Genomic DNA, 144,179 nt, shown 5'->3' with positions numbered 1-144,179 from the left:
TCAGGATTAAGTGAAACTTTTCCATCATGATTTGTAGGGCCATTCCTTTTCTGGCCCATGTCTATCAAAACAGCTCTACGACCAGCTCCCCATGCCATCTTTCTACATTCCACTCCTTCTTCCTGGAATACTTGTCTCCACCTCTTCACCTTATCCACCAGGATGCTACTTCATGTTCCTGGCATCCATGAAACATCCTTTACTGAGGCCTTTGCTTGTGTTCCTGTACTAAGCTTTATTTTCTGTAACATAGCATTCATCATTCTTTACTTTTTTGTTTAGTTATAGCGTCTACCCTTGGGATAGTAAATTCTTTGAGTTCAGGGGCCCCACACACCATTTTTGTTCACCATCATATCTCTAGTACTTACAACAGTGCTTGTAGGATGGGAATTCATCACCCATCTCTAGGAGATGTGTGCAGTATGTAAATGAAAGAGATGTAGATGCTTCCTTCAAGATGTTTATAGTCTACTGAATAACTTTTTTAAAGAGAAGTTTTTACTTATTTAATTCTTAGCAGAGAGCTTGAATTTTTGGTCTCCTTTAGAGTGATTTGGGTGTCCTCTTAATGGATGTTATCTATGTGGTTACTAGGAAACTTGCTATTTGACCCTGGAAACCTCACAACTGAAATTAACTCTAGATACAAAGGAGCTAGGTTGAATGTCTGTAGAGAGTCCTGCAACGACAGAGCCCAGATTTATGGAGTGGTGTTTACAATGAAAAGACATGACCCATTTTTATTTGATCTGCACCATCCAAAAAGAAAATTGGTGTTATAATTAAAGCAGGTGAAATGATAACTTAAACATTGATTTTCCCATAAACGTGCCAACCCTCAAAACACTGGCTGGTCTCTACGTTAGATATCCTGCTATTTAACTTAAGATGAATGAAACCTTCTCTTTCAATAAGTTGACTTACACCAGAGTGTATAAATTTCAGCTTGTATGCCCTGGTGACTCATCTTTATAGCTGAGGTACTTCTCAGGGTTTGGATTAAAGTAAGAGATCCTCAGAAAAATAAGGAAGAGGTATCCTACTGGAACTAGCAGTTTGCTATTAGAGAATCTTTATAGATCTGCCTCTGATAAACATTCAGCCTCATTGGTATTTTAGATTTCCCCAATCTCTTATGGAGATTAAACACAAAGGAATTATCATTTATCTGTAAAGGTAAAATTTACATCACCTATAATCCTTTCATAAATAGATACACCAACCACCACATTAATACAAATGTGCAATCTAAAGGCAAAAGGCCATTATATTTGCTTACTGTCAGATATAAAGCTATAGTTGCAAGTCACGCATGATCTTAATAAGGTCTGATAATATGCTATCAGCTGGTGGGAGCCATAGATTGAACTCTTATAGATTTTGGCTTCAGCTTCCAAATAATCAATCATGTCAAGATATGAAAATCATTTTATTCTCTTCAATTGAAAAGAAGATGTGATTTAAAATGTCAGCCCTTGGATATATGAGCAGGATCCCTGTAATCAATCATGTGAAATAAACCATCTTATTTAGTAGCTCATTGGAAGAAGGGAAGATTTGGGGGGGAAAAATAGATATATATATGTATATTTTGTTTGCATAATGTAGATGGAGCTCACTCATCACGTGCATAAATAACAAAGACAAACCTAAACTTGGGTTTTTCTCATTTGCTTCTTTCAGATCAGTAATCTTAGCAAGGAATTGAATGGATTTGGAAGACCTCAAACCACAGGGCATGGAAGGACAATATTGTTTATTGAATCTAGGTCATGGAATTAAGAACTGGATTCAGGTCACTTGATTCTTTTAGAACCATCTATTTGAATTTAGTTCAGCTCCATCACGACCTGGCTAGGTCAAATAGGATAAATGACTAAACTTGAGCCTCAGTTCCCCTCTCTGAGATCACGTTAATTCCATCTGTTTATACTCATGTATAGGGTCATGTTAGAAAATGGATGTGTGAGTGTTTTTTTAATGGAAACTCTATGAAGTTTTCTACAAACCCGAGTGGTTATCATCATGGATAGACCAAAGAATGTTAAAAGGTACCAGCTTCACTTCTTGGTAAACAGTAAGGAAATAGAACAACAGTCTTGGAATATGTCCGACTAGACTGAATTTACATTCAGAAAAGAGGGACTTACCTAAGGAAATTGCCCTTATTCTTTTTTTTAAATTGAAGTATAGTTGATTTATAATACTGTATTAGTTTCAGGTGTACAGCAAAGGGAGATATATATATATATATATATGTGTGTGTGTGTGTGTGTGTGTGTGTGTGTGTGTGTGTGTGTGTGTGTGTATGCCAGAATATTTTCCATAGGTTATTAAAAGATATTGAATATAGTTCTCTGTGCTTTACAGTAATCCTTGTTGCTTATCTATTTTATGTATAAAAATTGAATTTGTTAATCCCTTCTCCTAATTTATCTCTCCCCCTCTTCCCTTTCCCCTTTGGTAACCATAAGTTTGTTTTCTATGTTTGTGAGTCTGTTTCTGTTTCGTATATAGATTCATTTGTATTATTTTTTAGATTCTACATAAAAGTGATATCATATAATATTTATTTTTGTCTGATTTACTTCACTTAGTGTAATATTCTCTAGGTATATCCATATTGCTGCAAATGGCAATATTTCATTATTTTTATGGCTAAGTAAGATTCCATTGTGTGTGTGTATGTACACACACACACACACACACACACACACACACACACACACACACATACACATATCACATCTTCTTAAACCAGTCTTCTGTTGGACACTTGGGTTGTTTCCATGCCTTGACTGTTGTAAATAGTATTGCTATAAACATTGAGGTGCATGTATCTTTTCGAATTAGAGTTTTTGTCTTTTCCAGATATATGCCCAAGAGTGAGATTGCTGGACCATATGGTAGTTCTATTTTTAGTTTTTTAAGGAACCTCCAAACCACTCCATAGTGGCTGCACTGATTTATAGTCCTACCAGTTGTAGAAAGGTTCTCTTTTCTGCACACCTGCTTCAGCATTTATTATTCATAGACTTTTTTTTTTTTTTTTTTTTTTTTTTTTTTGTGGTACGCAGGCCTCTCACTGTTGTGGCCTCTCCCGTTGCGGAGCACAGGCTCCAGACGCGCAGGCTCAGTGGCCATGGCTCACGGGCCCAGGCGCTCCGCAGCATGTGGGATCTTCCCGGACCGGGGCACGAACCCACGTCCCCAGCATTGGCAGGTGGACTCTCAACCACTGCACCACCAGGGAAGCCCTATTCATAGACTTTTTGATGACGGCCATTCTGACCAGTGCGAGGTGGTACCTCATTGCGGTTTTGATCTCCATTTCTCTAATAATTAGCGATATTGACCATCTTTCCATGTGACTGTTTGCCCTTATTCTTTTTTTTTAAATGGATGTTTATTTTTTATTTTCTTTATAAATTTATTTATTTATTTTTGGCTGCATTGGGTCTCCATTGCTGAGCGTGGGCTTTCTCTAGTTGCGGCGAGCGGGGGGTACTCTTCGCTGTGGTGCGTGGGCTTCTCATTGCGGTGGCTTATCTTGTTGCAGAGCACGGGCTCGGGCTCTAGGCGTGCGGGCTTCAATAGTTGTGGCACTCAGGCTCAGTAGTTGTGGCTCTCAGGCTTAGTTGCTCGCAGCATGTGGGATCTTCCCAGACCAGGGCTCGAACCCATGTCCCCTGCATTGGCAGGTGGATTCTTAACCACTGCGCCACCAGGGAAGCCCTACCCTTATTCTTAATAAGTGAAATATAATTATAGATTTTGCTAATTTGCTGTATAACTTTAGGCAAGTCACTTATCCTCTCTGAAGTTTTCCACCTAAGTCAAATAAAAGGTTTGGATTATATGATCTCTAAGGTTTTTCTCCAGCTCTAAAATTGGTGTTTTTTTTGAGATTTGACCTTAACCTCAGTAGATATGCAGATCATATCAGAAACGCATTCTTTCTACACATAATACAAATTTACAACTTGAGCCAAATCTCTTTAACTTACACAGAATTTGGAAAAGTTCAATCAGATTTTGGCAGTAAATCATTATGACAACAGTAACAAGAAACAATATACATAGAGAACTTTTTAACACGAAATTATTTTATTTATGTTAGATTTAACAAAATTCAGTTGTATCACCATAGCTTCTTCCAGATATAACCCTTTGTGGTTCCTGTTAAATAGGCCTAGCCAAATGTGGTGGGATAGAAGTCCTTAGGGGACCTATTTTAATAATTATTGTAAGCACACATAATTATTCTGTCAACCTTTATGTATTCCTAGATGCTTTGAATGTGCTTTGGAATATTTGAAAATAGTAAGTTATCTTGAACTATTTAATATTAACGTAACTGAGTTCTCTATTTCTGAAAATAAAAGGACTTTCTTAAATTAAGGGAAAGTTTAGTATAGTCCTTTTCTGAATGTTCTCAGTGCCAAAATTCATTGATATTGTATACAAAAAGTTGATTAAAGGTCATTTCATGTTTTAAAAGCCAAAAGGAACATGTGCAGGCACAAGCTAAGATGCTAAGAGAGTCAGTGTAGAAAATGTGTTTGACATTGCCACAACTTCCAGAATTTACACACACACACACACACACACACACACACAATAGTTTAGCTTCGCATTCTCAGAAAATAAGCTTTGAAGCTCTAGTTTCTCCTGTCTCACCCTGCATGTGCAGAAGAGTACGTGTGCGACTTGCATATTTTTTCCTTTGTTTTGACTGGTTGCCAGAAGTTACTCATATTTTATGAAGCATGGAGAGTGGTATGATAAGAGTTTGTTGCTCCATCATTTCTCCGTACTGGAGAGAGATGGGTTTCTTTTCCTTCTTGGTCATTAATGATGCACAAAGCTGAGACTAGTTTTTTCCTCCTCTGTCTTAGGAATTTCTTACGTTATTTGACATGCATGGTTACATGATAAAGACTCGTCAGGGCCGTCTTATCCTGCTGGTATGCTTCCTGAGTAGTCTTGGCTCATCGACTTGTGGGAAAAGCAGTCTCTGTCTTTTTTGAAGAATAACCGTTTAATCTTAAAAAAAAAAAAGGAAAAATTACCATGCCCTAAACATCCTCTAATCCTGACAATGTTATTATTCTCTGACTTCCAGAAAGTGGACTCCAATTCTATCCCTTCTTCATTCTGCCAAATGAATAGAAAACATTGTAGTGATTTATTGAATTGGCGATTGAAGCAAGTTGGGGCTGGTGACTCCACTCCAACATTTCCCTTGTGTTTAGAGTTAGAATCAGTAGGTTGCAGGGACTTCCCTGGTGGTCCAGTGGTAAAGAATCCACCTTCCAATGCAGGGAACATGGGTTCGATCCTTGGCTGGGGAACTAAGATCCCACATGCAGTGGGACAACTAAGCCTGCGTGCCGCAACTACTGAGCTTGCATGCCTTAAAGAGAGAGCCCATGCGCCCTGGAGCCCGCGCGCCACAACTAGAGAGAGAAAATCTGCACGCCATAACTAGAGAGAAGCCCGAGAGCCGCAATGAAAGATCCCGAACACCTCAACGAAGACCCCCACCATGCTGCAACCAAGACCTGACTCAGCCAAAAAATAAATAAAATAAATATTATAAAAAAGAATGTAAAAACTTATATATAAAGAAATGAATCAGTAGATTGGAAATCTAAACTCAGCCTTAACTAACTCAAGGTGTGATATCAGCTCATTACTCATTCTCTCCTTCCTGAAACACTTTCTTCGCTTGGCTTCCAGTCCACCATAACGCCTACCTTTTCTGCCAGAGTGCCCCTTCTCAGTCTCTTTTGCTTGTTTCTCTTCATCTCTGGCATCTCTTATCACTGGAATGCACCAGGTGTCAGTCTTTGAAATTCTGCTTTTCCTTCTCTCACCCTCCTGGTGATCTCTTCCAGTCCCGTCGCTTTAAATACCATCTCTACTTGGAAGATTGCTCATACTTCTATATCCGGCCCAAGACTCTCTCCTAAATTCCAGACTCATACATCCACTCACATGTTTGACATCTCCACTTACATACCTAAGTAACATTTTAATTGCCAAAGCCAAAAACAAAACTGATCGCCCCACAGTATTTCCCAGTATTTCTTTATAAATCACAAATCTATACCTTCGCAGTCGTTCAGTGTGCATCCCTTGGAATCAGTCTTGACTCTTCTCTTTCTCTTATAGCTCACATTCAATCCATCATCAGACCCTGGCATTCAGTCATCAGAAAAAGATTAAAAAATCCCAAATACTCTCACCATGTTTACCAAGCCCTACCTTGTCTAAACCACTCTCATCACTTACCTGCATTATTGCAGTAGCTCCACAACTGGTCTCTGTACTTCTGCCCCCACTCCCCTCTATCTGTTTTGAACTTTACAGGTGTCATTCTGTGAGAAGTAACACATCATGCTGTGCCTTGATCAAAGCCCCCTCCCTCACCCCCTGACATATTTGTGGCTCATTTGAAGTAAAGCCAAAACCTTGCAATGACTTAAAGGGCCCTACACAATGCTCCCCTCCCCACTACTCCTCTGAACTTATTTCTTAGGACGCTCCCTCCAGTTCACACTCCCCCTCATTCCTCATTGCTTGAAAGTGCCAGGCACAGTCTCTCTTTGGGGCTTTGCTGTTTCTGCTCCCCCTCCCTGGATTGCTTTTCTGCTGAATATTCACCTTGTCTGCTCTCCCATCTTCTTTAGGTCTTTGTGCAAAGGTCCCCTTTTCTTTTTTTCTTTTTTCTTTTTTTTTTTTAAATAAATTTATTTATTTATTTTTGGCTGTGTTGGGTCTTCGCTGTTGTATGCGGGCTTTCTCTAGTTGCGGCGAGCAGGGCCTACTATTCGTTGCCGTGTGTGGGCTTCTCATTGCGGTGGCTACTCTTGTTGTGGAGCACGGGCTCTAGGTGCGTGGGCTTCAGTAGTTGTGACACATGGGTTCAGTAGTTGTGGCTCGTGGGCTCTAGAGTGCAGGCTCTGTAGTTGTGGCGCACGGGCTTAGTTGCTCTGCCGGCTGTGGGATCTTCCCAGACCAGGGGTTGAACCCGTGTCCCCTGCATTGGCAGGTGGATTCTTAACCACTGCGCCACCAGGGAAGTCCCAGGGTCCCCTTTTCAATGACGTCTTACTTGACTACTTTATTTAAAACTGCACCAAGCCCAGCACTTCCTAACCCCCTAGAATGCTAACTCCATGAGAGCAAGGATTGTTGTCTGTTTTATTTGGGCTCTATCCCAGTGCCCAGAATAGAACCCAACAGAAAATAGTTCCTCCTTAAATATTTTCTGAATTAAGGAGAATAAAAGCTGGGCAAGCTATGGTCCCTCTCTTCTCTTATCATTCCACCTAAACTGCCTATGATCATTCCAACTCCTCTGAAGCTTTTTTTATATCCTGAAATATGTTAATGTATTTTTAATCCTCAAGCCCTTTACTTCAACCACTTTATACCCCTCAGTCCCTTATTCTATTGGAAATGTTTTCATCCACAGGTAACAGAAATCACAACAGTGGCTTAAACAAATAGAGATTTATTTTTCTCATCTGAAGATAAGTATAAAAATGAATGTTTACTAGCACTAATTCAGTAACTCAATAATATAAGGGTTCTGAGAATGTCAGCTTCATGATTCTGTTGGTCCATGCCTCACGGTAACAAGATAGTTGCAGCAGCTCCCATTTATACAACAACTTTCAGAGGCATGAAGCAGTTTTCTACATGAGGCAGACAGGTTCTTTGTGCCTTTCTCTAAACAGGTAGCAAGAGACCATTTTCAGAATGTCATTGTCTCCATGGTAGACTTGCATTGATACATCCTAGACTCAACATCTCTGAACCAAAAAAAAATGGAGTGAGTGGGGAGGAGAGTAACTTTTTGCTTGGCAGAGGATAGTGTCAGCCTTACCCATTTTCCCCTCCCTGACTCCATTGTCTTCTCAGGTCTGAACTCAGATATCATTTCATGTTGAAGGTCTTTTCTTTTTTTAATGTTTTTTTTTTTCTTTTTTTTTTTTTTCGGCTGTGTTGGGTCTTCGTTGCTGCGTGCAGGCTTTCTCTGTTTGCGGCAAGTGGGGGCTACTCTTCTTTGCAGTGCGTGGACTTCTCATTGCAGTGGCTTCTCTTGTTGCGGAGCATGGGCTCTAGGCGCACGGGCTCAGTAGTTGTGGTGCATGGGCTTAGTTGCTCCGTGGCGTTTGGAATCTTCCTGGACCAGGGCTCGAACCCGTGTCCCCTGCATTGGCAGGCAGATTCTTAACCACTGAGCCACCAGGTAAGTCCTTGAAGGTCTTTTCTGATCAACGTACTTCTATCAAAGTCTGAGCTAAATGCATTTCTTCTTGGGTTCCACAGACCTCTGAAGTTTTCTTACAGCAACATTTTCATGCCACTCTATAAATCAGTATTCTTTCTATGCTTCCCCCACCTCCACACACACACTCACAAACACATTATAAGCTCCTGTTTAGAGGAGCCAGCATAAGACAGGATTGAGACCTCAGGAGAGAGACCACATTTTTGTTGTTCACATTTGAATTCCCAGCATCTAATTCCTATCTGTAGAGTGAATGAGTACATCCATGAATGAATTTTTTTAAATGGAGGGGCTTTCCCTTAATGGCCTTTAACATCAGTTTTGCATTAAGTCAGTGTTTCCAGGATTACTTCAGTCCTTTTCTCATGTATCTATAGACTAAGCCAATATTTAAACTCATTATCCCCAAACCTCCTCTTCTCTTTTTTAAGGGCTTGAAGTCTCACCAGTTAAGTAATTTAATGCATGTTACTAAATTCCTAGGTGTCATCTGATCATTGTTTGGCACAATTTGGGAAATCAAATAAGATACAGGCAAAACTCTTAGGAGGTATGTGAAGCGATAAAGCTAAGTATCATGTGTTCTCAAGTTATCACAGCAGACATTCTGCCCTAATTATAAATGGACCAAACTTTCCCTTGGACTAAGCACAGGCAGGGGTGAAGGATTATCTCTACCTGTGTTCAAGGACATAGCAGTACTAGTGATGGAGAAAGATAATGTGGTTAACCAGGACACAGAATGATTACCACCAGAGCAGAGGGAAAGCAGTTGAGTGGGATCAGGGTGCATGCCCTGGCAACACCTACTTGAACTCAACCTCCAGATTCTAGTTTAAAAATCATGTGATCATGGGCACATTAGTTAATCATCTAAGCCTCAGCTTGTTCATCTGTGAAATGGGGATTATACACAGTACCTTCACAAGGACTCTTTTGAGCGTCAAATTAGATAGTGTGTACAAAATGATTTTGGCACACTGTCTGTTTTCAATAAGTCCTAGAATTTATTATTGTCATTATTATAAACAAGGTGCTATTATATCATAAGTATGGAGTAATTGACTGTACAAAATTATGTGTTAAAGTAATTATAACAAATTACTTTAAATCAATATTTGCTGCTTCTAATGGTTTACAACAGTGTACTATTTCTCCTACTTCTAGATTCAGCTCTGCACACAGCTGGTCCACTACAAAGTGTAAAATCAACGGAATTTTGTAATAGGTCCCCCTTTCTCTGGTTCCTTGCGATGTCATTACTCACTTACCTTGCCTTTTCCCAGAAACATACACCATTTTTATTTCAGCCTTTCGTTTCCGGTGGTTGTAACACTGATGGGAAGTTTCAGGAATTTTAAGTCAGAGTACCTTTAGATATAGAGGGTATCTTTGAGTTCAGTTGGCACAATCCTGTCATTGCACAGATGAGAAAATGAACCATGCTATGATTGGTTTGAAATTGCAGAGGTGTTTAATAGAGCTGGAGTTGAAATACAGGTCATTGGAATCATATTTACTCCATATCTTATGTTGCCTCCTACCAAATTATTCATGGGAGCAGAGAGTAGAAATGGAGAGGTAGTGCTTTGTGTAAGAGTATTGCAGGACCAGGTCATTTTTAGGTATTTCTGACACATGGGGTAAAGATAATATTAGATGGGCAGTGGGTCTTAAATATTCTTGTCATCAACAATTCTTTTTTGCACTTAAGACAGAGTTTGCACCTAAACTGGCCATCTATTGAGAACAAGCTTATCTTGTAAGTGGAGATCAAAAATAAACAATGCATGCCATAAGTTAGTCAATTTTATAGTAAGTCAGAAGTTCATAAATGTTATTAAAAAAGAAAAAAATAGAGTAGGGTAAGAGGGATTAAGAGGGCAAGGAATGGGGAGTCACAGACAGCATTAAGTGAAGTGGTCATCATAGGCCACACGAGGAAGCACGGAAGCTCTAGGTATGGTCCCTAGTCTCACAAAACTCCCCTTTAAACATCTTATTTAACACCTTTTTCTGGACAGTGTATTTCTTAAAAATGTGTTTGAACATATGTGATTACACAAGAAGGCATGCGAATGTATGTGAATGTATAACTCATGGATAGAGGAATGACTTTAAACAATCTATTTAATTCCCCAGTGGCATGTGCATCTCTTTTATGGCAGCATTATGAGCTTAGATCAAGTAATAGGTGAGAACAATTAGAAGGTTCATGAGTCAATGATTTGTTTACATATCTCTTATGAAGGCTAATTATTTGTTAGCTAAAACATGGACCTCAGTTTTAGTTAGAGAAACCAGCATAAGAAAGGATTAACTGAGAACCTGAAACCGTTCTGTTGTAAGAAAACTGGCAAGAAACTAAACATAATGGTTAAAATTATAATCTTTTACTTGTTGCCATAAAAGGCTTTAATAATCCTAGTCTCTATCTGTCTGTCTCTCCCTCTCTCTCTCTCTCACACATGTACACACACACACACACACACACACACAGAGTTACTCAGATCTTTATGAAGTACTGAGTTTTTTTTTTAACTACCACCCCCATCATGTTTAATAGTTTCTCATTTCCAACCCTGGACTAGACTGATCTTTAGGGTTGCCACACAAAACACAAGGAGGCTTAATTTAATTTGAATTTCTGATAAATAATGACCATTTTTTAGTATAAGTATGCCCCCAGTTTGTATAGGACACATTTATACTATCGATTAAAGCCATTTTTTTTGTTTACCTGAAATTCAGATGTAGCTGGGCATCCATTTTGTATTTTCATTTACAAAGATTGGCAATCCCTTGAGTCTTAGGTTCCCTAGAGAGAATTTTGACCAGACACTTTTTTTTTTCTTTCTTTGAACTCTAAACTGTATGGTCACATAACCCTGAGAGGCAGTACTGTATGATTGCCCATGCTTCAATCATTAACTTATGCATTCATTCATGCAACATTGCATGCCTATGGTGTGTCAGGCACAATGATACATAAAAAGCTAAATATATCTGATGTAGTGGTAAGCTAAGTAGATCTGAACCTTGCCCTCACTTAGCTTACAGTCTAATAAATAAATATCTCTTAGGAAAATTCTCCAAAGTGATAATGATATGGGGACAGAGCACATATCACCAATATGTGAATTTGTCAATACACAGCCTAAGCCAATAATCACTGTGCTAACATCCTCTGTGTAAATGATGGTGGGGGAGAAGTCTTTTAAAATAGTGGTTTCCAAATACCTGTACTGATTTTTATATCAGTAGTGGACATGCTGCACGACATTTTTCAGCACTTTGTGTTTGTCAAACATCATGCTAGACCTGGCATTTCATTTAAAACTCAAAGCAGCCCTAAAAGATAAATCCAGTTATCATCTCCATTTTACTAATAAGGAAGGCGGGGCTGATAAAGTTAAATAAATTGCCCAAATCTGTACAAAAAGGATGTGATAAAACTGGGATTCCAACAGAGATCTGACTGTTCAGAATAGATGCTCTTAACCCCTGTGCTCTCCTGCTGGAGACCAACTTAGGAAACCTGCTAAATAGTATAGATCCCAGAGTTTCTGAATTAGTAAGTCTGGGATAAGGTTGAAGAATATATTTTGAACAAGCTCCCTCGGTGAATCTGATAGCAGCAAGATTTGTGTCCCGCTGATTTAGACTATCGTAACCTGCTCTAGTCAAAACAACGTAGGGCACTTTTAAACTGTCACTTCTTAAGACCTGGGCTGTAGGAGTTTCCCGTTAGGAGGTGGTGGGGGACAGGAGAGAGCGGCGAAGTAGGGAGTGTTCCCAGCACATACGCATCCATTCTTTTTCCCAGACTGAATTTTCCCCGTTGGATAAACCATTCCTCAGGTGATCTGGTTCCAGTGTCCCTTCCTCTTGAGCATGCAGTTCTGTGATTTTGCCACGTCAGTGACAATTTAGCATCAAACCCTATATTCTTTCCAGACATGGCTTTCCACAGAAGATAAGAGGGAACTAGTTTAAAACATCTGGGCTCGGTCTGATGCATTAGATACTTTTGCCAGATAGGGAGGTGACAGGTAGTAGGAAGGGGTCAGGAGAGGGGACCCATGTGGCAGATACTGACACAGACTTCCAGAAGTAGGTGAGGATTGAATGCAGAACTGGACATAGTTGATGGTGAGGTGCCCACAGTGAGGTGGTGGGAGTTCCAGTACTTTGATGAGAAGTAACAAAAGTGGATCAATATTATTTTATTTCTTTCCTTTTGTTTTCTTCTTTTTCTCCTTCCCCTTCCTCCCTCCCTCCCTCCCTCCCTTCCTTCCTTCCTTCTTTCCTTCCTTCCTTCCTTCTTTCCTTCCTTCCTTCCTTCTTACTACCTATTCTTTCCATCTTTCTTCCTTTATCCAAGAAATATTTTTGTTTATGTAATTTATTTTTTACTGAAGTATACATATATAGAAAAGTGCACAGATTCTGAGTGTACATCTTGATGATTTTTCACAAAGGCAGCACAACTATGGAACCAGCACCCAGATGAGGACAGAGAATAATATCAGTACACTAAAACTCCACCCTAACCCCATGTCTGTTACTATCCTGTCCCATAAAGTTAACCATTCTGTTGATTCATATCACCAGAAATTAGTTTTGTCTGTTTTTGAACTTTAAATAGAGGGAACAATACTCTGTGTAGAGCAGAAATTTGTTCTTTTTCATTCCTTAATATCACTTCATTCTGTGCATATATCAAAGTTTATTAATTTACTGTTTATGGGCACTTAGCTTATTTCCAATTTGGGGATTATTAACACTACTAGTGATAGTACTACTAGCTATTACCAGTAGTTATGCTATGAGCATTCTTGTACCTCTTTTGGGGGGAAACATTCCTGCATATAGCTTTTGCGTATATAACCATGAAAAGAATTGTGAGGTTATTGGGTATGTTCACTTACAGAAGATATTGCCAAGCAGTTTACCAAGGTGCCTGTGTTAATTTACAGCCTACCAGCAGTAACTGAGAATTGTAGGTGCTCTGCACCCCCTTTTTTATTTTTTTACATCTTTATTGGAGTATAATTGCTTTACAATGGTGTGTTAGTTTCTGCTTTATAACAGAGTGAATCAGTTATACATATACATATGTTCCCATATCTCTTCCCTCTTGCGTCTCCCTCCCTCCCACCCTCCCTATGCCACCCCTCCAAGCAGTCACAAAGCACTGAGCTGATCTCCCTGTGCTATGCGGCTGCTTCCCACTAGCTATCTACCTCACGTTTGGTAGTGTACATATGTCCATGCCTCTCTCTCGCTTTGTCACAGCTTACCCTTCTCCCTCCCCATATCCTCAAGTCCGTTCTCTAGTAGGTCTCTGTCTTTATTCCTGTCTTACCCCTAGGTTCTTCATGACATATTTTTTTCTTAAATTCCATATATATGTGTTAGCATACAGTATTTGTCTTTCTCTTTCTGACTTACTTCACTCTGTATGACAGATTCTAGGTCTATCCACCTCATTACAAATAGCTCAATTTCGTTTCTTTTTATGGCTGAGTAATATTCCATTGTATATATGTGCCACATCTTCTTTATCCATTCATCTGATGATGGACACTTAGGTTGTTTCCATCTCCGTACACCCCCTTTTTTAAAGGTAGATATCCCATTAACCCACACAGTACCATTTACTGAAATGACCACATTTTCTCTATTGAACTTCTGTTTCACCTTTTCCTTAAGTGAGGTGACAACATATATTCAATGCATATCCATTGATATGGTTCTGTGTTGAGTCCTGGTAACAGAGGGAAAATGTTTATTGAGTACGTACTCTGATCTCAGTCCTGTACTGCAAATACAACAGAAACCATCTTTTCTATTCTAGCCTATATTCGAGTTGGGGTAATAGATAATAAATAAGGGAACCATCAAATAAGTCATCTTTCATTGGATGAGTAGGAAATGAGAAGAAAAGAGAAAGGGAAAAGGCTGCTGTGGTAGAGAATTGAAGGAGGAGCAGTATAGTGGTTATGGTGGAGGAAGGGGTCTCTGAGACGGTAATGGTTACACAGAGACCTGAAGGAACATGCCTGCACTTCAAGGAAATGCTTTTACTGTATGAGAAAAATCAGCTGCATGGTAGCGGGAGCAGCACCTGGCTTGGCTCACTGTGGGATCTGTCTGAAGGTTAGTGTGGCAGGGAGGTGTGAATGATGCAGGAAAAGGCATGCCAAAGGAGCAAGAGGCAAGTGCAGGATCAACTAGGGTCCATGCCCATGGTGAAAGTTTTCTGTGTTCTTCTCAGGGTGCAACGGAGAGCCACTGGAGAGTTGTAATGGGCAAAATGTCGCAATCTAGTTTACATGGTTGTCTAGAAAATACATTTTGTGTGAGGAGGTGAATCAAAGCAAAAGGAGGAGTAGGAATTCTGCAGCAGTCCCCAAGACTTAGAGTAGGGATAGAGCAGGGGCCCAAGGGGGACCAAGGCTCTCATCCTCAATTTGCTCAATTGAGAGCTTTGTTTTCTGTTTGGTGAGGAACCTTACTTTTTTCTTGTTCCTAAAGGATCTAAGCGTTTGCAGTCTCTTCCAACCAATCTGGTACGTCATTTCATATGATCGTGTCATCTTACTTAACTGTTCACTGTGCTTGAATCCTGGCTCCCCCAATCCACTTACAGACCCTATAAGGGAAAGAACTTTTATCTCTATATTCTTCAGGATAGAAAGCAGGAGAGCACCTAAGGGGAAAAAATGGTAGAAATATTGATTTTGATTCTGGCGTTCGAAAGCCGCAAACTCTCTGGGATATTAGGGTGATGCCTCTGAGAAGGGATGGACTTCTGGGTTTCATATGCCCTGATCTTCTCAGAGTATTTTTTACCGTGGCTGAGAGAACTATGGGCTTGGTGTTAAAGGACAGAGCTGTTTGGGGTTGGTGTTTTGTCCCTGCCATTCGCTCTATGAGACTTTGAGTCACATCTTTCTGGGCATCAGTTTTCTCATCTACAAAAGGGGGAATGGCTCTTCCCTTAGTGCCTGCTTCTCAGGGTTAACGTGAGGATGGGGTGGGCTATTTCACATGTAAACGGTGGAGTTCTTTTCAATGGAAAGGAATTGTTAATATATTCAGGATTCTTTGATCCACTTGCAACCTCCTGCCCACTAATCTCTGCCATTACCATCAGGGCTGTCACTTTGTGCTCATGCATGGTGGGGAACTCAGGGTTTACTTAATTCCCTGGGGATTGGCAATTAAACTGTATTGTAGGCTTCCTTTTAAACAAGATGCTTCAGTGCCAGTCATCCTTGGATGTGAATGTTAGGACAAGAGCCTTGCTTCATTGGCCACTAGATGGCGTGAGAATTCCTCTCTGCCTCTTCCTCCTCCCTACCACCACCTCTCCAGCTCCCACCCAGCCACCTGTGCATCTGCGCAGGCTCCACTGGGGTTGTGGTGAATTTGTTTGATGGGGAAATTGTTTCTCCCTTAGGAATCTGTGGGACAGAAAACGCCTCATGGCCTCAGCTATTGTGGAACTTTCTCTTCCCTTGGTCTTGCATTGATTTATCTCCCCACAGCTTCCCAATTCACTAAAAACTCTACTCTTACTAAAATTTAGGAGAAGGAAAACAATGAGGACAGTGGTTTATGGGAGTTTTCATATCTCTGGGAACCCTCTTCCTGGGACCAAATCACACACCACTCCTGTTTGTATACACGGTGCATGATGCATGCCAGGCTGTTCCTAATAAAGACATTATCTGCCTACTCTTCCCATCCCTAAGCACCAGGAGAGAATTCTCCCATATTGTCACCACTTCCTTTCCAGGGGCCAGAGTAACCCTTCCCAGGCTTTTCTCCCCATGGGATTTGTAGTCATTAGTTAGGCCAGGCAACTCTCCTCCGAAGAGTAGATCCATTCTTCAAGCAGCTCAACCCAGCCAGTTTCCCCTCCTACTGGTGACACAGGGTCTCTTTTGCTCCCTCTCATTCAAAGAGCACAAGATCACAGCACTTCACAGATGGCAGAGCCAAGGGAGCTTTGCATATCCTCTAGTGCAGTGACTCTCAAACTTTAGTATGAGAACCACCTGGAAGACTGGTTAAAACACAGATTGCTTCACCCCACTCCAGAGTTTCTGATGCAGTATATATGACGTGGAGCCCAAGAGTGTGCATTTCTTGCAGGTTCCATGCTGGTGCCCATGATATTGTTCTGGGGACCACACTCTGAGAACTGTTGGTCTAGTCCACAATCCTGTTGTTTCACAGGCTTGGAAACTGAGGTTCAGTGAAGCAAAATGATTGATCAAAGTCACAAAGCAAATTGAAATTAGCCAGGACTAGGAATTCAGGAGTCTTTTAGGCAAAAGCTTTTTAAGTCCTCATTCAAATTGGAGCTGGTTAGAGATTTCCCTTTCTACTCTTTATGGAGAAAGGATTTGCTGAGCAAATTTAGAGAGGAAATCAGATTGTAGGGGCAATGTTTAATCTGTATTTAATCACTTAAAATAGAGTTCTATTATTTTTGAGTTTAAATTAAAGCATGAACTAGGAGGAACCTGTTTCTAAGTAAAGGGATTGACCTTTTAGTGTTGCCATGGCAATGATATTCTTTCTATTGGCCACTGCACTTAGGGATAATTCCAGGGAAATTTCTTCCATTGACTGACTCTCTTCCAACTGTTCATCCCCAACATACTCTACCTTCACCCAAAATCAGGATTTCTTCCCTGTAATAACTTGTATATGTTGCATTTACTAAGATAGCCGAGTGGAAATGGACTAGTTTAAACTTCACCTAAAGAGGTTTATTCTAATATATTTTTCCAAAAGTGTGGTTTACCTAGCATTTATGGTAAATGGCATGTTTTTAGTACATGTGTGTAGTTATATTAATAATAATAGGTATAGGGCTTCCCTGGTGGCGCAGTGGTTGAGAGTCCGCCTGCCGATGCAGGGGACACGGGTTCGTGCCCCGGTCCGGGAAGATCCCACATGCAACAGAGCGGCTGGGCCTGTGAGCCATGGCTGCTGAGCCTGCGCGTCCAGAGCCTGTGCTCCGCAACGGGAGAGGCCACAACAGTGAGAGTTCCACGTACTGAAAAAAAAAAAAAATAATAATAATAATAGGTATAGTTATGGCTTTCTTTATACTGATACCTTCTATTGAGGCCAACAGACACTGTTTTTCAAGTAGTTGTGGTAATAATATAAAGTTTCATTTTAAATGCACTGTATAAAAAATGAGAATTAAATTTAAAAGTATCAGTCAAGGAAATAAGAGATATGATATGCAAATGTGGCCAAACTCATTCAGATCAAATTTGAATGAGGAAAATTTGGTAGATACCATGGTAGTGACTGAAATACTTCAACCCCACAGCTGGAACAAGTACACTTCATGTTTGCAGATGTTCAAGGGGAAGCTGAGTAACCTTGTGTGGAGATGATGGAGGCATCCCTTTGGATTAGATGACTTATAGGTCCCCACCAGTTCTGAAAGTCTTGATTTTCCTTACCATTCCATTAATCTGTCAAATCATGTCAACCTCCATGATTTTGGATATATTCTTCCACTTTTTGATGGGAGTCTGTCTTCTGTAGGTACAAATCCACCCTTTCCTCAAAGTTCAGTCAATGTCACATGAAACCTTTCCTGAAATTCTCCTTTCATCTCCTCCTCCTTCTGTTCTGTACTCTTTTGGTTTCTATGCTCGGCAACATTCATAGTCTGATTGATCCAGCCAACATTTATCAAATACCTACAATGGACCAGGTACAGGCCATTGACAGTTGACCTTGCCATTGGATGGGTTCACACACCTGACAGGAGGGCAGATAAGCAAACCAGTGGCACTGTTGTGAGCTGAATTGTGTGTCCTCTAAATTTGTATGTTGAAGTCTTACCCCCCAGTACCTCAGAGTGTCACTATATTTGAGGTAAACCTTTAAAGAGTTTCAGTGGGGTCATATGGGTGGACACTAATCCCATGTGACTGGTGTCCTTATAAGAAGAGAAGATTAGGACATAGATAACAGAGATCAAGGGACAACCATATGAGGACACAGAGAGGAGGTGGCCATCTGCAAGCCAAGGACAGAGGCCTCAGAAGGAACCAAACTTGCTGACACCTTGATCTTGGACTTCCAGTCTCCAGAAGTCTGAGAAAATAAATTTCCATTATTTAAGCCATGCAGTCTGTGGCACTTTGTCAAGGAAGCCCTAGAATACTAATATAGGCATTGAAGTATGTATGAATTGTCAGCAAGGAAAATGGGTGGAAAACATCTTCAGAGAGAAAGAGTGAGGGATTCTCTCAAGGGTGAAGATGAGTTTATTAGGTACACATGAGGAAGGCCTTCTTAAAAGAGAAACATGCAAAAACCAGTTGTTTATCTATCTACTGGAAGGATATTAATTGAAGCATTGTTTATAAAGTAAATATTGGAAGGATAACAAAAGTCTATCAGTGGGGGAAGGTGAAGGCAAATTAATAAATCTATAGAAAATTATAAAGCTCAAGGTACAAGGACCTCCCTGGCGGTCCAGTGGTTAAGACTTTGCCTTCCATGCAGGGGGTGCAGGTTCGATCCCTGGTCAGGGAAATAAGATCCCACATGCCTCGCGGCCAAAAAACCAAAATATAGAACAGAAGCGGTATTGTAACACATTCAATAAAGACTTTAAAAATGGTTCACATCAAAAAAATCTTTAAAAAAAAAGCGCAAGGTACATTTTCACTCTTTTCTTAAGTCAATGGTGTTCTATATGCTATAGAGAGAAGTGCTAGCTAGCATTCTGCCACTTGAGTTTGGGTGTTTAAAATCAAACAAAAAAATAAAGGTATGCAAATAGCATTTACTAGACATCTAAAAATCACTCTGATAATTGGAGTGATGCTTTAAAGATGAAATAAGGGAATAATAGGTGGTATGATGAAGAAAGAGTGTACTGTATCTACTTGGCTGAAGCTCAGTGAGGGGATGGTCCATTTTTTTCCTATTTACTGTTGAATCTCCTGTGCCAAGCATAGTCCTTAGAACCTGAGAGATTCTAAATAAATAGTTTTTGAATAAATGAATGAATGAATGTTAGAAATCTGAGTTATAAAATATTGGGTTGGCCAAAAATTTCATTTGTTTTTTAAGTAAAATTAAAAGACACATTTTTCGTTTTCACCAAGAAGTTTATTGAACAACATAGTCACCCTTTTGTTCCGCTACCTTCTGCCATTTTTCAGGCAACTTCATAATTCCATCTTCCCAAAATGTTTTATCTTTTTGAGCAGAGAACTGTTCCAGGTGCATTTTACAGTCTTCCAGGGAACTGAATTTTTTTCCATTAAGAAAATTTTGTAAAGACCGAAATATATGGAAATCCAAAGTTGCAATGTCTGGTGAATACAGTGGATGAATCAGAACTCCCCAGCCAAGCTGTAACAGTTTTGCCTGGTCATCAAAGAAATATGCAGTCTTGCATTATCCTGATGGAAGATTATGTGTTTTCTGTTGACTAATTCTGGACGCCTTTCATGGAGTGCTGCTTTAAGTTGGTCTAATTGGGAGCAGTACTTGTTGGAATTAATCGTTTGGCTTCCCAGAAGGAGCTCATAATAGAGGACTCCCTTCCAATCCCACCATATACACAACATCACCTTCTTTGGATGACGATTGGCCTTTGATGCGACTGATGGTGTTCATTTCGCTTGCCCCAAGATCTCTTCCATCCCACATTGTTGTACAGTACCCACTTTTCATCACCCGTCACAATTTGTTTTACGAACGGAACATTTTTGTTATGTTTCAGTAGAGAATCACATGAGGTGATATGGTCAGGCAGGTTTTTTTCCCACTTATGTGGAACCCAAACATCAAAGCGATTAACATAACCAGGCTGGTGCAAGTGATGTTCAACACTTGATTTGGATATTTTGAGGGTGTCAGCTATCTCTCGTGTGGTATAACATTGATTGTTCTCAATTAATGTCTCGATTTGATCACTATCAACTTCATCTGGTCTACCCAACCATGGAACAGCATCCAGTGAGAAATCTCCAGCACAAAACTTTGCAAACTACTTTTGACGCATTCGATCAGTCACAGCACCTTCTCCATACACTGCACAGATCTTTTCTTGTGTTTCAGTTGTGTTTTTACCTTTCTTGAAGTAATAAAGCATAATATGCCAAAAATGTTGCTTTTTTTCTTCCATCTTTAATATTAAAACGGCTACACTAAAATTCACCAATTTTGATAAGTTTTTTTTTTTAATGTATGCTGATATGACAGCTTACACAATACAATCTAACAAAATTGTTTCGAATGAAGTTAAAGACAACTAAGTGCTACTACAGCCATCTTATGGAAAAAAACAAAAAAACTTTTGGGCTAACCCAATAAGAAGGCCTATGCTTCTGCTCTGGTTTTGGTATAATTTCATTATGAGGTATCAAGTAGGTTAATGGGTATAAGATTGTCATCTGCATGATAGAGATATTTGAGCAGGAACATTACAGTCAAGACAGTATAATGTTAAAGCAATAAATGTATAATAGTTAAAAGCATAGATAGAACCAGGTTCTAATCTGGCTCTTCCAAGACCTACTCGACCTGTCTGAGATTTTATTCTCTAATGTGCAAAATAAGGTCAATCTGGTGGTTTTTAATATATATTTATATGCATATATATTCTGATTATAAAATAAGCACACTTACTGTTCATGATTTTTAAAATACAGGGCTACATAAAGAAGAGAATAAAATAACTCTTTTTCTCACCCATCAAGTAATAAGCACTTATAAAATTTTTGGTATATTTCCTTTCAACTTTTTTCATACGCATTTGTGTATTACAAATCTGGCATCATTCTACATTTTCAAACTGTATACTGTTTTGTCACCTCATGTTATACACAGACTGTTTTCTTATGCCATTAAATATTCCTTGTAAATACCATTTAAATGGCTCTATAACATTCCAGAGTATGTATTTATCATGATTTATTTAATCATTCTCCTAATTTTGGACATTTGGCTTGCTTCCAATTTTCAGCATCAAGGGTTATATTGTAATGAACCTCTTGGCACATAGAATCATTGAAGGGAATTTTTAAGTCAATAGTATCAGCTAATTTTAAAGCTCCTGATATATATCGCTAAAATGTTTTTTTAATAAATGTGCTGTTTATATTCCTACTATATTTATTAGCTTTCGCTCGGTTATGCTGCAGTAAAAACAACATCTACATTTTTTGCTCGGTTATGCTGCAGTAAAAACAACATCTACATTTCAGATTTCAGTGGGTTCAACAACCAAGGCTGATTTCTTGCTCACAGTTTCCACTGGCTGTGGATCAGTTTGGCTCTTGTCCATGTGTCTCCTTCATTCTGGAATCCAGGATGAAGCAGCAGCTCTATCTGGGGCATGCTGGGACATCTGGGAAAAGAGCAATGGTACAAGTACATGATGCCTCTTAATGCTGCTGCTCAGATAAAGTGCAGGCCACTTCTCACATACCGTTGGCTGAAGCAAGTCACCTGGTCAAGCTCACCAAAACAAAGTGAAAAATATACTCCTCCCCTAGAGAAGGGTACAGCCAGGGACCCTATATAGATGGAACAGGTAGAAAATGGCAGCAAATGTTCAGAACAAATAATGCAATATACTAACATTACAATAATTCTAATTGTCCCATAGCTCCATTGACACTGAGAATGACAATTTTTAAATTTTAAATATTTTCAGATTTGATAGAGGAAGATGGTAACATCTTATATAATTTTATACATTTACATACTTGTGAGACTCAGAATATTTTCATGGTTTGTACCATTTAGGTTTGGTTTATTCAGGATCCTTGCCCTTTTTCTATCATATTTTGTGTTTTGGAATGAAGTATTTCTTTTTTTAATTAAGAACATCAAGACCTTACCCATCAAGGTTAGGGTATTTTTTTCTGATTTCACCTTAAATTTATTTATATTACTTTTGATAAATGGCATATTAAAATTCAAATGTAGTCAAATTTATCATTTTTCTTTGTAATTTATGGTTTTCTGCTTAGCAAGTGCTTCCCTTTCCTAAAATCAGATTCATTTGTGCCTATTCTTTCTTTTACAGTGTTTTTATTTAACCCTTTCCCCCATGTAAGTTTATTTTGCAGTTAGTGTATGAGGTGAAGATAAAATTTGACCTTGCAATAGTGAACCATCATATAAGTTATACCTTTCTCTACTATTTTCTTCTTTACCTTCTTAATTGGAAATAGAGGCACAAAGCAGAAAGCATACTGAATGCAGGTGGGTGGGAGGGTCAACTGACTTGAATTTTAGAAATAGCCCTGAGATTAAATTGTTATATGACTTTAAGCAGTTCACATAATTTTTCTGGCTCTCTACCACTTCATCTGTAAAATGAAAACATTGGAGCTCAAAGAGCCCACTTATCCCTAAATCTCTTTGTCTCCTGTCTAGGTCTGGCATATTCCTATTACACATCCTATCACTGACTGATCCTGTGTCTGTGGCAGATATGGCTAGTGCGATGGGCCCCTTTTTCTTTCTGAGTTAAAATGATCAGAGAATTCTTCTTCCCATATTAACCCAAGAGGTTGCTGAATTAGATATTTGCTGAACAGATATTTGGATGCTGAACAGATATTTGGATTAGGAATTCAAATATCTGTTCTTAGGTAATTCTGCCTGTGCTATTCTGAAATCGCCTTCCTGTCATGAAATCAAGAGTCCGTTTTGATCCCACTAGTACCCAATGTTCGAATCCAACTCCACTGCCCTTTATTCTGTATTCATATACATAAAGATTTAGAAGTAAGCCTTACATTGTTCCGTTGACTATGGGCTATGGACTGCAAGTTATGTGTTAATAAAGGTGCTGTTACCATTGAACCCGCTTGTATTGTAAATTAACTTAGAACTCAGTATGTTCCCAATTACTGTATATGTGTGGCAGACTAGAACAAGCTATTCCAACACTTTTAGTTGATAACTTAAAAAAATCAAATAAAAAACTAAAAGTGTTGGAATAGCTTGTTCTAGTCTGCCACACATACACACAAAACAAAAACAAAAAACAAAAAAAAAACTAGCCAAAGACTTTCAGGTTGGTAGTGACAGGGTAGAAACCAGCAACCAGATCTCTAGACTTTCAAACCCAGTGCTTTCCAATATATTAAATTATTTCTCCTACAAAGTCAATCATAAATCCTTCCATTCATACCAAGGCCTAGAGCCGTAAGCATTCCCCTTTAGTTGGCCAAGAGGAGAAATGAAACATTTGCTTTTTGTTTTCAATTGCTAGTAGCAAAATTATATTGATATGGTCAAGATGGAGCATTGAAATCAAAATTATGTAGGGAATAAAAGACAGCATAAATTAGCATTTGCTTCCACTGTGGTTTAAAGAGTTAGCATTATGCCAGCCTCATATAACATTCTGGGGGTGGGTTTATGGATGGATTGGGCAATATATCAAAAACAGCATTAAAGACCAGTGAGTTAGACATGGCAAAAGGTCACTGCAGAGTAAATGAATGGTCATTGACAAAGGCTATTCTCAGGGAATATTGAATTATTTTCCCTGATATATGGTGACATAGGACATGTATGATTACAGAGCATTCCATGTACAAGGATTCACTGTTATGCTCTGTTTCAATCCTTTTGTTAATTTAGAAGTTTAACGTTATGCCATCTACCCAAAGTCACAGAGTGAGCCAAAGGAATAGCAGATGGATTAGTTATCCATGTTTGTATAACAAATTATCCCCAAACATAAAGGCTTAAAATAACAGTAAACGTTTAATATCTATTACAGTTTGCATGCATGAGAAATATTGGAGAGAACTGGCTGGGTGTTTCTGTCACAGAATCTCTCACAAGGTTGCAGTCAATATGGTGACTGGAATTCCAGTCATCTGAAATCTTGATTGGGGCTGAAGGATTTGCTTCCAAGGTAGGTCCCTCATATGGCCAGCAAATTGGTAATGGCCATTGGCAGGAGGCCTTGACTTCATCTTACATAGTCTCCTCCATAGGCTGCTTGAACGTCCCCTTGCTATGGCAGCTGGCTTCTCCCAGAGTGAGTGATCCAAAGGGGATCAAGGCCAAAGTCCCAACATCTTTTAAGACCTCATGTTAGGGCTTCCCTGGTGGCGCAGTCGTTGAGAGTCCGCCTGCCGATGCAGGGGACACGGGTTCGTGCCCCAATCCGGGAAGATCCCACATGCTGCGGAGCGGCTAGGCCCGTGAGCCATGGCCGCTGAGCCTGTGCGTCCAGAGCCTGTGCTCCTCAACGGAAGAGGCCACAACAGTGAGAGGCCCGCGTACCATACAAAAAAAAAAAAAAAAAAAGACCTCATGTTAGATGCCATCCAACGTGATTTCTGCAATATCCCATTGGTTACAAGGTCAACCGTATTTGGTACAGGAGGGAACTACACAAGTGCATTAGTATCAGGAGGTCAGGATCATTGGCAGTTTAAGAGTTTAGAAGAATACCTAGCATATAGTAATATTATTAAACTATAAAGTAGTATATTACTATTAATAATTAGTGTTACTATATTAATATTTTATAGCATCATAATTCTAAAGATTCATAATTTTTTTTTCTGTTCCTGTAGTCTAATTTTTGTAGGTTAAAGAAAAGAGATGAAAACATTTGGTTATAGAGTGAGAATCTGGATTCCATGACCATGGTTTTAATAACGAACCTAAGTTTTAAATCTGCCCTTAAAAAATTAGAGAAAAAATGAGTTAAATAACAGTATCTTATTTATATTTAAACATGAATAGTGACTGGATGAGTAACTATACCAATAACTATATACATATAGTATAACTATAATACATATAGTATATAATACATATAATACATAATACAAATAGTACATATAAAACATATAGTATATAATATGGTACATAATACATATAATACATATAGCATATAATACATATAATGCATACAGTATAATTATAATACATATAATAGAATGACAAGAATGGTCACCCAAAAAGTTCTCATAAAATTCTGTGGGAGTTTGGGCATTTTGAAAACTTTGTGGAATGAGGAGAGACTTAATGGAGAGAGGTCATTGTAATGAATTATTTAGAGATAGTTAGATTTTTAAAAGAAAAGGAGTAGAAAAGAGGGAACAGAATGAGTTAAAATTTGATGATGGGAAATCAGAGTATTCCTGGGATGGGGGAGAAGCATCGTTTCATTTGGCTGAAGCACTGGATGGAGACAACAACTATAAAGTTTATTCTTGAGGTAACGCAGAGATGCTGTAAGTGAAGCAGGGCCTAGGAAAAGGTTCATCAGGCAGCTTTTGCAAGCTGAACTAGAGGAGTAAGAAAATGGACAGAAGGAGATCAGTTAGAGGCAGCTGTACAAGGCACTCGAGGTTCAATGAGAATCTAAAAATTATGTGTCAGCATAAAAATAACTTACTTTTAATATTTTTAACAGACAGCTTTATTTTTTTTTTAAAATGGGATTTATAGTTTGGGACATCTGAATGCACGTGGGTGCTGAGGAGAAGGCATTAACCAAACACTCTCCTAGAGCCAAAGAGGTTGAATTTAGTTAACATCATCTCTGTTTTCTTTATTCCTTCATCCAAAACCATTTTGTTAGTGACTGCATTGTTCTAGCTGCGATGAAAATTCTGTGAGGTGACAATGAAGACTCAACTTATGCCCTGTTTCTTTGTTTCCCTTAGGATAAAATATGTTCAAAAGAAGGTGCTGAGACTTGTTGTCTTTGATCCCTCTCTTCCTATTTACTTTTTTTTTTTTTTGAAGATTTAATTTTACTTATTTTTGGCTGCATTGGGTCTTCGTCGCTGTGTGCAGGCTTTCTCTAGTTGAGGTGAGCAGGGGCTACTCTTCGTTGCGGTGTGCAGGCTTCTCCTTGTGGTGGCTTCTCTTGTTATGGAGCTCTAGGCACGCTGGCTTCAGTAGTTGCAGCACGTGGGCTCAGTAGTTGTGGCACATGGGCTCAGTAGTTGTGGCTCATGGGCTCTAGAGCACAGGCTCAGTAGTTGTGACACACGGGCTTAGTTGCTCCGCGGCATGTGGGATCTTCCCAGACCAGGGCTTGAACCCTTGTCCCCTGCATTGGCAGGCGGACTCCCAACCACTGCGCCATCAGGGAAGCTCTCCTCCTGTTTACTCTTGAACTCACTCCAGTGTGGTCTTTGCCTCCATGGTTTTATTAAAGATGTTTGTGCAAGTTCACCAGAGACCTCCTCCATGTTAACAAAGCCAGGGGTCAGTTCTCAGCCTACCTGTTCTTTCATAGGTATTTACCCAGTTCCTCCCTTTTGCTGCTTCTTGCCACTTGTTACCTGTCTTGCTATATCCCTCTGCTGATTTTCCTCTTGCTACTACTACATAATTTTCCACTGGTTTCTGCTACATAATTTATTTTACCAGTTCCTCTTCTTCTTTCCTACCTTTTAATGGTTCAAGTATCTAAGGGCTCATTCCTTGACCTTTTCTTCTTTATCAGCACCACTTTCATGGTGATCTCATGTAGCCACCTGGATTAAAATGCTGTCTTGCTGTTGAAGACGTCCAAATTTATATTTTTAGTTTAGACTTTTCTCTTGCCCTCTGATCCATATATCTATCCATCTGCCTACTCAGTGTGTGCAACTAAATATAGAATTGATATTGCAAACTGAAAGTCCAAAACTGAACTAATCTTTTCCTCCAAATCTGTTATTCACATAGGCTTTTCCATCTAAGTTGGAAGGGTTTTCTTCCTTGGATTTATCCTTGGCTTTCCTCTCTCTTTACTCTACCACATTCAATAGCTATATCACAAATCCCATTGGCTCTACCATCACAATAAGTCCAAAATCCATTCTACCATCCTGGTTTGCATCACCACATCACTACCATCTCTCACCTGGATTACTGCCTTAGCCTGCTGTACTTGCCTTCTCTTGCCACACCCAACCAATATAATTTCACTACAATGTAGGAATAATTATTTAAGAATATAAGTCATACTGTGTAGCTTCACTGTTTAAAATGCTGTCCTGGCTCCACACTTCATTCACAGTAAAAGTAAAGTCCGTATTATCATCTACAAGGTCCTTTCACTCTCCCCACCTTCATCACCATGTTATTGCCCAGGATAATGTTTTATCACTTCCTACTACTTTTATCCTTGCTCATTTTTTCTCTAGGCTGTCTGGCCTTTTAGCTGTTCGGCAACACACGAGGCATAGTCATAACTTAGGAGCTTTGTACTTGTTCTCTTTGCCCAGAATTCTCTTTTCACTGATATTTGGAAGGGTAATTCTCTCACTTCCTGAAGTCTAATGAAATGTACTCCTCAAGGATACCTGCCCTGTTGCCCTTCTTTAAAAACTGCAGACTGTTTGCTCCACTGAAACTCACTCTGGTATCTTTATCTCCCTCTCCTTTTCCTTTATTTCCTAGGTTATATTACCTTGTGGCATAATGTGTATATGTATTTTATTCATTATGCTTATTGTCTGTCTCTACACATTAGAATGTACCCTTCATGAGGGCAGGAATCTCTGTCTCTTTTGTTCCTGTAGAAATATCTGGCACAGAGTAGATACTCAGTAAATAATAAATGAATTCATAACACATGGGGGGACAGATACATAAATAGAGCATATATAACTATGACCAAGCACTGCTGTAACAAGGAAGGAGCAGATCTACTCCATTCTTGGGTGAAAAATGTCCTTCAGAGAAGGGCTGATCTGAGTGTACTGTGAAAGTATTAATTTTGAAATTTTGATTGTTAAAATTTAATAAGGATGGCAAATTTCTGTCCTTTATATCTATCCTATAATGGAGTTTCTGGTGAAGAACAGAGGCAATGTTGAAGGTTTTTCCTATCACACGAGAGTACACAACTTGAGGTTCAAACAATCCCACCTGAATTAAAGCTTAATTAAACACCCTGGGCTTCCCTGGTGGCACAGTGGTTGAGAGTCTGCCTGCCGATGCGGGGGACACGGGTTTGTGCCCCAGTCTGTGAGGATCCCGCATGCCGCGGAGCAGCTGGGCCCATGGGCCATGGCCACTGAGCCTGCGCGTCCGCGTCTGGAGCCTGTGCTCCACAATGGGAGAGGCCACAACAGTGAGAGGCCCGCGTACCACAAAAAAAAAAAAAAAAAAAAAAAAAAAACACCCTGTGCATATAGTATTTCCTATACCCACCTGCCAAAATTCTACTAGTTCATCAAGGCTGAAATTAAATAAAATATCCTCCAAGAAACCCTACTTGCTTCTCACTTATCAGAAATAAGCCCTCCCTTTTATAATTATTGGCTGGCATCCAATTCTCCCTCCTAAATTATAAACTCATTTTGAGTATAGACCTTTAGACCTACCTTTGTGTTCCTTACAGTTCACAAAAAAAGTCCCGGCATACAGTTGTAGGTAAGAGGTTACACAAAATTAGAATCCTTCCAAACCTAATAATATATTGGAATAACTCAATCCGGTTTCATTGATAACATCTAATTTTGGTGTACTGCCATAAGGCATACAGAAATTGAACCTATGATATTGGTTTTATGGGCCTCTTCAACCAAGGAGAAGAAAGAGAAAAATCATTCAATGCCTCTTATTTCCAGGAAATGTGATGGCCTTTTTACATGTATAATCCCATGTGATAGTCAAAATAGTACCACAGAGCAGGTGTAATTGTCCTTTTTTGTTCTGCAAATGAGGAAACAGAGTCTCATAAATGTTAAATGACATCTTGAAGGTCACACATCCTGTAAGTGACAGAGCTAGAGTTCTAACCCAGTTGCATATTATTCCACTAAATCACAGTCCACAAGGCAAAGGAAATGAACAAACCAGAAGTGGTGGCAAATTCAAAATGTTGAGGAAACAATGGGCTGCAATAAAATGGACATGATGAATGTCATATTGGGGCATAGTGTGTGGAACTAATTCCACAGTGCCATAGACAATTGGTTTGGGGAACAGTTCACACTAAAGCTTACAAGACAAGGAGCTATTCTTGACTTTGTCTTGAGTAAAACACTGGTGCCATCAGTGCCGTTAAAGGAGGTTGCAGTGATAAGGCACGATGATGGTTCTATAATTAAGTTTGACATCGTCACTGGAAATCATATCAGGTATTGTTGGCTCGATGAACTTTAAGGAAAAAAAAAAATAGAATGAGCTAGAAACTGCCTGAAGGGAAAGTTATAAAATTAAAATCCATAGAATCCAAAGGAAATGGGTTTAAGAATAAATTATGAGAATCCCAAAGATTTGTCAGCTACAGCACAATGAAAAAATAGGAGCTAAGAGGGTGATAATAGAAGCAGACTAGCTGGATGCAGGAAGAGAAATTGATTCAGGTCAAAGAATTCTCTTTTGAATAGTATAGGACTAGTCTATGTATGTCATTCCAATGGTGAGAGTTCTATCTAAGGGACAGTAAAATAGAAAAAGAGAAATAGTAAAGAAAAAATTTAAAAATATGTCTTGTAGATATCCAAAATAAAGCCCTATACCTTATCAAATATTTTATACAGTCCTACTTATCCTACAGTTTCAGAATATGAGAAGGGAGGTGGAACTTTTATAGGCACTGTAACTGTAGCACTTTACCAAAGCATTTCTTCTTCCTGAGCACACGTTTTCCAGCATTCCTTCCATTATTTGTGTTTGTGTCATTGAGTACTAGCCAGTGGAACATGAAAAGAATTGACATGTGCTACTCTAGGCTGAGCCCATGAAACCCTCTTAAGGGTAAGCCTCCATGCTCTTTCCCATTCCCTTTCATGCAAATTAGCAAGACATCTTTGGAAAGCATGATTGGCAATCACAGAAGTACAACGTGGAAAGATATTGCATCTACGAGATGCCCATCGATTTAGAAAGTCAATTTTTGAGGTTATTTGGGTAAGAAATAAATTTCTATAATGTTTGATCCATCATATATTTTGGGTTTGTGTGTGACAGTGATAGGTATTTCCTTAAATGATGTAAAGATTCAACCTCATTAACAGACAAATAAAGAAACAAAGACCCAGAAAATTTAGAAGTAGAGTTAAGAATAGGGACAGGGCTTCTTAAAAACTTCTTTGTTTGAGGCTAAGGGGCTGCAGCTATGGGAAGAATTGGGACCTACTTAAAATTAGGCACATTTAATGAGTATTTAATTTGAAAATTTAATAGGAGATGGTCATGAGGACAAAATTATCAATATGTTTCTAAACTGACTAAGAAAGTGGAAATAAAGAATTCAAATAAATACCAGAAGAGTATAAAATGAACATAAGGGAAAGATTTAAGTGACATAGATCTTGATTCTGACTCTTTATTTTTTTGGCTGTGTCGGGTCTTAGTTGCAGCAGGTGGGATCTTCATTGAGGCATGTGGATGTCTTGTTACAGTGCATGGGCTTCTCTCTAGTTTTGGAGTGTGGTTTTTCTCTCTCTAGTTGTGACACATTGGTTTAGATTCTTTGAATGACTTTGATATGGAAAGTTCAGGAAACAACAATAAAACAGAAAGAAATCAGTCAAATGTTCTACTCTGTCTACATGTCTTAATAAATGTGATGAACTAAACACTCATATTTTCTAGACAGTATCATTCCTCTGACCAAACAAACAGAAGTCTTTTACTCACAGACATAGAAAACAAACTTATGGTTACCAAAGGGGATAGTGCAGGTGGAGCGAGATAAATTAGGAGTTCGGGATTAACATATACGCACTACTATATATAAAATAGGTAAACAAGGACCTACTCTATAGCACAGGGAACTCTGCTCAATATCTTGTAAAAACCTATAATGGAAAAGAATCTGGAAAAAATATATGTGCATATATATACACACATATATATATTACTGAATTACTTTGCTGTACACCTGAAACTGACACAACATTGTAAATTAACTATACTTCAATTAAAAAAATAAAACAGGAGTGTATTTTTTTTTTCAGGAGTCCTTTCTTTTCCGTGGATTTATGTGATATTTCAGTAGATCCCTTTTGATTTTTGGGTGTGGACATCAGAGGGGAACTGCCTTCCTCTGCAGACTTTTTGAAATAGGGAGACATGCTCTGATCCCTTTTACTACCCTCTCTCAGACATAAAAATGTGACATCAAATCATGGCTCTCTTAGCTCTGATATGAAACCTAGGGTTAAGTTTAAAAAGGAAATGTACCATCTCCAAACAAACCAACAAAAAATCTTAAGTACAAGATTTAGCAGGTTTTACATTTATTTCTTCCCTCAGTGTGTTCTGTTTTCTTGGAGAAAGTTTAAATGTAATGAAGCCCAGAGAAGAGCCTAGATAAGAGACACTATCTGCTAATGCCACCTGCATCCAATGAGAAAGGCAGCACTGGGATATGGTGATAATTCTAGCGTGCCAAGTCCAGTTAGGAGATTCATCAGAGTCTCACAAAGAGAAACACAGCACTGGGACTTCCTATCATCTCTAGCTTCTATCTATTCATTAATAAGTAAGAGTCAGAGGAGTCGAGAACATATTGGTATTATGTATCCTGGGAGGTGAAGATCAAGAGGTGAGCCAGTCCGGTTAGTGTGAAAGCAATTCTAATAAAACCAGGGAAATGTTTAACAGGTCTTAGGGAGCCAGCAACGCAGTAGCAGATGAGATTCTGGGTAGAGGAGATGGGCTGGCTGGTTGAAATGATTGTCTTAATGACTCCACCTGAAGATGGGTGCTGAAAGCATTTTATGAGAGGGATGGACGAGTCATGGCAGGAAGTGCAATAAAGACTTCAGAGATGCATATGCCCTGGCAGTTGGCAAAGTGAGTTTTAAGAAAAGAGAACTGATTTAACTGCTACACAAGTCACTCTCATAGATTATGTTTTCAGGTTAATAACATTGAAGAGGAGAAATAGAAATGGTTTTAGAAGAATCATGCAGCCAGCCGTTTCAGGATACCAAGGACTTTTTAGGTTTTAAGATTTTTGTTACAAATAACAAATGAAGAAATGGGAGAGTTGTTAAACTAAAATAAATCTACAGGAAAGGACCCAGGAGCCATTTCACAAAAGAAAAGGAGGAAGACCATGGCTACATTTTTCAATAAGAAAAGAAAATATAAGTGCAGCAAGTAAAGGCATACCTTGTATTGTGCTTTGCTCTACTGCGCTTTGCAGATAATGCTGTTGTTTTACAAATTGAAGATGTGTGGCAGCCCTGCATCGAGCAAGTCTGTTGGCATCACTTTTCCAACAGCATTTGCTCACTTCGTGTCTCTGCATTTTGGTAATTCTCACAATATTTCAAACATTTTCATTACTATTACCTTTGTTATGGTGATCTGTGATCTTTGATGTTACTTTTGTAATTGTTTAGGGGTGCCTTGACACACACCCACATAAGACTGTGAACTTAATTGATAAATGTTTTGTGTGCTCTGACTGCTCCACTGACTGGACATTCAGCCGTCTCTCTCTCTCTCTCTTCTGGCCTCCCTATTCCCTGAGACAAAACAATATTAAGATTAGGCCAATTAATAACCCTACGACGGCCTCTAAGTGTTCAAGTGAAAGGAAGAGTCACACATCTCTCACTTTAAATCTAAAGCTATAAATAATTAGGGTCAGTGAGGAAGGCATATCAAAAGCTGAGATAGGCCAAAAGGTAGGCCTCTTACATCAAACAGTTAGACAAGGGGTGAATGCAAAGGAAAAGTTCTTGAAGGAAATTAAAAGTGCTGTGGTAGTGAACACACAAATGATAAGAAAACAAAACAGCCTTCTTGCTGATATGGAGAAAGTTTAAGTGGTCTTAACAGAGGATCATGCCAGCCACAACATTCCCTTAAGACAAAACGTATTGTAGAGGAAGGCCCAATCTCTCTTCAATTCTGTGAAGGCTGAGAGATGTGAAGAAGCTGCAGAACAAAAGCTTCAAGCTAGCAGAGGTTGGCTCATGAAGCTAAAGTAAAGAAGCTGTCTCCATAACATAAAAATGCAGGTGCTGATGCAGAAGCTGCAGCAAGTTATCCAGGAGACCTAGCTAAGATAATGATAAAGGTGGCTACACTAAAAAACAGATTTTAAATGTAGATGAAACAGCCTTTTATCGGAAGAGGGTGCCATTTAGGACTTTCATAGCTAGAGAGGAAAAGTCAGTGCCTGGCTTCAATGCTTCAAAGGATAAGCTGACTCTCTTGTTACGGGCTAATGCAGCTGGTGATTTGAAGTCAGTGTTCAGTTACCATTTCAAAAATCCTAGGGCCCTTAAGAACTATGCTAAACCTTCTACTCTGCCTGTGCTCTATAAGTGGAGAATCAAAGCCTGAATGACAGCACATCTATTTACAGCATGGTTTATAGAGTATTTTAAGCCTACTGTTGAGAGCTATGCTCAGAAAAAAAGATTCCAAAAAAGATTCCTTTCAAACTATTGGTGTTCATTGGCAGCACACCTGGTCACCCAAGAACTCTGATGAAGATGTACAGTGAGATTAATGTTATTTTTATACCTGCTAACACAACATCCATTCTGCAGCACATGGATCAAGGAGTAATCTCGACATTCAATTCTTTTATTTAAGAAATACATTTTGTAATGCTACAGCTGCCATAGATAGTGATTCCTCTGATGGATCTGCACAAAGTTAACTGAAAACCTTCTGGAAAGGATTCACCATTCTAAATCCATTAAGAACATTTATGATTCATGGGAAGATGTCAAAATATCAACATTAACAGGAGTTTGGAAGAAGTTGACTCCAACCTTCATGGATGACTTTGAGGAGTTCAACACTCTAGTGTTAGAAAGTAACCACAGATGTGGTGGAAATAGCAGCAGAACTAGAATTAGAAGTGAAGCCTGAAGATGTGACTGAATTGCTGCAATCTCATGATAAAATTTCACGAATGAAGAGTTGCTTCTTGTAGATGAGCAAAGAAAGTGGTTCCTTGAGATGGAGTCTGCTCCTGGTGAAGATGCTGTGAAGATTGTTGAAATGAGGACAAAGTATTTAGAATAAATAAAGCATTATGGAGCCAATTCTATAAAGAATAAAACATTAATTTATTGGTCACACATTCTTTTGAAATATCAGGTACCCATTAAAATACTTATAATAATTTTAGGGCGTTCCCTGTGGTGCAGTGGTTAAGAATCCGCCTGCCAATGCAGGGGACATGAGTTCGAGCCCTGGTCCAAGAAGATCCTACATATCGCAGAGCAACTAAGCCCGTGCACCACAACTACTGAGCCTGCTCTGTAGAGCCCACAAGCCACAACTACTGAAGCCCATGCACCTAGAGCCTGTGTTCCGCAACAAGAGAAGCCACCGCAATGAGAAGCCCGTGCACCGCAAAGAAGAGTAGCCCCCGTTTGACTCAACTAGAGGAAGCCCACACGCAGCCAAAGACCCAACGCAGCCAAAAATAAATTTAAAAAAATATATACTTATAATGATTTTGTAGTGAAGTGAAAAAAACGTGTGTACATAAATGGATGCTAAGCCAATAAATTAGGGTAAAATGAAAATATATAGCATGAATTAAGTTACTTAAAATATATCCAGAAGACTTAGATGTAAATTATCAAAATATGGTCAACAGCCAAGATTTTAAATCATGCATTAATGCAGGATATTTTTCTCTCTTCATAGTTGTGTACGTTTCCAAACATTTACCTATTGTCTATATATTGCATAAATTCCCAGTTAATTTTTAAATGAAGTAAGCAATTTTAAAATATTTAAGGCATGCAAAAGTATAAAATCTAATGAGAACAAAGGGTATACCATGAAATTCAAGCCTCTTTCCATCTGTCTTTAATGATTTCCTTCCCTTCCCTAGAAGGAGACAATCAAGTCACAGTTATCTGTTTTGAGTGTGTCGTTCCTGAGATATTCTAGGGGAATGTGTAATTTATTCAGACACTCCTCTATTGATATAGAGCCAGATCACCTTTGATTCACTGGTGTGACAAACGCAACTACAAAGTATATCTTCAAATTCGGTAATTTAGAAGCATATGTCTGAGTATTAATTATTTTGTATTACCGTTTCCTGGTGTTGTTCTTTAATCAGTGATTTAAATTCTTTTTTCTTAAATTATCTTTATCTTCTGATGGCTTCAGAGGTGGAGTTAGACTCTCACTGTCTTCTTTATAGATGAAGGTCCTCTTGCAACCTCCAACTACCTCAAAAGTAGACTTAACGTTGTATTGCTCTGAGCAGCACAACTAGATCCACAGAACTGAAGTAATAGGGGAAGCATATTTCAGGTCACTACCAAGAAGTGCTGCCTAATAACAGCAGTAATGACAGTGACAGCAAGTTCTATTTCCATTTTTAGTGACCTCTCTCTTGAGCTACCTTATGAGGCAGCCAGTTCTTCAGTATTGGAAATTTTCCAAGAGAGCCTGGAATGACCCATCAAATACATTGAGGGAAAAATTGTAAATGTTTGAAGGGGATGACCTAGAATATTTTCCTCTAAGTCCAGCATCCTCTTTTGCCTATGTTAGAACTTTTGGATTAAGAATTTAGTTAACATCCTAATGAACTTACAAGGAAGGGTTGGAAAAGTCACTTAGCTTTTAGTTTTCTATGCTGTAAAAAAAGTGACTTGAATAGTCCTGTCAGAAGAATATTACACAGATTAATTAGCCAATGGCTGCGCAGTGAAAAGATTATACAGTACCAGGTCTACCTAATAATAAGGGCTGCAGAAAGGGCCAATTGGACTTTTCCCATTTAACCAGCACTTTGTAATGGTAAAATGGAGGGCAAAGGTTGAAATGGCCAAACAGAATAAAAATATAGAAAGAGTACATAGCGTGCAAATGCAAATGCTTAAAAACACACACATGACAACAACTTAATTAACCTGTGGAGACCTCTGCCACCTAATGGTCTCAAAGCAGATAGATTAGACAGGATATTTAAAAGGGATTATGGTTTGTAATGAGAAGAGGATCTGCAGTTAACTAGCATATCCTGGTTTGGGCTTTTAAAATGACCTTCCAATTTTGTACTTTAAAAGATAAGCTTTATTTTTTAGAAGCGTTTTAGAATTACAAAAAATTTACAGAGAGAGTCCACAGAATTCTTATACACCCCACAGCCAGTTTCTCCTATTAATAACATTTTTCATTAGTATGGTACATTTGTAATAATCGATGAACTGATATTTATACATTGTTATCAACTACTGTTCATACATTAGATTTCCTTAGTTTTTACCTAATTTCCTTTTCCTGTTCCAGGATCCCATCCAAGGTACTACAGTACATTTAGTCATCATACCTCCTTAGGTTCCTCTTGGCTATCACAGTTTATCCGGTTTTTCTTCTTTTCAATGACTACTATGAACTGAATTAATTATGTCTCTCTCAAAATTGATATGGTGAAGCCCTGGCACCCAGTGTGTTGATATTTGGATGGGGCCTTTGGGAGGTAATTTGGTTTAGATGAGGTCAGGAATGTGGGGCCCTCATGATAGAATTAGTGTTCTCAAAAGAAGAGACGCCGGAGAGTTTGCGTTCTCTCTCTCTCACCAACCCCCACCCCGCCCTCATGGGAATCAGTGAGAAGGCGACTGTCTACAAGCCAGAAAGAGAATCTCACCAGAACTCAACCATGCTGGTACCCTGATTGCAGACTTCTAGCCTGCAGAACAGTGAGAAAACAATTGTCTGTTTTTAAGGCACTCATGTTATAGAACTTTGTTATGGCAATCCAAGCTAAGACCACTGTGACCTTGACAGATTTGAGGAGACCTGATCAAGTATTTTGTAGGATGTCTCTCAATTCGGATTTCTCTGATGTTTTTCTCAGGATTAGATGGAGATATATGTTTGGGGGAGCAAGATCGCAGAGGTAAAGTGCCATTTTTATCATAACATATCAAAAGGACATGCTCTCAATATAAATCATTACTGATGTTGATCCTGATCAACCAGCTGAGGTCAAGTTTGCCAGGTCTCTCCTCTGGCAAGTTCCGATCTTTCCCTTTCCAAGGAAATCTGCTATGTGCAGTACACACTTAATGTGGAGGGAGCTAGGATGACAGAGGGTCTACATAAGTTATTTAACATTCTTCTGCATGGAAGGCCTGCCTTTTTTCTCCCATTAATCTATGTATTCAATCTTTATTTGTACCACTGTTGACTCATGAATATTCATTTTACACTTGGGGTTGTGATCCGATATGACTTTGTTTATTTTGTTGCTAAATGTTTTCCAGCTTTAACCAGTGGGGGCCCTTTCAGTTGGCTCTTGTGTCCCTTTGAAATACAGTCAGCCCTCTGTATCCCACATCTGTGGTTCCAACCAACTAACTGCTGGTGAAAAATATATGGAAAAAAATTCCAGAAAGTTCCAAAAACGAAAACTGATTTAAAGTATACAGAAGGATGTGCATAGGTTATATGCAGATTCTATGCCATTTTATATAAGGGATTTGAGCATCTGTGGATTTTGGTACTCGCAGTGGTTTCTAGAACAAATCTCCTGTGGATACTGGAAGATGACTGTACTCTCATCATAGTTTTTTGTTGTTGTTGTTTCTTCCTCTTGAGCCCTTTTTTACTTGCTACCATTACAAGATGCTTCAGGCTCACCTTGTATAAATCATGCCTTAGCCAAAGAATCAGCCTCTTCTCCAAGAGTCGTGTTGTTTTGTTTGTTTGTATGTTTGTTTTGTTAGTTGGTGGATTATATTAGAGACCAAGATGTGGGCCCTAAGTGTGTTATAGGCTTACCCTTTGGTAGCAACTTTATTTTTTCTCTTTCCCACAATTATTCATGGGAATTTTCTGTTGCTAATAAGAACAAAACCACTTAGTTCTCATGTTAGGCAAGATGGTATATGTGATGGATTTTGGTAAGGTATAAAGTGCCAAAGATATAGAATAGGTCTATATTGTTGGTCATAGGTTGAGTGACCTCATAGGTAGTATCTACACATGGATTAATGGGCAGTAATGAAAGAAATAAGGGAAGGTGTTACATACACATGGCACACTCACACACCTAATCTTCTCAGTCATTTTCACTCACTAGGATTGTTGGCTTCCAACTTCTTAAAAGTAACAGTATCAGCATGTACTACAACGTTCATTGCAGCACTGTTTACAATAGCCAGGACATAGAAGTAACCTAAGTATCCATCGACAGATGAATGGATAAAGAAGATGTGACACATTTATACAATGGAATATTACTCAGCTGTAAAAAGAAACGAAATTGAGTTATTTGTAGTGAGGTGGATGGACCTAGAGTCTGTCATACAGAGTGAAGTAAGTCAGAAAGAGAAAAACAAATACTGTATGTTAACACATATATATGGAATCTAAAAAAAAAAAGTTTCTGATGAACCTAGGGTCAGGACAGGAATAAGGACACAGACGTAGAGAGTGGACTTGAGGACATGGGGAGGGAGAAGGGTAAGCTGGGACGAAGTGAGAGAGTAGCCTTGACGTATATACACTACCAAATGTAAAATAGCTAGCTAGTGGGAAGCAGCTGCATGGCACAGGGAGATCAGCTCCGTGCGACCACCTAGAGGGGTGGGATAAGGAGGGTGGGAGGGAGATGCAAGAGAGAGGGAGGGGGTATGGGGATATACATATGCATATAGCTGATTCACTTCGTTATACAGCAGAAACTGACACAACACTGTAAAGCAATTATACTCCAAAAAAGATGTTAAACAAAAAAACCTAAAATAAATAAATAAATAAAACAAAAAATAACAGTATCGGGAACTCTGTGCTATTTTCAAAGGAATCCAATTCTTCTAAGTTTCTCTATACTCCTGACACTTTAGTGTTTATTTACCAAGATACGGATATCTCCATAAGTACCTTCTGCTGGGTTTCAAGGCTTTTTGTTTGTTTGTTTTAGCATTATTTTCTTCACTGAAGGAATCTTAACATTATTAGTTTTAATCATCTAATTTTGAACAGTGTAAACATTTAATTGGTTCTGAAAGTTCTTCAGTAGTAGAGTAAATTAGATGAGCATGTTGGACATATTTTTCATGCAAAGTGGAAAAAAAAAAACAGCCTGAAACTGTAGAACAGTGAATATGATGAACAGTGAAGTTTTTCAGTTTCGTAAAGGAAGCTGACTAGAATCTCTTAAGTATGAGAAAAATTAAAATACACTGATATTCAAGTGGGATTGGTAGGCAACACTCTTCTGAGTAAGTCTGTAAAAAAGCGGGTCAGGTGGTTTGAAGATTATTCAGTATTAGTATATCTGTGTAAGTAAATATCATTCTTTTAAACCCAAAACATTAAGCCTGATAAAATTGTTTTGCTTGGTTGGTCCTGAATTTTAAAAGGTAATTTTAGTTTTAAATGAGGGGAAGCTTTATTATTATTTTTATTTTCATCTCCATTGCTGCAATATCATACAACTTCCATGATTTGCCTACATATATAGGTAAATAAAACCTTCCCACTACACTGAAAATCAAATTCATCTTCTTACCATGGTTCATGGGGTCCTACACTGTCTGGCCCCTGTCTTCCTGTCCACCCTTATCTTCTACTCATTCTGTTCTTCTACTGTTCTCTACACATAAGCCACCCTGGCCTTCTTTCTGCCCCTCAAACAATTTGAGCTCACTCCCTCCCCACTTAGGTTTTCAGCAGACTCTCTTCTTCTGTGTGGAATGTTCTGTTCCTATTTCTTCCAAGGATTGCTCCTTGTCATCATTTCAGGTCTTATCTCAAATGCTCTGAAAAACTTTTCCTTAGCGCCTTGTCTAAATAATGCCCAATTGTTTTTTTATACCACTGTTCATTTATTTCTTTAGAGCACATATCATCACCTGAACTTATCACACTGGTTTATTTATTTATATGCATCATTTCATTTAACAGATATCAAAGAACACCTACTATGTGCCAGACACTGTTAGAGGCTCTGTGCACATAACAGTAAACTACAAAAACAGTAAATAGTAAATAAAACAGAAAATTCCCCTGACTTTGTGATGCCTACCATTATAGTAGGGTACAGTGGTCAGTAAGCAAATAGTAGAGGTCATATATCATACGTTGGGTGGGTGTAAGCTCTATAGAGACTAATAAAATAAAGGAAAGGGAAAGGGAGGCCTAGGGGTAGCAGCTGGTGGTGGTGATCAGGGCACATTTCCTTAACAAGGTGACATGGGAGCCGACTGAAGTTGGTATTGGCAATCTGAGCAAGAAAGGTCTTGAAGCAGAAGTGTACTTGTTCTTTTTGAGGCATAACATCAAGAGTCCAGGTGACTTGAGTGGACTGGATGAGGCAGGAAGTTGTAGTTGATAAAGTCCTAAAAGTAGGGCTTCCCGGGTGGCGCAGTGGTTGAGAGTCTGCCTGCCGATGCAGGGGACACGGGTTCATGTCCCAGTCCAGGAAGATCCCACATGCCGCAGAGCAGCTGGGCCCGTGAGCCATGGCTGTTGAGCCTGCGCGTCTGGAGCCTGTGCTCTGCAGCGGGAGAGGCCGCAGCAGTGAGAGGCCCGCGTACCACAAAAAACCAAAAAAAGTCCAAAAAGTAATAACCATGTAGGGGCTTGAGACTACTGATTTCCCCATAAATATGAAGGTACATGTTCTGTAGGCATTTGAAATAGTAGACTTTTCCAACCTTCTGTCTCCTCCCACTCTGCAGAAGCTGAGGACAAGGAACTCTGTAGTATTACTACCCCCAAAGAACTGAGATCACAATAGGTCCAAGAGTGATGATGATAGTAAACTGCCAGAATTGAATTACTGAGACATTTACTGCCACATCTAATCCATTGAGCGTAGTTCAGTGATTACTTAAATATGTTACAAGTGCTCTCTAGGTTTTAAAAAATGGACTGGAATATTCCTTTACAGATATTCTTTTACACACATTCCTGTGTGTTTTTTTTTAAGATTAGCCATTAATAGTAAACATTAATATTAACTATTATTTAAATTTAGTATGTTAGAGCTTTAAAATACTTTGAAAATATAAGCTAGTATTTTTAAAAATATCATTTAATATTGTTAATGAAGGCTTAAATCACAAAAACTAATCTCAGAATAAAAACATATATGTGTGTATATATATATACATATATGTACCCACATACACAAAAACACACATACACATACACACATAAAAATTAGCAGAGGTGTGTTCTCCAAGAACCTCCCTTCCTGGGTCATGGTTTTACTCTAACCCTCATTCTGGGATTTCTCTTTATAGTTATAATTTGACTGGATAGACACGCTAGACCTGTCCATGGATCACTATATTTTGTATGATAACTATGAAAAGGGATGATACTTATGAAGAATAATGTTCTGGAATACTGTTTTAACGCATCATTTTGAGTAAAAATTAACATCCATTTATGGTTAAAAGTCTCAATAAAGTGGGTACAGAGGGAACATACTTCAACATAATGAAGACCATATATGACAAACCCACAGCTAACATCATACTCAGTGGTGAAAAGCTAAAAGCATTTCCTTTAAGATCAGGAATGAGACAAGGATGCCTACTCTTGCCACTTTATTTCAACACAGTATTGGATGTTCTAGCCATATCAGTTAAGCAAGAAAAAGAAATAAAAATAATCCAAATTGGAAAGGAAGGAGTAAATCTGTCATTGTTTGCAGATGTCATGATACTACATATAAAATCCTAAAGACGCCACCAAAACACTGTTAGGACTAAAAAATAAAATAGGTGAGTACAAACTTCCAGTTATAAAATAAATGAGTAATGTGGATGAAATGCACAGTATGGGGAATAAAGTCAGTAATATTGTCATAACTTTCTTTGTATGGTGACAGATGGTAACTAGACTTGGCATGATGGTCATTTTGTAAGATACAGAAATATCAACTCACTCTATTGTGCACCTGGAACTAACATGATGTTATAGGTCAATTATACTTCAATAAAAAGAGAAAATAAAAGAAAATCAGAATTGTTCATGATCACCTGGCAAGTCAAATTAGTAGATTTCAACAGAAAATTTTCAAGACTGAAGGGCTGTGTATTCTACGTGATATTTCTACTCAGTGATAATGTTTAACTGAGCCTTTGATTTCTGTTTATTTTTTCTCCTTTTGGATGCCTACAGGTGTAGAATGAGGAAGTTATAAATGGATTATTCAGAAGATTTTGGCTGTAATACAGAACTGAAGTAAAATCTATTAATCATTTCTCCATTACTGATGCCCCTATACTAAGTCACAATGATTCTTTATTGGGCAAGCATACCAGATTGGTGTCCCATGATAATTTAAAAGGCATAACAGTGAGACACAAATATGTATCACAAAGAGAAACCCATCATCCCTCCAACTGACTTGTGCATTGTTGAAAATGAAAGCAGAATTTCCAGGAGGTGTACAATAATGCTTCCATGGCAATTTTGGATCTCGGTTTCATTCCCAACTTGGTCATTTGGTTTCCACAACAAACCACTATCTTTTCTTGTGCAATAAGGTTAAGGTCTGTGCCCAGTTCACAAGGGCATTGTACAGCTCATTAAATATACGTAATATGTTTTGGAACTGTCCTTAGAATGAATGAGATGGATGCAAAACAAGATTAACCTCTGTTGTGTGGCTTTTCTGAGTCTAATCAGATGTATAACACATCTTTTTTCAAAAGGTACATGGCAAAATCTACAATATATGCAATGTTAATAAACTTCTCCTAGCTTTAATGATCCCTATTAGGACACCACATATTTTAGTTGTATTGTCAAATGTATTTGAGAGCCCCACTTGGTTGTGCACAGTGTACATTAGAGAGAAAAAGTATTTTTCTCCATGGAGGAAATTCATTTTATCACACTGAATGATTGGTACCATGATTGAGGGGGGAAAGGAAATGCAGTCAGCATGAAATTGATTCAATTTACTTACTTAAAGCAGATTCCACATCAACCTACTAATAACTCCACTAATGGTAATAATAATTGTAATTATAATTGAGGTTATTAAACACTATAAAAGCTACATAACTTTTTTTTACAGCTAAACAAAAACCTTAAAATCCCTAATAATGCAAGACAAGTTTTGGTCCTGCTGTTAAACACTATACTCATTCTTTCATTCATTCACCCATCCATATCTGCATTTGATAAATATTTATCAAACACCTACTATATGCCAGGGCCTATACCTGTATTTGGAGATACAGCCTTGAATGAAATCAAGTGAAGACCCCTCTCCTTATTGAGCATGAATTTATAGTTATTAGTTTACCATATAATTGTTTATTATGTTACATAAAGTGTCTCATGTGGTGATAACTGACTGGGGGAAGAATAATGCAAGGGATGTGTGGTGATTGTGGGAAGAGAGTTGCACTTTTAAGTAGCGTGGGAAGGACATGCTGAAAAAGTGAAAGTAGAGCACAAAGCTGAGGGACAAAGATGATTCCATGCAGATTCTTAGAGTGAGAGCATTTCTAGCAGAAGACAAGAAAGCACATTAAACCTGAGGCAGGGGAGCCTGCTTAGCAGTATTCAATCACGAGACCAGAGTGAACCCAGTGAAGAGGAGAGCAATGAGAGATAATAGAGCCAGACCTTGTAGGACTTTTTAGGCCATTTTAAAGGTCTTTTGTGTTTGGAAATATGAAGAGATCAATGAAATAGGAGAAACTGTGATCATAGCATCCTAGAAGCAGAATGAAAAGAGTTTCAAGGAGAATTTTAATAGTACTGTCTACTATCACATTATAGTGCAAATAACCATTGTTCCTTACCTGTGATGTTCAGAGAACTCTGACCTCTAGGTGAATAACTACCATGTTTGTCTTATTCTCCATTGTCTCTGCTGCAACTAGCCCAGTGCCTGATACACAGAAACACTCAATAAATATCTATATTTCAAATAGATGAATACACTTTCTAGTTTAATGATTATAGCAAAATTATTCATTAGCTTTCTCTCTTACAGATAAGAGAAGACCAAGAGAGGGTAAGGGAGGTACTGTCGGGTTTTCTGAGCCTACAACTGGTGGTCCTTCTGGTCTTGATAATAGAACTTGAAATTTTCAGAGTAAATGCCTGAGATCTGGGACTTTCCTTCTCCTCTTGAATATTAGAAAAATCTGAACCTTACCTGCTGCTCATTGCTGGCTGTGAGTACCTCTTGGTGCTGATTTTGCCTCCCCACTCTAAGATGTCACCAGCTACCCTGCTGAATTCACATCTTGCCAACCACAACCTAACTTGGGCCTCAAATGGCCAGCATAAACAAACCAAAAATTATCACTTGGAAGGAACATCTGATTATCTCAGCAGCAATTGCAATGAAAACAGAACACAGGAAAGGGCAGCTGTCTACTTCACTGCTTTCATTCCAGGCTCTGATTGTTATGGAATGAGGTGGCCTTTCCACCTGGCAGTGGATCATAGGACCAGGTGGTGCCAGGTGGCATGGACTGTGGGGAAGAAGTTGGAACATCTGTGACCCACCCATTTAGGCTCTGATGAGTCTCTTCAAATCTCTAGGATGCCCTAATCTACAAAAAATAAAAATACAACAAAGAAGGATCCTAGAGATCTGGTTTGGGATCCTGGCCCTACAACTTACATGCTGGTGATCTTAAGCAAGATGTTTTTACCTCTCTGAGATACTGTTGCATCAGTGGTGAAATGTTAATAATGCCCAATTCACAATGTTGTTGTGAGAATTAATGGAAAACCATGCAAAAAGAATTAGCTATGGTGGAGACCACAAAATGTTGGTTGACTCTGATGCAAAATTGCACTAATAATGTTCAGCTTACTAGAGTTCTTTATCGGGGTTTGGAGCAAATGTGTACTCAACTAATGAAAACATTATATTGCATTGTAGTGTTAAAAGATAAACTGAGACATGTTAAAAGTTCTAAGAGTTTATCTGAGCAAAAATAAATTCACACTGGGCAGCATCCAGTCTAGAAGAGAGGAAGGAGCTTCGAGGAGCTGTACAAAATGAATGACTTTTACAGCAGAAGGAAGCGAGAACAAGGAAGTTATACTATGCAAAAAAAAGTGGATCGGTTAGCATATAGTTACTTTCCTTTAGGGAATGGCAGGGCTGTGTAACGCAGATGACCTATCTAGTGCTAATCAGAAGATTCCCAATTGACTGGGTTAAGATTCCATTTCTGAGAGAGCGGAAACAGTAGTTAAGTCTCAGTTTGGTGATGTGGGGCTTATCATCAGCGACTTTCTGGGGACTTGTTTTTAACAGTATGGACACCATACAGGGAGATCTATCTGTACCTGAGGACAGAATTTTTTTATATTATTGGGTCCCCAAATCTTCTAACATCCTCCAGTGTTTACTCATAATCTCAGTGAGAAAATTAATCTCACTGAGATGCTAATATTATATATGTATAATTTCTGTGCAATATATGCTATAATTAATGTGGTTATGGATATTGTGTCTTCATACTACAGGTAAGTTGGAGGGCATCCTTAACATCTTAATTGTGAGTGGGTCTTAACTTGTTGAGTGAGATTGATCTCATAGTCAACTGTGGTCAAGGAGTGTTTTTTTTTTTTTTTTTTTGAGAACTGAGTGGGAGAAGGTGGGGTGAGTAGTAGAGGTGAGATAATTAAATTTTTCCTTGATTTGTGAAGAGGAGCAATGGGCATTTGACTCGTAAAAATCTTTAAAACAATTTTTCCTGTGTCTCTGAGGACAGACAAGGAGCCAAGAGAGAGGAAGATTAGGCAGTATGCTTACAATATTATACAGTCCCCTTGGCGAGCATACCTAGAGGGTTAATAAAGGCAGCACCAATGCTAGTCCAAAGGGACCTTTGTGCAAATCAGAAAAAAGTTTCCTCTTATTCTGCATACTGCTCCCTGCCAGAAAGTTGTGATGAATATGCAATTTTGTGGTAACTATGATGTGAATGGTGGCTGCTAGACTTGTACCTAGATCAATGTGCAAAATTATGTGTTGTAGTCCTTAAGACCAGAAACTTTAAATTTAGAAATTTGGTTATATTATTTGGTTGTTAAATGCTTTGAAGGAAGAGCAAGTTGTCTGTGAGTAATGCCATTCTCTTCCCTTTAGTATCTAGTAATTTTTGTTGTGTTTTTTTGACAGTTCTGTTCATCATTAGTTTTACCTGAATGTAGTAAGAAACAGGAAGACTATTTTATGAAAATATATACTATGTGCTAGACACTATGCCAATCAATTTATTATCTATTTTCTCATTTAATTCTTATAAAAATTTGGTGAGGTAGAGGAATTATTTATTCCATTTCATGGGTGAAGAAACTGAGAGGTTAAAACCTGCTGGTGGGGTAGACCTGTGTTTGTACTTGGTCTTCTCTGACTCCAGGGGTTGTGCTAGTGAGAATGATACAACATACAAGTAAAAACTGTCTAGTCTGCCTCTGTTAGCAGTGCATATGGTGATCCTGGACAAGTCATCCTCTTTCTGAAGTCTTTCTCACATGAGTAAAAACATTGAAGCATCTTAGGTCCTTGCTCTTCAAAATGTGTTCTGTAGACAAAAGTCAAATCAGCAGCTCCTGGTAATTTATGAGAATTGCAGAATTCCAGCCATACCTACTGAATCAGAATCTGCCTTTTGAACAGTATCCATAGGTAATTTGTTTGCACATTAAAGTTTGAGAAATATTAATTTAGGTCCTTGGGTCTTTTTCAAATCTAATATTCTTTGAGCCTCAGACATTTGCCTTCAGTTCTTCATTACAAATAAAGAGTGTGTTATCATAGAAAGTGGGCAAATCTGGGTTCATATCTGAGCTACCCAATATCACCTAAGTCACCTTGGGTGGTCCCTTATCTTCTCTAGGAAACTTGAAAATGGCCAGAGTTAGCAGCCAAATCCTATATCCTACTGATAGGAAGATATAGCCTGCCTTCCTGACTTCTAGGTCAGCGTGTAGAGTTTAGAGTCACATGTGTTCACATTTTAGGAAGATGCAAACCCTTTTGAGTCATATGCCTCATCTCAAGTCATAGAACCATCCTGCCCTCTCTTCTAACCCTGAACTCAATTGTTGTGTGGCACCAACAAATTTGTTTTAATGTCCCTGCTCCCTGGCTGTCGCTCAGGGATGCTCTGATTAGCTGTATCCTAAGGGGTGACAAATGGATGCATAAGCTATTTCTATTTTTATGATGCTGCTGCTCTGTGATTACGTTCCGGAAGGAGGGTGAGCCTGCAGTGAAGTGTGAGTAACCTTACCCCAGCCCTTTGGCAAATAAAATAAAATTTAAAATCATCAGTGCTTTGAGGCCATCTATTCTGGGTTTGGGCCACCCCTGCTTTTCAAATCCTATTTTAAACTTTCCTCTGTTGCTAGCAAGCTGTGACAAATATATTATTTTCATGTCATTACTCATCCTCCTATGAGGCCACCTGTATTCCTGGGCCCATATCTGCAGACCAAAATTAAACTAAGACAACTGGTCCACTCATAAGGATGCTTCTCCCAGACTCCACTGTATGTGATACAGATGGAAATACTAGAACTAGGGCAGAGATGGAAATAAGAGGCAGGAAGGAGGAGAATGTAGAAGAGAGACAGAGATGAAGATATAGGGACAGAAAGAGATGGGCGTTGAGGAAGGAAGAAAATAGAATAAGAAGGAGTGAAGAACAAGAAGTAGGGATAGCTGTTTGATAGGGAGAAAGTGTGGAGGAAATGATGAAGAGAAAGAAACATTTCATAAGTAAAGGGACTTGAAATACAATGAGATTGATGTACATGATAGGAAAAAAGAGTAAGTGTGAGTGAGAGAGAAAGATACCAAAAGAAGAAAAGAACATAAAGGGAGAGATACAAAAGTATAAACAGTAGGATGGTCATATAAGTTATCATCCAAACTTTGAGAGTGAAAGGGGAGGATATTAATAGTGTTACTGCAGCAATAGATGAAAACAGGATTGTCCTGAGAAAATTGGGTTATGTGGTCAGTCTAACAAAGTGTCTCTCAAAAATTCTGATCAACTTAATCTCTGCTTCCCATGTATCACTTGCTCTGAGTTGAGGCTCTGTGTGGATCTGTTGGGTAGGGTACACTGTATAGTATAGGGCCTATACTGGAGGAAAAGGTGAGCTGAGGCTGAGAGTGGTTTCCCGGGAAAAGAATGCCCATCAGTCTAGTGAAATTATTTGACAAAAAACCATTGTATGGTCTCTACTATAGCCAGTAATTTCCACATGTTTTTAATGATGTCTTAGAACAACACAGTGAGTTAAGCATCATCAAAGTTTCACCCATGGTGGGGGAAAAATTATGAAAAGACCCTCTTAGAATAACCTTAGGTCCAATTCTGCAATGAACTTTTATTCTGCCACAAAAATATATCTTTAATAAATATACATCTTTATTACTCTTGCCACTCTCATCATTTTTCCTGTACAACATTATTTCTGCTCTCCCAGTCCCTTTCTCAACACCCCTCAACTTGCTCTATACTTCTCAGAGAAAGAGCAATCCCAACTTCTCCATACGTCTCTTCTCAATGAAGCCCTCCAGAGCCCATGGAAACAGGCTGGCCAAAATTGGGGCCTTTAATAAATTCGATATAAAATAATGCTTAGTAACAATATTCACTTCTTACATGGGAAATAACACCTAAGTCAAGTAGTTGTTTAGAATATCATGTAAAGCTATTCTTTGATAAGTATTTTACAGTTATTTCAGATAGAGCATGTTACATGACTTTGCAAGTTTTGAAGCTGATCTAAGAGAGTGGGTCACTGATTCACACTTCTTAGAAGGGAACTATGTAAGGATAAATAAGAGGAATGATTGCTTTAGAGTCCGTGTGGTCCAGCAAAGTGAACTGTAAAGGGAGCACAGGAAATAAGAAAGCAATAAAAGCAGTAGTCTCAGCTTTAGTACAAACTGTGGAAACTGAAATATCAAAATTCACTTGGTCTCTCTGGTCTCAGTTATTAGCCTATAAAATGAGCGTTTGACAGGCAGAGCATGTGTGGGGAATCTCTGCTGCCACTCATCCTTCCTGTACCCAAGGTGACTGTTGCTCATTGGTCAGGATACACTCCCCTTCCCGTGTTGTAGCTTCAGAATCTTTCTTAACAAAAAGTGCCTCAGGCAGCCACCTCCAACTGAATAGTCAGTAGACTTAATCGTCAGGTGGAAGCTATATGGTCTTGGCATTGCTTTAATAATAAAAGTCCATTCTTCCTTAATGTCTCTCACACATTACTCGTCTCACACAGGATACTCAGATGATATCACTTTATTCCTTAACCATTATAAGAGTTTCCTTAATGGTTTCCCTGCATCTGGTCTTACCTCCCCATACCCCATAATTACAATGGGAAATTCCCAAAGCATAATCAACCTTGGTGTGATTTTAGGTAATGTTGCTATTAACCCATTGTAGTAGTCATGAAAGCACTCACACAACCATGGCATGCAGTGGAAATGTATTTATTTTGCATTTAAGCAGTTAGATTGTTGACCTATTTTATAAACTGTGCATGTCTAGCCCCTGCCTACTCAGCCATCCTCATTTCACTTACTACTTTCTCTGCCCCTTAACTACACAAGCCTTCTTTCAGATTCTCAGTTATGGTCTGTACACCTCCTGGCCTCAAGCCCCTCGGATACCATGGTCCCTCTGTTTACAACTTCTTCTTGGCTCCAATTTTGCCTGGATTACTCTTAGTCATATTTCAGATGTCAGATTCAATGCCACATCCTTAAAGGAGTTTTCCCTGACTTTTCAGCCCAAGATAAACATCCCTGCTACATGCTTTTTTACTTCCCTAGTGTAGATATATCACCACAATAAAGAAATCATTGAATATTAGATTTAAATGTCTCTCTCACAATAAAATTAAAGTCCCATGGGAGCAATTGCTACATCTCTGTTATTTTGTCTCTTCACATATCAGCCCATAGAAGTTTCTCAAGAAATATTTGTGAAATAAATAAATGAATGAATAAATAACAAAAGTACCATCCAAAGTAATTAAATGTCTTGTCCCAAATAAATGGGCTTACTAATGGCAGAGATTGGACATTAATCAGTTTTTTTCTCATTCTATGTCTAGTGTATATCTTTGAGGAGGCATATTTACCCAAAATACTGTGCTGCCTCTCTGAATCTCAGTTTTTTTTAAAGAATGAAAGAAAGAAAAAATGAAAGGAGAGAGGGAGGAGAGAAAAGAAAAAGGAAGAAAGAGGGAGGAAGGGAGGAAGAAAGGAAAAAGAGTGGAAGAAAAAGAAAAAGGAAGAGGAGAGGAAGAAAGAGAAAAGAAAGAAAAAGTAGGTGCTCAGTCAGAGGCAACTAGAGAGATAAGACATTTCTTTTGTAGTTGCTTGACCAAGATCAAGAAAAGCTCTACTTATGAAGTCAGAAAGAGAAAAACAAATACCATATGCTAACACATATATATGGAAACTAAAAAAAGGTTCTGAAGAACCTAGGGAGAGGACAGGAATAAAGACACAGAGGTAGAGAATGGACTTGAAGACACGGGGTGGGGGACGGGTAAGCTGGGATGAAGTGAGAGAGTGGCATGGACATATATACACTACCAAATGTAAAACAGATAGCTAGTGGGAAGCAGCCACATATCACAGGGAGATCAGCTTGGTGCTTTGTGACCACCTAGACGGGTGGGATAGTGAGGGTGGGAGGGAGATGCAAGAGGGAGGAGATATGGAGATGTGTGTATATGTATAGCTGAATCACTTTGTTATAAAGCAGAAACTAACCATTGTGAAGCAATTATACTCCAATAAAGATGTTTAAAAAAAAAAAGAAAAAAACTCTACTTGATAAGAACTAATAGACTTGGAAATAGCTGGACTGAGACATGTTCACAATCACCAACAATTTGCAAGATTTCTTAAATGGAAGATATTTTGGTTTCTGAGCTGGTTGTTATTCCCAAACATTTCAGTCATAATAATAATAATAAGGAAAAAAGCATTTATTCAGCTGTTCTTTATGTATCAGGTACTATTCTAAGTATCTGACACCTTAATTCACACAACTTAAAAAGTAAATGCTATTACTATCTCAATTTTATAGGTGGGAGAAATTAAGACGCAGATAAGTTTTAATAAGTGGTGAAATACTCCTCCACAGCTGTCATGTGCAAAAATTGATACTATCCATTTTGAGTGAGAATATAGAGAAAGGGCACTCTTACATGCTGATGCCATAGTGTATATGTGTGCCCTTTTATAGGGCAATTTGGCAGTAGCTATCTAAAATTTAAATATATTTACCCTTAGCTCAACAAATATATTTCTGGAATCAGTCACAGAACTATCCACAACATTATGTATAACAACAAACAAAAACAGGCATGAAAAGACACTCTAAATGTATATCAGTTTTTAAATGGCTAAAAATTATACCCATTGTGTTAGTTTCATAGGGCAGTATTAGCAGATTACCACAAACTAACTGGCTCAAAACAACAGAAATGTATTGTCTCATAGTCCTGGAGGCTAGAAGTCCACAGTCATGGTTTTGGCAGGGCTATGCTTGCTCTGAAGGCTCTAGGGGCGCATCTTTGCCTCTTCCAGCTTTTGGTGGTTGCTGGGAATGCTTGGCTTGCAGATGCATTCCTCCAGTCTCTGCTGAAAACAGCACATTGTGTTCCCCCTGTGTGTTTCTCCTTTCTGTGTACCTCTGTGTCCAAATTTCCCTCGTCTTATAAGGACACCCGTCATTGGATTAGAGACCACTCTAATCAAGCATGACCTTATTTTATCTAATTACATCTGCAACATTAACTTAATTTCCAAATAATGTTGCATTAATTTTGAGGGAGTGCCATTCAACCCATATATCCATGCTCTACAATATTTCATTGTATAAATAATGGTATTAATTATTACAGATTATATCAAGTATTCTTCACTACAGCATTATTAGAAAGGTATATTTTTTATTGCTGTTAACTGTGGAGGAAACTGAAGCTCACAGGATAAATCAATTGTGCAGGATGACCTAGGTAGTATGGGATCAAATCTGCATCTGCCTAAATGCAGAGCCCATATTCTCAACCATGATATCATTTAACACTAACACAAACTAACACAAGAAATCGGGTTTTTTTTCAGATTAAGAAAGCAAGTTCTTTGTAGTACAATATGCATAGTATGATGCCATGTCTGTTTAAAAAATTTATAACAGTGATTATAATTATGTGATAGAAATGTATTAATTATAAAATATAAAAATAATAATTGATACATAGAAAAACATGGATTTTTGTTAGATGGCAGTAATGGATATGAAATAAGGATGGGGTGAGATGTGACAATCACGTAAAAATTTTACATATTACATTTCACAATTTTAAAAACATATGGTATCAGGGAAGAATTCAGATTTCACCAGTTTTAGCCATGCTTTCTTGTCCTGACTTTAAAAGCCTTCAAGTACAAGGGGCATAGGTAGAATGTAGCCAATTTGCACTCACACAGGAGATTTGGTGTCTACAATTCAGTACAAAACATTCACTTCTCTCATTGAATCCTCTGAATAACAGGCATCCCCTTTCTTCATTCACTCAGTTGCTCATTAGTCAAACAAAAATATTTGAGTAACTACTCTATATTCGTTATCATGTCTCTTCTATATCTAATGTTCTACAATTGTATTTCTACATATGTTAAAAAGAAATAAGAGTAGATTATTACGATATGTAAACAAAAAGAGGGTAGGGGGGTTAGGAGAAGTTTACTGTATTTATAAGAAAATAGAATGTACTTAATTTAATATTTATGGAAATACAGAGTTGTAAATTAAATGGAGGGTGGAAAAACTATCTGATACTTTTCTTTCTGTAGTTAAGTTTCTAAAAAATACTTTAGGTGTTTAGTCCCCCCAATATAATTTTCTTGTGAGGTTATTCATTTCTATAATCCCAGAACTCAGCATATTTCTTGGTATATAGTGAACAGTCTACATAAACTGTTTAAATTAATTTCCTTAACAGCAGAACAACAGCCCTGCAAAGAAACCATTTGCAAACAATCATAATGCAATACATATGGCAGTGTGTTTTTTGAAATGTGATTGTGGAAGATGTGGGTATCTTGGGGAATGAAATTCTGATAGGCTTATTATTTTATTTTTTCTGTATTGTCTATTTTTAAAAACAATGAACATGAACATATATTACTGTCATAATAGGAAAAAAAATTATTTTTAAAAAAGATATTAAATTTAGTATCTGGCAACACGCTAGACTTCTCAATATATATTTGTTGTTAGGATCATCACAGCTAACTAGTAAAGGTAAGATAATTTGCTATCCTGTCAGTACATAGAAGTAATACTTAGCTTAGCTTAGTTGACTTAACTCATGGAGTTTAAGGGTGTGTGAGCAAACTTGTATTATCCCTATTAAATTTAAATAAATAGATACAACTTAAGTAGTAGAAAAATGCCTTAGTAAGAATAAACAAATGTGAAACATTTTCTAAAACAAAACATGCTACACAGGAGGCTACATTCTACAGTGAAAAGAGTCTTGGGCTTGGAGTTAGCATCCCTGCGTTCAAAACCTTCTTTTGCCTTATATTAATCATATACCCCCCAAGAAGTCACTCAGCTTCTCTGAGCCTTGCTGTCTCCATCACCAATTAGCTGGTCTTAATATTTTGCCTAAATACTTCACATATTTACTTTCAGAATTACATGAGATAATAGACATTGCGGACTTTAAGTCTTTGAGTTTTCTGTAAATATTAGCAATTATCCATGTGACAAATGCAAATAAATTCCCTCATCCATCACACCCTCAGCTAGATTCCTATAGCACAAAATGTTGGTACTAGCTTACTGTTTATTCATAAGGGTCATATCTTGTTGGCCCAAGATGTTGAGCTCTTGAAAAGAGTCTAATTTATACATTTTGAACCCAGAGGACATAGAATATTGCTAGGTGTATGGTTTAAAAAAGTTTAACATTTTTCTTAATGAGTATTAAGTAAATTTTATTTAATGTATAATAATGACAAAGACATGTAGGTGTGGTAAAAGAAAAGTTTATTTTAATATTTAATATAAATTAACCAAATTTTATTTGACTTTAATAGTGATTTGAGTTACTAAAGTGATATACACTTATTATTATCATTATCACAAAATAGAAAAATTCTATAAGCAAAGGACAGATAAAACAAAGAAAAAAACACCCACAATGCCACTTTTTCAGAAACAGTGGGTCTTAACATCTTAGGGTATGACTTTCCTGGACCTTCTCTGTAGATATTTGGGGCTTGGACAGCGCAGTAGGAGTCAGTGTGAGCTCTCATCTATGATGTGATTAAAACATTGGGCTGCTTACATAACCCTTGTGAACTTGGTTTTCTCATCTTCAAAATGGAAATAATGGTACCTACCTCATGAAGTGATGAGGATTAAGGAGATAGTGGATGTGAATTGCTCAGTGCACTGCTGATTCTTTCCTGTATCTGAGCATCTTCACATGTCGATGAAAAAACTTCTCCAACACTATATTAAATGACAACAGAATATTCCAGTGGAGTTTATGTAAATGGATGTGAAGAACGTGTGAGATTCCTCCTAAATTTGCCACTTGCAGATTGCTCTCTGTACTTTCTGCTGGGTGATCTCTCAGCTGGATTTTGCTTTGGAGCTGCACTTGCACAATTGCTGCTTCATGATGATTCCTCTCCAGTTCAGATTCCATTTCCCTCAGTGCCTCCTTACAACATACCTATAAAGATAAACTCTGGGCCAACAACTTAATCCTCACCAAACAAAATCTGTCTGCTGGCATGGCTCCTGGGTTGCCAGCACCCCTGCTCTGTTGAGCTGATAAGACAGACAACAAAGGGCCAAGATTTTTTTGGCTCTAGCCTTTTCAAATTATCCAGTGTTCCAGGTGGGACGGAATATGAGGTACAAAATTTAATATGCCAGTAGCAACTCTCAACCTTTAAGTCTTCCAGAAAGATGTGTTTCTGATAAGTTGGGGCAAATTCCTTGCTGTAAGAATTGCAAGGAGACAGTTTTATATGTAATCACAAGTACCGTGTTAAGTCCCAAGGAGCTGTTATTCAAGAGAGTGGTTGCTACTTAAGAGGTTGACTCGTTTCAGTTCTAAAATTAGTGTACCAAATCTGGGGTTAGCATATCTGAGTGTGATTTCTGACTTTGCAGCTTATTAGCTGTGTGATACTGTGAAAATGCTTTACCTTCTCTGAGCCATAGTTTCTTCAAATACAAGATGGTTCTAATAATACTCACAATATTCTTGGGGATATTGTGGTGAATAAGGCTAAATATATTTGTAATGTGATTATACATGAGTAAATGCTTCGAATATGCCAGTTCCTTAATCTTCTAGGAACAACATTTTTCTGTTTGTTTTGTTTTGTTTTATTTTTAAAACAATCCACTCTCCACAATGAGTAGTTTAGGTGGTTCACCAACCCACTTCTGTATGGGTTGAAGCATAACCTAGTCATGTACAATCAGTGTATTCTGTCCTTTGTGCTACTGAACTGATTTTGAATCAACCTATCTCAGGATGAAACTTTTATCTAAGGACACTTTTTTGTCACTGGATTTGCTGTGGCTAGTAAGGTCTAGGCCTGTAGTTGCCATGAACACCATCTATAGGGACCCTACTAGAGTGAAGCCAACCTAAAGGAAAACAATGTTGAGAGATGACATTGCCTGGGTCTCTGGTCCCCCCAAAATCATATCAATCAATATTTTTCTTTTACTCTTAACCAGTATGTGTTGCATTTTCTATCACTTGTAACTAAATGAATCCAGACTAATAGAAGTATTATCATGGTTTTCTTTTTCAGAAAAACAAAATGAGTCTAAAAGAAATTGGGTTAGTTGCCCAATGCCTACAGCTGAGAAATGGGGCATCTAAGCAGTTTGGCAGAGTGATTTCTAAAGCCTAGAGTGCTGGGTTCAAGGTTAGTTTCATGACCCATTAACTGTAGGATATTGGGCAAGGTGTTTACATTTTCTGAGTTGCAATTTCTTTGTATTTAAAGTGAGAGTCATGGTCCCTACCTCACAGGCTTACTGTCTGAAATTATATATATATATATCTAAAATTATATATATACACATACACAAGTTTATATTTCACATTAAATAATTATTAGCTATAATAATGATAATAATACTATTATCATTAAATTATTTAATAGCACTAACAATTATGTAATGATAATTATTGTTATTTGGAATTCAAATCCATGTCTCTGATGCCTATCTTGCACCTTATCCACTGTGACACTTTTATTAGGATGGGCTATACAAAGGGTGCTAAGGGAGGGGTATGAGACATTGAATGGAAAGAAGGATGAAGAGATGAAAGCCTGGATGTCACTCTTAGCTGTAACCCAGGCCAGAGGTCCTAGGAATTACTACTAGATGGTAGCAGTGTAAATGCAGTGAAGCAAGGGAAGAGACTTTCAGGCTTTTAAAGATTAACTGGTTTGCTGGCCGCCATTTAGAAACACTGGCGTAAATTTCCCTGGTCTTCAGCATCACTGGCCTGACTACCTCCCTGGAGAGCTCATCTACTCCCCACTTATGTGAATTCCTATGAGGGCAGAGTGGCAGCATAGAATGGTACAGACACCACCTTAAATCACCAGCTTCATGCTCCAGCCCAGCTGCTCGCCTATTTCAGAGACAGCTTGGAGCACTGCATCACTGTCTCTGAGCAGCTTGGGGTACGATAGATGACACGGTCTCAGACAGAGAGCTGCTAGGACCTGTGTTTGTTTCTTCTCGTGGGAGCTGGATTCTCCTGGTAATACCTTATTTCTTAAGAAAAGAATGGCCACTCTGACAGCAATTCCATATAAGAAGAGGCAGGATCTGAATGATGAATCCCAAAGTGATCACCAACTCCTGTTCCTACTCCCCAGTCTGAAGCTAAAACCCAAGATTTCTTGTGATTACTACAATTAGTGATTAGAAGCATAGAGTTTGTGGTCAGGCTGAACTAAGAACTAAGCTATCTCTGCTGCTAACTAATTCTGGTATCATGGATGACTTTCCTAACCATCTTCACTTCAGCCCCCTGCTATCTAACTCTCAAGACTTGTAGCAGTTAACGATTGCCACAGTAATTTTGCATAGATGGCCAACCCAAAATTCAGTGGCTTAAAACAAAATCACTTATACTCAAAATCACAGCGGTTTGGCTGATAGAGGCTGGACTGAGCCAGGAACTCTTCTCCACGCTGCAGCATTGGAGGCAGCTCTGCTTCTCCCTGTTGGTTGTTGGTTTGGCTGGTTCTGCTCCATTAGTCTCATCTTCTGTAGGTCAGCAGGTTAACTGGTACTCATTCTTCCCCTGAGGTGACAGATGCAAGAGGGATCGTGGAAAACATATGATGCCTTTTCAAGCCAAGGTTTGGACTGGCATGTTGTTACAACCACTGACACTCCTCACATAGTCCCTCTTCTATATTAAGAGAAACAACCACACATTGGGTCCTATTAAGGTCAGCTGTGTCATATAACATAATATAATCATGAGAGTTATATATCACCGTAATCACAGGTTCTGGGGATTAGTGTAGGACAGAACATCTTCAGGTGGACATTATAGAAGTTCAGCCTATCCCAATGACTAGTACAAGATGGGGTTAAATTTTCCTAATCCGGGATAGTATTGCAGAGTATATAGTTGCTGTACTTGGCATATGTTAGGTTCTAAGTAAATATTGTGAATTATTGAATAGATAGATGGATATTCCAAAGAATGGTCTGAGGCTTCCCAAGACTTATAAAATTCAGCACGTTATATTTTTTCTTTAATCTTTTCAGAGGCCCTGAAAGATACAGCCTGGTGATAACATTTGAAATTCACTTGAATCAGACTAATAATTAAATTGCAATATTAGATCTCAAAAGAGCTCAGTAGGCTGAAAAAAAAAAGTGCTTTAAACAAATTTTAAAAGGATGAATGTAAAGTCCTGAATTTAGATTCTTAAAACATCTTTACACATAAGGAAATGAGACTTACCAGTGGCACATATGAAAAATTAGTTGTCAAGTTCAATGTGTATCAGAAGTATAAAATAGCTGCTCTCAAAACTAAAACAATTTAAGGCTAAATTAAAGAAATGTAATGTCAGCCTCCAGGTAGGAGATAGCTTTGCTTTATGCTTCCTGTTAAAACCATGCCAGGTTTCAGAGAGCACAATTTAAAGGGGATTTAGAGAAATAGAAACAGATGAAGAGGAGAAAAATCATGCTATGTGTAGTCTCCAGATCATGCCAGATGGGCAAGTTTGGTCTGATGTGATTAGGCTCAGGGAACAAACAAGAAATATAAACATTACCAAGAGATAAACTGACTTGGATTGATTAAGACAATGAAGAACAGTCTCAGAGCTGGTAGGAGAGGAAATGGGGAGTGAATGTTTAACAGGTAGAAATTTCCTTTTGGAATTGTGGAAAAACTGTGGAACAAGATAGTAATGATTGTACAACATTGTGAATGTACTTAAAGCTACTGAACTGTACATTTTAAAATGGCTTAGAAGTTTGCTATGTGTATTTTACCACAATAAACAAAATTTTAAAATAAAATAGTTAAATGGCAAATTAATGTTATATGTATTTTGCCATAATAAGAATTAATCTAACAACCTCAATGATGTTGGCTCAATCCTGATTCTGCATCAGAGTCATCTGGAAGGACTTATTAAAATATACACTCAACACTTTACACTAAAGTTTCCTATTCAGAAAGTCTAGAGTGATGTTTAATAATTCATTTATTTAACAGATATTTATTGAACATCTAACTTCTCCCTGAACTCTACTATCACCGACCTGGAACATGGACTAGCTTTTGGGAAACACTAACCTCAAAGCTTGAGTTTTCTATTAATGCAGGCATTCAAGCAATGACATTGGCGATGCAATTCCAGATTAAAAAATGAGTGAGCCTAGAAGACCTATTATTTCTTGTCCAACTCTCAAAATTATTTGAACTGATAACATTGCAAGAAATCAATCACAGGTTTGTTATGTATCTTTGACTCCAATAAGAAAGTGAAAAATTCTTCCATTTCTTCTTTGTAAAAATAATCTGATGCCAAAATTTATCTCAGATTTCAGGGAAAACAGCCATGTTCATTTTCCATATTCTCCATTTGTGATGCTGAGGTGCCTAATAAGGGGTGCTCAAGAGTCAGTGTAGCATAGTGATTTAGAGCATGGGTTTGCTATCACATGAGTTCAAATGGTGAGTCTAGCTTCTACTACCATTTTTTTTTTTCATCTCCCTGTACTAGATTAGGTTCCTTGAGAAATAGACCCAGATTCTGAAATTAGCATGTAGGAGATTTGCTGAGAGTGCTCTTGAACACATTGATGAGGGGTGAGGGATGAGGAAAGCAGGATTGGAAAGAAGGAGAAATTGAACTGCAATGCATTTGTAACAAAGACCTCATCCTATCCTGGGAGTATGTTGAGGCTGAAATGGCACATCAGTATTGTCCTGCATTGAGGCTCTGGGGTGGGGCCTTCATAGCCCATAGATTCCAGTCACTGGTGTGAGCTGTCCCTGGGGAGGGAGCATGGCCTTGGGTAGAGCATTTCTCTTTGTCCATGTATCCTTCCTGGAGGAGGTCTCAGCTAAGAACCCCTCCCAACAATTGGGAGAATTGGGTTTCAGTCCAGAAGCAAGGCTGAAGGATGTTACCATATGAATGGTACCATAGCATCAACTATAATCTCTGTTTTTTTTTTTTCTTTTCAGTTTTAAGGAAAGGATAGCAATGTCTACCTCACAAAATGATTGTGCTCTTTAAATAAGATAATGTATACGTAGTGTTTATCAGTGTCTGTGTTACAGCAGCTGTTCAAAATGACATATGCATTGGGCAGAATTCTAAAATGCCCTTCATCTCTGTATAATCCCCTTCTCTCTATGTATGGGTAGAGCCTGTGAATATGAGGCGATAACATTCTAGTCATTATGTTACATTACAGGCATATCTTGGAGATATTGTGTGTTTGGTTCCAGACCACCACAAGGAAGTGAATATTGCAGTAAAGCAAGTGACACATTTTTTTTGGTTTCCCATTGCTTGTAAAAATTATGTTTACACTATACTGTAGTCTGTTAAGAGTGCAATAGCACTATGTCTAAGCAAAACAATGTACATACCTGAATTAAAAAATACTTTGTTGCTAAAAAAAGCTAACCACCATCTGAGCCTTGAATGAGTCATAATATTTTTGCTTGTAGAGGGTCTTGCCTCAGTGTTGATGGCTGCTGACCTATCGGGGTGGTTGCCGAAGGTTGGGGTGGTTGTGACAATTTCTTAAGACAACAGTGACGTTTGCTGTGCCAACTGACTCTTTCATGAATAATTTCTCTGTAGCATGCAATACTGTTTGAGAGTATTTTACCCACAGTAGAACGTCGTTCAAAATTGGAGTCAGTTCTCTGGAACCCTGCTGCTGCTTTATCAGCTAAATTTATGCAGTATTCTAAATACTTTGTTGTTTTTCATCAGTCTTCACAGCATCATCATCAGGAGTAGATTCCATCTCAAGAAACCACTTTCTTTGCTCATCTATAAGAAGCAACTCCTCATGCATTAGTTTTATCATGAGATTGCAGCAACACATTCACATCTTCAGGCTCCACCTCTAATACCAGTTTGGTTGCTGTTTCTACCATGTCTCCAGTTACTTCCTCTACTGAAGTCTTGAATCCCTCAAAGTCATCAATGAGCCTTGGAATCAACTTCTTCCAAACTCTTCTTCATGTTGATATTTTGACCTCTTCCCATGAATCACAAATGTTCTTAGTAGCATCTAGAATGGTGAATCCTTTTCAGAAGGTTTTCAGTTGACTTTGCCCAGGTCCATCAGAGGAATCACAATCTGGCATCTATAGCCTTATGGAATGTATTTCTTAAATAATACTTGAAAGTCAAAATTACTCTTTGATCTCTGGACTGCAGAATGGATGTTGTGTTAGTAGGCATGAAAACAGCATTAATCTTGTTGTACATCTCCATCAGAGTTCTTGGATGACCAGGTGCATTGTCATTGAGCAATATTTTTTTTTAATAATAATATTTTTTCAATCTTTTTTTTTTTTTTTTTTTCTGAGAGTAGGTCTCAACAGTGGACCTAAAATATTCAGTAAACCATGTTGTAAACATATATGCAGTCATCCAGTCTTTGTTTTTCCATTTCTAGAGTACAGGCAGATTAGGTTTAGCATAGCTTTTAAGGAACCTAGGATTTTCAAAATGGTAAATGAGCACTGGTTTCAATTTCAAGTTACCAGCTGTGTTAACCCCTAACAAAAGAGTCAGCCTGTCCTTTGAAGCTTTGAAGCCAGGCACTGACTTCTCTCTAGCTATGAAAGTCCCAGATGACATCTTCTTCCAATAGAAGGCTGTTTCATCTACATTGAAAATTGGTTGTGTAGTGTAGCCACTTTAATTAATGGTCTTAGCTAAATCTTCTGGATAACTTGTTGCACCTTCTGCAGCAGCACTTGCTGCTTCCCCTTGCACTTTGATGTTATGGAGAAGGCATCTTTCTTTAAACTTCATGAACCGACATCTGCTAGCTTCTAACTTTCCTTCTGGAGCTTCATCTCTCTTAGACTTCATAGAATTGAAGAGTTAGGGCCTTGCTCTGGATTAAGCTTTGGTTTAAGGGAATGTTGTGACTGGTTCGATCTTCTATTCAGACAACTAAAACTTTCTCCACATCAGCAATAAGGCTGTTTTGCTTTTTTATCATTTGTATGTTCACTGGAGTAGCCCTTCTAATTTCCTTCAAGAACTTTTTGTTTGTGTTCACCACTTGGCTAACTGGCAAAAGCGCCTTGCTTTTTAGTCTGTCTTGGCTTTCAACATGCCTTCTGCATTAAGCTTAATCATTTCTAGCTTTTGATTTAAAGTGAGAGACATGCGACTCTTCCTTTCACTTGAACACTTGGAGGCCATTGTAGAGTTATTAATTGGCCTAATGTCAATATTGCTGTGTTTCAGGGAATAGGGAGGCCCAAGGACAGGGAGAGATTTGGGGAAACAACTGGTCAGTGGAGCAGTCAGAACACACACAGCATTTATCAATTATATATGCCATCTTATGTGAGCACGGTGCCCCGAAACAATGACAATACTAACAACAAAGACCACTCATCAGAGATCACCATAATAAATATAATAATAATAAAAAAATTTGAAATATTGCAAAAACTCCCAAAATGTGACACAGAGACACAAAATGAGCACATGCTGTTGGAAAAATGGTGACAGTGGTGCCAAAAATGGTGCCAAGTCCTCTCAGAGGAGTAAGTGAAGAACAGTTGGTCAGACAAAGAAAGCAAGAGTCTTATCTTTTAAGTCATACTAATATGTTTGGACATTTTCCTAAAGGAAATGTTGAGATTTTGAAGTGTTTAAAGCAAATTAATTAAATAGTCCATTGTTTCTCTACATTTATGACTTTATTTATTTCATACTGGCCAATTGAAATGCCTCATACCCCTCTTTTTTTTTTTTTTCTTTTTGCGGTACGTGGGCTTCTCACCGTTGTGGCCTCTCTCGTTGCGGAGCGCAGGCTCCGGACGCGCAGGCTCAGCGGCCATGGCCCACGGGCGCAGCCGCTCCGTGGCATGTGGGATCCTCCCGGATTGAGGGCACGAACCCGTGTCCCCTGCATCGGCAGGCGGACTTTTAACCACTGCGCCACCAGGGAAGCCCCTTCATACCCCTCTTTGCATTCAACATCCCTTCTACTTCTTAAGTTCCACCTTCCTGTGGTAATTTTATTTCCTGGTAGATGTGCATGAATCTTATCTGAGCCTTTATTTTGACATAATACATCCTAATTTTTTTTATAACAGTTACCTGGATGCATGTCTTATTTTTCCTGGGTAAGACTTGACAATGAGCTCATTGAGAACAGTTATCATGCCTAGAAGAAGTTTTTTCATGTAGTAGTTTCTAATCATCATTTTAAAATTCACAGGCATGATTTTAGCACGTGTGTATTACGTGTTTGCTCTTTGTACCAGACACATACAGGCTACAAAGTAGGGGCTCAGACTGCAGTGGGTGAGATAGACAAAACAAAGAAGAGCAGGAATAGAGGCATGGGTGTTTTAAAACGTAGGGTTTATTATTATTCAGATATTGTGAGATCAACAGATCATGAGATGACTACCATTGAGAAAACAGTTTGCCACTCATAGCTCCCAAGAGGAAGGGGCATGCCACACTATGCAGGGTCATGTGGAGAAGCACAAGGGTGAGTCAGGAGGTGGAAGCAGTGGAAGGAAACATGGCAAGAGCCTGTTTTTTCCCATGGGGGAAAACAGGTAAGGGAGGTAAACATGTTCAGGATTGGCTGGTGTAAATACTTTCAGCATGCTCTGGGGTGTAGTGGTTAGCCTGAGTCGTCTGGTACTGGACTTGAGGTGATTAAGGCAAAGGAATATTGACTTAGATTCTACAAGTCAGAGGAGATGTATGTGTTTGAGGAGGCTGGGTTTTTAGATTAGTCTGCATATGAAGGGTACATCACAGATGAGGTGTTTACTCTAGGAATTGGCTAGCCCTGGGAGGGGCAGTTTCCCCACCACCAGTAAGACCCCAGATGTCAACATCAGAATAAAAAGACATGTTTAGTACAATGGACCAGAAACCACAGGAAAGCAGAAAGATGGCCTTTAATACTGGATAAAGTGAATTTATTGTGAAGAGAAGTAAAGGATTAGGACTTGATTTCAGGCATTATTATGCCCCTGAAAAGCTATGGGACCCTGCAGAATTTACTTCATCCCTCTGCAATTCAGTTTCCCAGCATGAAAGTGAGGGTGCTGGATCAATGGTTTTCTAACTGTACTTCCTACAATCCAACAAAGGCCATTAGGAGGACCTAGTAGGGTCAGCCAAGAAGATTGGCTTTTTAGGCTTTTATCCCAGCCTCAATCAGAACACCAATGCCTTTATTCATTTTATTTGCTGGAACCAAGTGTTGCTAAGTGTGAGTGCATCATGCACCACCACCCCCAATACAGAACTAAGTCTCAGAACAATTTGAGGAGACAGTGTTTCCTTTTTCTCCTTTCTAGTTCTCCTCCCGTTATTGCTTGGGAAAACATCCTCAGAATCTAGATGGTAGAGGAGAGGATATCCTGGGCTGGAGCAGATGGCCAGAGATAAGCAAAATCCTCTGTGATTGTTGCAGTGAGCTCCAAGAGCATCCTCATGAGTAAACCAATCACATGCTGCAATTTACCACACTGCAGAAGACTCTCAATGCTCTCTGCCTACATCTGTCTCTCATTATAGCTCCTCAACTCCACTCTTTTGCATCATTCATACATTTCAGCCAGCAGTAAACCCCAGATTATGAATTCATGCACTGTAAAGTGATAACAGTCTGACCCACCATGGAGTTGACCACAGGAGTAGATTGCTATGAGCCCACAGCAGTGTTGTTTTTTTGTTTTTGTTATTTTGGTTTTTTTCCTGCAACATCTTTGAAACCTTTCCCCATTACCATTCCTATTTTTGGTGCCCTATTTCATAGCTCATTGCCTCTCATCTGGTCTATTTCAGTAGCCTCCTACTGAAGGTCTGCCCACTTCCATTCTCTTTCCTCCAAATCATCTTGCCCTTACTAATAATATAATATTCTCCTTTTAATTCTCTTTCCTGGCTCTCCATTTACATCACTATAAATTTCATAGGACCAAGATCTTCCGTAGGCTGAACTTTTTTTTTTTGTGGGTAAAACTTGTGTGGTATATTCACATTGTTCTGTTAGTAATGTACTTAAAATCTGTATTATCAAATCAACTCATCAATTGGTTTTACTTACTGCTTATCTTCATCTTACTAAATATTTAATATTTTCTTTCCTTTTATTTAACATCTTTATTGGAGTATAATTGCTTTACAATGGTGTGTTAGTTTCTGCTTTATAACAAAGTGAATTATCTATACATATACATATATCCCCATATCTCTTCCATCTTGCATCTCCCTCCCTCCCACCCTCCCTATCCCACCCATCTATGTGGTCACAAAGCGCCAAGCTGATCTCCCTGTGCTATGCGGCTGCTTCCCACCAGCTATTGATTTTACATTTGGTAGTATATATATGTCCATGCCACACTCTCACTTTGTCCCAGCTTCCCCTTCCCTTTCCCTGTGTCCTCAACTCCATTCTCTAGTAGATCTGCATCCTTTTTTCTTTTTTTTTTTTAATTTTTTAACATCTTTATTGGAGTATAATTGCTTTACAATGGTGTGTTAGTTTCTGCTTTATAATAAAGTGAATCAGATATACACATACACATGTCCCCATGTCTCTTCCCTCTTGTGTCTCCCTCCCTCCCACCCTCCCTATCCCAATCCTCTAGGTGGTCACAAAGCACCGAGCTGATCTCCCTGTGCTATACGGCTGCTTCCCACTAGCTATCTATTTTACGTTTGGTAGTGTATATATGTCTATGCCACTCTCTCACTTTGTCCCAGCTTACCCTTCCCCCTTCCCGTATCATCAAGTCCATTCTCTAGTAGGTCTGCATCTTTATTCCCGTCTTGTCCCTAGGTTCTTCATGACGATTGTTTTTTTTTTTTAGATTCCATATATATGTGTTAGCATACGGCATTTGTTTTTCTTTTTCTGACTTACTTCACTCTGTATGACAGCCTCTAGGTCCATCCACCTCACTACAAATAACTCAATTTTGTTTCTCTTTATGGCTGAGTAATATTCCATTGTATATATGTGCCACATCTTCTTTATCCATTCATCTGTCGATGGACACTTAGGTTGTTTCCATGTCCTGGCTATCGTAAATAGAGCTGCAATGAACATTGTGGTATATGGCTTTTTGAATTATGGTTTTCTCAGGGTATATGCCCAGTAGTGGGATTGCTGGGATGTATGGTAGTTCTATTTGTAGTTTTTTAAGGAACCTCCATACTGTTCTCCATAGTGGCTGTATCAGTTTACATTCCCACCAACAGTGCAAGAGGGTTCCTTTTTCTCTACACCCTCTCCAGCATTTATTGCTTGTAGATTTTTTTTATGATGGCCATTCTGACTGGTGAGAGGTGATACCTCATTGTAATTTTGATTGGCATTTCTCTAATGATTAGCGACGCTGAGCATCCTTTCATATGTTTGTTGGCAATCTGTATGTCTTCTTTGGAGAAATGTCTATTTAGGTCTTCTGCCGATTTTTGGATTGGGTTGTTTGTTGTTTTGATATTGAGCTCCATGAGCTGCTTGTATATTTTGGAGATTAATCCTCTGTCAGCTGCTTCATTTGCAAAAATTTTCTCCCATTCTGAGGGTTGTCATTTCATCTTGTTTATGGTTTCCTTTGCTGTGCAAAAGCTTTGAAGTTTCATTAGGTCCCATTTGTTTATATTTTTTTTTTATTTCCAGTTCTCTAGGAGGTGGGTCAAAAAGAATCTTGATGTGATTTATGTCATAGAGTGTTGTGCCTATGTTTTCCTCTAAGAGTTTTACAGTGTCTGGCCTTACATTTAGGTCTTTAATCCATGTTGAGTTTATTTTTGTGTATGGTGTTAGGGAGTGTTCTAATTTCATTCTTTTACATGTAGCTGACCAGTTTTCCCAGCACCACTTATTGAAGAGGCTGTCTTTTCTCCATTCTATATTCTTGCCTACTTTATCAAAAATAAGGTGACCATATGTGTGTGGGTTTACCTCTGGGCTTTCTATCCTGTTCCATTGATCTGTATTTCTGTTTTTGTGTCAGTACCATATTGTCTTGATTACTGTAGCTTTGTAGTATAGTCTGAAATCCGGGAGCCTGATTCCTCCAGCCCCGTTTTTCTTTCTCAAGATTGCTTTGTCTACTATTACCATTTTCTTAATTGTTCTCGGTTTGTTATTGTAGGTCTTTTTCCTTCTCTTGTGTTTCCTGCCTAGAGAAGTTCCTGTAGCATTTGTTGTAAAGCTGGTTTGGTGGTGCTGAATTCTCTTAGCTTTTGCTTGTTTATAAAGTTCTTAATTTCTCCATCCAATCTGAATGAGATCCTTGCTGGGTAGAGTCATATTGGCTGTAGGTTTTTTCCCTTTTGTCCCTTTACATATGTCCTGCCACTCCCTTCTGGCTTGCAGAGTTTTTGCTGAAAGATCAGCTGTTAACCTTATGGGGATTCCTTTGTATGTTATTTCTTGCTTTTCCTTTGCTGCTTTTAATATTTTTTCTTTGTATTTAATTTGTGATAATTTGATTAACGTATCTTGGCGTGTTTCTCCTTGGATTTATCCTGTATGGGACTATGTGCACTTCCTGGACTTGATTGACTCTTTCCTTTCCCATATGAGGGAAGTTTTCAACTATAATCTCTTCAGATATTTTCTCAGTCCCTTTCTTTTTCTCTTCTTTTTCTGGGATGCCTATAATTTGAATGTTGGTGTGTTTAATGTTGCCCCAGAGGTCTCTGAGACTGTCCTCAATTATTTTCACTCTTTTTTTCTTTATTCTGCTCTGAGGTAGTTATTTCCACTATTTTATCTTCCAGGTCACTTATCCATTCTTCTGCCTCAGTTATTCTGCTATTGATTCTTTCTAGAGAATTTTTAATTTCATTTATTGTGTTGTTCATCATTGTTTGTTTGCCGTTTAGTTCTTCTAGGTCCTTGTTAAACGTTTCTTGTATTTTCTTCATTGTATTTCCAAGATTTTGGATCATCTTTACTATCATTACTCTGAATTTTTTTTCAGATAGACTGCCTATTTCCTCTTCATTTGTTAGGTCTGGTGGGTTTTTACCTTGCTCCCTCATCTTTTGTGTGTTTTTCTGTCTTCTCATTTTGTTTAACTTACTGTTTCGGGGGTCTCCTTTCCACAGGCTGCAGGTTCATAGTTCCCGTTGTTTTTGGTGTCTGTCCCCAGTGGCTAAGGTTGGTTCAGTGGGTTGTGTAGGTTTCCTGGTGGAGGGGACTAGTGCCTGTGTTCTGGTGGATGAGACTGGATCTTGTCTTTCTGGTGGGCAGGATGACATCTGGTGGTGTGTTTTGGGGTGTCTGTGACCTTAATATGATTTTAGGCAGCCTCTCTGCTAATAGGTGGGGTTGTGTTCCTGTCTTGCTAGTTGTCTGGCATAGGGTGTCCAGCACTGTAGCTTGCTGGTTGTTGAGTGGAGCTGGGTCTTAGCATTGAGATGGAGATCTCTGGGAGAGCTTTCACCGTTTGATATTATGTGGAGCTGGGGTATCTCTGGTGGACTAATATCCTGAACTTGATACTCCCACCTCAGAGGCACAGGCCTGACACCTGGCCAGAGAACCAAGACCCTGTCAGCCACACAGCTCAGAAGAAAAGGGAGGAAAAAAAAGAAAGAAAGAAAGAAAAATTTTTTTAAAAAGAATAGTTATTAAAATAAAAAATAAAATAAGTTATTAAAAATAAAAACATTAAAAAGTAATAAAAAGAGAAAAAAGGAAGAAAGAAAGAAGAGAGCAACCAAACCGAAAAGCAAATTCACCAATGGTAACAATCGTTAAAAACTGTACTTAAAAAAAAAAGCGGAAAGACAGAACCCTAGGACAGTTGATAAAATCAAAGCGATACAGACAGAATCACACAAAGAAGCATACACATGCACACTCACAAAAAGAGAAAAAGGAAAAGGAGAGATATATATATATATCTATATATAAATAAAAAAGAAGAGAGCAACCAAGTCAATAAGCAAATCTACAATGATGCTAAACTCTAAATACTAATCTAGGATAAACATAAAACCAGAAACCAGTCAGTCACATACAGAAAACCCCAAGTCTACAGTTGCTCCCAAAGCCCACCACCTCAATTCTGGGATGATTCGTTGTCGCTTCAGGTATTCCACAGGTGCAGGTACATCAAGTTGATTGTGGAGACTTAATCTGCCATTGTTATGTTATCATTATGACATCAGCACTGATGTTCTCACCATTATTTTCACTACTTTGGGTTAAGGCTTATGTGATTTAAGATGTGCATGTTACTTGCACAAGGTGATAAAATCATCACCTCCTTATAATCTTATTTTCAAAGACTCTTTTTTTAATATTTATTTATTTTCTTTCTTTTTCTTTTTTTTGGCTGTATCTTTGGTCTTTGTTGCTGCATGCAGGATCTTTCATTGCTGCACATCAGATCTTTCGTTGTGGCGCAGGATCTTCATTGCGGTCGTGGGCTTCTCTCTAGCTGTGGCGTGCGGGTTTTCTCTCTAGTTGTGGCGTGTGGGCTCCAGGACGCATGGGCTCTGTAGTTTGTGGCAAGCAGGCTCTCTCGTTGAGGCATGCAAGCTCAGTCGTTGCAGCACGTGGGCTTAGTTGCCCCGCAGCAGGTTGGATCTTAGTTCCCCGACCAGGGAGCAAACACACATCCTCTGCACTGGAAGGCGGATTCTTTACCACTAGACTACCAGGGAATTCCCAAAGAGTCTTGACTTTGAGTGTAAGAAGATGAAGCTTTCAGTGAGTAAGGAGCTTAGCCCAGGTAGATAGGTCTTATGAGGACTACAGCCAACTTTTCCTCTGCATTCCACTAAGTTCTTAATAAGTTCACATTTTTCCTGGAGGAAAGGTCAGATGTCCCCCACACATTATGAATAACCCCAAATCAGATCTATTTGTGTTGCATCATTCAGTCAGTTGACTGTTGGTACATGATAAACTGCTCTAAAACTTGGTACTTTAAGATAGCAATCACCTAACTAGCTCATGTTTCTATGGTTGGCAGTTTGAGCTGGACACAGATGGTATTCTTTTGCCGTTCCTCGCTGGGTTCACTCACTCATCTGTAGTCAGTACTGGTTAGATAGCTTTGTCTCCAGGGATTGACTGGTTGTCAGTTGAGGGTGTCAGGAGCACTTAGGTTCTATGCCTCTCATTCTCCAAAGGTTGGCTTTGGTTTATTCACATGCTAATAGCAGGTTTTAAGAGCAACAAGAGTTGAAACTGTAGGACTTCTTAAAGTCTAGTTTCTAACTGGCACACCATCTTTTCCTCTGCATTTTATTTGTCAAAGCCAATCACAAGGGCAGCCCAGATCCAAAGGGTGGGGTAATCAACTTCACTTGTTAATGGAAGTTGGTCCAAAGTATTGTGGCTATTTTTGCAATCTACTATAATCAAATTGCCTGAGGAAAGTATGATAAATACTAGCAAACACAGCAGTCAGCTGTGAGTAACCTGGAGCAATCAGCAACCGCCATTCCCCAGGTAATGTCAGCTCCCTATCTACTACATCTACCTACAACCCCATCTCCTATATCTCCTTAGTGGAAGTCCTGCCATGAAGCTTTGGGTCAAATGCATTTCCCCACCTGCCTTTTGCTTCACTGTCTTGTGTTCTACTCTTTTACCCAGTGACTGATGTCCTTATCTTTGTGTGTACTTACTTTGTCCTATCAGATATGAAAACTGTCATGTTCCTTTATCCCATCCTTTATGATACTGTCACCTGTCTTCTGTTCTATTTCTTCAGGACTCAACTAGAAAGCCACTGCTTAAGTAATAATCAATTAATTCAGTTATATTTCTAGCTAATGATGATATCCCATTTTGAGTCAAATCATCAATTTTGTTTTGTCCTTCAGTTTCCAAAGTGTACAAAAGTGTAGAATTTCAGGCAAGTGACTAGGTCAGGGAAATAAAGATGTGAGAAAAAGGATGATGTTTTTAACTTGGGAATTCATTAACATTCTTTCCATATGTAAAGTTAATTCTATTTCCCGGGTTCCAACAGTTGTGGTGGTAATGCTAAGACTTTGAAGCAATAATGGCACACATTGAAAAAGTTTTGTCATCTTCCCAAAGAGCCCTAGGGAACACTCTCTGTATGAACCACATGCCTATGTAGCTCCAGAACACCTGGTGGATCCAGTACTCAAATTAGTCAAACTGATGATTTCGTATCCTATAGACCAAGTATCTAAACAATCAACAAAACAGATTGAAATTACTGGGGTTTAAGATGTAATATGAAGAGACCAACTGGGCTAGAGATGGTTGGTTGACAGGTTGGAGCTGGCTGGTTGGCTGCCTAAAACAGATGGGGACCCCACTGATGTATGGCCTTCTTCCCAAAGGCAATGGTGCACAAGGTGGCTGTGGACAGAGGCCTCTTTTTCAATGATACAGTCAGTGTCAGCTGGCTGATTTCAACCAGCCAAAGCAACATTCCATGCAAGCACAATCTGTACCCCCAGAGGGTTCATCAGAAGGGTTCTTAGTAAGTAGATAGTCATCCTTCAGATGGTATAACACTTTACAAAAGTACTTTCACATTCACAATCTCATTATAGTAGTTATTTTGTTTTATTTTTATCAACACATCATAAATGAGAAAATCGATGAGAGTTTACTGATTTGCTCAAGGTCACTTAGAAAATGGCTGAAGCAAGTCTAACATCTAGTTATCCTGGATCTGAGATACTCTTTCCTGTGCAGAGATGAGGGAGGCTAGCTGTAAGAGTGATAATAGTGAATAAATGAGGAATGAAATTCTTTATCCAACGTGGAAACTATAGGAGAGGATTGTTAGAGAAGACACCAGGACAGTAGTCCATGGTCATTTGAAGTGGGCATTATGTTAGATATAATCTCTTTCTAGAATGAGAGCTATTCCCACCTTGATGGTTATAACAATCAAGAAGTGAGAAAGAACAAGTTACAGTCAGCCATGTATAACCTAAGCAGACTGATCACAAATGATGGAAACAAAGATATTCTCTCTGGATGTTTTGTCCCATGAAACAGGGTAATGTCTCTGTCTGGTGGATTCAAGATGATCAGAATTTTTTGTCATTCTTCCCTTGAGAATTGGAGTTTATTCTCCCTTGCGCTGGATCTGTGCTGTCCCTGTGACTACTTACCACAAGAATGAGGAAGGAGTGATATTATACCAATTACAGGCATACCCTTTAAGAGTGAAGGGGATGTTTGCTTCTTCCCTCTTTTTCCTGGCATTCTTTCTCTTGAAACCCAGCTGCTATAGCATGAGAAGCCTAAGCCACAGAGAATGGCCATGTGTTGCCACAGTAGCCCAACTGAGCTCCTGGCCAACAGCCAGTATCAACTGCCAGCCATGTGAGTGAACCAGCTTTGGCATTCCCCTCAGATGAAGCTCCCAGATGACCATAATCCCAGACACCATCACACAGAACAGAAAACCACTCAGCTGAGCCCAGGCAGCGCAAATAATCATAAAAGGTAATAAATGGTTCTTGTTTTCAGCCAATAAGTTTTGGGTTGGATTGTTATTCAGGAACAGATAACTGAAACAAAAATTAGTACTGGAAATTAGAAATTACATTTTTTAAGGTACGTTAATGATGTGTCTTAAAAATAAATGTGTGGCAATGGCTTTGGAGCTAAGTGGTAGGCAGAATGTCACAGTGCTCCAAGGAAACCCTTAAGGAAGATAGGAAGGGCAGGGAGAAAATTTTTGAGTCTGAGAAAATGGTTACTTATATAGTCATGAAAGTTTGGCAACACTGTCACCTAAGGTAACATATAAAGTAGAACATATACCTAATGAACTCATGGATTTAGCTGAGATTATTTATAGGCAGAATGTGAAAAGGGTCCACTGATTTCTTTCAGCTACATGTGATAATGTCCAAATAGAGAGAGATGAATTACAGAAGGGATTCTTCAGTTTTCAAGCACAAGCTAGAGAAATATATATATATATATATTTTTTTTAATTTTTAACATCTTTATTGGAGTATAATTGCTTTACAATGGTGTGTTAGTTTCTGCTTTATAACAGAGTGAATCAGTTATACATATACATATGTCCCCATATCTCTTCCCTCTTGTGTCTCCCTCCCTCCTACCCTCCCTATCACACCCCTAGAGAAATATTTTTAACTAGGACTTGCTGGGTTCAAAAATAAATGCTTTTCTTCCCTTGTCACAGAAAAAGACTCCCAAAGTTAAAAAAGAAAAAGCCTTTAGGGCAAAAATCAAACTCAGGTCACTATGTGGTCTCAATATCAAGTCTCAAGAGTTATCTGTTAGACTCTTTGTTAGGATCTTAAAAGTGTTTAAAGTAATACCAGCCAGGTAATGAGGCTTCTGATACTCTGAACAGCATTTATCTTAGACCATTTCTGCTAGAAAGGAAATGTCCCAAGTTTCTTAACAGCATTGTTTCATGGCATTCTGACTCCCAGCAGGAAAGGACCAGTCTCAGAATGATTTTGGGGTCCAGGTTTTTGGATAATGTCTTAAGGTAGACTTTGGCTTATAAAATAAATTATAAATTAATACATAGGAAACCCACACAATTTTAAAAGGGGTTTTATAAACATGAAATGAGATTTTGGATCTCCAGCTTCCAATGCGCAGGAACCCAGAGAATAGAGCCAAGAGCCAAGGGTAACCACTCTAATAAATAACAGTAATTGCCAGCACGTACCCAGCTTGATTTCAGAATTGCTATGAACCATTGATAATGCCTCCTATTTCCTAACTTGTTTTTCTTGAATGGAGCAAGAGCCAATAGTTAAATTCTCAAGAACTTTTCAATCTAGTTGACATGTTAATACATTGAAATTGGCCAGGGTGGGCATATTTACATCACAGAAATCAGCAAACACTAGGTACCAGCACTCTTCCTGTCCCTGGAGAATGATTGGTAAACATTTACAAGCAGAGCACTAGATGGGGGTGGGAATTGTGGTTTTCCTGTCCCTGCCTCACTATTTTGTGTGGTGTATGTGGGATCAGATGAGTCTTAGTTCACTGTGTCATATTGAGAAGAAATCACATCCAAAAACCCCGGACCTCATTTAGATGACAGGATCCTGCTCTTGGTGTCATATCCAATAATAGAAGAAGAATTCGGGGAGTGTGGGGGAGAGACGGAGGGTATTTTGCAAGTGAAATGAATGTAAGTAATTTATAGCCAGAGAACAAAATGTGGGTTGCTTAAAAATGTCCACAACTTCTTTGTCTTTCTCCCTAGTGAGAGTTGAAGTTTATTCCTCTTCTTTTTGAATCAGTCTAACCCTGTGAATGCTCAACTACCAGAATGTGGCAGAAGTGATATTGTGCCATTCAACACCTAATTTTTAAGGTGACTGGCAGCTTTCACTTGCTCCCCTGTTGGAACACTTACATTTGGGACCCTCCATCTTTGAACCTATAATCCATACTGTGAGAAGCCCAAGCCATAAGGAGAAGCCATATAAAAATTATCTGGGTGACAGCCCTAGCTGAGCTCCAGGCCAACAGTCAGCATTAATCACCAGCCATGTAAATAAACCATCTTAGATTTTCAAGCCAATTAATCCCCTAGATGACTATAGTACCAGCTAACATTACATGGAGCAGAAGAATTGCCTGGCTGAGCCCAGTCACTACAAAGAATTGTGGTTATTTTTAGCCATAAACTTTTGGGAGGGTTGTTATACAGTTGCAGATAACCAAAACAACAAACAACTGTATAGTAAACTATTTCAGCTTATAGTGGGTTGGAGCAATTCTTAAGGAAGATGTTATTAATTAAACCTCTAGTTTTACAAATAAATACATTGACAATTTAAAGAGGGTGAAGCAGCTTATACAAGGTTGCAGATCTTGTTAGTAGTGATTGAGCTCACCCTGTAACTTATTTTTTATAAATTCCTATCTAATATTCATTCCTTTTCTTCTGGCTTTTTGGCCATTCTCTGACATCTAGTAGTTTTATAGCATATTAGCAAACCTTACCCTAATTTTCTTCTCTTACCTCAGGCTTGTCCTGCAGATCATGAAAACTTAACCTCACCTGGTCCTGCAACCCAGAAACAGTGCTAGGACTCAACCATTTGTATCCATCACCTCTACCTGCAGCATTTAATTTGTTGCTATGAATTTAGTAGATTCCTGACTTGAATTAGCAGCTTGGCGTATCATTGTCTTTTCCTCAGTATCTCAAGCAACATGTGTCCAGCAAGCCTCATTTATGGCTTTGTGTTCAGCAAGTATTTCTGAGCTTTCTTCTATATGCAAGGCATTTTGTAAGCAGAAAGCTGAGGTAGAAATATAAAGTAATATATTAAAATTAACTTAAAGAAGTTGAAAAAAACGTGTAAGTTCGAAAAACACATTGTGTTATAGAAACGTGTATACGCAAATACAAATGCACAACAACATTAATTTACACACAGTGACACAACATAAAAGTATTAGGTGTGCTTTTTATGAACATTTTCAAAATGTTTGCCTGAAAAAACATACACATGATCACCATATAAACACACATACATGCATACAAATACAGAAACACACACATGTACACATTCTATACACCTTTTTTCTGAATTATGAGAGAGTAACTAAAGAGTCCTTTTTCAAGCTGAAAAAAGTTGGGGAAATGTTTTGCCCATCAATAACTCGAAACTTAAATGGAAAAAGATCAACTCCAGTTGACAGCTGACTGGAACTCCATGAGGGATTGTCTCCTACTAAGGCCCAAGATGGAAAAGAAGGGGAGAAAGGAATATAAATTGCATGAGCCCAGGAAAAATTGCTTCTGAATTGTGGCTGTTAACTCCATCATATTGTGTGATAGTTCACATCTGTGCTTAAGCAGGCTTTTCTAGTTCTACACAATCTTAATATGTTGAAGAAAAGCTAACCCCGTTGTAAACTGCCAAACAATTCAGTTCAAATTTCCCTTATGCACTTTGTCTTGACTCACCTCATCCTATTTGAAGTGCTCTTTACCATAAAGACCAATCATGCATGTATACATGTGAACTTTACTTATTTTTAATAATAATACATTACAATAACTCATTAGATGATCACTGTGTGCTAGGCACCATTTTCATGTATTAATTCATTTACTCTTTCCCAAATACTATAGTTTTAACCAATGATGAAACAGGGGCAAAGAGAAGTTAATTTTACCAGAGTCTTCTGTCCAACAAAATTCCAATAAGGATGACAACAATAGTCATTTGCTGAGAATCCACTTAGTGAACAATACTTTTGTTTTTGGTTTTTTTTTTTTTTTTTTTTTTTTTGTGGTACGCGGGCCTCTCACTGCTGTGGCCTCTCCTGTTGCGGAGCACAGGCTCCGGACACGCAGGCTCAGCGGCCATGGCTCACGGGCCCAGCTGCTCCATGGCATGTGGGATCCTCCCGGACCGGGGTACGAACCCGTGTCCCCTGCATCAGCAGGCAGACTCTCAACCACTGCGCCACCAGGGAAGCCCGTGAACAATACTTTTGTTACCTGAAGTCAAATAAGGTAACTGAGGGATCTAAGAGGTTAAGTAATTTGTCCAAGATGCTGCTGCTAGGACTCAGTGAAGCCTGGATTTAAGTCCAGTCTGTCTTTCTAATACACTTTGAAAACTTTGAAGGCCAGTTATTCAATCTTGCACATTATAATCGGCATTAGATGATTATTACATATGAATGAATGAATGAGAAGAGATTGTCCAATTTGGGGAGGAGATTAGAGGTAGACTTACATAACTGCTGATGGTTTGGCCAAGTTAACCTTTATGATATCTTCTTTTCCTAGGATTCCTTGAGAATAATAAAATTAAGAGATATGAACAGCAGAACTCTTGTTTGATTTCCTGGGATAAAATGCCTTGGGCCAAGGGCTTAGTAAATGTGACAGTGCAGTCAGTTTGCAGCCAAGGGAAAATACACTAGGTTCTTAGGACATCTTAGAAGTGGGCTTTCTCAGTACCAGTAAAGATCAATTTTAATTTTTAAATATTTGGTATAATGATGCATTTTTTGAAACAAAGAACTTATGTCTACACCAATGCAATTCACATTTCTCATGGAAAAGATCTGCTTATCTAGAGGTGAGTGAGTGTGTTATTGGTATGAACTTTTCCCTTTGTTTTTTCAACCATGCGTTATGTTAGGAGGTGCAGTTAAATTCAGTATTATGTGAGAAAAAATAAAACACGAGGATTTTTAAATCTTAAAGTCTTGATTGGGAACTTTCTCTGAAAATGTTCGTGGTATCAGATAAGTTTTGTAACCCCTGTCTACCTGCCTTTTTGCAAACAGACAGAAAGGAGGTTTACCCTAGATTATCCAGATTGCCCATTCTTGCTCTGCAGTCTTGTTGTGGTTAAGAACATGGGCTCTGAGATCAGGACGTTCATGGTTGAAACCCTTGACTCTGACATTTACAGCTGTTTCATCCCAGACAAATCACTTACAGTCTCTGGGTATGTGTTTCCTCATGTCTAAAATGGTGGTAATAACCGCTGTCCCACCAATGTGTTGGGAGAATTAAAACATGAGATAACGCAGCTAAAATCTTTGTTTTAGTACCTGACACATAGTAAAGGATTAACAGCTAATATTTTATGTACAATATAATAACTGTTGTTAATTGAATGTTTAAATTTCTGATATTGCAGCTAGGTGAGGTAGGCGGTCTTAAAAATGTAAAAATAAACCAACTATAGAATTTTCATTATCTCTAGCTAAACCATAATGTACTGATATGTGTATCATACATTTTTGTATTAGTATTTTTATTTAGACAGATTTTATTTTGGTAGATTACATAGATATTCATATTTAGTTAGAATTTAAGACCCTCTGAGGATAAAAGAAGGGGGAAGAAGCTAAAAATTATAGTGCTATAAGGGTTGAAGTCCCCTTACTAAATGTTACAGATTTCAGTCACTGATCACGTACACATGTCACTAGTGCAAGAGAAAATCAGGTTGATTTTTTTAAAATTTATTTAAGTAACCATTCCCAGAGGGTTTCTGATAGCACAGTAGATTTAATGACTTAAATAAATACAGCCAACTCTTGAGTGTCCACAAGTGAAAAGATAAGAAGAGATGAATGGGATGCACTCATAATACAGATCTTCACTTGAGAATTGTTTCCAATTTATTCTCCAGTTTGCTATTTTAAGAATCACAAATTAAAAACAGAGGTGCTGAAAGGAATGTTAAATTTTCTTCCTCCCTTTCAGCAATGCTTATACATTTCTCCCATCTTCCCTAGCAGTCTGTGTGTTCATAGAGCCACTGATAATATGTAAGAAGAAGAAGTGGGAAAAGGAGATGGAAGAACACATTTAACACTTTAAAACTCATAAAGCATTTTCTCAGTCAGTGGCTTATTTAATTTGTATGGATTTACACACATTCTATTTAGACCAGCAATTCTCGGAGCTATCCCCCACTCCCCACTCTTTTCCCTCCCATTACTGATGGCATGCACATATGCTACAGACTCTCATAGGCATTACCCAACTGAAGTACTGTAATTCCACCCTTTCCTCTTATATACAAAAAAAAAAAAAAAAAACATAAAAATGTATTTTAAAAAATACAAGTAGGGCTTCCCTGGTGGCGCAGTGGTTGAGAGTCTGCCTGCCGATGCAGGGGACACGGGTTCGTGCCCTGGTCCGGGAAGATCCCACATGCCGCGGAGCGGCTAGGCCCGTGAGCCATGGCCGCTGAGCCTGCGTGTCTGGAGCCTGTGCTCCGCAACGGGAGAGGCCACAACAGTGAGAGGCCCGCGTACCACAAAAAAAAAAAAAAAAAAAAAAAGGAAAAATACAAGTAAGTATGATAAGCCACTCTTTCCCAGATTTAAATCACTTTCAGATTTTGGAAGTTCATTTATATTTTAAAAATTACCTGTAAATTTAGATCTTACCTTCCTTACCTGACATGAGTTATCTCATTTAATCCTGCCATAATCCTGTGAGGTAGAGATTAATATTTTTGTGGCATAAATAACCAGCTTCCCAATGAAATATATTCTCCTTTTGCTTAGAGTATGTGTTAGTTTCCTGTAGCTGCTGTAACAAATTACTACACATTTGGGGACTTAAAACAAGAGAAATTTATTTTCTCACAGTTCAGGAGGCCAGATGTCTGAGGTCAGTTTCACTGAATGCAAGTCAGGATGTTGTCAGGGCCCTGCTTGCTTTGGAGGCTCTCGGGGAGAATCTGTTCCTGGCCTCTTTCAGCTTCTGGTAGCTTCTGGTCTTTCACTCAGTGATCAGGCTGTGCTGCAGGATAGAATATAGCAAGAGTGTGGCCAAGGTCAAAAGGCAGGGAAGTACCACCCAGGGAGGAGACTAATGCATGATTCCAGGTTGCTGAGAACAGACAACACACATGAGGCTCAAGAGGAGAGAGAGAGCACAGGAGATCCAGACCTTGCCATGTGTCGGTTGCTCACGGCTAGCTGATCCACTCATTCTGCAGCCTACATAGGCAGTATGGCCGCTTCCTGCTACAGCAGAGAACCATTACCCTCATTCTGTGGAGTCTGAAGTAAAGAAAGCTGAGGGTGTGTGCCTGAGGGCCATTGACAAAAATAGAGCTGAGCACTTCCAATGAAAGTATACATGTGCCCCACATGGAGGGAAAAGGATTGCACTGTCTGTGCTCTGAACTCTTTGGATGCAACATGATTTGTTAGCTTGTCAGCACATCTTCTACACAAGGTTCTTCCTGGGAACACAGGGAGGCATTGGGCTGCTCTTAGACCCTTCCTTCACAGCTGGTATTCCTTGACTTGTGGCCACATCACTCCAATCTTTTCTTCCTGATTACGTTGCCTCTTCTTCTTCTGTTTGTATCATATCTCCATCTGTTTTCTCTTTAGGGCCTGGTGGATAACCCAGGATAAACTTCCCATGTCAAAGTCCTTATTTTAATAACATCTGCAAAGACTTTTTTTTTTTTTAAATGAGGTAAAATTGATAGGTTCCAGGGATCAGAGACTGATATCTTTGGGTAGGCATTATTCAGCCTGCTCTAGAATAGAGTAGTATCCTTCCACTGGGAAACAGTGTTTCAGTCAGATTTTCTGTTCTTCTGATCCATTTACATCGGTGTAATCATGTGACCAGTTATTATCCGTGGAATATAAGGAAAAGTAAGGCTTTTCAGAAGAAGGATAACCTCCTCCATGTCCTTCCCTCCTTTCAGCTTGGTGCTTGCAATTGATTATAAGGTCGTAGAGTAAGGTGGGGCCATGAGCTATATAGGGATCCTAGGTTACTGAGTCACTGTATGGAAGAGAAGCATCTGATGAGCAGAAACAACACACTTGATGTGTTCTATAAATGATAAAAAAACAAGAAACTTCCACTGTGTTTGGGCCACTGTCTATTTATTACAGCAGTTGATCCTATCCTAATTGATATGATCCCCAGTATAGCTATAAAGGAACTAAACCCCAAAAAGGTTAAATAACATTATCATATTCACACAATTAGTAGCTGACAGTGCTGAGATTTAAACAAGAGAAGCCATATTCCTGTCCCTTTAGTTTTAACCACAGTGCTATCCTTTGTCTTATCCATTGTATCAGAAATTCCACATTCAACACCCATGGTGAAAGAGTGAGTCCTATGACACCTAGGTCAAAACTTCTGACCACGTACCTTGTCTGTTGTATGTCATGGAGCAGATAATATCTAAGTTGCAAGTCATGATAGATCACACACACACACACACACACACACACACCATCAGACCATGGTTTTCCTCCCATATTGCTAAAGAAATAGTAAACTTTACATTATTACATTTACAGCCAAGGCTGACCTTGGTTTGTCACTTAAGTTTCAATCCCACTCTCTGCCCTAGTTTCCCACCGGCATCCTTGCTTGAGCACGTATCCCTGCTGCTGCTTCTCACTGACTCTGGACCTGTCAGCGTGCCTTTCTTTCTCTTTTGGATGACCTTCTTGGACGTAACTTCTGGCCCTGCTGACTTACAGAATCTGCCAGTTCACTCTCTCTTACTCAAGTTTCAGGTCTGGCTCTTTATGCTTAGCTCAGTGTATTGGTTGTGGAAGGTCTGAAACACATGTGTACACAAAAAGCCTGCCTTTGAAAAACTGAATTAAAGTGATTTGGGGAAAACTGGAGGAGAAACCGGAATTTAGTATCCAGTATTGCTTTTTAAAAAAGCCTCATATTATATCTTGGACAGGGACTAGGCATGAATTAATCACTTTAAGTCCTGAAATGAATTGGATATTCAGATATTCAGATGATATATCCCGAAAAATAACACCCAATTGTCATCGCCTATAATTGGACTTCAGTGAGATTACCTAGTTAATGCATTCAAGATATATTTCCCAAGCATTTACAGATGCTCCCTCCCAAGTAAGTCAAGGTGGGTGCTCTTTGCTATTGGACATATGCTGCCCATATTGGAAATTGGCAGTGAAAACCTTTGTCCCACGTTGTCCATTAGCTTTAAGAACCTTTGGGAAATGTGGAAATGTACATGCCACTAAGAAAAGAAACAGTCTCATATTAACTTTAAAACAAGGGCAACCAAAGTGGAGAATAAAGAAAAAGAAAGCCCAAACTCATAAAATAATTGCAGTAATTTCCCTCACTCTGGGACTGCTTCACCTGCATTGATTTTTTTAAAAATATATTTTAAAAGTAATATACTGACATTAATAAGTGGAGTTATTTTTATATTAAGTAAAGATTATCCCACTATCTTAAGACAACAGCTTTGATCACTTTATCTGAATTGACTCTCAACCAATGCTATTAAAGTATCAGCCCTAAGAAAACTTTAAAGTTAAAAAATAGGTCAACGCTCATCCATTATTCCCTAATGCATAATCACTTGCCTATTATCCCACTTAATTCATCACCACATTCACCATGAGGCTGGTTCCTTATTTAATAGGAAGTACACAAGAGAGGGCTACTGCACATGAATCCAGCTAATCTGTCTTCCAAGCTTGGCTATTTCTCAACTTGATTTATGATCTGGGATGCATGCCTTTCACTCTCTTTTCTCAGTGACTGCTAAGAATCCTTATAACTCTAAAACAATAAAATAAAGTAACCAGTACATACACAAGATAAATAACCCTATGCTATAGCCATGATTGAAGTGCATTAACCAGTTTGTCATCACATGCTGTGGGGGTTCTGGAACGAGGAGGACGAGGAGTCAGAGAAATCTGGCAGAAGTGAAATATTATTGACTCAAGTCTTCTGTAGCAAGCTACTGACTGTTACATATCCTCTACTCCCAGGTCTTTTCTTGCATTTGTACCTCTAGTTCACATTTGGACACACCCCTTCCTGGGATAGGATATTCTCAATTTATCACCTCTGCTGTGCACCTTGGAGTCTCCAGAACTCTACTTGGTCCGTATTGACCTTCCTTGATGCTATTTAGACTACAATTTTTTGTGACTTTCGATTCCCATTCTGGTTCTCACAGCTTAAAAAGGTACTATCTGTGCCCTTATTTAGTCCAAGGAAAAACACTTGCCCGTGCGGTCTTCTGGTGACAGGACCCTCACTACTCATCCTGGCAGTTCATGTATTTTGAACCATTTGGCTAATGGTGCAGGGTGACATATAAGGGAAGAGATAAGTCTGGTTTAACTTACCTATATTTGTTCAAAGGAGGGAGAGAAACTGACCTACATCTCCATAACCCATCCTGGATGTTGAAAATTATTACCCACTGCTGTTCCTGAGACCAAACCAAACAGTGAACAAGCATTGTTTAGAGCCAGTTTTTCATCAGGACTAAGTCACTAGGCTGATGGAATATTGCCTTTGGGAGATAAGTTATGCTTTTAATTTTGCAAATGCATCTGGAGCTGCAAAGGCACACACATCTAGAAACAAAATTAAGAGCAATGCCCTAGATTAGGAAGCATCCTGATTTACATTCTGCTGAGCAGGACCAATGGGCAGGGAGTGGTCTGAGTCCCTCATTTTGTGGTTTTTAATATTCCATGTCTCAGTGACTGTGCTGTGGTGGTTTATTTCCCAAAGTCTCTATAGAAACATGTTTATTTGCCTTTAATTAAAAAATACACTCTAATCAATAGTATAAGGGAATGTTGTTCAAGAGTTTTTTATTCTGCAAATGTGTGCTGGTGTTAGGAAGCAGGACTGTGGGGAAATTTAAGTGGCAGCACATTTCTCCCAAATCATGTACTTGATTTTCTTGAAGGTTCACAAACAGCAGGAGATAAAGTATCAACTTACAATTTTTTTCTTTATTTTTTGGTTTCTATTAAATATAAACCATTTAAAATGGCAAAGAGCTGCCTTCTTATGACTTGGAGATGGATACAAGTCTGTAATTCTCTTCCTGTTTGAGCTGTCCTAATTACTTCTTCTGTGAATAGGATCAGGATGAAAAATCAAAATAATAGCCATGCTTATCTGCACAAACTCACATTCATGCATAAGTTAAACATATTTACACAGATGCATACATATATACACACAGGCACCAGTATATATTCATGTATATAAGGATGTATACCATATATATGTATATATTTGTGCATGTTCCTAGACCCCACAGATGTAGAAACACTGAGGCATTTAGTTTTTTATATATATATATATATATATATATACACACACACACACATACACACACACATACACATTTATATGTATAAGCTGTGAAACATTTCCCTCCATACAAATGCCCATGTCCAGAACGCACATTGTTGGGAATTTGAAGCCTAATACATTTATTCTTACCATAAAATTAATTAAAAAGTCCTCTCTCTCCCCACTTGCTCAACCTCTGTTTCTTCTCCCTGGGATCGATATATATCATTTGCTATCTAAATTCAAGTGTGACTATTGTAAGGAATCCATTTTTTCATTAACATGAGTGACCAGCTGTATGATAAGCATCTTCAGATGCTGGACAAAAGTCAATTAAACACTGTCTAACAAATCATAAATCATTACTGTGTTAAAGAATTCCTTCTCACGACAGCAGAGAGCTAATCTCTGTAGGTTTTTCATTAAATAAAACAAATGATGATGAAACTCTCTCTGGATGTGTTCAAGTTCTTTTTAATGCTGATTAAAAATAATCTAGATCCTCCTTCGCTACTCTGACACCCGTTGATTTTGCCTGGTTGCTGCGGTTGCTGGGGATTTGTGAGCATCCAAAAACTCGGATTTTATGGTGTCTTGAAGTAGAAGAGTTCTAGGAGAAGAAATTGGGAAGTTTGTTTTCATAATAAAAACTGACCTTGTCCATTTCTGTTATCCATCAGGTTCATTTGCTCAATGAAGGCATATTAGTGAATCTTTTTTCTGCTAGGCACTACACAGTTAGGTCCTGGAGATACAATATGAGCATGATAGTTATGGATTCTTATTTGGTATACAGTCTAGGAGAAGAAGAAAAATGGATGAAGTAATCACAGAAGTAAATGTAATGATACAGCAGGACTACATGTTTTGAAAGAATGTAAATCTAAAGGGATTTGACCAATCTGAGGCTTTAAAATGACCTTCTTTGGGGAAGTTACATTAAAACTATAAAGAATGAGTAGGGTATGAGATGATCTGAAACAGAGAATACAGAGGTTTGCTCACAAAGACTTCTTTTGACTGGGTATTATATTTACATTCATTTTATGCTTATATCATGTGTCTCCCACCCAAAGGTAAGGTCTGTGTCATCAGGTACTTGTTTTGTTTCCTGCTTACCCCCAACAGAGTCTGGCCCTGGTGTACATTGGGTGTTTGATAATATTTATTACAGGCATGAAACCCAATCCAAAAATGGGCAGAAGTCCTAAATAGACATTTCTCCAAAGAAGACATACAGACTGCCAACAAACACATGAAAGAATGTTCAACATCATTAATCATTAGAGAAATGCAAAGCAAAACTACAATGAGATATCATCTCACACCAGTCAGAATGGCCATCATCAAAAAATCTAGAAACAATAAATGCTGCAGAGGGTGTGGAGAAAAGGGAACCCTCTTGCACTGTTGGTGGGAATGTAAATTGATACAGCCACTATGGAGAACAGTATGGAGGCTCCTTAAACTACAAAGAGAACTACTATACGACCCAGCAATCCCACTACTGGGCATATACCCTGAGAAAACCATAATTCAAAAAGAGTCATGTGCCAAAATGTTCACTGCAGCTGTTTACAATAGCCAGGACATGGAAGCAACCTAAGTGTCCATCGACAGATGAATGGATAAAGAAGATGTGGCACATATATACAATAGAATATTACTCAGCCATAAAAAGAAACAAAATTGAGTTATTTGTGGTGAGGTGGATGGACCTAGAGTCTGTCATACAGAGTGAAGTAAGTCAGAAAGAGAAAAACAAATACCGTATGCTAACACATATATATGGAATCCAAGAAAAAAAAAATGTCATGAAGAGCCTAAGGGTAAGACGGGAATAAAGACACAGACCTACCAGAGCATGGACTTGAGGATATGGGGAGGGGGAAGGGTAAGCTGTGACAAAGTGAGAGAGTGGCATGGACATGTATACAGTACCAAACGTAAAATAGATAGCTAGTGGGAAGCAGCCGCATAGCACAGGGAGATCAGCTAGGTGGTTTGTGACCACCTAGAGGGGTGGGATAGGGAGGGTGGGAGGGAGGGATATGGGAACATATGTATATGTATAACTGATTCACTTTGTTATAAAGCAGAAACTAACACACCATTGTAAAGCAATTGTACTCCAATAAAGATGTTAAAAAAAATACTTGTGACAACTCTAAGATAATGGTACTTCCATAATCTCTATCTTATCATTAAAAATGGTAAGGCCTGGATGGATAACCGACTCTCCCAAAGTCAATAAGATTCATTGACTCTTAATTACTCTACTCTCCTTCTTTGAACTGATACCTGTATGTTAATAATAGGATAAACTTTGAAAATGATAGACATTTTCAGCAGTAGGGGAATGGTCAAGCAAAGTATGTAGTAATGATATAATACACTACATTATATGATATCATATAGTGACAAAATGTAATTACCTGCTTTATTAATAAAACTGCTAATGACCATCCCATATATGGACATGTTCTATAAAATAGCATATTCTTCTAAAATTATGTATTATTGTATTACATACATGGACCCTGCTAGCTATAATGGAATATATGAAAATTATTTCGAGTTGGATCCTTTCTTTAGCTCTCTCATCATTTCCTTATAATCATAGTATAGGCTGTAGAACTGAGTCTTTCCTTCATTACCTAGTCTCAACAGAACTTTGGGCAAGCTAGTAAATTTCTCTGAGACTTAGCTTTCTCCTTCATTAAATATAGGGATAGGAGCTATCTCTAGAGTTTTGTGAGCATTGGAGATAATTTCTGTAAAGTGTATGGTGCAAAGTTAATGGTGGTTGTTCAGTGAATGCCCTGGCTGGTGATGATGACAGCAGTGATGACAATGATGATGAAAACACATGCATGATGAATTAGGGGAAGTGAGACATATATAGATAGCAGTAATGCAAAGTGGGACATTATGAATACTTTGCAAGAATCTTACATATTCACAAGGGAAGTTCAAAAGAGAGAGATATATGTTTATACATAATATTAAGGGAAATTAGTTATGCTAATTAGGAGAATGAGAGCATAAAATAATAACTGTGTGCCCTGATTACAAAAATGTAAAAGCATATGAATATGTAAAAGAGTGTCTAAAGTGAGTTGAAGTAATTTCTGTATTCTTCTTATGGAGAAACTTCAATCTGTAGTAAAACACACATAATTACCCAGTGGGTTTTTTCTGTGTTAGGGAGGCATTTTAATCACACTGACCTTGGCCTCTAGAGCCCAGAATTCATTACCATGAGGGCTCCTTTCGGAACTATGAAAAATGAGTCCATGGCTTTGGTCCAGTTTCTAATGGACACCTGTCCTGGTGACAAATAACCTCTTCTACAATAGGCATACCTGGATCCCTTGGCTGGCTGATCCCTATCAAGGCAAAGAGAATCAAACTTTCATATTCTCTTAGGAGGCTGAGACAATCTTTGTGGACCTCAGTGTCCCACTTTTATCAACTGGCCTTGGAACACATGCATATCTTGAGGGTGGATGGGAAGTCATGCGAGGAGGTTTAGGAATTCCCAATGGCAGAAAGTACAGTTATAAGGAAAACTTAGTGTGTAGGTTTGAGCTGGCCAGAAATTCCTTGCAGCTCCTCTATCAGATGATGGAGACCTCTTCCCCAGCCTTTGAATCAGGTTTGGCCTGTGACTTGCTTTGATTAATATAAAATGGCAGATGAGTAATTGTGCAGGTTCTAGAGCTGAGGCCTCAAGACACCTTCAGTTGCTGTGTTTTCACTTTTAGAAATTTCTCTGAGGCCACCATACAAGAAAGCTAGACTAGTGTACTGGAGCATGAGAGACCACAAGGAAGAGAACCAGGGAGCCCTTGCTGAGAACTTATACCAACTGTCAGGCATAAAAGTGTGGCCATCGTGGACCTTTCAGCCCAGCAAACCAGGTGAAAGCAGCCCAGCCAACCCTTTGAACTGTGAGAAATAATTAATCACCGTTGTTTCAAGTCACCAAGTTAAGGGGTAGTTTGTTACACAGAAAGAGGATAATGATACATTTGATCATAGGGGTCAAGAAGTACCTTTCTGTTTTTCTCTCTACAAAGCAATATAGATGAAAAGATTGGTGTTGGTGACATCTTTAAATATGATAACATAAAAGGAAATGACCAATGGTTGTGGGCCCCACAATTAAAACAGATTTATTCTTTGAATAGCTCCATGGGAATATGGCCAACACTTGCATTCTGTCTGTACTCTGAAGCTCAGTTCATCTTGTTTGCTTTCTTCTTCACCTCATCCCTCCTCACCTCCTCTCTCCCACATTGCCTATCGTGCTGCAGAATTCTGCCCTCTATTATTCAGAGTAACTCATTCTCTCCTGTTCATATTCATTCAGTTATTTACCCATCCATTCACTTTCTCACTCATCAAATACATATTGATTATTTACTTTGTGCAAAGTAATATGCTACAAATATAATGGGATGTTAAAAATATATCATGCTGCAGCTTCATATTCCAAATCCATCAATGTGTTCAGAAGGGAAAATAAATAAATAGAACTGCCCATTTCAAAGTACTCATCCTACTAAAAAGAAAGATCTAGTTATTAAATTGGTATTTTTCACCATATAAGTATGTCTGTGTATGCGCAGATGTGTTTAAGTATATGTAGGCAGCATATGTGAGTTGTGTGCATTTTTGTGAGTTTATGCATGTTTCATGGGTATCCTTAAATATGCAGAGTTGAGAATGGATGTGCTTTAGCTGCTTCATGTAAAGATATTCATCTTGGTGAATGGTTATATCAGATGTGTTTTAACTTGTGTGTATGTGTGTGTGTGCCTCTGTGTGTGTTTGCATTTATAAGCAGATAAAAGTGCATGCAGAAAATTTGGATCTAGTATGAATACATTTATGCTTTGAGTGTACATGCATGTGTATATGTGAACATGTTTGTATGAAGAGGAAAAGAGAAAAATAAATGTAATAGGAAGCTGATGAAACAAAAATTGCTTTATTATCAATCGTTTTTAATGAAGTAGAGACTTCCCATGTCTTTGCCTTTCCCTTGCCTTGACATTCTTGACAGTGTCAAAAATGGGAAGTGAAAAGATGGTCCCCAAGCTTCCCATATCCTTCAGGATTCAATATTCTAATTATTTGTCTATAAGCTTCACTTCTGGGCACTAATAGTCCTAAAAGATGACAGCAGCCATCATTTAAATAAACAGATCAGTCCATCAGTGTCATTAGGAAATAATCAACATGAAAATATTGGTAAGGAAGATGTAAATAAGTACGTATTTAACAAAACTGAGCATTGGTATTTTATGTTACCTTTAAAGAAACAGTAAGATCACCAATCAAAGGCATTGGTTACACAAGTTGACCTCTGAAAGGTCATCAGTTCCACTAATTAAAGACCAGGGAATTTCACTGAGATTCATTGATGACATGGATTGCTGACAGGATACCCTTTCCAGGCTGTTAAATGAGCAGGACCTCAGTTAGCAGTCATCACCCATTTAGAAAGAATTACTTACTTCTCTTCCACACTGCACGCTTAGGAAGACTTTTTTTTTTTTTTTTTTTTTTGCTGTACGCGGGCTTCTCACTGTTGTGGCCTCTCCCGTTGCAGAGCACAGGCTCCGGATGCGCAGGCTCAGCGGCCATGGCTCACGGGCCCAGCCGCTCTGTGGCATGTGGGATCTTCCCAGACCGGGGCACGAACCCGTGTTCCCTGCATCGGCAGGCGGACTCTCAACCACTGTGCCACCAGGGAAGCCCCCCTTAGGAAGTCTTAATGGGCAATGTGTTTTATTTTTCTAGATTAGCAATCACACAAGATAATGATGCAGCAAACTTCCCATTGTCTTACCTTGGAGACACTTACCTGCTCAGTATGCTCAACAGTTATGTTTGGGAGGTCCCAGCCTCATCAAGAAATTCTAACCACAAACCAATGCCACTAGTATGTAGTGTGTTGTTTTACCCTCAGTGCAAACTTTGAAAGCATTTGACGTAGTCTCAGAAACCTCCTTCATTATTAATCAGCTTTGCTACAAATAATATAAACTGCACCATTTGAAACAGACCTGTAACAACAAAGCATTTTCTGTTTGTCACTCATGTATATATACACATTATTTCATTTCCTCTTTATAATATATCTGAGAGGTCATTATTTTTGTTCCTATTGCAAAGATGATCAGATGGAGGCTCAGAGGATTACAGGACTCGCAGTGGCATACAGTGAGAAGGTGGGGAAATCTGGATTAAGGCCCAGGTCTGCCTTATGTACGCTTATTCATTCACTAAGTGTTTGCTGAGCACTGTCCATATTCTAGGGCTTACTCTAGCAGCTTGGAATATAGTATTGAGCAAAACATACAGGAATCTCTTCCATGAGAATTGACTGTTGAATTACAATGTGGATATCATTGCTGACCTTGATAAGAGCAATTTTAGTGGTAAGAGTCAACTGGAATACTACAAAAGATAATGAAAGGAAGGGATTGGAGATAGGGCGTTAGATAAGGGTTTTAGGGAATTTTGCAGTAAAGGGAAGCAAAGAAATAGGGCAAAAGGTGAAAAGGCATAATGAGTCAAGAGATTTTTTTTTTCTTTAATTATTTTAACTAAGCATGTCTGTGTGGCGATAAGAATGATCTAATAGAGAAAAGAATGAATGATATTAGAAAAAGGGAAGGAATGAAAGCTAGTACAATGTCTTTGAGTAGGTGAGAGAGGATGGTATGTAGTGGACAAGTGGAGGAATTGGCGTTGGAACGGGGAACGTAGATAATGAAGGAAACACAGGGGAAATGATGATAAGGTTTAAATAGTAATTTAAATGGGGGATCAAAGAATATGAACACATAGTTGACAAGGAGGTGGGAGCTTATGGAAATTCTTTTCTAACTGCTGTCATTTTCTCAATGAAATAGGATGCAAAACCACTGGAGACTGAGCATGGACATGGAGAGTTGGGAGCTTGAGGAGGACAGGAAAGGTAGAAAAAGTCATGCAGAAGAGTGGGAGAGCACTGGACCATCATTGGTGATGTGATGCTAGGCAGCAGCAAGGGTGAGCATAAGCCTGACTTTGCTTTTAACTATTGCACTATGCTACCTCTTTTGATACTATTTTCCTCTCTCTTTGTTATCCTATTTCTTAATCTCTTTTACACAGAAGAGACATAGAAATCTGTGGCTACCTCCTTTGTCCAAACTTAGAAATACTCGATGCCAATAGCAAATTAGTCGTTTAATAGCACTGTGATTTTGGGCTTACTCAACTTAAACCTGTTTCCTCTCTTATAAAACATATGGAATTTTATATATGACACTATTGGAAAGTTAAAAAAATTACTTTGTTAAAAAGCTTTGTTTACCCTCAAATGCCATGCTGACATGAATCTTTTTCTTATGCTTTCATCTAATGTCTATGTAATAATATATCTATAATATTTTATTATATAATATATTTGCATAGACTGATTTCTTAATATTTTTACCTCTATCACAATCTTGTATATAAGCCAGGGCAGTTAATATCATCCCGATTATTTTGTAGAGAAGGTGATGGAGGTTTTCAGGTAGCTTGAGTGATTCACCAAAGTCACCCAGTCCATTCTGACTTCTACGGAAACTCAGGGCAGCTGATTTACATTATAGAGACCTTGGTCACAGAACAATAACAGATATATTAAAATAAGAAGAAAGAAAATTGACATTCAGAACCTTAACATTATTCCCCAGTGTTTCTATGACAATTTAAATCTAATGACTTTTGAAGATTCTAGAGTTCAGGGACCTCTGCTTGAAGAACTGTCAGCGGCAAGAGCTAAAGATAGAGATTTTTAGGGCACTCAGAGGTCCCACACAGAGTAGCAAAGAGAAAGAAAGAATTGCACAAAGGGGAATCAACTCCAGGTAATATGAGTGTTTTTTTGAACCATGTAAGTAATTGTAGACAAGCAGAGGAAGATATGAGTCTTTCTTTAGAAGACAGGATAGAGAAAAAGGGCTGTGATAATAGGCACTTCTTCAAACCTTGAATCTCATGTTTAAGTATGCACAACACATTTTAATTATCATCACTATTATACCATTCATCACCATGCTGCATTGTAATAAGAGGTAATAGGATGCATTGTCCCTTTCTTACATTCAACGTGTCAAGTACCATAAATAGGACAATTGACATAATTGCTATAAATCCCAGGGTGTGTATGTGTGTGGGTGGTAGTCGGGGAAAATGATCACCCAACCCTCACTCACAATATTCCAGGATGAATTTACATAATTGGGTCTAAAAATGGTATGTCACCATTAAATGTATTCACAGTTCTTGCCTGCCGCTCACCACCATTCTCATCCCTCTTTACTGGGGAGGAGGGGTTGCTAAATTTTTCATTATGTTCTTGTAAGGCCTCCCTTTTATTCTGTGTGTCTGTTGGAGACACAAAATAGGGCTGATGTTATTGGAAATGAGCTTATTAGTTGGTTAAAATAACTTCAGTTAATTATCTTTGGGTGAGGAAGAAGAATAAGAGATTTTGTATTTTCATGAGAAACATACAAATTGAAATCAAATAACCTCATCTAAAATATTTATATTTCAGAACACATCTTGACATATTGAAGGAATTAAAGCCAGAATCAGCCATCTGACAGGGATTTCAGGCACAGCTTATCTAGAAAAAACATTGCTAATTTGTTATACCTTCTTAACTTCTTTTAGAAAATCACCGCAAACAACCGTAATGGGAGATGTAAGTGGTAGAAGTATTACCTTTCTCTCCCTTCAAAGACTGAAAAAGAAGGTGAAATTTTGAAAATTTTCATAATGGAGAGGATAACTGAAGCCGCTGAGAGATGAGAGCCCCAGTAAATTCCCAAAGTCAATCCTGTTATCCCGTAAAGGCAGTCCAAACAGACCATTCTAATCTATAAAATGGTAGAGCTTAGTCATAGGCACTCATAACTTGTGTTTTGCCTTTCACCAAGTGATTTCACCTCCTTTCCCTAATATTGATACCAGAACTACCTTTCCATGAAAATTATGTTAATACCCCATTAGGCTAAGATTTATCCTGTATTTCGTTCTCTCTTAAAGGGGATCAGTTTTCCCTAAAGTGCACCGTTTTGAATACATTTGGAACCCAAAGTCTTATTCTTGTGCTCACTTTAATTCATTTTTTCATAAAGCATTTAGAGTGATTCTCTAAAAGTTTAGATGAATCCTGCCATTCCCCTGCTTAATAAACTTTAATGTCTTTCCATTGCCATTAGGATAAAATCCAAGCTTGGTAGCATGTTTTAAAAGGCTCCATTTGATTTGACTCCTGTCTTATGTACCAGCCTCATTGTTCATCTCCCTTCCTATCCCACCCTATAGCCCAGATTCCTTCTTCCTCCCTCCTTCCTACTTAATGCTCTAGGGACATTAAATATACATATATATATTATATATAATATATATTACACATATATATATATAACTGAATCACTTTGCTGTACACCTGAAGCTAACACAACATTGTAAATCAACTATACTTCAATTTAAAAAAACAGCTGAGTGGTTTCCCATTGAACACTGAAGAAAGTCCAAATTCCTTATCAGACTTCTCAAAATATTATATAAACTAGACCCTGTCTACCTCCTGGCTCTCTGAACTAACGTTGGATGTGGCTAGCTACTTCTCATCACTTACGACTAAATTTAATTGTCACCTCCTCATCAAGGCCTTTGTGACTACTCTCCCCTGTTTACCTACTCATTCTCCTCTCTTCTTGATCCTTTCTACTCCTTTAAAGCATACATTGTGTAATTTTTTCTGTCTATCCACCAGAATGTAAGCTTCCCTAGGGCAGGGGGGTATCTCTGACTTACTGACTGCTGTGTTCTGATAGTCTAGTCCAGTGCTTGGCACAGAGTAAATGCTCAGTTAGTATTCACTGAATGAATAAATAGCATATACTGCACATAAGATAATTACTTGTTTAATTGTTTTCCACCCAGATATACTCCTTGGGGCCAGAATCAGAGTAGACAAAACACTGTCTTGACACTATCTGGTAGATTGTGAATTTTTACTATTTATTGACTACCTCAATTGCTTATAATATGAATCTTACCCATCTTTTTATCCTTACATTTAGATTATATAATAGCCATCTGGTAAATATTTCCAGATGAATGAATAAATGAACATAGGTGGCTTTAAATCTGTGAGGATTAAAAAAAAGAAGAAAGAGGGCACTGTTGAAAAATATGTTATGATGTCATACATTCTATATTTCCATCTTGGAAACTCTCAGTGCAGATAATCACAATTAAGGCTATCTAACTGGAATGAACATAATTTCCAATATTTATTTTATCCAGCAACTCTTTTCATGTAAATTTGAAGTTATAACAAAGATGATTTGGAAAAGCTGTTGAAGTAAAAAGAACAAGGGACTTTTGAAGTAAGAAGATGGTGATTTAAATATTAGCTTTGCCAGTTACTGTGTGTAAGACTTTAAACAAGTTACTTGACCCCTCTTCACCTTACTTTTCTCATTTTTGCAATGGACGTAATGGTGCCTTTCTTTCAGGCTTATCATAATAATGTGATGATGTGTGTTAGTTGGTCCTTAGAACACAGCAGGCACTCAGTAAAAGTGTTTTCCTCTTAATATTTCCCATCCAACTTTTTCTTATTGGAGGTATAAGCATGGCATTGTCTTGTTGTTATTTTTGGTGTGTTCTTAACTATAGCCTTGGAAGAGATTTGGCTTTAACTTTGAGTTCCCTTGTTTGAGACAATTACCCTCACTCCGCAGAGTCAAGGATTATTTAATAGGTGATTTTGACCATACACGTATTAGGAGCAGTCCAGAGATAATTCTTCAGTCTTCTTTGGAATTGCAGATAGCCAGAGAATCCTTCTGTGCCTTGGGAACTGAATCATTCTTGGAGACATTGTGGAAGGAAATGGCCACTTACTGTCTAATATACACACACTATACGCTGATGGGGAAAACAGGATCCCTCCTAATATCTCTTTGTTCTTTATGGTTATTTGTAGCATTTTTTTTTTCAATTTACTAGAAAGGAGGTCATCTTGATGATGTTTTTCAACATAATAACAGCTTACATTCATATGAGCTACTTCCATTTATCCCAATGACATTTATGAACCACCAATCATGTATCAGTCCCTAGGGATGCAAGAAGGATTTTGATGAGGAATCTGCTCTCAAAGAAATCATATAAAAATAGGTGTCACATAAACAAGGATTCAGACCAGCTCCTGTTCATCTCTGTAAAGCAGATTAGATATATACCATGGACTACATTTTTTTTTTATTTTAAATTTATTTATTTATTTTAAAATCTTTATTGGAGTATAATTGCTTTACAGTGCTGTGTTAGTTTCTGCTGTATAACAAAGTGAATCAGCTATATGTATACATACATCCCCATATCTCCTCCCTCTTGCGTCTCCCTCTCACCCTCCCTATCCCACCCCTCTACGTGGTCACAAAGCACCAAGCTGATCTCCCTGTGCTGTGCGGCTGTTCCCACTAGCGATCTATTTTACGTTTGGTAGTTGTATATATGTCCATGTCATTCTCTCACTTCTTCCCAGCTTACCCTTCCCCCTCACCGGGTCCTCAAGTTATTCTCTATGTCTGCCTCTTTATTCCTGTCCTGCCCCTAAGTTCTTCAGAACGTTTGTTTGTTTGTTTGTTTTTAGATTCCATATATATGTGTTAGCATACAGTATTTGTTTTTCCCTTTCTGACTTACTTCACTCTGTAGTACAGTCTCTGGGTCCATCCACCTCACTGCAAATGACTCAATTTCATTTCTTTATATGGCTGAGTAATATTCCATTGTATATATGTGCCACATCTTCTTTATCCATTCATCTGTCAATGGACACTTAGGTTGCTTCCATGTCCTAGCTATTGCAAATAGAGCTGCAGTGAACATTGTGGTATATGACTCTGTTTGAATTAGGTTTTCTCAGGGTATATGCCCAGTAGTGGGATTGCTGGGTCATATGGTAGTTCAACTTTTAGCTTTTTGAGGAACCTCCATACTGTTCTCCATAGTGGCTGTATCAATTTACATTCCCACCAACAGTGCAAGAGGATTCCTTTTACTCCACATCCTCTCCAGCACTTATTGTTTGCAGATTTTTTTGATGATGGCCATTCTGACTGGTGTGAGGTGATACCTCATTGTAGTTTCGATTTGCATTTCTCTAATGATTAGTGATGTTATGCATCCTTTCATGTGTTTGTTGGCAATCTGTATATCTCCTTTGCAGAAATGTCTATTTAGGTCTTCTGCCCAATTTGGGATTGGGTTGCTTGTTTTTTTTGTTATTGAGCTGCATGAGCTGCTTGTATATTTTGGAGATTAATCCTTTGTCAGTTGCTTTATTTGCAAATATGTTCTCCCATTCTGAGGGTTGTCTTTTCATCTTGTTTATGGTTTCCTGGGCTGTGCAAAAGCTTTTAAGTTTCATTAGGTCCCATTTGTTTATTTTTGTTTTTATTTCCAGTTCTCTAGGAGGTGGGTCAAAAAGAATCTTGCTGTGATTTTTTCATGGAGTGTTCTGCCTATGTTTTCTTCTAAGAGTTTTATGGTGTCTGGCCTTACATTTAGGTCTTTAATCCATTTTGAGGGTTTTTTTGTATTTGGTGTTAGGGAGTGTTGTAATTCCATTCTTTTACATGTAGCTGTCCAGTTTTCCCAGCACCACTTATTGAAGAGGCTGTCTTTTCTCTGTTGTATATTCTTGCCTCCTTTATCAAAGATAAGGTGACCATATGTGTGTGGGTTTATCTCTGGGCTTTCTATCCTGTTCCATTGATCTGTATTTCTGTTTTTATGCCAGTACCAGACTGTCTTAATTACTGTAGCTTTGTAGTATAGTCTGAAGTCTGGGAGCCTGCTTCTTCCAGCTCCATTTTTCTTTCTCAAGATTGCTTTGGCTACTTGGCATCTGTTGTGTTTCCATACAAATTGTGAAATGTTTTGTTATAGTTCTGTGAAAAATGCCATTGGTAGTTTGATAAGGATTGCATTTAATCTGCAGATTGCTTTGGGTAGTATAGGTATTTTCACAATGTTGATTCTTCCAATCCAAGAACATGGTATATCTGTCCATCTGTTTGTATCATCTTTAATTTCTTTCATCAGTGTCAAATAGTTTTCTGCATACAGATCTTTTGTCTCCTTAGGTAGGTTTATTCTGAGGTATTTTATTCTTTTTATTGCAATCGTAAATGGGAGTGTTTCCCTAAATTCTCTTTCCGATTTTTCATCATTGATGTATAGGAATACAAGAGATTTCTGTGCATTCATTTTGCATCCTACTACTTTACCAGATTCATTGATTAACTCTACTAGCTTTCTGGTAGCATCTGTAGGATTCTCTATGTATAGTACCATGTCATCTGCAAACAGTGACAGTTTTACTTCTTCTTTTCCATTTTGTATTCCTTTTATTTCTTTTTCTTCTCCTGTTGCTGTGGCTAAAACTTCCAAAACTATGCTGAATAATAGTGCTGAGAGTGGGCAACCTTGTCTTGTTCCTGATATTAGTGGAAATGGTTTCAGTTTTTCTCCACTGAGAATGATGTTGGCTGTGGGTTTGTCATATATGGCCTTTATTATGTTGAGGTAAGTTCCCTCTTTGCCTACTTTCTGGAGAGTTTTTATCATAAATGGGTGTTGAATTTTCTTGAAAGCTTTTTCTGCATCTATTGAGATGATCATATGGTTATTCTCCTTCATATTGTTAATATGGTTTATCACACTGATTGATTTGCATATGTTGAAGAATCCTTGCATTTTGGGATAAACCCACTTGATCATGGTGTATGATCCTTTAAAGTGCTATTGGATTCTGTTTGCTAATATTTTGTTAAGGATTTTTGCATCTATGTTCATCAGTAATATTGGCCTGTAGTTTTCTTTTTTTGTGGCATCTTTGTCTGGTTTTGGTAACAGGGTGATGGTGGCCTCGTAGAATGAGTTTGGGAGTGTTCCTCCCTCTGCTATATGTTGGAAGAGTTTGAGAAGGGTAGGTGTTAGCTCTTCTATAAATGTTTAATAGCCTGTGAAGCCATCTAGTCCTGGGCTTTTGTTTGTTGGAAGATTTTTAATCACAGTTTCTATTTCACTGCTTGTGATTGGTCTGTTCATATTTTCTATTTCTTCCTGGTTCATTCTCGGAAGCTTATGGTTTTCTAAGAATTTGTCCATTTCTTCCAGGTTATCCATTTTATTGGAATATAGTTGCTTGTAGTAATCTCTCATGATCCTTTGTATTTCTGCATTGTCAGTTGTTCCTTCTCCTTTTTCATTTCTAATTCTATTGATTTGAGTCTTGTCCCTTTTTTTCTTGATGAGTTTGGCTAATGGTTTATCAATTTTGTTTATCTTCTCAAAGAGCGAGCTTTTAGTTTTATTGATCTTTGGTATTGTTTCCTTCATTTCTTTTTCATTTATTTCTGAGCTGATCTTTATGATTTCTTTCCTTCTGCTAACTTTGGAGTTTTTTGTTCTTCTTTCTCTGATTGCTTTAGGTGTAAGGTTGGGTTGTTTATTTGAGATGTTTCTTGTTTCTTGAGGTAAGATTGTTTGCTATAAACTTTCCTCTTAGAACTGCTTTTGCTGCATCCCATAGGTTTTGGGTCATCGTGTTTTCATTGTCATTTGTTTCTAGGTATTTTTTGATTTCCTCTTTGATTTCTTCAGTGAACTCTAGGTTATTTAGTAATGTATTGTTTAGCCTCCATGTGTTTCTATTTTTTACAGATTTTTTCCTGTAATTGGTATCTAGTCTCATAGTGTTGTGGTCAGAAAAGATATTTGATATGTTTTCAGTTTTCTTAAATTTACCAAGTCTTGAATGTGCATGGTCTCCATTTTAAAGCCAAGAAAACTGAGCTACAGAATCGTTAAATAACTTATTCAAAGTAATTCATAGTTTGTCCTCTATAATGATTTCAACAATCAAATCTTACTGACCCAGACTAATAGGAGAAAATTACTCTATAGAAATAAAACATTTAAACTTTCAGTTGTAAGATAAATAAGGCCTGAGTGTCTAATTCATAACATGCTAACTATAGTTGATAGTACTGAATTGTTACTGAAACTTGCTAAGAGAGTAGAACTTAAATGTTCTCACAAAAAAAAAAAAAAAGAAAGAAAGAGAGAGAGAGGTAATTATGTGAAGTGATGGATGTGCTAATTAACTATGGTGGGAATCTTTTTACAATGTATATGTATATCAAATCATCATGTTGTACAATTTAAATACCTTACAATTTTATTTGTCAATAATACCTTGATAAAACTGATAAGAATGTTAAAATAATAAAAAACAAAGCAATAGTTACAAGGTGTGTTCTTTTCTCTTTTCTCTATCAGTTAACATAGTGATAATGTATCCCTAGTCTCATATTAAAAAAAAGTAAACGTCTAAACTTATGATTCTTTTTAAGTAAATATATTTGTTTTATTTCATTTGGAGACAATAGCACAAATTCATTCCTAGCAGTGCTTCCAAGGGAATAAAATAATTTTTAAGAAATAGACAGGATGTATGATTATCACAGTTCACAGTGTTTTTAAATGATTCTGTTTGGGTTTTTAATAGCATCCTAAATGCTTTGACCCTGGGGAAGAAAAGGTGTTTATTTTGTTAATGTATTCAATATGCTCTTCCTTTTGCCTATTTTTATAATTTTGTATTTATGATAACCTTTGCCTTAGTGACATCAGATTGTTATATTTTCCAGAATAATGAGTGTTCTTTAGTATGACTTGAATCACTTTGTCTCCTAAAACCCCCAGGAAAGAATACTTCTTCTCCAAGTCTCTGAGCAGATAGCAAATCCTCCCCTGCCTTTTTCAGATAGAATTAATTGGAAACTCATTTATGATCTCACAACACTACATAAATATTTATACTACAGCAGTTTACATTTTACTCCATGATACTGCAATTATTTCCATCTGTATCTGCATTAAATATGTACCCCCTGACTTATTCATCATCATCATCATTGACAAAATAATAAAAATAATAACTATGATATGTTAAGTGTTTGTTACATGATTGTATTGCAGACTTTAAAAGAATTATCCTTGTGCAAACAATAAATGCTGGAGAGGGTGTGGAGAAAAGGGAACCCTCTCACTATGGAGAACAGTATGGCGATTCCTTAAAAAACTAAAAATAGAACTACCATACAACCCAGCAATCCAGCTAATGGGCATATACCCTGAGAAAACCTAATTCAAAAAGTGTCATGTATCACAATGTTCATTGCAGCTCTATTTACAATAGCCATGGAAGGACATGGAAGCAACCTAAGTATCCATCGACAGATGAATGGATAAAGAAGATGAGGTGCATATATACAATGGAATATTACTCAGCCATAGAAAGAAATGAAACTGAGTTATTTGTAGTGAGGTGCGTGGACCTAGAGGCTGTCATACAGAGTGAAGTAAGTCAGAAAGAAAAAAACAAATATCATATGCTAACATATATATATGGAATCTGAAAAAAAAGAAATGGTCATGAGGAAACTAGGGCCAGGACAGGAATAAAGATGCAGACCTACTAGAGAATGGACTTGAGGACACAGGGAGGGGGAAGGGTAAGCTGGGACAAAGTGTGACAGTAGCATGGGCTTATACACCCTACCAAAAGTAAAACCGGTAACTAGTGGGAAGCAGCCGCATAGCACAGGGAGATCAGCTTGGTGCTTTGTGACCACCTAGAGGGGTGGGATAGGGAGGGTGGGAGGGAGGAAGATGCAGGAGGGAAGAGATATGGGGATAGATGTATATGTATTGCTGATTCACTTTGTTATAAAGCAGAAACTAATACACCATTGTAAAGCTATTATACTCCAATAAAGATGTTTAAAAAAAATTATCTTAACAACTCAGTCATTATTATATCCATTTTATAAATGAAAAAACTGAGATTTAGCCAAGTTCACATGAAGGTGAACATAACAGTTACAGGATTTAAATACCAGTAAGCCTGACCTTATAGCCTAGAGAGTCTTTAATTTCTACATCAGAGTCTAGCTCAATGTTAGACACTCAGGCTTTTACCAAATATTTTTTTGAATTGCATTAAAACTTAAACTCAGAGATCATATAGGGGAGAACTTTGGTCTAACCATTGTCAAATAAGTACACATTGCAAATTAGTGAGGTGCAGATTAATGAGGCCTAGGCAGAGTTCTCGTGGTGCTGTTAGCAGATGCTATTATGGTCTATTATTACATCTAATAATAATCATAATTATAGTCTGAACTATGTCTTTTTGTTACATAATTTTTCCTGACTCAGTCCAGAGCACTAAACCTGACAAAAATATGGTGTTATCTGTTGCGTATAGTTGCAAATATTATAAACCTATGGAATAGTTGAGGGAAAACTAAAAATCTTGTATCCAACTCTATTTTTGGTGACCTAAAATGGAATAAAAACGTTACGGAAGATGTCATTTTAGTAAATGTTGAACCATCTCTTAGGGTCATGCTATCTAGAGGAAGACAAATTTACATTTATTAAGCACCTACTATGTGCTAAATGATTTATCTCATTAATAAGTAAATATCTCTTAATTCTCGAAGATTAGGAGGGCTAGCAATTATTCTTCTTAAGGTATAAAGGGAAGAAACTGGGACTTAAAAGTAAACAGATGTAAGATCAGCTGGGAGAAGATAGAAAACAGGTGAGGAATCTTGGCAGGAGAACACTGCAGTGACCTGGATCAGAGAGTCCATCCTTGCCCCTCTTTATAGGAGAGCAGAGTAACATCACGGGGACAGATCTTTGGACTGTGAATGACAGAGCCTGGTTTACTAGTGGGTGGGATCACTGTGGGTCCCAAAGTGGGCTGCTCTCTTTTGCCTTTCTGGGGCCAAGATTCAGTGTTTAGTTACCATTTTCCATATCCTTATACTCACACACTCTAAGGTGTTCTATTCTTTGGGTGACTGCCAGTGGTGGAAAAAATATATACTTGGGAGGAGGGGGAGACAATATTTTGAACTTGAAGTTAAGTGATATTTTATTGCTGTTTACAAGAGAGTTCTGCATTGAGGATTACTAATTACTGAGGCTAATAATTACATTGTTAGTCAACTTCCCATTTTCTACACACACACACATCTATACGTCTGTGCTTTGGGATTATTATGTAAAGAGGTTACTAGTTTAAAAACCAAATGCAAGTTCCTGGATCCTCCAGCAAAATAACATTCAGTAGTACAGTAAATTTCACTTCATCCTCTAACTCTTTGATCTTCTTCTCTACCAAAAATACCACACTCTAGTGAGGCCAAACTACCTACTCTTCTCTTCCAATAATAATGTTCACAACAGCAGCAACAACTTACTTTTATTTAGCGAGTTACTCTCATCTATACTCATTCAGTTTTCAAAAGCCTATTTAGATGAGGGACTATTTTATCTTCTAAGGAATGAAGAAGTTGCTTTAGAAATGTGTTAGTTGGAATTCTCTTGGTTGCAAGAGGCAAGAGCTCAACTTGTGCTAAATTTGGTAAAATGGAGGATTTATTGGAAAGACCCCTCAGATTCCAACAAAAGTATGGACACATATCCACAAGGAAAAGATAGATAAATTTAGATTTCAGAATCAGCACAAGTCAAGGACTTCACTGCCACTAGGACTCTCTCTATATACTTCTTGTTTCTGCTTCTTGCTCTATATTATATTTATTCTCTGTCATTGCAGAACACCTTCAATACTGCAAAAACATAGGTGCTGACAGCTCTCTCATTTTACATCTTGAAATTCATATCACAAAAGGAAGACAAACTGTCTTTTCTTAATGCAATTTGAGTATAAGTTCCCTGAAGAGGACTCTGGTTAGCCCAGCTTGGGTCAGGTGCTCATCTCTCTAATAGTCAACATGGCCAGTAGTTGAAAGATTGAATAAAACTTTTAAGAGTATGGTAGACTCTGTGCAGACATATGGTTTGAATGGGAGAAGAAACCAACCCTACAAGAAGGGGAGGGTTGCTAGGCAGATAAAGTAATTGGTATCTGTTCCAAAAAAAGGTAGATGATTTGCCTTCAATACACATAATAAGTTGCAGATAAGAAGCTCATATCTAAGGTTTTCTTCCAAAGTAAATGCATTCTCTTCTACTTTATACTTAGCATTCCCACCCAAAGAATCACCCCACCAACTGACTAGGCAAATCTCTCCAGTTTGTCCTTCACGTGGTAGACTCATCCCAAGCCCATGCCATCATTTATTGTCATCCCTCACACCTCTAAATTCTTCTCCAACCCCCACTTATTCTTCTTGGTCTCTGTATTTTTTAATATGTCATCCAAGCAGACTCAGTCTATTAGGGGTCTTCCTCTCCTCCAATATCCTTCAGCAAGTATATTTTATTTTACCCCTACCATTTTTTTTGATTTTTTGATATTAATTCAGATTCCCTAGTTTTGTGTTTTATGGATGCACCTTTTTTTTTTTCTTTCTCTAAGTCGATTATAAGCTTCCTGAAGTCAGGGAACATATCTTAAATGCTTATATTCATGACAGAATTTTTAGTATGAGTCTGGTAAGATTTGCAGAGTTAACAAAATTCAATTTAACGAGTATTCATTTACTATGAGCAAGTCATTGTTCTAAGCACTAAACTGCTTGCTTTTTGTTTGTTTTTTTACAATTTTTCAATAGCTTGCGATCAATTATGATCTACTCATCTCTCCATAGTTCTCTCCCAACTCTCTTCTTTCTGCCCGACTTGCACACTCTGACCTAGTCACACCAAATTACTTATTAGTTTGTGAAGAAGCAGTGCTTCTTGAAGCTTTCAAGTAATGGCGTTCATTTTCCTCTGTCTGAATTGTTTTTCATTTCATCTTAAAGTTAACACTAACCTTAATCAACCCCACAAAATCAGATCAGGGGTCTTTCCCCTAGAAAGCTTCACTGATCACCACTTTTGTACACAGTACACTCCCATTATGCTATGTATGTATAGATACATATCACTTCCCACACTTTTGCTGTTATTATTTGGGAAAGAGTGGCTATAGAAAAAAGGGATCATTTTCCTGGCATGTGTACAAATTGTGCAAGGAAATAGCAGCCAGCTGCAGATATGCCCAGAATGCTCTCTGCTACCATCTCATAATTGAAAAGTGTCACTCTGAGGGGAAATAGCCACTCAAGGCGGCGGTGGTAGCAGACTGGTGTTTGTCAAACTGTATCTTGCTATTTTTCAGACTAGTTCCTGCTGAACTTTTCCCCTTCCTTCTGACTGCTTCTCTGCTGCTTACCAGCACCATGGGGAATCATTGAGGCTACTTTGTTATTGAAATATGTCGGCTGGGCTTTCTTCCTTTTTGCCTTCTCTTTTATGAGGGGAGAAAAAAAGTGGTCTTGGAGTAGAGACTAAAGAATTTGATCCAATTGAAATATTTCCAAGATAGCAATAATTTGTTTTCGAGCACAGAGAAACATGTATTTTATTTTTAATAACAACCTATAATATAGATTTTTTTTCTGATTTTTGTTTGTTTGTTTGTTTATAGCCCTGGTGATAGAGGTTATTACAAGCATCTGGTTGAAATAGGTGAGGGAGGCTGGGATAATCAAGCCAATAGGAAGCCCAGAACTTTGTGATTTTAGTACTTCAAAGCCCAAGTATGCTATATACGTCTTCCCACATAATTTTCAATTAGGAAGGACTGTTGTCTGATTTTCTTGGAACCAATTTTGACTTTCTGTCTCTCACATATTACCCCGAAATGTACTAGTGGTCTCTTTGGTGCTCCTATCTAAAGCCAGCAGACCTGGATTTGAGTCCTGCGCCTTTCCTTCCTAGGTGGACGACCTTAAGTAAATTCTTTAATGTCTCTGATTTCTCATTTTCTCATTCTTAAAATGATACCTATCTCACAGGGAAGCCAGCAATATTTATTATAGGGGATTGCTCAAATTATCAGATGAAATGATGAATATTAAAATGTTTAGTAAGACCAAGTGTTAAACAGTTTTAGGATGTTTTTGTTCATTGTTGTTCAGTTTTTTCATTTAATCGTAGAAGCTACTTACTCCAAGTTATATGTTTATTTAGGACCAGAGAGACAACTTCTAGCCAAATGCTCATCCTACTCTCAGTTCCCATACTTTATATACTGTTCCTCATTGCTCCTCTATAGTAGATATTTGGCTGTAGCCAAAATGATTGCCTTACCAAAGACTGCAAATCTTATGAATCCTTCTACTTCTAATATTTGTTCATACAATTTGTGCCTCCTGCTGTGCCCTCTTTATTTTCTTTTACCTAAATCACATTAATCTTTGCACATCTAGGCAAACTCCACCCATACTCATCATCTTTTATTTTCTCTCATAGTGCCTCCTGATTTTTCTCCTGCCACAGCTCCAACTTAATCATTTCCTAAGCATTTGTAATATATACTGGTGGACCTAGTGGCTTGTTCTTTTGTATTGTTACTTATCTTTGCATATATCCATGCCTTACATCTTCAGCCAAATAGAATTTTGTGAGCCAGGTCAGTATTAGTCCTTCAGTTCTTTGTATATTGTAGAAGACAAACGATGATGATGATGATGATGTTAACAATGATGAAGGTGACAAAATGATGGTGATGATGCTAATGACGATGGTGGTGGTGGTGGTAATGACAATAATGACTCTGTTGCAGATAGTGATTATTATGATGACTATAAAGCCTGCCAGTTCTAGGTCATGGGTCATAATGGACCAGTAGAAATCAGAGAAGCCCAGGTTATAGTCACAGAAAGGATAGATGGAAAATTGGGTAGTTAATGTAGAAAGAGTGAGTGTGTAGAGAATTCAGATAGTGCATTTAAATTCAGATAGTGGTGTATCCCAATGATTTCTGTATAAAGGATGTCTAAAATGTTGCATCAGAGACTGGCAGAAGAGAGAAGTAAGAAGGACCAAGCTGAAGAGGGGCTGGGTGCATTAACCTGATTATTGAAGAGGATCCCCACAATGAATCTGGAATGAGAAGTTATATAGCCCTAGATAGTATCTCTTAGCCTCAAGGTGATAAGCATGGATATGGGAAATAAATAGGACTATGTCAGATCCTAGTTTTGCCTGTTACCAACCATGTGACCCTAGTTACTTATGTGTTTCTTCTGATTAATGTGGTAATATGTCTTAGAATTGCTGTACAGATTAAAAGAATGAATGATTGTGAAGTGCTTCACAAGGTGCTTGTCACATTGTAAATTTTAAATTCTTATAGACAAATATAATAAAAATAATTCAGTGGATAAGGCAGCATAATGAGATCCTACAGCTGGTGCTCTAGAGAGACAGGAGGCAGAGCCTCTTTTTAGAGGGATCGATTGATCGGTATTAAGATGATCAGGAACTGGGAGGAAGAAGTCCTAATCACTAACCAGTGTCTAGCAGGACGTTGGGAGTGATAATTGAATGGGCTGAGGCAGAAAATAGCAATTCAGATGCATCATTGAATTGGAATGCCAGACAGGGAGACTGAGGCAGAATCCCAGACATACAAGTGAAATTAAGACAGCAGGGAAAAATCAGAAAAAAATATTGTGCACAGAGGTTTTGGGAGTGTGTCCTAAGTGCCAGATACCAGGTGGATATTTAAGGCAGCAGAATTAATTCCATAGTACACACTCTGATGGACCTGAGGCTAGTATGCCATCTGCCTTAGTCAGGCTGGCTCAAGAACCAGAAAAGACCAAATTTACAAATGAAAGGTAGCCATGATTCCAACTGCAGTGCCCCAAGGAAAATGGGGCTGTCTAGCCAGATGAAGAGAATCATCCAGCTGTGTAGTGGAAATAGCAAGGTAAGTCTGTGCCCTGAGGTATGGTCCAGGTATAAAGGTCCTGGAAGAAGGGAATGCAAAAATATACCATGGGTGATGCACAGAGAATCACTAAGTAGGTCCTAGAGTCATATGTCAAATTATGATACTTATTATCGTGTGATTTTGAGAAAGCAGTGTTGGCCTTCTAGACCCGCTTTGTTTTTACCTATAACACTAACAGTGATAACTGCCATTTATTGAGCAGTGACCAAGTGCCAAGCTTACGCTGTTAAGCATCTTATAGGCACTATTTCATTTCAACCCCGCAACAACTTATAAAAGAGAAAACTTTACTTTTGTCAGTCCTCAGGTGAGGCCAGTGAGGGTTAGAGAAGATGTGTCCCTGAAGGAGGGTCACACAGCTTGGAAGGCTGGAGCCTGGTTTTCCGTCTGGGACTGTTTGACAGCAGATCTTGAGATCTTAATTACTACCCTATACAGCAGAATCAACTTTGTATGTTTTTTCTTTCTGCATTAAAAGTGCCTAGTGATATCTCACATGGAGTAGGTCTTCAGGGCGTTTTTGTTGCGTAAGCTGAAAAAAATTACATATTTAGGCCTAGAACCAAGGTTCGAATTGCAGACACCGGTAAATGTTATCAGGTCCGTACACTTGTTCAGCTGTGATATGAGTACTTTCTGTAGGTTGCTGCTCTTTTCCCTCTGTACCAGGGTTTCTCAATGGTAATGTCATTGACATATAAATTCTTTATTGTGGGGAGACTGCCCCGTGCATTGTAGGGTTTTTAGTAGCATTCCTGACTTCTACCTTCTAGATGACAGCACCCCCCCCACCTCCAGTTATGACAATAAAAAAATGTATCCCTACATTGTCAAATGTTCCCCAGGGGCAACAGTTCCCCAGGTTGAGAATAACTGTTCCTAATTTATAACTCTCCCCATAGTGTCAGGATGGAAGGCAGGCTAAGCAGGCTTCTCTTAAGGGAGAGTCTGGCACTGTAGGGGTGAGTGGTCTGTTATCACAGTGTAAAGAGAGTGCCAGGTCCTTTGAGAACTCTGTGCTGCTCTAGCCTTAATACTGTTGACAGTAGGATGGAACCTGGTTAGCTTGATATGAGTTCAAATCCAGCCTCACCATTTTCCAACTCTGCAAACTTGGCCATCTTTCTTAACCTCTCAGAGCCTCAGTTTTCTCACCTGTAAGATAAGGATAACAACAGGATTTATCTCAAGAAGTAATGTAAATTGGAGACATTGATGGGATTGATCTCATTAAGATAGGATAATGTCATTTTAGTTAAGCATATTATTAAAAAAGAATAAGCTGAGTGAATGTAAACTATTATTCTTAACAATGCCTGGCTTTATTCTATAAAACTGTTGGATTTTCTTCCTGCCAATGCGTCTGCAGATGTCACTTGACAGTAAGCTCTTTTGAATGGGGCCTTGTCTCGACTATTTACTGCTGAGTCTCGTACACCTAGGGCAGTGCCTGGAACATAATAAGTGCTCAGTAAATATTTGATGAATTAATAAATGAATAGAATAACGAAGAGCAAGTTAAAGCAATATTCTAGAAGGCTCAAATGCTGTTAGTGTCATTAAGCCTTCATTATTTCAAGAACGTTGGCTGTGGTGCAAGCAGTGTCACTGAGCATAATGGGAGGGAAAATAATACATATTTCAAGGAGTAAGAAAAGATGGAATCCATATACCAGTTAGCTTTCTAAACTAGCTAAAAGGTAACTTGAATTTGAACTTTGATTTATCTAGCCTTCTTACCTGAACACAACACAGACCTTAATTGAAATGCACACCACCAGGAACAGAGGAATAATGAGCTGCTTAATGAAATGTCACTCCGTGAAACAGCAGTGGTGGTCCCATGAAGGATACCTTTCTCCTCTGGGCAGAATGGGCTCAGCTGTATCGACCAAGAGAGGTGAACTAACAAAGTGATGGGGGGCATAGACAGGAAAGGAATGACTCCATCGATGAGGATTTGAGCAGGATTTGTAGGGAAGATGGCCTCTGACCTGGGCTTTCACCAGGGTTGAGAGAAGGATTCATACAGGTAGGAGTAGAGAGACAGCCCAGTGACTACATCCATGTATTTACAACACACAAAGATTATAAATCATACATCTACAATCCACTTCTTAGGTGTATGGTGTTATTTTTATTTGACTTTATATTTAACCTCTTTTTAAACTCTAGTTTACTTATGTAACAGATGGGGAAAATAATACAATATCCTTCATAAGATCATTGTAAGCATTACATGAAATAAATGCATAAAATCATTTGGCATGGTTCCTGGCACACAATAAGTACAAAATACAAGCAGCTGTTTTTATTGATGTTATTATTATCCTTGAGTTTGCATCCCAGGGGACAAAGCAGCATAAACTGGGCGTGTGCAGGAGCTGTAAATGCAAAAGTTAGAAGCCAGCTCTGTTTTTGAGAAAATGCACAGGGAGGCTTGGATGGAAGAGTAGGTATGAATCAGCTTGATGAGGACCTAGAGTGTGGTTCTTAAGATTTGGGGCTTTAATGACAAGAGTGAGAAAACAATATTTTTGTTTTCTGTCAGTCAGATGGCTTATTTAAACATGAGGTAGGCTTTCAGTCCTTGTAAATTGATTCATACAGGTGACCTGGCTCAAATTCTCTGAGAAGGAAATGTTGCTTATAGCAGGATTTATTCCCTAGCCAGTCTTCTCCATTTTCCTGCCAAAATGAGGACCTCTTTCATTGTGTGATGGAGAGAGAACGCTGCATGTAATTAGAGGGAGTGAGTGGAGAGGAAGAGAAGGGGGTGGTGAGCACGCCACAGTGCTGGCAGAAGTCTCCCAGGAACAGAAGGTGATGCGTTGTGACAGATGCCTTTGTTATGCTGTTTGTTCAACACTGCATGGCTACATTTCACAACATTTTCGAATCTGCCCCTGCCTTCCCTGGGCATTTGGCAGCAGGGAATGAAAACTCTCCGGGCTGGGGACAGGGAGTTAGGGGATGGGGAGTGTAGGGCAAGGAGGGGCTAGAAATAGGGATGTGGTGAGATTCACAGTTCAGAGTCACCTTCACCTATGTGTACCACTCTCAAACAAACGCTGCCTGCTCTGGGGGCTGAGAGTCATTGCTTAAGAGGTATATTCATTGTGTCCAATTAAATTCAAATCAAATGAATATTTGAAAACTGGCATTGTGCCAAACTCCACCAGGCTCTGGGGACACAAATAGGATAAAACACTATCCCTGCTCTCAAGAGATTCACACTCCAGTGGAGGCAATTAGGCAAACACATACCACACAGCCACATGCACAAACAGACACACACACATACATACCCAACCCAGAAAGTAAGGTGCAAAGAGATTTTAAAAGAGCTAGAATTTATTCAGGTTTGAAGAAAAGGAGTATAGCAGCGTGGTTACTACAGGCCACGTTCTCTCATAATAATCTAATTACAGTAGAGACAGATTATTAAAATTTGACTAAAATATCTCAACCACTTGAACACTAAGTAAGTTAAATTTGTATAACCTTTGGATCAAAGAGGAAATCAGAAGTCAAACTGCAAACCATCTAGGAAGCAATACAGAGCATAGCAGGGAAAGTCCTAGTCACAAATGCCTTCACAATTAAAGACAGTGAAAACAGAAAGACAGTTCTCATCTAGAGGAATTAAGGGGGGAAAAAAAGTAAAAAATAAAATCACAGAAACTCTGTACAGGGAATTAGTAAAGATAAAACCTGAAATTAATGAAGTACAATACAAAATTGGATGAAAAATAGATGTTAATTGAAAAGGCAAGTGCAACTGGAAGCCTTCTTGTTAGTTTAATTAAGAATAAAACAGAGGGATCAAAATATATTTAAAAATTTAAAATATTAAGGTGGTATAACAAATACCAATGTGATAAAGGGATCAATGCATACATTTTGTGGTAAAATTTTGTAAACCTAGAGCAAAAGGATTATTTCCTAGGAAGCTGTAAATCATTATAATTGACCTCAAAGAAATAGAAAATGTGAATAAATCAAGTCTAGTAAAAAGATAGGACATGTGATTAAGTAGCTACCATTAAAACAGACACCAGAAAAAACAGGTTCACAACTGAGTCTATCTAACCCTTAAAAATTTTTTCAATACTCCTTAAAATACGCTACTCCCTGGAAAATACATTATCTCAACTTTATCTTATGAAGCCACTAGGGCTTTAAAGGCAAAATCTGGTCTAATGCTAATTAGGAAATTGTGGACTAATATACACGCGCGCGCGCGCACACACACACACACACACACACACACACACAATATCAAGCAATGAAGCCAAAAAGAGAGTAACAGATTTATACCTAAATCAAGCTAACAAATAAAAGGGTAAAGATCATATGATTGTATCAATATATGCTGAAAAGGCATTAGATAAAAATTAGAAACCTTACTAAAGTTAACATAAAATAAAGGGACTTAGATTTTGTAAAGACTAGCATCAAAACCCTATAGCCCGTATGGTCCTAAAGGGTAAAATACAAAACCATTTATCTTAAAGTAACATGTCAGGCAAGAATAATTAGTATTGTCATTATTCACATTTTCTTAAATGCTCTGGCTGATTCAGTAGGAAAAGAAGTCAAGATAATTGGTTAACAATAAGAGGTTAGAGTGAGAAAAACATACAATAGAATCAATAAGAAAATTGGGTAAGGTGAGAGGTAAAATATTCAAGAGTCAATATACTTTCTCTGAGCTAACAATAAATACCACTTAGAAAGGAGAAAAATCTGCATCAACATCAGATACAAAAAAGAAACATAATTTAAAAATAATTTTAGCCATGAGAATCACAGTATCTACATAAAACTATAAAATCAAAATATTAATAATTTAATTAAAATTTAATTTTAAGTAGTATTTTAACTATATTTTAATTTATATATTTTTAAAGTATGCAGTTCCACTTGGAAACCCAACAGGGATTTTAAAATAAAATTACAGAATTTTAAAGGTTATCAAGAAAAAGAGATGGCAAAAGAGAGCCACGAGTTTGTGTATAAGAGTTCCAGAGAAGGGGAAATTGTTTAACAGATCTCAGAACATGTAATGTAGTCAAATAGATCTGGTGCTGTGTATAGAACAGGAAAGATGGAATGTGACCTCTGGAAGAGAGGTGGAATGTGAGCTCCAGGAGAGCGGGGGTCATTTTATTATTTTTGATTCACTTGTATATTCTAAGCACATAGAAAAGTACCAAAGAAATATTGGCTGAATTAATTTATGAAATAGATCAGAGAATTTATATAAAGCACCTAGCAATGGATCCCAATATATGTGATTTATGAGAATTAAAAGGCATTTTATTCAAATATAAATACAAATCCTAGGTGTACAACTTGAGGAATTTTCATAAATAAAATCACTCTTGTTAGCACTCTATTTCTGTGAGTGCATGTTTAGTATGTATATGTACATCTATATATAGAAGTCCCACTTGTGTACTTTACCAAGATCTAGCCCCCCTTCTCCAAAAATAATCTCTCTTGACTCTAAAACTATAGGTTTTCCCATAGGAAGTCTTCAGATGATATTAATTTTTGGTTGAAACTATTATTATTACTGTTGTTGTTGTTTTTTTCGCTACTTGGCTCAAAGCATCCTTGGGATATAGGCCAAATAATCACAGTCTTCACAAGAATAGCAAGTAGATTTTGCATATTTACTATGAGTCAAGCGCTTTATATTCATTTTCTTATTTGAGTTACACAAAACCATATTGAATAAATACTATTATTTTGTTTAAAAAATGTATCATTTGAGGCTTAGAGAGATGACGTAGTTGCCCAAAGACATCCAGCCAGAAGGCAGTACAGCCAGGACTCCAACCCATTTTGGTGTGATCATTCCATAGCCTGATATGTCTACACTACAAGTTGCTGCTAGGATTAAATCAGATAATGCTCATAAAGTGTTTAACACATAACCTGTTCTGAAATATGGCTTAATAAATATATAATCATAATAGTAATGACAAAGTCACTCAGTCTTCACAATGATGTTGCCAGGTAGGTGTATTAACCCCAGGTTTGCAGACAGGAAAAAAAAATGAGGCTCAAGGAGGTTAAGTCTCCTCAGTTCACACAACTTCATGGGAAAGGCAGAGTCAATCCCAGCAGACCTGGATTCACTATAATGATGGTGTGGCCTTGGCTGAATAATGAGTACTTTTGAGAGCTATAGTCTCTGCTCTCAGTACTGAGACAGGGGGAATGTGAAAGAAAGGTAAAGGAACTTTGAAATAAGAACATGTGTAACTGTGTGACACACACAGGTGACTGTGTGTCACACTGTGTGGGAAAGTCACTGTGTCACTGTATGTAAATTACACCATGTGTAATATTGGTTTTCCTATACTTACATTTCCTTCTTTGTAAAATAGGGGTAATACTGGTATTCCTTAGTTCAACATTTATTGAAACTCCATTGTGTATCTTCCTAGGGATACTGCATGGATTAAATACAGAAGTTCACAGAAAGCACTTTGCTTAGTCCTGGCCCATGACATGTATCCTACAAGTGATCATCACTGTTGATTATTATTATTATTATTATTATTATCATCATCATCATCATGTAATCCATTACCAAAAATAAATTCCTAAAAGAGAGCTAGAGAGGGTTTCTTTAGAAGGTATTAAGTTCTCTATCAGTGCCCAAATCCTGACAGAGACCATATGGGAATGGGGGTAGTAGTCAGTAGCATAGGTTCAAGGATTAGGAGATCAGTTACACTACAGATTTTGAAGACTCCTTCTGATTGAAAGGTGCCATTGTACTGTGATGTTTAGACTTTTCTTAATATTGACTGTGGTTAAAGTGAGTCACCTCTTTTTTTCTTATTACCAGTTAGTATGGAGTAGAACCATCAGGTGTCACCAAAGCAAACTAATAGGAAAATCACATATCCCCACATATACCCTTAATTTCCTTCCTTCATGGTTTTCTTTATCTTATATCCAACTCTCACAAGAAAAAAATATATATATTGTGTATGCTTAAGCTTGAATGCCATCTTCTCTCCACAGAATTCACTTATGAGATGAAGTTATGTTCCCTCATGAACATATTCATTTATTTACCCCATTGTCACTGAGTCTCTACTCTCTGCCAGGTGCTGTGTGGGATACTGAGAATACAGAGATGAAGACAGACTACCCTAATACAACTGTGGAGCTTTGGCTCCAATGGGAGAGACAAATAGACAAAAAAAATTCATAAACAACCAACTTTGCCTGCATGGAATACCATGCAGCAGTAAAAATGAATGGACTAAAATTATACTACCAACATTGCTACATCTCAAAAACTGAGTGAACAATGGAAGTATGATGTTAGTACACTATATTATCTTACTATGGATTTTGTTAAGTATAGGCACAGAATAATAGAAACCAAATTTAGGACTGTGCTTACCTCAGGGTGAGAATGAGAATGAGAGGATTGGAATCTAGCAGAAGGATATGAGGGCTCCAACATTTTTAAGGAAATTTTATTTCTTACATTGGAAGGTGAGTATATGAAATATATGTAATTCTTAAAATATTCCTACAAAAAGATATTACAGGTTGCAAAGTGCTTTAAAGGGTCCTGTGATACTAAATCAAAATCAGGAGTGCTTGATTTGGATGGGTGCATTCAACAGGAATGTCTTCCTGGTGTCTCTGGAAACACCTTTCACTAGGAATTAACCGGATAAAGCGTGGGAGTGAGGAGTAGAAAGGAAAAGTGCTCCACTAAATTTATCTATATTTTCTAAGGTCTTTATTGTAGTATAATTGCTTTGCATTGTTGTGTTACTTGCTGCTGTATAACAAAGTGAATTAGCTATATGTATACATATATCCCCATATCCCCACCCTCTTGCATCTCTCTCCCACCCTCCATATCCCACCCCTCTAGGTGGTCCCAGAGCACCAAGCTGATCTCCCTGTGCTATGCGGCTGCTTCCCACTAGCTATCTGTTTTACATTTGGTAGTGTATATATGTCCATGCCACTCTCTCACTTCGTCCCAGCTTACCATTCCCCCTCCCTGTGTCCTCAAGTCGATTCTCTACATCTACATCTTTATTCGTGTCCTGCCCCTCGGTTCATCAGAACCTTTTTTTTTTTTTTTAGATTCCATATACATGTGTTAGCATACAGTATTTGTTTTTCTCTTTCTGACTTACTTCACTCTGTATGACAGCCTCTAGGTCCATCCACCTCACTACAAATAACTCAATTTCATTTCTTTTTATGGCTGAGTAATATTCCATTGTATATGTGTGTCATATCTTCTTTATCCATTCATCTGTCAATGGACACTTAGGTTGCTTCCGTGTCCTGGCTATTGTAAATAGAGCTGCAATGAATATTGTGGTACATGACTCTTATTGAATTATGGTTTTCTCAGGGTGTATGCCCAGTAGTGGGATTGCTGGGTCATATACAAGTTCTATTTTTAGTTTTTTAAGGGACGTCCAAACTGTTCTTCACTGTGGCTCTATCAATTTACATTCCCACCAACAGTGCAGGAGGGTTCCCTTTACTCCACACCCTCTCCAGCATTTATTGTTTGTAAATTTTTTGATGATGGCCATTCTGACTGGTGTGAGGTGTTTTGATTTGCATTTCTCTAATAATTAGTGATGTTGAGCGTCCTTTAATGTGTTTGTTGGCAGTCTGTATATCTTTGCTGGAGAAATGTCTATTTAGGTCTTCTGCTCAATTTTGGATTGGGTTGTTTGTTGTTTTGATATTGAGCTGCATGAGCTGCTTGTATATTTTGGAGATTAATCCTTTGTCAGTTGCTTCATTGCAAATATTTTCTCCCATTCTGAGGGTTGTCTTTTCATCTTGTTAATGGTTTCCTTTGCTGTGCAAAAGCTTTTAAGTTTCATTAGGCCCCATTTGTTTATTTTTGTTTTTATTTCCATTTCTCCAGGAGGTGGGTCAAAAAGTATCTTCCTGTGATTTTTGTCATGGAGTGTTGTGCCTATGTTTGCCTCTAAGAGTTTGATAGTGTCTGGCCTTACATTTAGGTCTTTAGTCCATTTTGAGTTTATTTTTGTGTATGGTGTTAAGGAGTGTTCTAATTTCATTCTTTTACATGTTGCTGTCCAATTTTCACAGCACCACTTATTGAAGAGGCTGTCTTTTCTCCACTGAATATTCTTGCCTCCTTTATCAAAGATAAGGTGACCGTGTGTGTGACGGTTCATCTCTGGGCTTTCTATCCTGTTCCATTGATCTATATTTCTGTTTTTGTGCCAGTACCATACTGGCTTGATTACTGTAGCGTTATAGTGTAGTCTGAAGTCCGGAAGCCTGATTCCTCCAGCTCCATTTATCTTTCTCAAGATTGCTTTGGTGATTCGGGGTCTTTTGTGTTTCCTAACAAATTGTGAAATTTTTTGTTCTAGTTTGTAAAAAATGCCATTGGTAGTTTGATAGGGATTGCGTTGCATTTGTAGATTGCTTTGGGTAGTATAGTCATTTTCACAATGCTGATTCTTCCAATTGAAGAACATGGTATATCTCTCCATCTGTATGTATCATCTTTAATTTCTTTCATCAGTGTCTTATAGTTTTCTGCATACAGGTCTTTTGTCTCCTTAAGTAGGTTTATTCCTAGGTATTTTATTCTTTTTGTTGCAGTGGTGAATGGGAGTGTTTCCTTAATTTCTCTTTCAGATTTTTCATCATTAGTGTATAGGAATGCAAGAGTTTTCTGTGCATTAATTGTGTATCCTGATACTTTACCAAATTCATTGATTAGCTCTACTACTTTTCTGGTCGAATCTTTAGGATTCTCTATGTATAATATCATGTCATCTGCAAACAGTGGCAGTTTTACTTCTTTTCGCTTTTGGATTCCTTTTATTTCTTTTTCTTTTCTGATTGTTCTGGCTAAAACTTCCAAAACTATGTTGAATAATAGTGGTGAGAGTGGACAGCCTTGTCTTGTTCCTGATCTTAGTGGATGTGGTTTCAGTTTTTCACCATTGAGAATGATGTTGGCTCTGAGTTTGTCATATATGGCCATTATTATGTAGAGTTAGGTTCCCTCTATGCCTACATCCTGGAGAGTTTTCTTTATCATAAATGGGTGTTGAATTTTGTCGAAAGCTTCTTCTGCATCTATTGCGATTATCATATGGTTTTTATCCTTCAGTGTGTTAATATGGTGTATCACATAGATTGATTTGTGTATATTGAAGAATCCTTGCATTCCTGGGATAAACCCCACTTGATCATGTGTATGATCCTTTTAACGTGCTGCTGGATTCTGTTTGCTAGTATTTTGTTGACGATTTTGCATCTATGTTCATCAGTGATATTGGCCTGTAGTTTTCTTTCTTTGTGACATCTTTGTCTGGTTTTAGTATCAAGATAATGGTGGCCTCGTAGAATGAGTTTGGGAGTGTTCCTCCCTCTGCTATATTTTGGAAGAGTTTGAGAAGGATGGGTGTTAGCTCTTCTCTAAATGTTTGGTAGAATTCGCCTGTGAAGCCATCTGGTCCTGGGCTTTTGTTTGTTGGAAGATTTTTAATCACAGTTTCAATTTCAGTGCTTGTAATTGGTCTGTTTATATTTTCTATTTCTTCCTTGCTCAGTCTTGGAAGGTTGTGGTTTTCTAAGAATTTTTCCATTTCTTCCAGGTTGTCCATTTTATTGGCATATAGTTGCTTGTAATAATCTCTCATGATCCTTTGTACTTCTGCAGTGTCAGTTGTTCCTTCTCCTTTTTCATTTCTAATTCTATTGATTTGAGTCTTCTACCTTTTTTTCTTGATGAGTCTGGCTAATGGTTAATCAATATAGTTTATCTTCTCAAAGAACCAGCTTTTCGATTTATTTATCTTTGCTATTGTTTCCTTCGTTTCTTTTGTTTGTTTGTTTGTTTTGCGGTACGTGGGCCTCTCACTGTTGTGGCCTCTCCCATTGTGGAGCACAGGCTCTGGACACGCAGGCTCAGCGGCCATGGCTCACAGGCCCAGCCGCTCCGCAGCATGTGGGATCTTCCCGGACCGGGGCACGAACCCGTGTCTCCTGTATTGGCAGGCAGACTCTCAACCACTGCGCCACCAGGGAAGCCCCCTTCATTTCTTTTTCATTTATTTCTGATCTCATCTTTATGATTTCTTTTCTTTGGCCAACTTCGGAGTGTTTTTTGTCCTTCTTTCTCTAATTGCTTTAAGTGTAAGGTTAGGTTGTTTATTTGAGATGTTTCTTGTTTCTTGAGGTAGGATTGTATTGCTATAAACTTCCCTCTTAGAACTGCTTTTGCTGCATCCCATAGGTTTTGGGTCCTCATGTTTTCATTTTCATTTGTTTCTAGGTATTTTTTTATTTCCTCTTTGATTTCTTCAGTGATTTCATGATTATTTACTAACGTATTGTTTAGCCTCCATGTGTTTGTATTTTTTACAGTTTTTTTCCCTGTAGTTGATATCTAGTCTCATAGTGTTGTGGTTGGAAAAGATACTTGATACAATTACAATTTTCTTAAATTTACCAAGGCTTGATTTGTGACCTAAGATATGATCTGTCCTGGAGAATGTTCCATGAGCACTTGAGAAGAAAATGCATTCTGTTGTTTTTGGATGGAATGTCCTATAAGTATCAATTAAGTCCATCTTGTTTAATGTATCATTTAAAGCTTGTGTTTTCTTATTTATTTTCATTTTGGTTGATCTTGCATTGGTGAAAATGTGGTGTTAAAGTCCCTTAATATTATTATGTTACTGTCGATTTCCCCTTTTATAGCTATTAGCATTTGCCTTATGTATTGAGGTGCTCCTATGTTGGGTGCATAATATTTACAATTGTTATATCTTCTTCTTGGATTCCTCTCTTGATCATTATGTAGTGTCCTTCTTTGTCTCTTGTAATAGTCTTTATTTTAACGTCTATTTTGTCTGATATGAGAATTGTTACTCCAGCTTTCTTTTGATTTCCGTTTGCATGGAATATCTTTATCCATCTGCTCACTTTCGGTTTGTATGTGTCCCTAGGTCTGAAATGGGTCTCTTGTAGACAGCATATATATGGGTCTTGTTTTTGTATCCATTCAGCCAGTCTGTGTCTTTTGATGGGAGCATTTAATTCATTTTCATTTAAGGTAATTATCAATATGTATGTTCCTATTACCATTTTCCTAATTGTTTGGGTTTGTTATTGTAGGTCTTTTCCTTCTCTGTGTTTCCTGCCTAGAGAAGTTCCTGTAGCATTTGTTGTAAAGCTGGTTTCGTGGTGTTGAATTCTCTTAGCTTTTGCCTGTCTGTAAATATTTTAATTTCTCAAATCTGAATGAGATCCTTGCTGGGTTGAGTCATGTTGGTTGTAGGTTTTTCCCCTTTGTCACTTTAAATATGTCCTGCCACTCCCTTCTGGCTTGCCGAGATTTTGCTGAAAGATCAGCTCTTAATTAACCTTATGGGGATTCCTTTGTATGGTATTTGTTGCTTTTCCCTTGCTACTTTTAATATGTTTTCTTTGTGTTTAATTTTTGGTAGTTTGATTAATATGTGTCTTGGTGTGTTTCTCCTTGGATTTACCTTGTATGGGACTCTCTGTGCTTCCTGCCCTTGACTGTTTCCTTTCCCATATTAGGAAGTTTTCAACTATAGTCTATTCAAACCATATTAGGAAGTTTTCAACTATAATCTCTTCAAATATTTTCTCAGTCCCTTTTTTTTTTCTCTTCTTCTTCTGGGACCCCTGTAAATTGAATGGTGGTACGTGCAATGTTGTCCCAGAGGTCTCCGAGCCTGTCCTCAATTATTTTCATTCTTTTTTCTTTATTCTGCTCTGCAGTAGTTATTTCCACTATTTTATCTTCTGGGTCACTTATCCGTTCTTCTGCCTCAGTTATTCTGCTATTGATCCCTTCTAGAGAACTTTTAATTTCATTTATTTTGTTGTTCATCATTTTTTGTTTGCTCTTTAGTTCTTCTAGGTCCTTGTTAAACGTTTCTTGTATTTTCTCCATTCTATTTCCAAGATTTTGGATTATCTCTACTATCATTACTCTGAATTCTTTTTCAGGTTGACTGCCTATTTCCTCTTCATTTGTTTGGTCTGGTGGGTTTTTGCCTTGCTCCTTCATCTGCTGTGTTTTTCTCTGTCTTCTCATTTTGCTTAACTTACCGTGTTTGGGGTCTCCTTTTCACAGCCTGCAAGTTCGTAGTTTCCGTTGTTTTGGTGTCTGCCCCAGTTGGTGAGGTTTGTTTAGTGCGTTGTGTAGGCTTCCTGGTGGAGGGGACTGGTGCCTGTGTTCTGGTGGATGAGGTTGGATCTTGTTTACTGTTGGGTAGGACCGCATCAGTGCTGTGTTTTGGGGTGTCTGTGAATTTATTATGATTTTAGGCAGCCTCTCTGCTAATGGGTGGGGTTTGTTCCTGTCTTGCTAGTTGTTTGGCACAGGGTGTCCAGCACTGTAGCTTGCTGGTCGTTGAGTGGAACTGAGTCTTAGCGTTGAGATGGAGATCTCTGGGAGAATTCTCGCCGATTGATAGTACGTGGGGCCAGGAGGTCTCTGGTGCTCCAAGAAGGAAGAGTCCATCACTCGGCTCTCCCACCTCACAGGCTCAGGCCTGACATCCAGCCGGAGCACCAAGACCCTGTCAGTCACACAGCTGCAGCATCGGTCTGCCATTACTGTTGCTTTTTTTCTCTCTCAACAGCTGAGCACAATAACATACACCCTCTTTCTCCTGGCTTCTGAATACAAAGTGACACTGTTCCTGTTCAGTTTATATCTATTTTTTTATTAACCTCCTTGTTTGCATTTTGATATAAATTTCTAGCCTGAAACCTGATTCATCTCTTTAATGGAACAGGAAGCTCATTAGGTGATTGAGTCTTATTTTCCTTTGTATTCATGAAAACACTGAGCAAAATCTTCCTTGAGTTGAATACCAATAAAATCAGAGATCTAGGACCTCATGTAATATGAGGGTTACAGTTATGCTAAACATCAAATACATGTTTATTTTTTATTTACCTTTCATTGGCAACTATTCCAAGCTTAAAAGTTTTTCAAAAGGATTTTTGCTTGGCAATTCTCCACCCTATCTGTGTCACCTCATATTTGATCTGGAGTTCCAACAAAGTAATGAAATATGTCTTTAGTTCATGCCCTTTCCTCTGTGTGAAATATGCCTTCTTCCTCATCCTTCACCTATCAAGTTCACTCTGTTCTTTAAGATCCTGCTCATATGCTTCTGCCTCTGTGAAATCTTTACTGATCAGTTCAGTACGAAAATGGAGTTCTCTCTTATAAACTCTTTGCAACTCTTGCCCTGGGCTTCCTGGATACAAATTGATTAGCATAGTTCCTGGACCATTGTAGAGAACTGATACATTATAACCATTATCATTATTAAAGGATGTTCCCTGCCCTCAAATATGTATACCCCATCAGGAGAGATAGCAATGACACAGGTGCAGGACAATATAGTTTCATCCAATTCTCTATGTCCCACAGCCTAACACATCAGTTTTGGGTACTCAGCAACTGCTCAAATATGAAAGAATGAAATGAATAAAGAAATTATGAAATCACCAACATATGAATTGTATTTGTCCATTGGAGATCTCAGGCTGTGAGCATCCACCTTATACTCCAAGGGGTGGAGTTATTTATTGTTTGCATAGGATAGCTCTTTGACAAACGGACAAAAGTCTGAGCTGGCTTCATTAAGAAGGATGGATATAAAGCCGTAACACGTCTGTGCTGAGCCATTGAAAGTGAAATGGGATAATTGCTGTGGTTACAATGAGACTGATCAAGCTGAGAGAAACAAGTTTCAAATTGTTCCAATCAGTCCTAATCTACCAGAGTTATTAACAGTGCTCTACCCTGGTGTGACTGCATCTGCTAACTTGAGGTAATGATTTATATCACAGTTTATGAAAGTTCCCATTTGTCCTAATTCAATAAGTGAAATCCAGCAAGGCAGGCAGGAGACATACGTTGCACTATGACAAGAATCCCCGTTTCCTTTCCTCTCCCCACCACCCTCAGACCATGATGACTAAAGGTACAGCTGTTTGCCTAACATTTTTCCTTTGCGGACCTAAGCCGAGGCAGGCAGAGTGGCAGGTTGGAGTTGAAGTTCTCAATCATACCCTGTGGCTGAAAAGAATGATTTGAACAAAATCCTCAAGGTAGAATTATACAGTTACAAGTGTCTCAGAGACCCCTGAGTCTAGGAGTTCTTAATCTGGAAAACATAGGCCCCTAGGTTAGAAAGCAGTGATCTCATAAATGCTGCAGAAATGTGTATTTTTGTGTGTATATGTGTATTACATGTGTGCAATTTTTTTCTCCTGGCGAGAAAGTCCACAGCTTTCATTAGATCTCAAGTTGTTCTTGTGACCTAACAAAGTTCTGAACCATCGGCTGGTCTAGTCTGCTAGAAAAATGAGAAAGCATAAAGTGGGATGTTAAGCTAATTTCACTAAATCACTACTAGTGAGAATGAATTAGGAATAGATAACGGGAATCCCCACGCCACCTGGACAGTAATGTGCACATTTGACCCCAGAAAAAAATGGACTTCAATTTCTTGGACACCATTTTTCCCTCACCCAGTTCTCCCTGTCTATGGCAATGCTGTCCCCATTCAGGCAGCCATGTGTCTCTTTCACATTCAAATGTACCCTCTGGGAAAGGTCTGTTGATAAGCATAGCAACAACATATGCCATGGGAAGAACTCTATACTAGCTGTAGTTTCTGGTAGACTCAAGCACAGAGTGACACAAAGTACATATTTATTGAATGAACAAATGAGCTGAAAGTCATGAAACTTTGTCAGTGTACTTCATTGACATTCATTTTGACTATCTGAAAAATGAATATTGCTCTTTATAATGTCTCAGATTCCTTTGCTTCAGTATTAGATGATCATGACAGCAATGTACTTGAGATTTCATTTCCTAATGTTAAAGGAAAGATATGCCACTGTTAAAGAGATTCCTTGAGGGTCCTCTAAACAGGCCAGGTTCTCAGCTCTGAAGATACAAAGGTAAGTTAAAAATGGACCTATTCTTAAAGAACCTCACAGACTATGAAAAAGACCAATGTGTAGATAAAAGTCAGGAAGTCATTGATTGAGTGGAATGTTAAGATGTTATAGGGAGTCTGAGAGCAACAGTGGAGTTGAGAGAAAAGCATTAACTCGGTTATGAGAGTAAATAAGTATGAATTTACCAGACAGAAAAGTAGGAAGGATAATCCATAAAATGAAAATGGCTCAAGCAAAGTCAAGACACTGTGAAGGTGCATGGTATATTTCTAGAATGGTGGATATTGTAGTATTAGTCAAGGATGCTGCCTGGCATCTAATGAGAGCTCAATAAATATTTATTGAATTAATGAGGAAATAAATGATTAAATAATTATAATTATTAACAATGGTAGCTAACGTTTATTGAATTACTCTCAGTGTCAAGCTTAATACTAAACGTTTTTCATGTATTATGTCATTCAGTTTCCCACAACAGTCATACGAGATAAGCATTGTTATGATTCCCATTTATAAGTGAATTTATTGAGCTCAGAGAGGCAGAGGAATTGGTCCAAGGTCACACAGCCAGTATCAAGGCCAGAAGTTGGTTATGGTATGGTTTCATGACTTTAAATTCTGTGGACTACATTATTTCACTATAAAGTGTAGGATGTGTTGGAAAAGAGGAGTGGGATAAGGAATATCTGGAAAGATACATTGTGGACATATTGTGAAAGAAGTTGAATGCCATACTATGGAATTTGGATTTTACTCTGTTAGCAAAGGAATGCCATCTAGAGTTTTCTAAGCATGAGTGAAGCAGGTTCTAAGCTGTGTTTTAGAAGGACAGCTGGAGGGTTCTGAGACATAGATTGAAATGTCAGAAGTCTATATGATGCAGAACCATTTGAGAGACACATAAATAAATCATCTCCCACACATTATTCTGTGCCCTGCCTTTATTTTAGTAAACAATACAGCCTGCACATAGTTCCACATCAACACATCTACATCTGCCTCAGTCATCATTTTGGGGGGATAAAATGATTTTTTATTATAAACAATTTTAAGTATAAAAAATGTAGAAAATAAAATCCTAACCCCATGTGCCCGTCATGTACTTTCCATGGTTATCAAGTCACGGTCAACTTTTTGAATTTTTACCCACCACTTTCACACTTTATTTTGAAGCAAATTTTATCCCTGAATTTATATAATTTATAATATTTCTATATATATATATATTTTAAAAATACATTATTACATTTGGTAAACATAACTTTAAGTCTTTAATATAATCCAATATCTAGTTCAGTGTTCAAATGTCCCTACCTCAGTAATTTTTAACACCTAGAGATGGTTATACCATATTTCATGTATCCAACCCTTCTTTTTTTTTTTTTTTTTTTTTTTTTTTTTTGCGGTACGCGGGCCCCTCACTGTTGTGGCCTCTCCCGTTGTGGAGCACAGGCTCCAGACGCGCAGGCTCAGCGGCCATGGCTCACGGGCCCAGCCGCTCCGCGGCATGTGGGATCCTCCCGGACCGGGCCACGAACCCGCGTCCCCTGCATCGGCAGGCGGACTCTCAACCGCTGCGCCACCAGGGAAGCCCTCCAACCCTTCTTAATGGATATTTATGGTGTTTACAATGCCCCAGTGCTCAAAAGAGATAACTCTGTACATACTAAGTGAAGTAAGTCAGAAAGACAAAGACAAATACCATATGATATCACTTATATGTGGAACCTAAAAGATGACACAAATGAACCTATCTATGAAACAGAAACAAAATCAAGGACATAGAGAATAGACTGGTGGTTGTCAAGGGAGAGGGGATTAGGAGAGGGTAGGAGCGGGAGTTTGGGATTAGCAGATGTAAACTGATATATATATAGAATGGATAAACAACAAGGTCCTACTGTATAGCAGAGGGAACTATATTCAATATCCTGTGATAAACCATAATGGAAAAGAATATGAAAAAGAATACACATATACGTATAAATGAGTCACTTTGATGTACAGCAGTCATTAACACATTGTAATTCAACTATACTGCAATAAAAAAGAAATTTTAAAAAAGTACCTCAAAATCTTAAAAAAAAAAAGTGATCACTGAAATTCTACGGCTATGAAATTCACACTTTTTTAGTAATAGGAGCCTGGCAGTTTATTGATATTTTGGAGACATTTTGATATTGACTAACGGCAGTTTTGCATTGTGTTTCTCTGTCCTTATCTTCCCTCACCCAATCTAGATTCTCTAAAATACAATTCCTTGAACTATAGCCCAGGCCAAATACTGCCTGCCTATTTTTGTGCTCCATTAGACCTAGCATTGGTTTTGGTGTTTTCAAATTTTGACATACATGAGTCAAAGGAAGAATAATAGTTTGTGACAAGTGAAAATGATACGAAATTCAAATTTAGTCCATTAGTAAAGTTGTATTGCAACCCAGTCACACTCATTCTTTTATGTATTGCTTATGGCTGCTTTTGTGTGACAACAGGCGAGTTGAGTAGTTGGGAGAGAGACCTTACAGTACACAAGTACCTACACAATATCTTTGATTTTGTCTGTTGGCCCATAGAGCTTAAAATCTTTCATGATGATGAGAATTGCCTAGTAAAATTCTAAATCCAGAAATTCTTGGTCCCCACCCCAAAGATTCTGATTGTAAGTCTGGGGTGGGGTCATAAATTTGAATTTCTTACACAATAAAATTGAATTTCTCCCAGATGGTGCCGATACCACGGGTCAGGGGCCACACTTTCTCTGACTTAATAAGAAAATGAACAGGGATTCAAGACAAGGGAAGTGATGAAATTGTACTGGTTTGCCCCTCATTGAATGACCTTCACAGTCCCTTGTGTGAGGGTCTCCATCTCACCCTATATCTACCCCACAGGTGCAGCCTGACCCTGACTAATACTTAACCTGTTATTTCTTTGTGGAGAAAATGAGGAAGGCAACCTGACAAAAGCGGATCACATTAACCAGGCAGATATTTATTCATTAGATGCACATCACACCTTTACTCAGAGTGGATCCTAAGCTTAAAATATAGATAATTATCCAGTCACAAAAATAACCACTCTGCATTGAGCCTTCAAACAAAATGTGGGAGGAGGGCCTGATGAACACGGAGGGTATGAGAAAAAAAGACTTTAAAAAAGTAAATAATGAAAGCCTCTATTTTAGAAAAACTTGAATGTCAGTTTTCCAAAATAGAACGTTTTACCCCCATCTCCTCTCCCATCTGAATCAAATATGCTTTTCCTTCTGCATTGCCGTTCTGGGTACTGCTATCATTTTTCTCTCAGAATTACTGTAGCCTGGGGAGAAAGTGAGACTCAACTTTGCTCCTTCCAGGCATGCGAATTTGGCCAAACGATCTAAACACTCTGAGGATTGAGCTCAGACGCTCCAGTGAACAACTTATTCCCGTTTGAGCACTGTAAGCCCCATGTCTCTGGAATCCCTTAGCCCTGGGCAAACTGGAGTATTTGGTCACTCTGGTTACCATGTCTGTTAAAAAACAAAAGCAAACCCAAGAAGCAAAGGGTCATATTACCTAGTTTATAGGGTTGGTATAAAGGTTAAACAACATAGCACCAGGCACTGAACAGGCAATTACTGAAGGCTGGTTTCCTTCTTCTTGTCCCCAGGTACCCTCACTACAAATTCTCAGTCCTACTTGAATCCTCCCTCTCAGGTACAACCCACACCCTTCACACCCTAATCTCTGTCGAGTTTTCCATTTAGCTCCTATGACCCTTGGTTTCCACCTCTCTACCTCAGTTCCGTCTCACATCACTCTGGCCTCGGCCCTTGTTTGAGGTTTTTAGCTGGTCTTCCCACCTACGTTCCCTGCCTCTCCAAATACATCTTTTACAGCACTCCTAAACTGTCAGTCAAACTACATTATATCTGAGTTACACCTTCTACAACTCTTTTTTGCCTATCTGAAACTGAAGCCCCAGCTCCTCATAAGCTACTCAATGCCCTCTGCAAGTTAGAGGTCACCTCCTTTGAAGTCCTAAACTCCTGCTAGAATCCTGCACTCTACTCTTAGTGATATATTTGCTATTTCCCAAATAGCCTCAGCATTTAAATAAATGCACCTATGTATGTGTGTGCATCTGCATATCTCTAAATTTGCAAAGCTTGGGGTTACCAGCACTTTCTTAAGACCGAAAGGATTGAGTAAATAAAAGTTTACCAGTCTTCTCTTATCCTCTTTATATTCTATCTTTTTTTGTTTTCCCTTGACCTTGCTTATTCAAGCCTGGTCCTGTTTTACCTGGATCCTCAACCTCTGCTTAGCTTGCAAGGCTATATTGCTGTGTTAGCCAGTTACACAGTCACATTTGCTTTTCTTTCTATCTTGTCTCTTCTAATCAGCTGCCCCACTAGCTGGGAGTTGGCATAAAGAAGTCATGCTAGGTGCACATCTATTCACATCTGGCACTTAAAGGGCCGTAGGTCACATTTGTACAGCCAGCACAGCTGACTTCACAGCAGTCTGGGGAAAGAAAAAAACAAAACTCTGGCCTCAGAGTTCTCGGTATTTGATTGACCACAGTAATTGGGGCATGTCCAGCTGGCATTCAGCTTGGCATAGGGAACAAAGAATGAGACAAGTTAGGATCAGGGAACTGGCTGTTGCCAACTTTATCTCCTTTTGGTTCCTTCCGGATTTGAGCATAAGCTGGTGAGGGAGGCTCGTCCATCCCATCATCTTATAGTGTGCTTTCTGTCAGTTTGCTGCAACCCGTCAATGAACGCCATTATTTCTAAGCAGCAACTCTTACTAGCCCCAGCTTGCAGGCATTAACAAAAGTGGGTGATGATTTTACAAATAACAGGCACTTTGATTAGCTTTGCTCACTCTGGTCCCAGGTCTGTGGTAACAGATTGGAGAATGGAATCCAAGGTTCTGGGTCCTGTTGGGAAGGTCACAGCCTCCCTCTGATTCATTGGGGGTTGGCTGCTGGCACCAAGAGGCAAGGTGACACCTTGAGAAGTAACCAGGAAAACACAGGCTGGTATAGATGGAGTCCAAAATATGACATTGTTTATTCTCATTGTGTGAGATTATTTTGCATATAAAAATGAAACTTGTTTGTAAATGCTTTCCTGGGATAAATTGTTGAAGGACCAAATAAGCATCTATTGGGGGCCTCAAACTAGATGTTTTCTAAGGCACCTTTTAATCCTGACAATTTCCTATTTTTTTTTTCCTATCAATGCATTTCTACTCCCCCAGTTCTACTGCTTTTTAATTTGAATCAAGTAGGACTTTCTGCCCGCTCTTCCCTCTGCTGCTTCTTCCAGCTGGACTTTTCAATAGACAGCAGGTGGCTTTACTCCATAGAATGCAATTTGAGAAATAACAGGCAGGACCCCTTCCTTCCTCAGGCAGCCATGTCTGACATTTAACTATTAAGAATTGTTTTTCTTTCCACTTGGAAAGTTTTGGTCCTTGAATGTTCCTGTCACCTAGTAGGATGACATCTGAAGCTATTATCAGTAACTATGTTGCTGGGGAAATAATACTTTCTAATATTTTGATTTTTCACTGCTGGCTAGTTTGCCAAAGAGTTTCATGGATGCTACCTCATGTGACCTTCACATTAATTTTGAGGAATAAGTGAGTAGGCATTTCTTTGTCAACTTTGCAGTTGAGGAGACCACAGTATAAAGAGGATGGGCAATATACCCAATGTCACACAACAATTAGCAACCAGATGTAATTAGACTGTAAGCTTCACAAACCAAATTCAGTGGGCTTTTTCAGCATTTTATCTTCCAACTACACCAAAAGATTGAGTACTCAAAATTAGTCAGAACCAATGAATTCAGGCCAGGAGGTTGATGACCTCAATGGACAAGGATGCCTGTTCCATTCTCTTGTTTGATTAGATGTGGTAATAAATGCTGTTTGAACCACAGCCATAGAGGAAATAAATCAGTGAAAGACATGACCTCTGTCCTAAAGGTCTGGGTGGGGAGATAGCCAATAAAAAAACTAGCCAATAGTTTAAGTTGAAAGAGTGATATCAGTAAACAATTATATAGAATTATGGAGGAAAATGGGGAGAAGTCAGAAAATACTTCTTGGAGAAGGTAGAGTATGAAGTGAGTCCTGATCACATTTAAACAGTAAGGGAAAAGCTTCAAAAAGGCTATCATACACCCAGGTATTCACCAGAGTACTTTAGAAGATCACCTACTTTATATGATACCAAAAACACAAGCAACAAAAGCAGAAATAGACAAGTAGGACCACATCAAACCAAAAAGCTTCTGCACCACAACAAAAGAAACAGTTAACAGAGTAAAAAGTCAACCTATGGAATAGGAGAAACATTTTCAAACCATGTATCAGTTACAGGATTAATATCTAAAATATATAAGGAACTCCTACAACTCAATAGCAAAAAACCCAAGTAACCTGATTTCAAAAGAGGTAAAGGACTTGAACAGACATTTTTCCAAAGAAGACAGACAAGAGGCCAACAGGTATATGAAAAAGTATTCCGTATCACTAACCATCAGGGAAATGCAAATCAAAACTGCAATGAGATATCACCTTACACTTGTTAGGGTGGTTATTTTTAAAAAGATAAGTGCTGAAAAGCTATGGAAAAAGTGGAATCCTGGCACATTATTGATGACAATGTGAAATGGTATAGCCACTATGGAAAAGAGTATGGAGATTCCTCAAAAAGTTGAAATTAGAAGTATCATATGATCCAGCAATCCCACTTCTGAGTATATATATCCAAAGAATTGAAATCAGGATCTTCGAGATTTTAGCACTCCCACATTCATTCAGCATTATTCACAATAACCAAGATATGGAAACAACCTAACGTCCAACAGCAGATGAACAGATAAAGATTATTCAGCCTTAAAAAAGAAGGAAATCCTGCCACATGCAACAACACAGATGAACGTGGAGGACATTATGCTATGTGAAGTTAGCCAGTTACAGAGGACAAATACCGCATGATTTCACTTACATGAGGTATTTAAAATAGTCAAACTTACAGAAACAAAGAGTAGAATGATATTTGCCAGGGGCTGAGAGGAGGAGAGTTGTTCAATGGGGATAAAGTTTAAGTTATACAATATGAAAAAGTTCTAGAGATTTTGTACATTGAGCCTAAAGTTAACAATACTGTCATACACTGAAAAGTTTGTTAAGAAAGCAGATCTCATGTTAAGTGTTCTTACCACAATTTAAAATAAATGTCAATGGAATGGAAATACATAAGTTGGAGGAAATGGTTTCAAGGCTCAGTATCACCACTTTACTCTCTCTGAGAACTTACCTCACTAAGTTTTAATTTTTTCATCTCAGAAACAGGAATAATGATATAACTTCTTTGACACATATTTTGGGAAGACATTAAGTAGAACAGTTAAAATGTAAGTCATAAAAGTAAAGCACTCTACAAATGTGATTTACTAGCTAAATATATAATCCCTGGAATCATATTGTTTTATTTACTAAAGTATTTTTAGTTGAAATATAACTCGCATGTAGAAAAATGCACAATCTTACAGGTACAAATAGATAAATAAAGATCTTCTACATATCAAGAAGAAAATTACAGAGAGCTCATTAGATAAATGGGGGAAAAGACTTAAATAAACATTTCAAAAATAACAGATGTGTTCAACCTTATTAATTATTAGGGAAATACATATTAAAACCACAAAGTGATACCACTACACAGGCACCAGTATAGCTAAAATAAAAAGAAGGTACAATGACAATATTAGCAAAGATATAAGAAAGTGGGACTTGCCTCCATTGCTGATGAAGGTGTACACTGTTACAACTACTTTGAAAAACTGTTAACAGTGTTTGCTAAAGCTGGTCATTTGTGTACCCTATGACCCAGCAATTTCATTCCTAGGAAATGCATACATTTGTGCACTCACAAAAAACACATAAAATAATGTTTATGGCAATGGAAATATTTTCATCCTCAATGCATCAAAAATGTCCATCAACAGAACAATAGATAAAGTGTGGTATATTCATACAATGGGAAATTATGTAGCAATGAACAAACTACTACTAAATGCAACAACGGAGAAGAATCTCAAATAAATAAAATTAACACTGAAAAAGAAGCCAGATATAAATTATTACTTACTGTAATAATGTACTTACTTACCGTAATCATTTATATAAAGTTAAAAAACAGGCACAACAAATTAATGGTGATAACAGTCAACATTGTGCTTACCTTTGGGTAGGAGAAGAATGTGACCAGGAGAGGGTATGAGAGATTTTCTGGGATGCTGGTTAAGTTCAATTTCTTGATCTGGGTGTTGGTTATATACTGTATGAATTGGTTTACTTTGTGAAAATTCAAACTGGCTTTTAAATCCCAGCTCCAATTAGCTGTGTTACTAACTTGGACATTTACTAACTTGGACATACTGTTAACTAAGCCTCAGTTTTCTAAACTTCATGGGACTGTTCAATTATTTAGATGATATACATAAGGCATGATATACTGTATCATTGCTAATGATATGGTAAATGCTCAACAGTCATTAGCTTCATAATCAGTACTATCACTCATAAAGTGGGTTACTAAAAGTACTCAATCTATAGGGTTATTATGAATGGTCTATAGAATGGTCAAAACTTAACATAATTACTGGTACATAATACTTTCTCAAAAATCCTAGACTTTTATTATTATTATTAACAAAACTTGAGTTTCCACAATTCCTAGGGATTTCCAGACACAGAAGTTCAATGTGCCCAAGAAAACCTGGGCATCTTGAGAAACATATACAAAGTGAAGCCTGTCTGAGACATTGGGAGATACCAGCTCTAGCATGGGCCAGCATCCTCCCCTGGCTCCTCTCCCTTTTACTATGCTTGTGAGCATGTCTACAATCACTTCCAACTCTACTTGGGGAGTGTGGTCCGGGTGTGAAACATTCAATCTCTAGACATAAGGGAGCTGTGAAAGCAGAAGATATTAAATATCAAGACCATCTATTTTGACCTTTATTTTTCTTACAAATTATTTCCAGGCCAGCACGGAATGTCAAGGGCGATACATTGCCAGTGGCTCCAGAGTAGCATGCTAATCTTAGAGTCAGACAAACCTGCCTTCATTCCCTGCCACATCCACTTCCCAAATTACATTGGTCCAGTCATTTAAACTCTTTGAGTCTCATACTGTTTGTAAAATGAGGATAGTAATAATGGCACCTACTTCTTAGGGCTGTTTTGAGCATTCAATGAGATGATATATTTAAAGCATCGCACAGTTCTTGGATTGTATATTCAATAAGTTGTAATTCTTATTTCTATTTCCTTTTATTCTCAGTCTCGACTGTATATATATGTATATATTTTTAATTGAGATATAATTCACACCATAAACTTTGCCAATTTAAAGCAGGTTTTAGTATATTCACAAGGTTGTGAAATCATTGTTACTATCTAATTCCGGAACTTTTCATCACCCACCCCTAAAAAAATCCCTCATAACTTTTAGTAGACACTCCTCCATTCCTCCTTCCTTGAGCCCCTGGCAACCATGAATCTACATTCTGTCTCTGTGAATTTTCTTTTTCTGGATATTTCACAGAAATAGACTCATGTATCTGGCTTCTTTCACATAGTATAATGTTTCCAAGGTTTGTAAATGTTGTAACATGTATCAGTAATCCGTTCCTTGTTAATGGCTGGGTAATATTCCATTGTATGGACATACCACAGTTTTCCATATTCCTGACTATATTCTTAAGGAAAATATGGACTTGGCCTAGAAAAATGCTTAAGTAATCACCGATAACCACTTATATTCAGATTCCCAAAGCAGAGGATTACATTAGACATAACATTGAGCATTGCTACTGCATATTACTTAACATCACAGACTCTGCAGCCACATGCCTGAGTTTAAAACCAGCTTCATCACTTCTGATCTGCATGATTTTAGACAATTAATATAATTTCCTTCTGCCTTAATTTCCTCATCTTTAAAATGGGGATTATTATACCACTCAGGTCAGTTTATTGTGAAAACAGTAGTAGACCTTCTTCTCCTAGGCCAGAGATGCATTGGCATTTCCTCATTCTGCCCTATGTGGGAAATCACCATTTCTGTTCAGATGATCTGGGAGTCATTCCCATCCACATCAATGAAAAAGGACCTCTCCATTAACCTCAATTGTCAGATTTTGCCATTTGACCAGAAAAGATAAATTTCAGTGCCAGGTATCCTCTGTTGCCCTGTGAGCATAGCTGTGAGATAAATAAATAAATAAATAAAAAGTTATTTTTTGAAGATGACTGTATATTTAGGGCCGTGCTGACCAGTTCAGATGGACTGGGATTTTAAATATTACTAATATGACTTCATTGGCCCGATTTTGACCGCAAGCAACTAAAAACAAAAAAAATAAGTAAAGCTATTTTAAAGTAGTCCAAGCGGATAGCCGTTAATGATATAACAATAAGATAGGGTAATGACTGAATATATTTATTTCTGTATCTCTATATCAGTATGTGTTTTTTGTATCTGTTTATGTTTATATCTGTATCTATATTTATATCTATTCATCCACCTATTTTTATGCCACCACAGCTTAAATTGGAACTGGTCATCAAAATCATTTGAAAAGTTTATTTATGCAGGAGTGCAGGAGTTGTGCAGAAGCCCTTGTGCATGATGGATTCTAAAGTGGGCCTCATTCATCCCCTTTCTTTTCAGCAGCTTTTTCTATTGGTCCGGATCATCGGACTGGGAGTAGGTATCCTGAAGATCCATTGGTTGCAATCAGCCATGGAGGAAGCAGTCACTTGTTAAATTTAGATTTCTTGAATCTGCCAAGAGACTGACATGATGATATACAGCTACCATTTCTAGTAAAGGTTGGGAAAGCTCACTCATTCACTGTTAATTGCTTGTGGTATTGAACCATAAAAATGGCAGCAAATCAGACCACAGCAACACCCAATCATGTAGGGATGGCCACACATCTTGACACTAAGGTCATTTCATCCATCTGCAGAGTGTTGGCTAATTGGCTAACACAAGTTTTAGGATACAGCTTTTTGAGTAACTGAGGGTCTGTGGGAGCTCCTTTGAAAATCACTTATAAGGAGAAATTGTTTTCATCTTCACTATTGCTAGAGTCATATTGCTAGAGAGGAGGAAGGCACTCAGAGTCTTTTTTTTTTTTTTTTTACCTTCAGATTCTTTATTTTTACCCTATCTATGCTCTTCCCAAGATGAAGAAATACTAATGTAATTAATCAGATATCATGTCACTGATTGGGCCATATGGCTAGTGGGCTTGAAAACTCACTGTCATTAAAATATCCGAAACTGCTCATTCTCTTTTTCTGTCTCTTTCTGTCTATCTCTGTCTCTTTCCTCCTTACCTTGAAACGCCTGCAGTCATGTTGATAAGATAAAAGAGCTGACACTAGATTTTGGAGGGCAAAATAGAACAGTAAGCTTTGGCCTGAAAATAGTACTCCATATGTTCAAGTCCTGCTTATTAGAATTTTTGTGGTCAGAGGTCCAGCTAACAATAAAGTGTTATAAGGCTTACCATTTGAAAATGTTTCATAAATATTTTCTTTAACTGCTTCATTATAAAGGATTTCTGTGGTATTGGAAAATATTGAATTATTTTCAAGTTCTTGTGCATAATACCGTGAGATGCCACCACCAGCAACCCTCACATCCTCACCATTTTATCCTTGCTTTTAAAACTAGCTTCTTGGGAAGTGTCACTAGAACCACTACAGTGAGAGATTTTGTAATTTTCTTTGAGATGGGTTTAAAGGCTTGTGCCAGAAGAAAATGTGAATATAGTCCAAAATGGTTAAATAATAATAGTCTAATGGAGAAAAAACACCAAGCAGTTACTTTGTATTAGTCAGGGTTCCAGAAACTGAGATGATAGTGGTGAACAAAACTAAAAATCTCTGCCCTTATGGAGCTTAAATTCTGGTGAGGTAGATAGCTAAGTAATTAAATTAGTAAAATAGTTAACATATTAAATGATAAAGACTATGGAGAAAAATGAAGTCAAGAAAGGGCTTCGGTATTTGGAGTTGAGGAGGGAATTGGACATTTTAAATAGGGTTTTGAGGGAAAGCCTCGATCAGAAGATAACATTTGAATAAAGTTCTAAAGGAAATAAAAAGAGAGTCACATGATATCTGTAGCAGAGGTAATGGCAAGCAAAAAGGCCTGAGGCTGGAGTGCTCCTGGCATGTCTGAGAAATTTAAGTTGGTGTGGCCAGAATAGAATCTGGGGGAGAAAGGCAGATGATGGGGTTAGAGAGAAAACAGGAGATGAGATTGTAAAGGGGAGCATGGGCAGTCTAGTTCAGATGTTTTCCATTCAGCTTTACTGAAACATATTATTTTATATACCACAAAATGCACGTATTTTAAATTCACAGTTCTATGAGTTTTGACAAATGTATGCATTCACGGAACCTCCAGCATAATCATGACATGAAACATTTCTATCATCCCCCCAAAATGTCCATCGTGTCCTCTCTCCCAGCAACAGCATATCCAATCTGCTTTCTGTCACAATAGTTTTGTCTTTCCTAGAATGTATCCTACAGTATAAAGTGTTTTGTGTCAGGCTCTTTTCACTTAGCAATAAAAGGCAGTGAACACACAGTGTCGTGGATGAATCTCAAATGCGTCATGCTGAGTGGCACTGTATTGGAAGAGTATACCAACATTTGTGTATCAGTTCACCTGTTGATGAGCCTTTGGGTTTTTTCCACTTTAGGGCTATTAGAAATACAGATGATCGGATTATTAGCATGTAAGTTTTGTGGGGACATGTATTTTAATTTTTCTCAGGTAAATACCTAGAAGTGGAATTGCTGGGTTATGTGCTATGTATGTGTTTACCCATAAAGGAAGCTGTTCAACTGTTTTTCCAAAATATATGTACCATTCTGCATTCCCAGTAGCAATGTATGAAACTTCCAGTTTCTCCACCTCCATAAGAACATTTAATATTGTCAGTGTTTTGCTATTTAACCATTCTAGTGAGTGTCTGGTGGTGTCTCACTGAATTTTCAATGTTCATGTCTGTCATGACTAATGATGTTAAAAATATTTTTATATGCTTATTGGTATATGTATATTTACTTTTGTGAAGTATATGTTCAGTTTCTTTTTCTTCAATTTTTAACATGTTATTTGTTTTATTATTATAAAATTATGAGTTCTATATATAGTCTAGATATTAGTCTTTGTCAGTGTGTGTACAACCTTTTTATTTCCTTAATGGTGCCTTTTGAAGAAGATTTTTAAATTTTAAATCTGATTTATCAGTTTTTTTATGGTTTGTGCATTTTTGTTTTATTATGAATATTTTTACTACTATAAGTTTGGAAAAATGTTGTCCCAGAAGTTTTATAATTTTAGCTTTTATATGTACGTTTATGAGGCTTCCCTGGTGGCGCAGTGGTTAAGAATCTGCCTGCCAAAGCAGGGGACACGGGTTCGAGCCCTGGCCTGGGAAGATCCCACGTGCCGTGGAACAACTAAGCCTGTGTGCCACAACTACTGAGCCTGCGCTCTAGAGCCCACGAGCCACAACTGCTGAGCCCACGTGCCACTTGCGGTGAGCGGGGTCTACTCTTTGTTGCGGTGCGTGGGCTTCTCATTGCAGTGGCTTCTCTTGTTGCGGAGCATGGGCTCTAGGCGCACGGGCTTCATTAGTCGTGGCACATGGGCTCGGTAGTTGTGGATCGTGGGCTCTAGAGCACAGAGTCAGTAGTTGTGGCACACTGGCTTAGTTGCTCTGCGGCATGTGGGATCTTCCCGGACCAGGGATCGAACCCGTGTTCCCTACATTGGCAGGTGGATTCTTAACCACTGTGCTACCAGAGAAGTCCCTAATACAATGTTGAATAGCAGTGGTGAGAACAGAGAGTCTATATTATAAGCCTTGTACATAATACATTATTATTTTTGCTTTAAACTTAATTATATTTAAAATTAAGTTAATAACATATTTTTTATTTACCATTTCTGTGCTCTTCACTCCATTTTGTAGTTCCACTTTTCCATCTGCTATCCTTTCTCTTCTGACTGAGGAGCTACCTTTAACAGTTCTTATGGAGTACGTTTACTAGTGGGAAATTTTCTCAGCTTTGACTAAAAGAAGTTTTTCTTTTCCATAAGATATAGAATGCTAAGTTAACTACTGTGTTCTTTCTGGACTGTAAAGATACCATTGTTTTGTCCTCTGGCTTTCATAATTTTGCAGTCATTCTTTTTTTTCTTCTGTAAGTAATGTATCTTTTTGTATCTTTGCTGTTTTTAAGATCTTTCTCTTCATCACTGGTTTTCAACAATTTGATTATGATGTACCTTGCTGTGGTTCTCTTTATTTTTCCCCTTTTTGGGGTTTGTTGAGATTTGTATTTATTATTTTCACCACGTTTGAAAAAATTAAGTAATTATTTCCTCTATCATTTTTCTCCTCCTCTTCTTTCCTTCTGCTTATTGAATTTTAATTACCATACTTGTTAATGTTCTGTGGGATACTGTTGCTGTTTATTTTTTTGAGCCTTTTGCTCTTCGGATAGTTTCTCTTGCTATGTCTTTAATTCACTGATTTGTCTTCTGGGGTTAAGCCAAATTGATGAATATTTCATTTCAAGTAATGAGTCTCTCTTATATCTATATATTCTTTTAATTCCTTGAGCACGTTTATAGAATTTATGCTAGCTAATTAAGGGTTCTTGTCTTCCAATTCCATTATCTATTGCTATTCTGAGTCTGCTGTTGTTGACCATTTTCTCCTCCTGGTTATATGTCACTTTTTCCTGCTGATTTTCATATCTAGTAAGTTTTGATTTCCTGCCAAACATTGCAAATTTTACATTACTGAGGGGTGAATTCTGTTGTTGTCCTTAATGAATGTTGAAAGTAATTTAGTCCAACCGTTAATTTATTTGTGGATCAATGTGATAGTTTTAAAGCTCATTTAAATCTTTTTTTTTGGCAGGTCTAAAGTGGTCTTTACTCTAGAGCTAGGTGTGACTTGGGGTCTTTACTGAATGACCTTTGTATTCAAGGTAGTGGAATATTAAATGATCCCTAGCCTTGGATGAACTCAGGGCATTTTTAAGCTAACAGCTCTTAGGTTCTTTCTCTGGCAGTTGCTCTTGTCACATGGCCTCATGGAATATCATCCTGGGCATGTGCAGATTAATATTCAGCCAAGACTCCAAGAGTCTTCTGTACTGACTTTTGGAGTTTTTGCTTTTCTAGCTCTCTCCTCTTCAAATTATTCCCTGAAAATTCTAGCCATCTCAGACTCCCTGAACTCTGGTCTCTGTCTCCTCACCTCAACGAATCCACTAGACTTAGCTTGCATACTGACCTGAAAATTTCCTCCAGACAGAAAGTCTAGATAATCATAGATTACACCTTGTTGGTTTCTTTTCTCAGATGTCATAATTGGTGCTGCTTTTTTCTCCAATAGCTGAAAAAAACTGTTTCATATATATTGTTTAGGGTTTTTTTTGTTGTTTTTGTTTTTTAAACATCGTTATTGGAGTATAATTGCTTTACAATGGTGTGACAGTTTATGCTTTATAACAAATGAATCAGTTATACATATACATATGTTCCCATATCTCTTCCCTCTTGCATCTACCTCCCTCCCACCCTCCCTATCCCAACCCTCTAGGTGGTCACAAAGCACCGAGCTGATCTTCCTGTGCTATGCGTCTGCTTCCCACTAGCTATCTATTTTACATTTGGTAGTGTATATATGTCCATGCCACTCTCTCACTTTGTCCCAGCTTACCCTTCCCCCTCCCTGTATCCTCAAGTTCATTCTCTAGTAGATCTGTGTCTTTATTCCCATCTTGCCCCTAGGTTCTTTATGACCATTTTTTTTTTTTTTTTTTTTTTTAGTTTCTATATATATATATGTGTTAACGTACGGTATTTGTTTTTCTCTTTCTGACTTACTTCACTCTGTACGACAGCCTCTAGGTCCATGCACCCCACTACAAATAACTCACTTTCGTTTCTTTTTATGGCTGAGTAATATTCCATTGTATATATGTGCCACATCTTCTTTAGCCATTCATCTGTTGATGGACACTTAGGTTGCTTCCATGTCCTGGCTATTGTAAATATAGCTGCAGTGAACATTGTGGTACATGACTCTTTTTGAATTATGGTTTTCTCAGGGTATATGCCCAGTAGTGGGATTGCTGGGTCGTATGGTAATAATTACCTTAAATGTAAGTGGATTAAATGCTCCAACCAAAAGACACAGACTGGCTGAATGGATACAAAAACAAGACCCGTATATATGCTGTCTACAAGAGACCCACCTCAGACCTAGGGACACATACAAACTGAAAGTGAGGGGATGGAAAAAGATATTCCATGCAAGTGGAAATCAAAAGAAAGCTGGAGTAGCAATTCTCAGACAAAATAGCCTTTAAAACAAAGACTACTGCAAGAGACAAAGAAGGACACTACATAATGATCAAGGGATCAATCCAAGAAGAAGATATAACAATTGTAAATATTTATGCACCCAACATAGGAGCACCTCAATACATAAGGCAAATACTCACAGCCATAAAAGGGGAAATCGACAGTAACACAATCATAGTAGGAGACTTTAACACCCCACTTTCACCAATGGACAGATCATCCAAAATGAAAATAAGGAAACACAAGCTTTAAGTGATACATTAAACAAGATGGACTTAATTGATATTTATAGGACATTCCATCCAAAAACAACAGAATACAGATTCTTCTGAAGTGCTCATAGAACATTCTCCAGGATAGATCATATCTTGGGTCACAAATCAAGCCTTGGTAAATTTAAGAAAATTGAAATTGTATCGAGTATCTTTTCCAACCACAATGCTATGAGACTAGATATTAATTACAGGAAAACATCTGTAAAAGATACAAACACATGGAGGCTAAACAATACACTACTTAATAACCAAGAGATCACTGAAGAAATCAAAGAGGAAATCAAAAAATACCTAGAGACAAATGGCAATGAAAACACGACGAGCCAAAATCTATGGGATGCAGCAAAAGCAGTTCTAAGAGGGAAGTTTATAGCAATACAATCCTACCTTGTTTAGTTTTCTGTTAAGTTTAGAGTGGGAGAGAAAATACTATAGCCCTTACTCCTTCATAGGTGAAAGTAGGAATCCCTCATCCTAGTTTAGATTTTACTGCAGGGAAAGTCATTTGACTCCACGAGGAGATAACATTGACATTTGTAAGATATGATAGATGGTTATAGTGGTCCCATCCCGTCCTGACATGCTCTAGTCTTTATAACTCCCTCCTACGGCTCAATGCACAAACAGAACACTAATGTGATGAACAGTGTAGTAGAGCTGCTACCAGCTTGGCTGATTTTAGAGTAGAGATAGTCCATATTCTGGAGGGAAATGCTGCTAGAGAAAGAAGGAGACCACAAGGCAGGTAGTCCATAGATATGAATAATGAAGGCAGTGCTAAAGTTTTTGACAGTATGGAGAGGAAGCCATTATGATTTGTAGGTATAAATGCCCAGTTGTGTTTGCCAAACACATTACTATAAGACTTCCCAAAGGATATTAAGGAAGTCTTACAGACTATGCTTTTGTTAGTTTCCACCCTAAACTGGATAGCCAACATCACTTCACATTATGCATCAATACTACCTTGGCTTATACAGTAGTAATCAGAATATGGACAAAGTATGAGGAAGTGTGGAATCTACTCTTAGTTTTGCTCAAACTAGCTATTACCATGGGCAAGCCAGTTTACTTTCTAACCCTCAGTTTCTCCATCTATGTGAGATACTTTCCTTAACTAACTTCAAAATTGTTTTATTTTAAAAAATGACAAGAATATGTAATTCTTACAAAGGGATGTGTAAGATACAATATTAGAAATACGGTAACTTAAGTACATGGTGCTCTAAAATCTGTATGTTTCATCTGTTAATAAATCTATTCCATTTTGGAGTGTTTCTCTTGCTATACAAATGTTTCTACAAACTCAGGGTAGCTAATTGTGGTTCTTTAAGATGTCATATTGAAATGCCATGTCTAAAACTTAACAGCGTAACTGGAATACATGTTTGTGCATCTTTGTGCATGTGTGCATGTGCATTTCCTGACTCAGAGAAGCTGAACCTTTAATAACAGAAACATCCATGGCAATCATCATATTCTCTAAAAATAGTAAAATTATTAGGTGAAAAATAAGGTCACAATATATTTGCAGCTAGTCTAAAATTAGAGCCACTTGCTTAGAACGAGACCTGTTACAACAGAGAAATATCCTGGGGGAATGAGCTGATGATTTTTAACTATCTTGATTCCCCCTGTGTGTTGTAGAAAAAAAAAAAAAAAGTGAAACTTTGAGTATCATTATTCACTTCTTAGGATTTGGGGCAAAAATGTTCTTGCTTTTCCAATACATGCATATATTGGAATGAGAACAAAGAACATTTCCTTCCCATTGGGCCTTTTTCTCTATGGCCACAGGTTTGTAAAGAGCGATGCTCAGCAGAATGCAGAATGTGACAGGGAAAGGACAATATAGAGGTCGGTAGAACTGAGTCAGATGCCGATTCTGCCCCTTAATAATCTTGTGACCATGATCATGATAACCCCTGCTCCTGGATTAATTTCCTTGTCTGGAAATTGGAATGGATGTTCTAGATAATTCAAGCTCTCATCCTATTTAGTATTCTGCTTGTACCGAAGCCAGCTTTGGGAGGGGAGTCCCTGGGAAACATTCACCCAAAAGAGTCTGTCCCACAGTACCTAACATTCTGAGATTTTGGAATTATTCCTCTGGATTTAATGCTGATGATGCAGAGATCTTTGAAGTTTAAATATACAAGGAGTGCCCAAACAGTACTACCCATACCTTAGTGTATATTTGTTAATCAGACCCCTTACTTCGTAGCAAAGAATACAGAATGGCACAAATGCTGTGTGAGCTCCGTTTAATCTAAGATTTGCTATATTCTCCCCTTTGATCTAATAGAGCACATATAGGCCGTAAAATCACTTCAATTGCATTTACAGGGTTGGTTCTCATTCACTCCTATGCAATTCCTGAGTGGATATTCTCATTTGGTAAAATGCAGTTTGGATTTGAGGGGCCCTTGATAGAATAGCTGTTAGGGAACCGGGGGTGCTGTGTGGGATTGTGGTCAAGATGGGAAAAGGTGAAGCTGCTTCTGGGATCAAGTCTGCATGGGTTAGGATGGAACTAAATCTGCAGATATGACACTTTACTAAATGTTGAGGAAGGATCAACATAACCTGGGTCCTGAACGGTTATGTTTAGACATCAGTTACACACAACAGTTCATTATAATAACTTATTTTGTAAGTTTCCAACCATTAGATTTTGACTTTTGTTCATGTGTCTGAATGTGGTAGTTATTTAAAAATATATCTGTTGAGTGAAAGAAAACATGGCAGGCCTGCTAGAAAGCTAAAAGCTATTATCTGAAGGTATACCTCACCTAAAAGAAGGATAATTTCCTGTTACTTTTGACATCTTGAGTACTTAGTGGTTTATAACATGCGGTGTATCTGAGTAACTCTGAAGGAAGTCAAGTTTTGTAGTTAACATCATGTGAAAATAAAATCTTCAAAATATATCATCACCTCCACAGCGACCACCCTGGTCTATGCTGTCATTGTGTCTAGTCTGGGTTACTGTAATGTATTACAGTAGCTCCCCCTGCTTTTCAAAGCAGCTGGACTGATCCTATTAAATAAAAATCGAATCATGTGACATCCCTTCCAAAGACTTCCAGTGGCTTCCCTTTCCACTCCAAGGGAAAGCTAACAGCCTACAAAGCAATGCGTAATCTGGCTGCCGGTTTCTCCTCTGACCTTGTCTGCAACTTCTCTCTACTTGCCCACTCTGTTCCAGCAACAAGTCTGCCCTACTTGCTGTCCCTCAAGCGTATCAGATGCACCTCAACTAGAATGTCTTCCGCTGGATTACCTCATGTCTTACCTCCTTGGGGTCTTGAGTCAACCCACTGAGGTTCTCTCTGACCATCCATTTAGAATCACCGTGTTCCCAATACTGCTTATTCCCTTTTTCTGCTAATTCCCTCCCTCCAGCTCCTATTGCCTTCTGAAATGCACATCATATTTATTTTCATTGTTGTCTTCTCCAGTAGACTATAACATGCATAAGAGCATAGATTTCTGTTTATTTTTACTCAGTTGAGGCTCTCGTGTCTAGAAAAATGGCTAATCCATGAATGATACATGGTCAATACATTTTAAATAAATTAATCAACGGAAGGAAAAAAAGGTAGGGGCTGAAGGAGGGAGAAGTGAAGGACAACTGGTGCCTGGAAGTAGCCCTTTGAATTATTCTAAGAGGAGTAAGCTTGGTTTGGGAATACAAATTGAAAGTTTTCCTGGTCCAGTGCCCTGGGATGGCATGCCCAGGTCCCTCCCATCAGAGGTTAAGCGACTTGCTGGAGATCCCTCAGTGATTTAGCAGCCGAGCTGGGTACAGAGCCAACACATATGCTGGTTAACACCATGCCACCCACCCCCCGAACAGGCACATACACTTAATAGCAAATGATCATCTGCCAGCTTCTGGATTTTCTTCCCTGATCATGAGTTTGTATTTTAGAGGTAGAAAGTTATAGAAATCCAGGTTGCAGAGGTTTATGAGTATAGCTTAATAATTAAAACAATAATTCCTGCATGGTTTAACCCATTATTCCTTATGATCAAAGGGACCTTTTTATGCCCCCTCCCTATTGGTAACCACATGTAATAGTGAGTTATGGAACAATTCAGCTACTACAGATCATGTGCCCACAACTCTAAGTCACTATGGAGGATGTAGAGTAACTCTGTGGCATGATTCTTTCTCTTATCATCTCACGGATGAGGTTAAAATAATACAAAATGAAAAACTTGGGAAAATACAATGTACCTTCTCCAGCATATCATATTTTCTCAAAAGTACTTTAGGATGCATATTATTCTGAGGGGTGAGATGGTGGGAGAGAACTCTGTTTTCACGTTCTCTAGAGAGGGAGTGGGAATGGGGGAAGAAAGTGAAAATAAAATCTTTATAGAACCATCAACTATTAATTATGAAAGGGACCCTGGAGTTCCCCTCTCCTACCACCAGCACTCCATTTTAGAAATGCAGAAATAGAAACATGGAATGACTCATCTCTGATCACACACTCTGTGAGCAAATTGGGGTAGGAACCCAAATCACGTGACGTTACTTTGGAACTACTTCCCTGTTTTGTGCTATTTTTGTAGACTAAGCTGCATTTATCGAAAACTCAAAATTCAATGTTACATTCAAGTAAAATCCAGCAGTGCCACCGAAAAGAGCTAAATTTGTATTTTGAGTGTTATTATGGTATATACCCAAGCCAAAGAAGTCAAACTGTAAAAAAGAGTGTATCAGTCAAGAGAACATATCAAGGTTGTT

Source organism: Leucopleurus acutus, assembly GCF_964270905.1.
Source record: "Leucopleurus acutus genome assembly, chromosome: 7".
Lineage (NCBI taxonomy): Eukaryota > Metazoa > Chordata > Mammalia > Artiodactyla > Delphinidae > Leucopleurus > Leucopleurus acutus.
This window is presented reverse-complemented; position numbering follows the sequence as displayed.